General features: G+C 57.1%; 2 protein-coding genes across 8 annotated transcripts; one reads left to right on the top strand and one right to left on the bottom strand.

Annotated features, from left to right (window-relative positions):
• Positions 1–1,872: 1,872 nt before the first annotated feature.
• On the bottom strand, positions 1,873–82,888 carry OTOF (otoferlin). Of its 4 annotated transcripts, XM_032104164.1 has the most exons (52): positions 82,552–82,888; positions 76,649–76,707; positions 72,864–72,952; positions 66,254–66,353; positions 61,259–61,470; positions 58,411–58,497; positions 55,222–55,257; positions 53,428–53,463; positions 52,838–52,858; positions 51,554–51,601; positions 48,959–48,988; positions 43,150–43,223; positions 41,051–41,177; positions 40,456–40,510; positions 39,649–39,780; positions 39,217–39,279; positions 38,325–38,409; positions 37,103–37,262; positions 35,649–35,835; positions 35,160–35,346; positions 33,982–34,205; positions 33,017–33,125; positions 32,383–32,566; positions 30,822–30,942; positions 29,831–29,931; positions 29,300–29,390; positions 27,805–27,921; positions 26,488–26,640; positions 25,856–26,045; positions 25,400–25,524; positions 24,757–24,891; positions 23,676–23,837; positions 22,588–22,707; positions 20,846–21,007; positions 19,841–20,003; positions 18,098–18,228; positions 17,353–17,382; positions 16,413–16,577; positions 16,016–16,082; positions 14,380–14,504; positions 13,408–13,542; positions 13,155–13,292; positions 11,694–11,821; positions 11,014–11,184; positions 10,269–10,429; positions 9,413–9,555; positions 8,544–8,632; positions 6,625–6,723; positions 5,100–5,341; positions 3,916–4,094; positions 3,663–3,763; positions 1,873–3,072 (listed from the first exon to the last, which is right to left on the bottom strand). In XM_032104164.1, the coding sequence occupies exons 1-52, from the start codon at positions 82,628–82,630 to the stop codon at positions 2,892–2,894; spliced, it is 6,309 nt and encodes a 2,102-aa protein (XP_031960055.1). In that variant the 5' UTR covers positions 82,631–82,888; the 3' UTR covers positions 1,873–2,891. The 4 variants fall into 4 exon arrangements, with proteins under 4 accessions (XP_031960055.1, XP_031960057.1, XP_031960054.1 ...); XM_032104166.1 differs by lacking the exons at positions 51,554–51,601; positions 52,838–52,858; positions 53,428–53,463; positions 55,222–55,257; positions 58,411–58,497 and having other exon boundaries at positions 18,098–18,168; positions 82,552–82,887; XM_032104163.1 differs by lacking the exons at positions 48,959–48,988; positions 51,554–51,601; positions 52,838–52,858; ... (1 more) ...; positions 55,222–55,257; positions 58,411–58,497 and having other exon boundaries at positions 2,892–3,072; positions 18,098–18,168; positions 82,552–82,887.
• A 781-nt stretch (positions 82,889–83,669) lies between these two features.
• SCARA5 (scavenger receptor class A member 5) lies at positions 83,670–119,161 on the top strand. 4 transcript variants are annotated; one of them, XM_032103285.1, is made up of 10 exons: positions 83,670–83,845; positions 88,337–88,466; positions 92,795–92,907; positions 96,571–96,699; positions 102,066–102,740; positions 106,561–106,641; positions 109,969–110,067; positions 114,383–114,436; positions 117,514–117,705; positions 118,907–119,161. In XM_032103285.1, the coding sequence occupies exons 3-10, from the start codon at positions 92,796–92,798 to the stop codon at positions 119,041–119,043; spliced, it is 1,479 nt and encodes a 492-aa protein (XP_031959176.1). In that variant the 5' UTR covers positions 83,670–83,845; positions 88,337–88,466; position 92,795; the 3' UTR covers positions 119,044–119,161. The 4 variants fall into 4 exon arrangements, with proteins under 4 accessions (XP_031959176.1, XP_031959177.1, XP_031959178.1 ...); XM_032103286.1 differs by lacking the exon at positions 83,670–83,845 and having other exon boundaries at positions 88,334–88,466; XM_032103284.1 differs by lacking the exons at positions 83,670–83,845; positions 88,337–88,466 and adding an exon at positions 90,552–90,789.
• The last annotated feature ends 328 nt before the right edge of the window (positions 119,162–119,489 follow it).

Raw genomic sequence — 119,489 nt, forward strand, 5'->3', positions numbered from 1 at the left:
ATATCCAGGTAGGAGAAGCTGGAAAGGACTTTGGGCAAGGGCCTGAAGGGACAGGACACAGGGAATGGCTTCCCAGTGCCAGAGGGCAGGGCTGGATGGGATATTGGGAAGGAATTGTTCCCTGGGAGGGTGGGGAGGAGCTGGGCTGGAAATCCCAGAGCAGCTGGGGCTGCCCCTGGATCCCTGGCAGTGTCCAAGGCCAGGTTGGTTGGGGCTTGGAGCCACCTGGGATAGTGGGAGGTGTCCCTGCCCATGGCAGGGGTGGGATGGGATGGGCTTTAAGGCCTTTTCCCACCCAAACCAGTCCGGGATTCTCTGGGTCACTTCATTAATCCTGGGGACACTTTCCAGAAGGGAATTTGGGGGCATTTTTGGCAGTGTGTAATAAAGGGGGCAGGGGCTGCAGAGGGGCTCTGTGACCCCCCAGCTGCTGCTTCACAGCTGGGTTCTGCTGGCTGAGAGCTCTTCCTTGCAAAACCTGTTCCCTGGCTGTGCTGGTCCTGCTCCTCTGGCTCGCCCCCCATGCCCAAGGCCCCACCTGCCCCAGAGCATGCCCGGGTTGGCTCCAGGGAGCCAGGGGAGCTCCGAGTCAGTCAGGAGAAGGCAGGGAGAAAGTGTGGGGTCTGTCCTGGCCCCCTGCAGCCCCTGCAGCCCAGCTGGGATTTCCTCCAACAAGGGGTCAGGGGTAGGGAAGGAGCTGTGGTAGGGAAGGGCCTCTTGTGACAAATGACTGAGATCACTCAAAAAACCATCGTCCAGGGGATCAGTAAAAAGCAGATTTAACAAGAAGCCAGAGCACAGCAAAAGAAGCAGGAGCTGGTCAGACAGCAGCGGTGCCTGGGAGCAGACGGCATTTCTGATCCGCTCCAGAGGAGCTGAGCCCAGGTGCTCTTTGTCAAGGCCAAGGCCTAAGGAGCATTTCTCAGATCACGGTGCAGCCTGGAAAAGGGGGGGATGCACCCCACAATCCACCCCGTGACTAAAGCCAGCTTCTTCTGCTCCACACTGTGGGGGTGGGGTGACCTCTGGCCTCTGTGCCTATAAACAGAGATTTAATTATGCTCCAATTATGAATTGAGGGAAATTTTTGATCAGGTTACCTTTTTTCCATGGCTTCTTTGAATGTGATGGAACGACATTATCTGTGTGGGGCAGGTTTGTGTGATCAAGGAATTGACTTGTCCCGGTTTGGGGCGAATCACCACCAAGGTCAGTGGAGAAGGAGGGGGAGGAGGTGCTCCAAGAGTCGGAGCCAAAATTCTTCTGCAAGCCGTGGTGAGGACTGCAGTGAAACAAACTGTCCCCGTGTAATCCGTGAAGTCCACGGGGGATGCACAGATCCACTCGCAGCCAGAAGAAGCTGTGACCCAGTGGGAGACCCAAAGAGAGAGAGAGGGCCCTTGCGTCCAAATTAGAGCATCCTATCCTTAAAAGACTGCACCCCGTGGGTGAGTGACCGCGCCACAGCAGCTCTGGGAAAACTGTTTTGCCCGTGGCAGGGACTCGTGGCACAGCAGAAGAAAGACTCCTCTCCCTGAGTGAACTGAAAAAGATCTCCAGCACCAAACTGACCAAAACCCCCTCACCCTGTCTCCCTGCGCTGTCGGTGGGAAAGAGGGAGGGGCTGGGGGAGGGAAAGAATGTTTTAAAAGCTTATTTTATTTCTCATTATCCTCCTCCGACTCTGTTAATAATAAATTTACTTCATACCTTTCTTTACATTTGAACCTGTTTTGCCCTTAGAGTGTTTTTCCCCCAATCCTCATCTCAACTCACAAACCTTTCATTATTTCTTTTTCTGAACAAACAGCTTTCGCAGGTGCCTGGCCTTTGGCCAGCGTCAAACCACGACACCCACTACCATGAGAACCCGGACGTGAAAGCTGGTTTTTATTGACTGACTGGGACAGTAATATCCTCATTCAAACATCGCTGAGATGGCCTCAGCTCTTCAGTGGGGATCTTGCACACCGGGAGCTGAGAAAGGCGGCTCTGCAGCAGCTGGACACCGCCGAGAGCCGAGGAAAGAGCCCTTCCCCAGGACACACGGCCAGAAGGACTCCAGCCGCAAGAATTACCAAGCCAAACAAAATACGCGGAGAATCCGGCAGGAGACCGGGAGCTCAGACTGTGCCAGAGGAGCCCTGAGCCCCGGGGATGTCCAGCCAGCGCCACCTCGGGCTGGGTGATCTTGGGAAGACGTCTGAGCTGTGGGACACGTCCCAGTCTCTGCCGGAGCCGTGGGAGGGAAGGGCAGGCTCTGCCCCCGGCCCACCCCAGGGCTCTCTGCGGGGCCTGCTGGGGCACCGTGTCCAGCATTCCTGAGGTGGGACGGATCCCTGTGCCGGGGAATGTGACCTCCAGAGCTCCGAGTGGAGCGGGGACGGTGCTGGCAGCGGGGACAGGCACGGGGGATGCTCTGTGCCCTCACGCTGGTGGGGCCGGCACATCCCCAGCGGCTCCAGCCCAGCTCCCTGCTCCATCCTGGATTCTGAACGTCCCTCCAAGGAGCCTTTCTGGAGCCCTCCCGCAGCTCCAGGGATGCAGCCCCAGCTCCCGTCTCCTTCCCCTGATTCCCAGGAAGGCACCAGCCACGACCCCAGTGGGCAGAGGCCGCGGAGACTCCCACAGGAGCCAGCTGGGCACCTCTCCCAGCGCCGGTGAGGGATGCAGAGTCTGGGGATCTGTGCCGTGCTCCAGCCCCACTTCCCTGGGACTAAAGCCTGAGTGGGACCCACAGAGGGGGAATGCAAAGAGGAGGCCCAGCAGCAGCAGCAGCAGCAGCAGGGAGGAGATGCCCCCAGGGCTGCCCAGAGGTCACAGGGAGGAGAAGGACACGGAGCTGGGAAGGTTGTGCCAGGGGCTGGGGACACGGGAGAGGCTCCCACCCTTCACGCTCCCAGCAGCTTCTTGACCATGTATCCCGGCATGCTGTAGAGGAACAGGGCCACCATGATGAGGAGCAGCAGGGCCAGCACAATCTTGATGATGAGCCACTTGTAGCGGGTGCAGATGAGGTATTTGATGGACTTGAGCGGGTTCAGGAACCAGATGAACGACGTGTCCGGGCGGCTGCAGGGGAAACAAACACCCATCGTTAATCCATCACCAGGGAAGAGAGATTCATGGACCTCAAAGCCCATCCAGTGCCACCCCTGCCATGGCAGGGACACCTCCCACTGTGCCAGGCTGCTCCCAGCCCCAATGTCCAGCCTGGCCTTGGGCACTGCCAGGGATCCAGGGGCAGCCCCAGCTGCTCTGGGCACCCTGTGCCAGGGCCTGCCCACCCTCCCAGGGAACAATTCCTGCCCAATAGCCCATCCAGCCCTGCCCTCTGGCACTGGGAAGCCATTCCCTGTGTCCTGTCCCTCCATCCTTGTCCTCAGTCCCTCTCCAGCTCTCCTGGAGCCCCTTCAGGCCCTGCAAGGGGCTCTGAGCTCTCCCTGGATCCTTCCCTTCTCCAGGTGAGCACCCCCAGCTCTCCCAGCCTGGCTCCAGAGCAGAGGGGCTCCAGCCCTGGAGCAGCTCCGTGGCCTCCTCTGGAGCCATTCCAACAGGTCCATGTCTTCCTTGTTTTGGGGCCCACATCTGGATGCAGCACTCCAGGTGGGAGTAGAAGCCCATAATCCCAGGTCTCTGCTGCAGAGGCTTTTCCTGCTCACTTGGGTTTCTCCAGGGGATCAGGCTCGTTTCGGGCCAGCCCAGCAGGGGATTTCTCAGCCTCCTCTGCTGTCAGAAGGTGCAGCTCAGCCTCGACTTTGCCCTGCAGGGAGCAGAGAGCTGTGCTGAGGCCTGGGACACGCTCCCACCTCCATCCCCCAGGGCAGAGGGGTCCCGAGGGAACGAAGCCATGTGGGGGGATGCGCAAAGAGTGCAGTTCCCAGGAGGCAAACCCTCCCTTTCCCCCATCCTTACGGTGATCTCCAACTCATCGTTCTCGTCTCTGGCCACAAACGGCCACCAGCCCTTGACCCGCTTCTGCTTGAAGATGGAGATCATGGGCAGCTCGGCCTCGTTGGTCACCATCTCCAGGCTGCACTGCTTGGATGTCTTGGCTCCCCGGGGAAAGCGGTTCAGGTCCAGCTCAATGGCTCCTGGCAGGACAAAGGGGAGCACAGAGGTTGGCACCCCAAAAAGGCCAAGTCCTTGCCTGGAGAGGGGCTGGACCAGCATCTCCTGCCCTGGGGAGCAGCTTTGAACCAGCTCTGGGAAGGAAAAACCTGGTGTCTTGGCTACAGGAGGAGTGGAGAAAAGGGATCTCAGAATGATGGGATCATGAATGTTGGAAAAGACCTCTGAGACCACCACGTGCAACCTGTGGCTGATGCCCACCTCGTCCCCAGCCCAGAGCACTGAGTGCCACCTCCAGCCCTTCCTGGGACACCTCCAGGGATGGGCACTCCAAACCTCCCTGGGCAGCCCCTGCCAAGGCCTGAGCACCCTTTCCATGCAGAAATTCCTGCTGCTGTCCACCCTGAGCCTGCCCTGGCCCAGCCTGAGGCCGTTCCCTCTCCTCCTGTCCCTGTTCCCTGGCAGCAGAGCCCGACCCCCCCGGCTGCCCCCTCCTGTCAGGGACTTGTGCAGAGCCACAAGGTCCCCCCGGAGCCTCCTTTGCTCCAGCCTGAGCCCCTTTCCCAGCTCCCTCAGCCGCTCCTGCTGCTCCAGCCCCTTCCCAGCTCCGTTCCCTGCCCTGGACACGCTCCAGCCCCTCAGGGTCTCTCCTGTCAGGAGGGGCCCAGAGCTGCCCCCAGCACTGGAGGTGCCCCAGCAGTGCCAGCACAGGGGACGGGCACTGCCCTGGTCCTGCTGCCAGCCCAGAGCTGGCACAGCCCCGGGGCCAGTGGCCTCTTGTCCCCCTGGGCACCCCTGGGCTCGTGCCCAGCCACTGGCACTACCAGGGCCTTTCCCAGCCCCTCTGGCCCAGCCTGGAGTGCTCTGTGGGGTTGGTGGGACCCCAGTTCAGGCCCTGCCACTTGGTCTTGGCCCATGGATCCAGCCTGTCCAGATCCCTCTGCAGACCCTTCCTGCTCTCTCATCCCACCTGCTCCATCCAGCAGCAGCTCAAGGGGTTTGTGGGATGCTCTGGACCCTCCACGTACCCAGGAAATCATCGGCCGAGAAGTGGTCGGCATCCCAGACCTGCAGGGTGAGGCGGGCTGGGATCTTGTACTCGGTCTCATCCCAGGAGAACATGGACTCCTTCTTGGAGATTACGATCTTCTCCTCGGCCATCAGGTAGTCGAAGGGGAAGATGTAGCGCCAGTTGAAGTTGCCTTCACCGGTGAGGGAATGGTAATGGACATCCGTGTCCTGCTTGTCCTCCTGCTGCCCCTTCAGCCACCTGCAGGGCCCGGGGGGTGAGAGGGGGGCACAGGTTTACACTGGGAAGGAGAGGGCACAGGACCACCCTGTCCAGGCAGCCAGGCTGTCTCCAGGACTGGAAGGACCTAAAAGATGTGAACAAGGCACTGGGGCTGCTCCAGACACTGCAGCAGCAAATCCAAGGGGCAGGAGGGTCCCAGAGGGAACAGAGGACTTCGGGAGAAAGAGATTCAAGGGGGTTGTCTGAGGGTCTACTCTGGGCACGGAGGTGTTAAGGAATTGTACAGGAGCTGGGAGCACTGCTGGGGAGGCTGGAGCAGAGCAGGATGGAAAGGGATCAGAACAGAGCTGCAGAGGGACTGGGGACAAGGGCTGGAGGGACAGGACACAGGGAATGGCTTCCCACTGCCAGAGGGCAGGGCTGGATGGGCTATTGGGCAGGAATTGTTCCCTGGGAGGGTGGGCAGGCCCTGGCACAGGGTGCCCAGAGCAGCTGGGGCTGCCCCTGGATCCCTGGCAGTGTCCAAGGCTGTTCCAAGCTCTGTCCAACCTGGCCTTGGACACTTCCAGGGATGAAAGGTGCTGAAATTCCAGAGGGATGGAGCTGCTGGGATGGCTCCAAGGTCTCCCTGGATCTCAGGGGTTTTGCTTGGATTCCTTGGAGCTGCATCCCATGGGATTTGTCTGTTGAGAGACAGAACCGCAGCCTGGGATAGTGGAAGGTGTCCCTGCCCAGGGCACCCCATCCCCATGGGATGAGGTTTAAGGTCCCTTCCCACCCAAAGCATTCCACGATTCTGTGGCTCTCTGATGTGGTGGAATTCTGGAAGGGGCTTTCCCTTCCTGCTGAATGAGGTTGAAGCGGAGATGGGAGCAAACCTTCAGAACAACCACCACCAGTTTGGCTCCAGATGCTGGAATTGTGGGTGTCATGGTGGGAATGCCATGAGGGGACACCAAGACAAACTCAGAGAGGGGCAGAGGGGACCAAGAGGCCTCATCACCCCCTGCCAGAGACGTCAGGCATCTCCTCTCCCGCCAGGAAAGCATCGCGTTCCAAAACCACCTCAGGGGTGCTCCAGACAGCCACCCGCAGCTCCAAGCGGGGCACCGGGCACTGGCAGTGGGACGTGCAGCCAAGGAGAGGGGAGAGGCAGGAAGTGGCACAGGAGACACCGGCAGCGGTGGGACCCCCAGCACCATCCGTGTCCTACCCCTCTTCCCACTCCTGCCCCAGCAAGGACTGGCGCCCACCCCGGGAGGAGCGGAGGAGGCACCACTGGAATTCCAGGCTGTACCTACCCCCTGACAAAAATGTCACTGGATTTCTCGCCCGTGAAGTAGTCGTCATCCTCCAGGATGACCTCGTCGGTGTTCCACACGATCACCCTGAGCTCGTACCTGCCCGAGGAAGGGAAAGGGAGGTGAGGCATGGGAACAGGGAATGGGATAGGAGAGGACGGGGCGGTGCTGCCAGAGAGCAGGGCCGGGCACCAGGAACAGGGAACTGCTCAAAGGGATCTATCCCAGGGATCAAGAGGGGATCTCAACCATGGAGATGATTACAGGGATGGGACTCTTGCTATGGGGACAGGCTGGGAGAGCTGGGGGTGCTCACCTGGAGAAAAGAAGGATCCGGGGAGAGCTCAGAGCCCCTTCCAGGGCTCCAGGAGAGCTGGAGAGGGACTGGGGACAAGGGCTGGAGGGACAGGACACAGGGAATGGCTTCCCAGTGCCAGAGGGCAGGGCTGGATGGGATATTGGGAAGGAATTCCTGGCTGGGAGGGTGGTGAGGGGCTGGGATGGAATTCCCAGAGCAGCTGTGGCTGCCCCTGGATCCCTGGCAGTGTCCAAAACTTGAATGGGGCTTGGAGCACCCGGGATAGTGGAAGTTGTCCCTGCCCATGGCAGGAGGTGGAACTGGATGGGCTTTAAGGCCCTTCCCACCCAAACCATTCCATGATTCCATGATTTCCACGTGAGCTCGGATCAGCCTCACCAGGGTGAGCCAAGCACCAAGGGGAGCTTTCCCTCCTCTGCTCGCAGCCTCTACAAGGAATTTGCCAAAGGATCAGTGGGGATAGCCCAGGCTTGGATTTTGGGAGATTTCTGACCAAAATCAGGTCTGTAAAACAACCAGAGCCCACCTCTCTTCCTGCTCTCCCCCGTTTACTCAAGAGGGCTGTGACCTCCCTCCAAAATGGGCTCAGAGTCCTCCTCAGGACTCCAGGAGGTTTGGGGTCTCCAAGGAATTCCCAGCACTGTGCAGCAGCTGGGGTGTTTCCCATCACTTCTGCTTGGCTGGGAATTTTGGTGATGGAGGAAGTGGCTCCCACAGTGCGAGTGGCTGGAGCAAGAGCAGAATCCCGGCTCCTGCAGCGAGAGGTGAGGCTGGAGGGAGGCTCAGGACACATGGCCACAGCCACAGCACCTCACTGGAAGTACCAGGGAGTCCCCCAGGTGAGGGAAGCACAGCTTCCTTAACCTGGGAATCCTTTGGGATCTCCCTCTGGCAGTGCCCTGGCTGAGCCCATTCGTGGGATTCCTCCACCTTTCCCAGCCCCTCCTGTCTGCTCCTGCCTGTCCCATGCTGTGCCTCTCCCAGCTGGGATCCAGGGATGTTCTCTCCACCCAAGCCTGCACAAGAGGCTCCCAGCAGGATTCCCAGTGCCATCCCTGTATCCCAGCCCTGGGGTTGGAAAAGGGGCCCAAGGACCTAGGCCAGCAGGGTGAGAGAGGGCTAGGAGGGATATCGCGGGAAGAAATGTCCTTCTTCCCTCTCCATGCACTGTCTGTGCCTGCTCTTTCCTGCTGGGAATGATCAGCTGTCCCAGTCGCCTCCACCACCCCTCCTTCTATCCATCACCTCCTGGGAAAGCCCCCTCCAAACTGCCCTGGGATATCCCTGCCCAGGAGAGGCTCAGGGCTGGGCATTCTGCTTTGCCCTGGCCCCGTGACGAGGCCTGGGAATGATGGAATTTCCCAGTTTACACAGCCAAGAAAGATCGGGAGCTGCAGGGGATGGAAGAGGTGGGATACCACCCTCAGGAGCAGCTCTGGAACTGCCTCCAGTGTTGGGATCTCTGGAAGTGCCAGCATGGCTGAGGAACCTGAGCAGAGGGCTGGGCTGGCCATGGAGCAGCAGCAGGAGATGGGAGAAGATGGGCTCCATCCCCAACCTCCCGTTTTCCCTGGGATTGGTTGGCTGGCCTGTTCCTTACTTCTTTGGTTTCCTGGGAGAAATATCGATGGCAGGGCCAGGCGCTGGCATATCCATGGGGAACATGTCCACCCACATCTCCAGGCGGCCCTGCGGGGTGGCAGAGACACTGTCAGCTCCCCTGGTCCCTCCTGTCCCCTCCTCACCGAGTGTCCCCCTCTTCCCACAGCAATCCCTCCGGCCATGCCAGACATGGAGCGGGACAAGCTTCTCCCATGCCATGAATCCTTCTCCACCCCTGCAGAAGCATCTCATGGAGGGTGTCCCTGCCCATGGCAGGAGGTGGAACTGGATGGGCTTTAAGGCCCTTCCCACCCAAACCGTTCCATCATCTCCACGTGAGCTCGGATCAGCCTCACCAGGGTGAGCCAAGCACCAAGGGGAGATTTCCCTTCTCTGCTCGCAGCCTCTACAAGGAACCTGTGGAAGACTCAGTGGGGCAGCCCAGATTGGATTTTGGGAGATTTCTGACCAAAATCAGGTCTGTAAAACAACCAGAGCCCACCTCTCTTCCTGCTCTCCCCCCTTTACTCGACAGGGCTGTGACCTCCCCCTGCAAAATGGGCTCAGAGTCCTCCTCAGGACTCCAGAAGGTTCAGAGTCTCCAAGGAATTCCCAGCACTGCCTTTTATGTACAGTATCCCGGGGTTCCCAGTTCCTTCTGCTTGGGAATCTGTTGGGAATTTTGCTCCCAGGTACCCCAGATGTGGGGAATCAGGAGGGACTGTGGGAGGTGAAATGGATGAGGATGGATCGGGAGGCACCGGAGATTTTCTCTGCTGGGCTCCCGGGGTGACCTGCCCATCCCGAGGTGGGTTAGGGCTGCTTTGGCCCCCATGGGCTGCTCCCGTTCCCGCTGGGATGTGAGACCTGCTCGATGCCCGGCTTGTCAGGGTTGAGCAGCGGCCGCGTCTCCACGTGCTCAGGGACGAGGCGGCAGCCGGCCCGCGGGATGTCCTCCCAGTGCCGCAGCACCGCCAGCGCCAGGTGCTCGTCCGTCGGCTTCTTCTGGCCTGGAGGACAAAGGAGATCCTGGACAACTGGGACAGGGATGGCAAAGCACCCGGGGCCTCCACCCCTGCTCCAAGGTGCAGAACTGCCTCACCATCCCTTGGGAACACTTTGTTCCTCAGCCGGCATTTCCTCACTCCGCTCTCCTCTCTCTATCCCTACAGAAGAAGGTCCAGATCCCCATCCAGTCTTCCCTGTCTGAACCAATTCCATGTCCGCTGACCATGTTTTAACTCCTCTCCTTCACCCGTCCTGGCCCGTCTCCCTCTTTCTTGGGCACATGTGTTGGAAGGCAACCCTCATATCCCATGGTTTGGGAATGCATTTCCATGGATGACTATTTCCTACACCCTGGAAAAGCCATGAGGTGTCTCCATTGCTCTTTGGACATGTACTGCCAGGGGGGTGTTTCCAGAGGCAGCTTCGGTCACTCTGGGTGTTCATGGATGTCCTTGAGTGATTCCAAGAGGAACCCACTGGCCCGGAGGGTCTGTAGGACTCTGGTCCCATACTGGGATGGTGACTGCAGGGCTGAGGGATGGGGCCACCACATCTGTCTGGGGGGGTTGGACTGGATGACCTTCAGAAGTCCCTTTCAAACCATTCCATGATTCAAATTAGTCTGAGATTCCAACCCTGGATGATGAGCAGACCCCCCAGACCCCTGCTCCCCTCCAGAACCTCCATCCCATGGGATGACCCCACAGCGCCATACCATTTTCATCCTCGATCTCCGTGGGGCCAGTGAAGACCCTGTTGGCAACTTTCACTCTTCCCCCTGGCCCGAAGTGTGGCCCATCCACTTTTCCCTCTTTGCACAGCTTGGACAGGATTTGGGAGGGCTTCATGGGGTCACGCCAGGTGTTGTACCCATGGCTGGGAACAGGAGGGCCAGGTCAGAGAAAAAAAGGTTGGGAGGAAAGAGACTTTTTTTTCCCTTTTGCCAGAAAAAAAACCACTGCACCACAAAGGACCCAAAATTGCTGGGGAAAGGATTTGAGGCATCAGAGGTGAAACTTCAGAGAAGACTTGACCCCTCTGTGCCCCTTCTGCATACACCTTCCACCCCACCTTGGCTCAGACCTGGAATTCCCCGTGCATCCCACTTGCTTCCTGATGCTCGGCATCACCCCACTTGCTCTGCTCCTATTTCAGCCCTGACCTCAACCCTCTTCCCAGTCCGACCAGTCCTCCCAGTCCCTCCCTCCTGCCCTGGGCTCCTGACAACTCGTTCCACTGCTCCCTAGTGCTGGTCACAAAACCGGGGACAGCACAGACTCCTCCGTTAAGCCCTGCCCACAGCAGGATTGGATGGAGCGAGGTCCTTCCCAAAACAAATCATTCCGGGATCAGCAGGCAGTGAAGGGGGAGGATTCCTGTGGGAGCTCTTGGCTCGGGGTGGGAGGTGATGCAGAGGAGGGTCCAGGTGGAAGGTGGGGCAGGGAAGGCTTTTCCCGCACATGGAGTAGGTCTGGGACACCCCGCAGGTCGCCCGGTGCTTGCTGTAGAAGCGATTCTCCAGGTCGATCTTGGTCTCCCCAATGAGGTCGTCGGTGCCCACCAAGTCCCAGTCGTACACAGCCACGGTCAGCATGGACTCCATGGGGAAGGTGGCCTCGATGTCGAAGGATCTGGGATTGGGGGAAGTAGAGAAAAGCAGCTGGAGGGTCTGGCTGCCACTCAGGACAGACCCGTGGTTTGTCCGCCACGGGGGAGGTGGGTATACTCCAGTCCATGGATGGTGTTCAATTTGCATCCACTACTGCAGGACATCTGAGGTGGGTTTTAACTCAACCACCAACTCTGCCAGACCCACCGGCCCTCGACAGGAGGGAAAATCCTTGACCTGGATGTCCCAACAGTTCTGAAACTGAGTTTGTGTTTTATTCTCACTCAAATTTAGGTCTAATGATTCCTCAGTGGGTGTTTCACCCCCATCAGATAAATTTCAGGTTCGTCTCTTAAACACCCGCTCCTACACTGACCACACACTGGCAAAGAAGGACATCCCAGAAGGACATCCACACTGTGGGATGAATCCCATCATTCCAGCTCAAGGAGTGGCCACGGGAGAGCTCAGGTGCAGGGCTGAGGGCCGGCAAGCTCAGGCTCAGCTCAGCAATTCCAGGCGCGGACTCACTTCCCAAAGACAGGGTTCAGCTGCTTGGAGATGTAGTTCTCCTTGTCCTTGATGTCCGTCTTGCCCAGCTTGATGGCAATGTAGGGATCGGCTTTCCCGTTGATGTCAGCTGGGTGGAGGTCCGTGGCCTGGAGGGAACAGATGGGATGGGTCACTGCTGTCCCAGGCAGTCACGGATTCAGGGATGGGCTCGTTCTCCATCCCTGAGAACACTCAGCCACTTCAGTCCCTAAACAGAGTGTCTTGGATTGAAACGGGGATATTCCCGCCTCGTGTTAATCCCTGTCCTGGTTTAGGGCAAGGCTGGAGCTGGCTGTGTCCTGAGATGTCACCACAGTCACCTTTGGAATCTCATCAGAGGCAAAAAAGAGGCTCTCGGGAAACACCCTCAACAAGAACCTGACCAAGATGCTGAAACATCCGTCCCCTTCCCCTTGTGTTCTCTCCACACTGGATTCTCCCCAGAGAGGGGGTGAGGACCCCCAAACTCTCCAATCCCACCTCCAAGCATGGCGCAGCAGCAGATGCCCACGTGAGAACACATCCACCCAGTCCTGGTTGGTTTTGGCATTGACCAACCAATAGGTTGTCTACTATTCCAGCCTGGTGATGGATGGGAGACTCCATATCCCAGCGGGAAGCAGCTCTGGATGGACAACCAGGCTGGTGGGAAAGGAACCAAAAGTAGGTTCCATTTGTAGCACACTGGGACAAGGTGGTGGCAAAGGGCAGCCCAGGTGCTTCCAGCAGGATGGAGACCCCTCCCAAGAGCCTGGCTGCAGAACTCCACACCTGGGGACAGGTGGATGACCAGCTCAGAGGTCAGGAAGTGACTTTTTCCAGAGCACACTCCATATATAAAGGAACAATGTGCATTGGCTGGATCAGATCAGTGATCAAGGAGCACATGTTCAAGGAAGTGCCCTGTCCTTCAGATGGATCTACTCGATCCTGCCAGATCCCATTCCAGTCTTCTTCTCCCATTCTCTCCCATCCTGAACCATCACTGGGGTGGTGGCATGGCTGTGGAAGGAACCAACACCTCACATTCCGGGCTGGTCCAAACTATCCATGGGAACTGAGCACTAGGATACGCTGGTCCATCCCACCTGCTGGCAGGAGGTCTCTGGATCTGGCAGGAGCTTGGATCTGTCCTGTTCCCAGCGGTGGGAGCACACAGCCCTGGGGACACCGTTCAGGGTCTGGATACCCTGGGATATGCCTGAACAACTTGGGACAGTGGGAGGTGTCCCTGCCCACAGCAGGGGGTGGAAGGGGATGGGCTTAAAGGTCCCTTCCAACCCAAACCATTCCATAACCAAGGAGCTGCTTCAGTCCTCAAGCGGCATCCTGGGTCCTGATGCACTGGGTCTAAATCCCACCATCCCTATGGCACTAGGACCAGTTCTGGGTGGAAGGGAGTGCTGGATCCTGCCTGTCACACCCCAAACTCCCACTCACCCTCACGATGTAGACTCGGACCAGCACATTGATGGGGTCGTTGCTGGGGATCCCCTGGAACATCCCAAAGGTGGGGTCATATCCAGCCTCCTTGGTGATGTCATCAGGGAGCGGCACTTTGTAGACACACATGGAGCCCTGGTGCAAGGGAGAGCATGGCCCGGCTGAGTCCTGCTGCCCAGGGTCTCCAGGGAAGCAAACCCATCCCAAAACACCGTCCCCGAGGTCCCAGCCAACATTTCTGACCGCTCACTTTGAACCTCCCCACTATCCGCTCCTCCTCCGTAGTGTTGTCATCATTGTCCCCGATCTTCCCCCGGAGCAGGTTGAAGGTGTGCAGCCAATCCTCAAAGTTGTCAAACTCTGCTTCCAGCTCTTTGTTGAAGACCTGAGATGACAGGAATATAAAAGGAGGGAATTTGGGATAAAAATAAAGGTGAGGAAAAGATGTGGTGAGTACTCAGACAGCTCAGAAGAAACAAGGGACAGGACAAGAGGAAACGGCCTCAAGATGTGCCAGGGCAGGCTCAGGTTGGATATTTGGAATGATTTCCCCATGGAAAGGGTGGTCAGGCCTTGGCAGGGGCTGCCCAGGGAGGTTTGGAGTGCCCATCCCTGCTGGTGTCCAAGGAAGGCCTGGAGGTGGCACTCAGTGCTCTGGGCTGGGGACAAGGTGGGGATTGGGCACAGGTTGGACTCGATGGGCTGGGAGGGCTTTTCCAGCCTCAGCGATCCTGGGATTCTGTGAACGTGGACACCTCAGCTCCCAGTGCCTGATTTTTCTAGGAAGAGGAAGGGTCTCCAGCATTACTGGGTTGGAAAAAGGGCATCTCGGAACAATGGGTGGGGCCATTGGGGCCACTGTCTGGGGGTGTCTCAAACCAAGACAAGGACCCAGGTCCAAACTCCATCTGAGCCCCAGAACCACAGGTGACATAAATCCTAAGAAATCCTTGGGATCACTGAACCAGAGCCCATTCCTGCCCTGAATCCCAGCTGGGCCAGCCACATCCAGGCAGGAAAACTCTCCCCTCCAGCTGGGACATATCCAAGATGCCCCAAAGATGAGCCTATCCCAGGACAACCCCTTTTCTTGTGACCTCGGACTCCTTCCAGCTATGGAGAGAGGCTGGGAAGCCTTGTCCCAAGATACATCCCTAGGACAGGTGTCCCAAGGCACATCATTCCTAGGATTAGGTACTTCCTTGGAAACACCCCCCAGTACCTTGAGTTCATCGATCTTCTGCTGCTTCTTCTTCTCGGGGAGCTCCGGGACTGGCTGCTGCTTCTTTTTCTTGTCATCTTTGGGTGCCTTGGACTTGTCCTTGTTCTTCGCCTGAGCCTTGGAGCCTTTCATGGGAGAGTCACCAAGTTTGGTCTCTGAGTCCGGGGGGGAACGGTGCGGAGGGAGGAGATGGAAATGAGGGTGAGGAGGGAGGGAGGAGATGGAAATGAGGGTGAGGAAAGGTGGGGGAGATGGGGCGAGGCTTGGACAAGGTCCTTCAAAGAAGAGGAGCATGAAAGCTGCCAGCTGCCGCTGCCTGCAAGTCCCATCCCAGCCCTGTCCTCTTTCCTTGGCTCTGGATCACAGCATCTCCAGGAGCCTGGGGGTCTCTGTGCAGGGAATTCCAGCGCTGACCTGAGCAGGGATCACTTTGAGGACTACAAAACAGGGACAGAGAACTTCGACAGCGGTGAGAAAACCTGGTCCTGCCCACAGCATCTCTTCTTGCTTCTGCCAGAGACTTTTCCTGCTTTATGGAGCCTGGGGAGTGGAACCCCAGCCTGGGAATACAGAGGGGATGCTGCTGCCCTCGGTTTGTCCAGGAGCAGCTGCAATCGCAGATCACCAGAGCTCGTTCAGAGCAATCACCAGCCATGGACAGCTGGGAAGATGCTGCTGGAAAAGGTGGATTCAAAGGAAACTTCTCCCCCCCGCTGCAATCCCTGGCCCTTGGTGCCTCTGCCAGCTTTCATGAGGGCTGGACAATGCCCAGTGATGGGGACAGACAGACGGAAAAACTTCACATGGAAGAGGAAAGGAAGAAGGAGTGGGAGAGCTGAAGGAAATGGATCATTCTAAAGAGACAGAAAGAAAACCACGGGGGACACCAGAGCAAGCCCAGAAGAACCTGCTCAGAGTTGTCTCCAAGCTCAGCAAGACCCGACCTCATTTTTCCTGGGGTATAAAGATCAGTCTTCCAAAAGAAAGCAGGCTCGGAATTTTACTCAGCTGAAGGATTTTGTGTCACCTGGGCACAACAACAACCCCCTGTCATGGGGACATGGAGCATATGGAAAACGAGGGTGGAATTCCACAGGGACGCCCCTCCCAGCCCTGCTGGCGGCACGGGCAGATGGACAAAGTCACCCTTGACCAACCAGTCCCAGGATTCTTGGCCTGCATCGTTTTTGGGACAAAATCAGTCTCGCCCAAATTTAGGCAATGTCAGAAGCCCACCTGAGCTATGGACCCAAATTCCTTCAGTGAAAAACACATTTAGGCCATAATCAATCCCATAATTTTATAAAAGGATAATAAGTGAAAAAAACCCATAATATATAATATATAATACATAATATATAATATATAAAATGTTATAAATGGATAAATTAGGTGAGACAACTTGCCCTACATTGTGTATTTGTCTTCACCACCCGCGTTAGGACAGCAACAAAGAGTTCAACATGCAGGGAAAAACATCCTCAAAAATCGACCCTTTTTGGGAAAACTCAACACACTGGGAGCGTCCGGTTTGGCCGGAGAGCTGCGGCAGATTCCCAAAGGGATGTCCAAGCACCAAGAGGAATCCTGGTCCCACATTTCCCTGCCATGTTCCCTCTCTCACTCCCGGCCTTACCCTCTCCGATCTCCATCTCTTCCTTCTCCTCCGCTTCTGCCGCAGCTGCTTCCTGCTGCCGGAGTTGCTGGGGGAGAAAGGAAGCCACTGGAAATTAGGAACAATGTTTTCATGGAAAAGCTGCCCAGGGCAGTGGTGGAGTCCCCATCCCTGGAGAGGTTTGAAGCCATGTGGATGTGGCACTTGGGGACATGGTCAGTGGTGGCCTTGGCAGTGCCAGGGAATGGTTGGAGCGATGATCTCCAAGGGCTTTTCCAGCCTGAACAATTTTGGGATTCTGTAACAGTCGTGGGACGCAGCACAGCCCCAGGGCTTTGGAAGGAGCTGGAATTAGGGGAGACCTTGCAGTAAGGAAACAATGTCCCCTGGATACCCCTCGCTGCTGCTCCTCACCCACCTCCTTCATCGTCTCAATGGAAGCGAAGTACTTGGACCACCAGTCCAACATGCTCTCGTCTGGCTCCTCCTCCTCCACTTCCTCCCCGCCACCTCCTCCTCCTCCTCCTCCTCCTCCTCCTCCTCCTTTCTTCTTCTTTTTCTTTTTCTCCTTCTCTTCCTCGGTCTGAAGGGACAAGGGAAGCACAGACGGGGAAGGGGAGGGATCAGGTGAAGGGGAATCGCCGCTGGAAGTACAAAGGTGGGGGGTGACGAGGGAGGACCCCCCAGGCTTGGGGGCCTCACGAACTTTCTCCTTTTTACAGCCGCAGACACTGAGGCACAAAACAGCCAAGGATGACCAAGGTTAGGGAGACAGTGCCAGAATCACGGAATGGTTTGGGTGGGAAGGGACCTTATGGCCCATCCAACTCTAATCCTGACACCTTCCACTATTCCAGGTTGTTGCAAGCCCCATCTAACCTGACCTTGGACACTTTCAGGGATGGGGCAGTCCCAAAACACCTCCACATTTCCATCATCCCATTTATCCACGCATTTCCCAGGCTACATCTCTGGAATCTTCCATGGCAGCCGTCAAACTGTGCCCAGCAAAGCACCCTGGGCCCACCTGGTGGAGCGAGGGAACCTTTCCCAGCTGCTGTCTGGCTGTGATGGGAATCCCCAGCATCCCTCCCACAGGGCACTGCCTGCCTGGCTCCTCCTGGGACAGCTGGGATGAGAAATCCCGGCTCAGAAGAGCTTCCCAAACTGCAGGAACGAGGCCACTGCCACATCCCTTAAGGGGACAGCGCTGCTGTGTCTCTGTCGTGGGACAGAGGGGGGATGTCCCTGCCTGGCTTGGGCTGGGGAGGGTGCCTGGTCCATTGAAAGTGGCACGGAAGGGTTGCAGAGGGAGCAGAGGGTTGGGAGCAGGGATGCAGAGAAGATCCATCGCTTACCACATCCACCTTCACCACTGCGTCGGAATTCTGCCGCCCGGGATGGAACGGAACAGGGAGAGGGAGAGCAGGTTAAGGACACACCCTCAGCTGAGTGCAAACCATCAGTCCCAGAATGGCTTGGGTGGGAAGAGACCTTAAATTTAATCTCATCCCACCTCCTGCCATGGGCAGGGACACCCTCCACTAGCCCAGGTGGCTCCAAGCTCCGTCCAACCTGGCCTTGGACACTGCCAGGGATCCAGGGGCAGCCACAGCTTCCCTGGGAATTCCATCCCACACCCTCACCACCCTCCCAGGGAACAATTCCTTCCCAATATCCCATCTAACCCTGCCCTCTGGCACTGGGAAGCCATTCCCTGTGTCCTGTCCCTCCATGCCTTGTCCCCAGTCCCTCTCCAGCTCTCCTGGAGCCCCTTCAGGCCCTGGAAGGGGCTCTGAGCTCTCCCTGGATCCTTCTCTTCTCCAGGTGAGCACCCCCAGCTCTCCCAGCCTGGCTGCAGAGCAGAGGGGCTCCAGCCCTGGGAGCATCTTGGCAGGAATCTGTTTTTGTGGAGGAAGCTCTGGAGCAGAAGGGTGGGAGAAGGAGCTGAAAGTCCCATTCTGGTCAAGTAATTGGGCACAGACACATTCAGTGTGACACAGCCCGACGTCCCTGGGACATGCTGCTGACCCAGTTCAGGGTGGAACCCCTCAGAAATCGGCAATTCCATGAGGAAAGAGGTGATGGCACGCGGATACTCACAGCTTCCAGCTTCACCATCGTGTCCATCTTCTTGATGGGAACCTCGGGTTCCATGTTGACAACGATCTCCCCTGTGGGGCAAGAGCGATGGGCCCTGCTGGTCATGGCCAGGTACCCGTTGAGGTGTTTGGCTGGACAGAGGACAGAGAAGGAGAAAGAACAAGGGAGAGGGACACTGGAGAGGAGAAACCGACAGTTCCGGTAGGATCCCACAGGATTCAGACCAGAAACCAAGCTCAGGCAAGATCCCACAGGATTCACACCAGAAACTGAGAATTCAGGAGAGATCCCACAGGATTCATGCCAGAAACTGAGAATTCAGGAGAGATCCCACAGGATTCATGCCAGAAACTGAGAATTCAGGAGAGATCCTACAGGATTCATGCCAGAAACTGAGAATTCAGGAGAGATCCCACAGGATTCATGCCAGAAACTGAGCTCAGGTGAGATCCCACAGGATTCATGCCAGAAACTGAGAATTCAGGAGAGATCCCACAGGATTCATGCCAGAAACTGAGCTCAGGTGAGATCCCACAGGATTCATGCCAGAAACTGAGAATTCAGGAGAGATCCCACAGGATTCATGCCAGAAACTGAGAATTTAGGTGAGATCCTACAGGATTCATGCCAGAAACTGAGAATTCAGGAGAGATCCTACAGGATTCATGCCAGAAACTGAGAATTCAGGAGAGATCCTCCAGAATTCACACCAGAAACTGAGCTCAGGTGAGATCCCACAGGATTCATGCCAGAAACTGAGAATTCAGGAGAGATCCTACGGGATTCACACCAGAAACTGAGCTCAGGTGAGATCCCACAGGATTCATGCCAGAAACTGAGCTCAGGTGAGATCCTACAGGATTCCCGCCAGAAACTGAGCTCAGGAGAGATCCCACAGGATTCAGGCTGGAGCGCTGTGGGACCACCTTGTTTGGAGCAGTGGAAATAAGCACAGAGCCTTCAGCAGGACCAAAATCCCACACGGAGCAAAGGAAGGTGGAGGATAAGCAGGAAATGTCCAGAGGAGAAGAGGCAGAGAAGATTGTCCTGAAAGCCTCCGCTGGCTTGGACATAACCCTTGGTCAGCTGGATGCAACCAGATGTGTCCTTGGGAATCTCGCCCAGCCTCCGGCCCCAAAGCTGGGAGGAGAGGAGCAATTCCGGCGGCTCCCAAGCCCTTGGGATGGGTGGGAAGTGGGTCTGGGATGGGTTTTGCTGCAGTCGCTGATGCATTGGGGTGGTTTGGGTTGAGAGGGGCCTCGACCTCTGCTCTTTACAGCCACCACGGGGACTGAGCGTGGCCAAATCCAGTCCCAGTCCTGAGGAATACGTGGGGACTCAAGTCCTGAAGCTGCAGAGATGTCAGAGGTGAACCTTTCTTGTCTTACAGGAATTGGGGGAGCAGGCAAGACCCACAGATCAAAAAATCAATGGGAAGTGATGGATTGCACCCTGTGGCTCCTCATCCCTCTGAGGAAACCACAGCAAAGGGCTTGGAGCCACGGTTTGGGCTCCAGAAATTCTGGGTTCTGGTTGAGGGCTCAAAGGGAAGAGGAGATTCACCCCTTGGAACTACCAAAGTGCTAAATTTGGGGGTTTTTTTTGAAGTTCTGGTTAAGACTGGACCCAAACCCAGAAGTTCTGTGGGTTAACCAACCATCTCGTGGTCCTCACAGCCCATCCCACCTCCCTCTTCTCCCCATGGATGCTCCAGACCAGGCCCCCATGTCCCAGTCCTGGTACCTGCCATGTTCCAGTGCTGGGCTTTCTTATCGGGCGGGCGGTAGATGAACTTGCGGAGGGAGCTGACGGTGTGGGAGCCCACCAGGGTGTAGCGCCCGAAGGCCCGGCAGTCCACCACCCGGATGTTCAGGGGCGGGTGCAGCAGCTCGTTCTCCGGGAGGTCCTGCGAAGAGGAGGGATGGTTATCAGGGACTGGGAGCGTCTGGTTTGGTGGTTGGGAAGGGAAGTAGGGACCAGAATTGGGATCATGCTGGGGAGACCCGTAGGGATTAAGAATGGGATCATGTTGGGAAGGCCGGTAGGGATTAAGAATGGGATCATGTCGGGAAGACCCGTAGGGATTAAGAATGGGATCATGTCGGGAAGACCCGTAGGGATTAAGAATGGGATCATGTCGGGAAGGCCGGTAGGGATTAAGAATGGGATCACGTCGGGAAGGCTGGTAGGGGTTAAGAATGGGATCATGTCGGGAAGGCCGGTAGGGATTAAGAATGGGATCATGTCGGGAAGACCCGTAGGGATTAAGAATGGGATCATGTCGGGAAGACCCGTAGGGATTAAGAATGGGATCATGTCGGGAAGGCCGGTAGGGGTTAAGAATGGGATCATGTCGGGAAGGCCGGTAGGGATTAAGAATGGGATCATGTCGGGAAGACCCGTAGGGATTAAGAATGGGATCATGCTGGGAAGGCCGGTAGGGATTAAGAATGGGATCATGTTGGGAAGGCGGGTAGGGATTAAGAATGGGATCATGTTGGGAAGGTGGGTAGGGGTTAAGAATGGGATCATGTCGGGAAGACGAGCAGAGACCAGAACTGGGATCATGCTGGAGGAAGAGGTCCAGATCTGCTCCAGCAAAATGTGGCTTGGGAGCCCTCAGGTAAAGGAATGGTGTCCATATGCTCCACTCCTTTGGGAAAACTGGAGTAAAGGGCTCGGAGCCATGGTGGGCTCCAGAAATTCTGGGTTCCAGGTGAGGGATCAGAGGGAAGGAGCCACACTCACCACCTCAAACCACTTGACCAAAGTGCTGAAATTGGGGTTTTTCTTGTAGTTCTGGATCAGGGCAGACTGGACGCCCTTTCCGGCGCACTCGATGTCCACACGGGGCCGGTCCACTTGAGCCAGGTTCACTCTCTTCAGGTCCCTGAGCCCCCAGAACAGGATCTAGGGCAGGAGGAGGAGGAGAGAGCACGTGAATGTGAGCGGGACGATCTCACATTGGAGAGCTGGTTCTCCATGGAGAGGGATCCCACTGACGATGTCATCTCTGGGCAGTGGGATTCCTGAGGTATCTCCTCCTGACACCCCAAATCTTCCATCCCACTCCTGGTTTGCAGCCCAAGGTCTCCCAGCTGCTGCTCTCGACACTCCTTTTCCTGCCTTTCTCCCTTCCTGGCCTTTTCCCACCCTGGGACTCCTCAGAGCAGCTCTGTCCATCTGTGGTGGCTCTGGATCCAGCACTGCCATTGCTTTGTCCCAGTGGAATCAGTGTCACTGGGGAAACTTCCCTGTCCCTGCCTGGGGTAACAGACTGCCACCATCCAAAATTCCCCAAAATGGAGATTTCCCCACCTCCTCACTCCCCATGGCTGTATTAAAATTGTGAGGAACACAACTCATTTATGGCGATGCAAATGTGTGGAAAACCGGGAGCTGAGATCCCTTTGGAGACCTGGTCAGTGGCATCTCACCTGAGCAGAAGCACCTTCACCCGGGGCTGAGATGTGCCCTGAACATCCCTGTGGGCATTGCCTGGGTCATGGGGGTCCACCAGGACCTCCAAGGGACAGGGGCCCTCGTGGGACACGTCACAGAACCACGGAATCATTTGGAGAAGCCCTCCCAGCCCATCGAGCCCAACCTGTGCCCGGTCCCCACCTTGTCCCCAGCCCAGAGCTCTGAGTGCCACCTCCAGCCCTTCCTGGGACACCTCCAGGGATGGGCACTCCAAACCTCCCTGGGCAGCCCCTGCCAAGGCCTGAGCACCCTTTCCATGGGGAAATTCCTGCTGCTGTCCACCCTGAGCCTGCCCTGGCCCAGCCTGAGGCCGTTCCCTCTCCTCCTGTCCCTGTTCCCTGCGAGCAGAGCCCGACCCCCCCGGCTGCCCCCTCCTGTCAGGGACTTGTGCAGAGCCACAAGGTCCCCCCGGAGCCTCCTTTGCTCCAGCCTGAGCCCCTTTCCCAGCTCCCTCAGCCGCTCCTGCTGCTCCAGCCCCTTCCCAGCTCCGTTCCCTGCCCTGGACACACTCCAGCCCCTCAGGGTCTCTCCTGTCAGGAGGGGCCCAGAGCTGCCCCCAGCACTGGAGGTGCCCCAGCAGTGCCAGCACAGGGGACGGGCACTGCCCTGGGTCGTGCCCACACTATTTTGGATACAAAATCCCAATTTAGATAACCATGGATACATGAGAGGCATTCCATCCTCTTTGCCCGAGTTTGGTGGGATGCAGAACACCTGAGCTATAGGATTTTTTTGGGAAGAGATGATCCAGCTCCATGTCCATCTCTAATGTTCCCTGAGCTGCATCTCAGCCCAGGTGCTGCTGTCTCACTGTCCTGCCCAGTTTTGACAGCACAAAGTGATCCAGTTCCCTGCTTTTTTAGGGATGCTGCAGCCTGGTTCCCAGTCTGGCCACCACAGACAGATCCTTGACTCCCAGCTCCCTCCTGCCCTTCCAGCACCCTTGGAGACGCTCTCCTGCCCCAGGAAATGCTCCACATGGACACCGGGTGCTCCGAGGCTGTTACCTCCACTCTGTATCTGCTCAGCACCGGCCGAATTCCCAGAGGCACCGGCAGGATGGGGCCCCGATCCATGTCCGTGGGGCCATCGATTGGGGGCAGGTCTGACTTGCCCCCGGGGCCGATCTGGAACAGATGGATCATGGATTAGGATCTGCTCTTTTGAGCTGCTGGAAAGCAGTTTTTTGGTCCATCTCCCAGAATTGTGGAATCACAGATTGGTTTGCTTTGGAAGGGACCTCAAAGATCAACTCATTCCAACCCCTGCCATGGACAGGGACAAATTCCAGAGGGAACTGGGTGGTGTCTCAGCTGGAACTGGTCCCAGTTGTTGGGTCTGCATTGTCTGGGAGCACCGAGAGCCCAGGGCAGTTGCTTTGGGAAAAGTGAAATGCAAGAGCAGAAGGTGCTGGGAATTGCTGTCCTTCCACACAGGACAGTCCCAGGAGCAATCCAGCAATCTCAGCCCACCAATGTATCCCACTCCCAGGGCTGTTCCACCCTGGAATTGCATCTGCTGGGCTGGGTGTGAGGAAATGGAGATGTGGTCCCAGAGCTCAGCCCAGGAGCAGCTTTAAGGTCCCATATCCAGCCCAGGGCTCAGGAAAGATCAAATCTCCCGTGTGAGCCGTTCCCCGAGTCCAAGGAAAGTGGTGGGGGAAAGGGCTTGGATGAGCACCTGCCCTGGCAGAAAAAGGAGGTGGGAAAAGTATTTCAGTGGATGGACCATGAGGCACAAAAGTGGAAGAATTTTACTCTGGTATTGCCCCAGACTGACATGAGTCATGGAATGGTTGGGGCTGGAAGGGACTTGAAAGACCATTGAATTCCAACCCCCTGCCATGGGCAGGGAAACCTTCCAGTATCCTGGGTTGGTCCAAGCCCTGTCCAACCTGTCCTTGGACACTTCCAGGTGCCTTTGATGAACAAGTGGTTGATCCATCCAAGAGAAACTACAAGGGTTCAGCAGAACAATGAAGCAGTGAAGGGGCAGTTATTCCCAGTTATTCCCAGTTATCTGATTTTCCATAAATTAATCCCCTCTCCCTTCCAACCCTGCATCCAGCCTTCCCATCCCTTTGTCCAGCTGGCACCTGGAGCAGCTCAAAGGCGGCCAGCAGGTCCCCGGCCGTGGCATTGCCGCGGTAGATCTGATAATACTCCAGCTGTGGCGGGAAGCGTGGGGGGCAGTACTGCTCGTCTGACATCTTCACCACCGGCTTGGCGAACGTCCGGCCCATGAAGTCAGCTTTTCCCTGCGGAAAGAGCATGTGGAGTTGGGAATCCAACATGGGAATTCCAAGACTAGACCCATGGTTCTCCCCAAGAGCACTTGGAGTTGGGATCCAACAGGGGAATTCCAAGATTAGCCCTGTGGTTCTCCCCAAGAGCACTTGGACTTGGGATCCAACAGGAGAATTCCAAGATTAGACCCATGGTTCTCCCCAAGAGCACTTGGAGTTGGGATCCAACAGGGGAATTCCAAGATTAGCCCTGTGGTTCTCCCCAAGAGCACTTGGAGTTGGGATCCAACAGGGGAATTCCAAGATTAGACCCATGGTTCTCCCCAAGAGCACTTGGAGTTGGGATCCAACAGGGGAATTCCAAGATTAGACCCATGGTTCTCCCCAAGAGCACTTGGAGTTGGGATCCAACAGGGGAATTCCAAGATTAGACTCATGGTTCTCCCCAAGAGCACTTGGAGTTGGGATCCAACAGGGGAATTCCAAGATTAGACCCATGGTTCTCCCCAAGGGCACTTGGAGTTGGGGATCCAACACAAGAATTCAAAATTAGCCCTGTGGTCCTCCCCATCGTGGTTGGAACAGGAACGGGATCAGCGCTCTGGGCTTGGGATGCCAAAGCTCAGGGAAAACTTTCAGTCCTGGCTCCTTGAAGGAGGTTTGGGACAGCCAAGGGTTGGGACAGCAAGGAGGCCAGGGATGAGCAGTTTTCCCAAAGGGAAAATCTCCTTGGCTACAGCCTCTTGCTTCCCTCTCCAAAAACAAGATACATCAAGTTACGTCTGAGATTTATGAGCAGCAGAGGCTCCGTGGGTGATGTGGAGGGATCATTTTCCAGGAATCAGGAAAAAAGGCTCCCCACATCCTCTGCCTCCAACTCTGGAGAGATCCCGGCATCCAAACCACACACAATTCCATGGGCTTTTCTCACCACAGTGTCCTGGTCGTAGATCTCGATGACGATGATGGGGGGGTCATCCCGCATCTCGTGAGCTTCCCCGTACAGCTCCACATTGTCGAACACCAGGAGCTGGTCCCAGGTTGGGCAAAGGGTCTCGTTGAGAACCTGGAAAGATGGGAGACGTTGCTACTGCTCCAGGGATGGACCAAAGTCCTGGGAAAGGGTGGCAGGTGGGGCTGCTGCGCATTTTTTGGATCGGAGAGGCATCGGGAATCTCCCAGGGATTCTTCTGAGGGAAACAATCGAACAGGAGATGAGCAGAGATGGATTATTCCCAGTGTCCTCCAGGCTTCCTAAAGCTTGGCAACCCTTGGACTGGGAAGGAAGCCCAAGAACCACTTTAACATGACCCAGTTCTGCCTCAACAGGCAGGCATTCACAAGGAATCACGGGGAATCATGGGGAATCATGGGCAATTGCAGCCACCAGCATGTGGGGCATATTTCGGAATGGGCTCCTGGAGACAGTAAATCCCCAGCTCTCATTGCAGGACCCCAGGATCATCCTAATCCTTATGGGATCCTAATCCTCGTGGGATGTGTGCCACGGGAGCAGGATGGAACCTGCAGCATCACCAGCCATCCCCACATCCCTGCATCCCAGGAATGTTCACCTCGGTGCACTGGCTCTGGGAGATGAAGAAGACCCGCGCGAAGGGATCCGAGAGGCCGCTGCTGTCGGCTGCGAACAAACTCCTGGCTTGGTACATGTGGGCTCGCAGCTGGAAAACCTGTTTCTCTGGAAGAGAGAGGGGATGGGATGGCTTGGGACAATCTCCCAGAACCCATCCAAGGGAGGTCTCAGGGGCCTGTTTTTCCTCATGGGGGAAGGATCTCAGCTCAAAGCGCGAATCCCAAATGGATACGGATTTCTTTGGCATCCTGCTCGTTGTGCGCACAACATCAGCCGTGAACAGGAGCGGGATGAGGGGACACAATTCCCACCCCCCAGCTCTCCTGGGACAACTGGAGTAATTTCCCCCTTAGCTCCTGGAAGCCGTTGGACCAGGGGGTGTCCAGCCAGACTCCCTCCCACCTTCTCCATGTCCCATCCTGTGGGAATTCCTTACTGGTGTACAGGAGGCTGATGGGTGGGAAGGAAGGCAGGTTTTGTCCTCGGGGGGTTTTCTTCTCCTCGAATCCACAGGGGAGGCCGCTCAGGAAGTCCTTGCGCTGCTTGTTGAGGCCCAGCCACAGGTAGATCTCCATCTTGGCCTGGACTGTCCAGCCAGCAGGTCCGAACCCCCTCTTCCCGGGGAGCTGAGCACAAGGGAGGGAAGATTTCACATGGATGTCGGGAATATCGACACACCACCTCTTGGAGCGCCCAACCCCTTTGGGCCATTGTGCTGCTGTTCCTTAAACCCAAGGATCCTTCGGGATCATGACACTACTCTGGCTCGTGCATTGTCCTCTTCCCATCATGATTTCCTTTCCCTAAGCCAGGAATTCTCTGGATTTCCAGCTGGATAAAACACGTCCCCTCTTTCCAAACACTTCCCACTTATCGGGCTGGGTAAGGTCAGTGCTTCACCCTCCCTAGGAGCAGATTTCCACCTCTAGCAGCAGAGTATGGATCACATTTTTCCAATATTCAACCCCCAGGAAAAACGGATACACAACTCTCATCCTCATCTCCCAAATTCCCTCCTCCACTTCCCTCCTCTTGGCCGCAGCTCCCCCAGGACAGACGGAGCCTCACCTTGAGGAAAACCGTCTTCACCTTGGCGCAGTCCTTGCCCATCTCCTCATCCACAATGGAGTACAGGATGTCCTTGGAAGGGATGCGGGCGTAGGCGATGCGCTTGTTGTTGCTCATCATCCAGAGGAAAACGTCGGGAATCGTGTGCTGGGGCTGGGAATGCCACAGGAGAGCCCCGTCAGTGTCCCAGCTCTGACCACTGAGGCACTGGCGGGGCTGGAGACTGTCTGGAGGCAAATCCAACAGATTCCATGGAAGATGGATGTGCCTGATGCCACACTGTGGGCACTGGAATAGTTTTGAGATTCCCACTCCAAAATAGCTGCTCAGAGCAGGAAAAACCTGGGATTTAGGTTGGTTAAAGTTTTAAAAAATATAAATTTGGGCTAAGAAGACAGAAGATTTTTCTTTTCTCCTTCAGTGGCCTTGGGGGAGGGGACGGCAGGGGCCATTCCTTCATCCCTTTCCAGGGAAGAGGTTCCCAGTCTGGACAGGGCCCATCACACCTCAAATCTGAGTTGGGTCAGGGCCAAGGAAGGCCTGGCTTTAACCAGGGATGGAGCTGGGAGCCCTCCATGGGAAACGGGAGCAGGAGGTGGAACAGCTGCAGCTCCAGGGAGGACCAAGAACCCCCTCCAAGCCAGTCCTGAAGTGTGAAAGTGTCGTAAAATCATTCCAGAGCCTAAAGGGGCTCCAGGAGAGCTGGAGAGGGACTTGGGACAAGGGATGGAGGGACAGGACACAGGGAATGGCTTCCCAGTGCCAGAGGGCAGGGATGGATGGGATATTGGGAAGGAATTCAGCCCCTTGAGGGTGGGGAGGGGCTGGGCTGGAATTCCCAGAGCAGCTGTGGCTGCCCCTGGATGCCTGGCAGTGTCCTTGGACAGGTCGGACAGGGCTTGGAGCAGCCTGGGATGGTGGAAGGTGCTGGGGTTAGAACTGGATGGGATTTCAGATCCCTTCCCACCCAAACCAGCCTGGGATTTGATGTGTCACCTCCCAGATCCTGAGCCCACAGGATCCCTCCATGGCTGGGACTGGCAGAAACATCTCCAGCTCTGCTGCAGGAGGACCCAGCTCTGTCCCTTCCCCAGGAAACTCTTAAGGTTCTTCTTCATCAGCTCATTCCCACCCAGGAGTGCACAGGGATCATGGGGCAGCTCATGGACTTGGAAAGGCTCCTTGCAGAGGGACCTCTCCTGCCCTCGGAGGTCTCCATACATCCATCCATCCATCCATCCATCCATCCATCCCTCCCTGGTTTCTGTCTCCATGTGCTGACCCAGCCAGAGCCACCTCTGCCCATGAGGGACCCACCTCATCCGCCAGGAACCGCAGCTTCTGCAGGAAGTTCTGCACCAGCTTCAGCTTGTCCTTCATGGTGTTCCTCTTGACCTGGGAGCGCAGGGCCGTGGCCTGCTGGGCCATGTTCTCCTGCAGGGACAGCCGGCTCATCAGGACACAGCTCGGACGAGGCAAAGGTGCCTCAATCCCACTATGTCAGGATGGACACCTTCGGACATCCTTCTGTTGACCTTGGCATGGGAGGGCCCCTGAGAGGGCAGAGACAGAGCCCAGGAGAAGATGACACCACAACGGTGTCACCTGAGCTTGGAGAGTTTTGGGGTAGATTAAGGAAGGGGCCTCTCCCGCTGTCACCCGGCACCTGAGCCTTGGAGCTTCCACGTGAACGTGGAGAATTTAACAATTCCTGGCTCTCCACGGTGCAGCTGGCCACTGAAGTTGGTGTCCTTGGCTGTGCCAGGTGGAGAAGCCACCAGCTCCTTGTCCATCTCTCCTGCACATCCTTGGCAAGGAGCAGGGCCACCACCCCCAAACTTCTGTCCCTGGAGCAGCTCTGTCCCGCACAGTTCCCAAAATCACCCCCAAACCTCTGTCCCTGGCACAGCTCTGCTCCTCAGGGTTCCCAAAATCACCCCCAAACCTCTGTCCCTGGCACAGCTCTGCTCCTCAGGGTTCCCAAAATCACCCCCAAACCTCTGTCCCTGGCACAGCTCTGCTCCTCAGGGTTCCCAAAATCACCCCCAAACCTCTGTCCCTGGCACAGCTCTGCTCCTCAGGGTTCCCAAAATCACCCCCAAACCTCTGTCCCTGGCACAGCTCTGCTCCTCAGGGTTCCCAAAATCACCCCCAAACCTCTGTCCGTGGCACAGCTCTGCTCCCCGGGGTTCCCAAAATCACCCCCAGACCTCTGTCCCTGGGGCAGCTCTGTCCTGCACAGTTCCCAAAATCATCCCCAAACCTCTGTTCCTGGCAGAGCTCTGCTCCCCAGGGTTCCCAAAATCATCCCCAAACCTCTGTTCCTGGCACAGCTCTGCTCCCCAGGGTTCCCAAAATCATCCCCAAACCTCTGTCCCTGGGGCAGCTCTGCTCCTCAGGGTTCCCAATATTCCCCCTTCCAGCTCCTCTGTGCTCCCAAATTTCTTTCCAGAGTCTGGTGGAGGGGAGGCAGCGGAGGCCCAAGTGACACCTGGGACGTGGGTGAGACCCGAGGGGTCTTTGGGCTCCTCTGCTCAGAGTTAAACCCCAAACCTTCGACCCACAGGGACTGGAAACCAGTGTGTCCATGGACCAAATTCCAGCCCCTGCTCAGGAATCCTCCTCCACTACTTCCAAAGCTTTCCTGAACAACCCGTCCCCACCCTCACAGGGAATGATTCCTTCCCAATATCCCATCCGTCCCTGCCCTCTGGCACTGGGAAGCCATTCCCTGTGTCCTGTCCCTCCAGGCCTCATCCAAAGTCCCGCTCCAGCTCTCCTGGAGCCCCTTTAGGGACCAGATCCCACTCACCAGCTCCCGCATGCAGGATTTGAGCCTCTCCCGGTCCAGCCTCGTGCGGGACGAATGATGCTGGTCCTTGTCAGCCAAGGTCAGGAAGCGCCTGCGGGAAAAGGCCGGCAGAGCGATTCCCACGGGAGCCCTTCCCAGGGAAGTCTCTGCCAGCCTGGCCACATCCCTGGAGGGAAACGCTCCCATTCCCTCCAGTCTCCAACAAAACTGTGGCCGAGGGGCTGGTTCACACCCCGGACTCAGGGTCAGGAAGGGACAGTAGGTGCCACCAGGTGCCACCAGGTGCCACCAGGTGCCAGCAGCCCGTGGAGGCCGCAGTTTGAGGTTTTCAGCCTTGCTTTGGGGTGCAGATGGCAGCACCGTGCTCCAGCCCGAGGCAAAAGATCCGGCACCGCGCCAACGTCATGGAATGTTGTGCCGTCATCCCGAGGACGAGGCAAGGTGAGGTGACACTCCCAGAGGTGATATTCCCAGCCTCATCCGCTGGAAGCAGGGACCCGCACGGTGCCACCCTTCCCACGTGTCACTCACAGGCAGCCACTGCTCAGCTCCTCCAGGACCCCTCGGAGCCGGCGCTCCGGGTGCGGCTTCTCCGTCTTGATCATCTCCTGCACATCATTGAGCCCCTCCTCCTGCAGCACCAATGGGGACAGCGTGAGGGGTGGGGGGCTGGGGGACCCCCTGATCCAACCCCACACCGAGGGAAACCCCGGCTGCTTCCCTGGAACGTGTTTGGGGACCCAGCTCTGGGGACTGGGAATGGCTCCGGTGCCCTCCAGGAATAAGCTGGCCGAGATCCAAACCCTCTTGGAGGGACCTGCCAGGGGGACCCTTCCTGGATCCTGCTATGACCCTGCCAATGTAGAGCTCTCCTGAAGGTTCCCTGGGAATGAGCTGAGACTGTTAATCATAAAATCACGGAATGGGTTGGGTAGGAATCATTGAATTCCAACTCCACCACCATGGGCAGGGACATCTTCCACTATCCCAGGTTGCTCCAAACCCTGTCCCTTGGAACCTTCCAGGGATCCAGGGGCAGCCACAGCTTCTCTGGGAACCCTGTGCCAGGACCTGCCCACCCTCACAGGGAACAATTCCTTCCCAATATCCTGCCTAAATCTCCTTTTCCAGTTTGTACCCATTCCCTGTGTCCTGTCCCTCCATGCCTTGTCCCCAGTCCCTCTCCAGCTCTCCTGGAGCCCCTTTAGGCCCTGCAGGGGGCTCTGAGCTCTCCCTGGAGCTTTCCCTTCCCTGGCTCTGCCACAGGAGTGCTTCACCCCTCCAGCCCAGCCTCCCTGCCCCTGTTCCCATTTGTGGGAACACCTGGATCTAACCCACAGAATTCTCAAGGAGCTGCTGGAATCTGGTGAGTCCTCACTGGGAACTTCCCCCTTTTCGGGCACTGCCTGTCCCTGCTTTGCGCCAAGGTGCAGAGACACCCAGGGAGCCTGGATGTGGCTGTGCCTTGTGCCAGCCCCGTGTCCCAGCTCTGTCCCTCCATCCCTCCCTGTCCATCCCTGACCAGCTTGTCCGCGATCTTGTCCATGATGTTGGCGTTGTAGAGCCGGCGCCGCTGGTCCTGCCACCAGCTCCGGATGTAGATGCAGGGCTTCTTCTCCAGGTAGGGCAGGTGGAAATAATTCCTGCAGGAGGAGGCAGGAGAGACGCTCTGTGGGGGTGACAATCCCGGCCTGGAGCAGCCCCCATCCCACCCCGCTCCCAGGAGGCACTGCCGTGGTGGGAAGGCTACTAAAGGAGCTCAGGAGTGGGAGGGAGGTGGCTTCGGATGCATCCTGGAGAACAGAGGCTCCGTTTCTCCCGAGGCCATTCCCAATGCCAGGCCCAGGATGGATGGGTGCAGTGCCCAGGGACTGCCCCATCCCTGGAAGTGCCCAAGGCCAGGTTGGATGGGGCTCGGAGCCACCTGGGACACTGGAATGTGTTGGGGTTGGAATGGGATGAGCGTTAAGGTCCCTTCCCACCCAAACCGTTCTGGGATTCTGAAACCTTCTGGTTGCTCCAACCCCTGCCCAACCTGTCCTTGGAATAGTGATGGCACAGCTAAAGGAAGGGCGATCCATACTTTTGGAGCACTGGCCATGAGCCGGGATCCACCCCCTGGAAAGCCACTGTGGATCCTGCTGCACCTGGAATCACCAGGAGTTAAATCCCGCTCCAGCTCTTCCCGGGTATTCCCGCCAGGAGATGTCAGCAGAGCCCCGTGGTGGAGCAGGAAGCTCCCAGAGGCGGGAGATTTTTGGGAAAACAGGGTGGGCGCGGCCCCAAAACATCGGAGCTTCTCATCTCCCCTTGGGATTCAGATGGACAAGGAGCCGAGGAACAGAGGCGGGAATTCCAGGGGGACTTTATCTGTGCTGGATATTCAAGGGAAAAGGGAGGGAATTCCAGGGAGACACTTCACTGGATACTCCTTTCCCAACTGATTGAATCAGACAGTTAATTAAATTAACACCAATCTACTGCTAAAACTTGATTAAAATCCACTTTAAGCGAATCTTATCATCGTAAATCCAATTATCTTCCTTATCCCAGTCCTTTGTATCCACATCCAGACATTCCCAGCCACATCTCACCAGGGAGAGGATTTGAGTCTTTTATGCCAATCTCCTGCCTGATGCATTGGCAGATTTTTCCAGCAGTTTTTCCATCTGGGATCTCGGCACTGCCAAGGCCACCACTGACCCACGTCCCCAGGTGCCACACAAGGTGGACACACTGACCCAGTGCCCAGGTGGACACACTGACCTGTCTGTGACTGGGAGGACACACTGATCCAATGCCCAAGTGGACACACTGAGCACACAAATCCAGGTGGACCCACTGACCCAGTGCCCAGGTGGACACACTGACCTGTCCGTGCCCAGGTGGACACACTGACCCAGTGCCCAGGTGGACACACTGACCTGTCCGTGCCCAGGTGGACACACTGACCCAGTGCCCAGGTGGACACACTGACCTGTCCGTGCCCAGGTGGACACACTGACCCAGTGCCCAAGTGGACACACTGACCTGTCCGTGCCCAGGTGGACACACTGACCCAGTGCCCAAGTGGACACACTGACCTGTCCGTGACCAGGGGCTTCATGGGCTGGGATGAAGAAACGGAGACCAGCTCTCCATCCTCACCACCTTCATCCTCACTGGAATTCTGGAGCAGCTCCGACTCCTCCTCGTCCCCATCCCCTCCCTCTTTCTTCCTCCGCAGGAGGGGTTTGCTGGAGCCATCCACCTGGTTGCCATAGTTACCTCAAGGAAAAAATAAAAAAAATGGAATTGATTCACAGGGTTGTAACTCCCAGCTCTGGGACTGAATTCAGGCTGGCAGAAGTTTTCTCTGCTGGAATCACAGAGAACGTTTGACTTCCTGGAGCCACGTCCAGGAGCCAGAAATTAGGGAGAGGTGTCTATACCCTGCTCCTGTCCCCTCTCAATCCCCTGGGAATACATTCCTTCCTGGAGCTGGCCTCTCCAGAGCACAAAGCCAGGATGGGAGAGGGATCAGCTCCACTGGCCACACCCCAGCAGGCACAAAATAGGGGGTGTGGGATCCCACATCCCTCACGCCCACGGAGGGGCCATTCCCTGCTCCCCAAACCTGCTCTAGCAGGGGTTGGAATGGAAAATCGGGAATAAACCCCGCTCCCAGCTTTGGATTCTGATTTTCAAAACCGTCACACTCCCCAAAGAACAACCAACCTATGGTGACCTCGAAGTTGATGGGTTTGTCCCCAATCTTCCTGTCGATCATGGTGGCCTCCAGGAAGGCTCCGAAGAGGAAGAATTCCTCCATCTTCCCACTGCAGTTCTGCAGGAGAAAGAGATCCCAGGGCTGAGGGTCAGGGCCAGAGGGAGAGACACATCCATCCCTCGGGATGCCACTGCCAAAGGGACCAGGAGGGTCTTGTCTCCCATCTCTTGGCTCGTTGCAGAGAGTGGTTAATTAAAGATTTCGTTTTACTGTCTTTTAATTAAAGATAACCTTGAACTGTGTTGGGAGCCGTCACCCCGTGCCCGGGATGGACTCTCAGAGAAATTCAGGAATACGAGCCTGAGTTCACTCCCAAACGGAACTGATCAAACCACACAAATCCAGGTGCCTGGATGCTCCCACAGAATTGGAAGGGTTTTATTTCCCGGTGGTTTCATTCCCCCTGGCTGGGGGAATTGGCTTCTGATTGAAACCCATCAGGATAAGAGTGGGACAACTGGAATTAGGGGATGAGTCTGTGTGTATTTTCCACACGGAGAAACATCTCTAAGTTTCGGAGACGATAGAAATCACAGAATGGTTTGGGTGAGAAGGGACCTTAAAGATCGTCTGGTTCCATGGGCAGAGTCACCTTCCTCTATCCCAGGTTGCTCCATGCCCTGTCCAACCTGGCCTTGGACACTTCCAGGGATGGACCAGCCACAGCTTCTCTGGGAAAGCTGTGCCAGAGCCAAAGTATCTCACTCAGATATTCCCAGCACTCCCGAGGGAAGTGAGCACTGGAGCGATGCTAAAACCTGAAATCCTGCAAGATTTACTTCTATTGCTCTGTGAGATCCAGAACAGCCGGGGCAACACTTGAAATCCTCGATTTGTGAAGCCGAAGGTAACAGTCCAATATTCCTGAGACCCCAAACTGCCCCCTGGATGCTGTGGGGTCACGGGGACTTACGTCAGCCACGGCAGTGGCCTGCTCCACCTGCACCTCGGTGGAGCTGTTGATCTCGGGGTTGGTGGTGTCCAGGATCTCCACGGCCAGGCCCAGCAGGAGCCGGGCGCGGAAGGAGACGCCCTCGCCCAGGCCCTCGTTGAGCTCCTGGTGCTCGTCCATGAGGGTGTAGTTGCGGGTGGAGCCGTACATGTTCACCCAGGCAGGGCCAAAGGTGGGCAGGAAACCTGTGGGGATGGAATGGGCAGGCGGGAAGGGGATGGACGGGCAAAAGGGAATGTCCTGGCACTTGTGGTTGGCATCACTTTCCTGGTCTGTGTGTGGTGGCACAGGCTGGGATATGTTCTTGTGTGTCCATGGAAGTGTGGTTGCAGCCATCCATGGAGACAGTTTTCAGGGAATCCCAGTATCATTTGGGTTGGAAAAGCCCTCCCAGCCCATCGAGCCCAACCTGTGCCCGGTCCCCACCTTGTCCCCAGCCCAGAGCTCTGAGTGCCACCTCCAGCCCTTCCTGGGACACCTCCAGGGATGGGCACTCCAAACCTCCCTGGGCAGCCCCTGCCAAGGCCTGAGCACCCTTTCCATGGGGAAATTCCTGCTGCTGTCCACCCTGAGCCTGCCCTGGCCCAGCCTGAGGCCGTTCCCTCTCCTCCTGTCCCTGTTCCCTGGGAGCACAGCCCGACCCCCCCGGCTGCCCCCTCCTGTCAGGGACTTGTGCAGAGCCACAGGGTCCCCCCGGAGCCTCCTTTTTTTCAGGGAAGTTTTGCAGGGAAGGCAGCGATGGAGACTGGGAGGGCCCCCCGCCCAAAAGGCAGAGATGAGGCTCCCATTGAGCAATTCCCCATTTTGAGAGTTGAGGAAGGAGAACTCCCCATTGGTCCCTTTCCAGTCCCACCTTTGGTTTCCCATCTTTGCCTGTGTGTGTGGGAATGGGGAGCCCGACAAATGCTCATCCACCCATGGAATTCTTGGAAAAGCAAATTATTCTGGGGTATCTTTGCTTTCAGGAATTGGCTGAAGGCTTGTGGCGGATCTCGGGTTTTAGAGTATTGGGCCAACAACCTCTCACATTTCAGGGCATTGAGGTCTCTCCAGATGGGCACCAGGGAATTCCAGGGGTGGGAGGGAGTCTGGGAAACTTTGGGAACTCTGCCAAAGGAATGCCCCCACTTCAACTTTACCTTTGTCCCCTTCGTTGGAGATCTTCCTCAGATCGATGAAATGGGTCCCGATGGCCACGTCGTTGACCTTGTCTGAGTCACGGATCTGGATCTTGATCCGTTTGCACAGCGGGGGGAACATCTCCGTGAAGATGATTTGCTCGTTCCAGAGGGGCTCGTAGCTGCTCTTCTGTATGGATGTCTTTCCCTGGGAAGCGGAAAGACATGGATTTCAGACAAGGGTTGGATGTCCCAAACCATCCCTCACCACCTGAGCTGCTCCCTTCCATCCATTCTGCCCTCTCCTGAATTCCCTACCTCAACTGGAGAGCGCTCAAACCCATCATGGAGAGGGGAAGCATAGAAAGCAAGGTGACTCCACACCCATCCTGAAGTGCCAGGTGACACCACACCCATCCTGAGCTGTCATGACAACTGAGACCATCTGTGGCTACCTGCTGGCCCTGCTGGTGTCACCTCCCATGGTCACCCTGGCACCTCCCCACTCACCTTCTGCCCCGCGAAGGCCACCTGTACGTAGGGGTCCACCAGGTCCTTGTTCTCCCCAATGAGGGCCTTCTTGACGTTGGCCATGATGCTGGTGTTCATCCGCGGCAGCCCCTCGGCGCGGTAGATCTTGATGTAGAACCGAGCCCACTGCCGCTCCGGGGGGACCCCGTCCGGGAGCAGGAGGTTCCTGGAATATCAATGGATAGGGTTGGGAACAGCTGCTGGGGTGGGGTGGTCAGGGAAGACTAAAGGTTGGATGAGATGGTCTCAGAGATCTTTTCCAACCTTTGTGATCCCATAAAAGACCAAAGAGGAGCTGCCCCGTTTTCTGAGCACTGACTCCGTCCACTTCCACTCCATTCCATGGAAATGGAGTGAACAGGATGTTGGAAGAGTAATTTTTTCCTTGTCAAGAGGGGCTCGGAGGATTATTTTGGGGAAGAAATAAACTCCATCCGTTGTTTTTTTTTTTTTTTTATTTGTGGCTTTATTCCTCTTCAGAAATAGATGAGCCCATGGGAATACTGGGGACAAAATATTTCTAGAGGAATTCTAGGAATTGCTGGAGTTGCCCATGTCTGCTGGAAGGTGTCCCTGCCCATGGCAGGAGGGTTGGAATAAGGTGATCTTGAAGATCCCTTCCATCCCAAGCCATTCCAGGATTTTAGGAATAAGTAGGAGAACATCACCACTACAGCCTGGAATGAAGCCCAACATACTGGAGGTGGCTCCTCAAACCCCAGCAGGTCAGGAAAGCTGTGCTGGTGGTTTCTGACTGTTAACAGTTGGACTCGATCCCAGAGGTCTTTTCCAACCTAAACCATTCCATGACTCCACGTGGGGAGAGCCTGAGAGGCAGATTTGAGATGGAGATGTTTATTTAGCTGGAAAATGTTGGGGCTGGAATCAAGTCCTAAAATCTCCTGATTTTTGTTCCATGATCTTTGAGATGTTCTGGGCAGTCCAGGAGCCCCGTCCACACACACAGCCTGGTAAACCTCATCCAGAGATCCAAACCTCATCCAAGGCAGGTGCTTGCTCTGCCTTGGCAGTGGGCGATGAGACCCCATCCCATCCCATCCCATCCCATCCCATCCCACCCCACCCCATCCCATCCCATCCCATCCCATCCCATCCCATCCCCCCACCCAGGGCCCATCAGAAGCATCAGGTAAAGAGTGGCTGGGTGACACCAGGCTGGTGTTGTTGTAGAGTTCAACCACCAGTGGATGGTCTGACCTGCCAGGAATGGCTGCTCTGTGCCGGGGATCACCTGGAATTGCACCAGGACCACGCGTTCTCTTGGAAAAGCACCGGATTGCTCCCTCTGGTTTCGTGGCTCATTGTGCACCACCAGCCCCAGGTTTGGATCCTCTCATCCCATCCGAGGTAAAGAGAGGTGGAAAGCCATTCCCAAGGAAGTCAAGGAGAAGCGGATCCTGGCAGATCCTCACCCTTCAATGTCATCCTCGTCCGTCTCGTTGGCCTTGTGCGGGGTCTTGATGTTGTCGCCTTTGCCCACCACGGCGATGTCACACTTGAGGTAGCCCTTGAGGCCGGCCGTGAGGTCCTCAGGGTCGGACAGGATGGCCCATTTGTGGTAGAACTGGTGCTCTGCGACCCAGGGGACAAAAGACACCTTGGTCACAACTAGACTCGGCCAACAACGACACAGCCTTCCATGGAGTGGGACCTGCCCTGTGTGTGAGGGATCCCAACAACCCCTGGAAAATTTATTGGGAATATGTGTCCAGTGTTGAAGGCAAAGAAACAATGGGATAAACTGGGGGAGGTGGAGCCTCAAGTCCCCATTCTGGAGGGATTCAAACCCTTATGGATGTGGCACTTGGGGACGTGGGACAGGGGTGGCCTTGGCAGTGCTGGGGATGGTTGGAGCCGGTGATCAGCCGCTCTAATCAACCTCCCCTCTCTTTTCCAGGTGCCTTCCTGGCTTGGATGAAATGCCAGACATGGAGGGCAGGATCCAGTCCTGGACCTTCCTGTCCGGAACGTTGATGTCCTGCCTGGGAATGTCACCTGGGGCTTCTTCCTTGGCAGGGCGGGGCTGGGCTGGATACCAGCATATCCAGGAGGGATCTCTGACACCGGGGAGAGCTGGAGAAGACCTGGACCCAGGGAGAGCTCAGAGCCCCTTGTGGGGCCTAAAGGGGCTCCAGGAGAGCTGGAGAGGGACTGGGGACAAGGGCCGGAGGGCCAGGACACAGGGAACTGGGAGAGGGCAGGGCTGGATGGGATATTGGGAAGAAATTCTTCCCTGTGATGCTGGAGAGGGGCTGGGATGGAATTCTTGGAGCAGCCGTGGCTGCCCCATCCCTGGCAGTGTCCAAGGCCAGGTTGAGCAGGGCTTGGAGCAACCTGGAATAGCGGGAGATGTCCCTGCCCATGTCAGGGTTGGAATTAAATAATCTTTAAAGTCCCATCACACCCAAGCTATTCTGGAATTCCATGAATTCAGGGGGGTATATAGAGCCTTCTCCAGAAGTGCTCTTCCCTGACCTACGAGCGAGCCCAGGTGACCGATGTCTTGCACATTTACACTAAATTGGGAAAGCATTTTCCAAGGAAACCAGCGCCTGCCTGGCTCCTTTGCCAGGAATTTTACTCCACAGAGCAGGCGTAGACCCCCGGGAATTGTCGTAAACAACATTCACATACCAGGCTGGGTGTAAACAGTCCCAACATCCATCTTGAAGGACCCCACCAGTGTCCCGCTCCGCAGGAGGTTTTTGGAGTGGATCACCTGGAAACCGAGAGGGGAAAACCACTCAGGAATTTTCCCAGGACCTGGGAGGCACAAAACGATTTCCAGAGCTCTTCGGTGCCAGATGGAAAAGGAGCTGAGGAGTTTTCCTTGGTCTGGGGAGGATTCTATGGACACCAAGAGGCCTGGTGGGGTTGGCAGCTCCTGATTAGTGGAATTGCCAGGAAGTTTATATTTGGAATGAACAAAAAAGGCAAAGAAATTAATCTTTGGAGCAAGATCCCTTTTCCGGCCCCTATGGCAGCAAACATTTGGATATTTCCCTGATGGAGGAGCCTTTAGGATGCTCAGAATTTGAGGAAAACTGGGAGAAATTGTACGACCAGTTTGTGCATGGGATGGATACGGATGATCCTAATTAACATGTCCTAATTGGGCAGGGAATCTGCAAATCTTGTCCATCACCTTCTGGGTTTTGGGAGGGCTGAAATCTTGGCTTTGCTCTCAGCATTCCCAGTCCTGGATTTCCACAAGAGGTCTGATGCTCCAGGAATTTCCCTGGCAGGCTCAGGAAGGTCTTTCCTCTCCCCAGGAATAAACAAATCCCAAAGTTTGGTTCTATCCAGCTCTGGAATACCAGAGACCACCCACGAAGGGACACAGGGAATGTGGGAGCTGTGTGGAGCCAGGAATGAAGGTTGGAACAGAAAAATGGACTGGAGGACTGCAGAAGAGAATTCCTGTTGGGAATCTCACATCAAGGACCTTAAATCCATCCCAAAAATGGGTTGTTTGCTTCCAAAGCCCCCCAAAAAGGACAAGGCCAAGGCCACCGGGGTCACTTACGGAGAGCTTGATGATCTTGTCGAACATGACATCGGGGGGGACGTGGAAATCGAAGACAAAATACTGGAAGGGAAAGAGGAATCATGAGGGGTGGGATCCATCAGGATCGGGAACGCCCCGGAGAAGCTGCGGATGCCTGGGGGAGCTCCTGCAGCCCACGGCCCAGCAGGGATGCATCCATGTGATCCCAACGCTGAGTGTGCGACCACATGGATCACTGACCCCCCAATGAGTGGGGGGAGCCAACGGAAGCGCCGATTTCTTGGAAAACCTGGGAATAACTGGTCACAAACTTCCAGAGGGCAAAGGCTTCGTTTCTCATGTGTGGTTTGAGATTTCACCTTATTCCGACAGGAATTTAACCCAAAAAACCACGGAGAAGAAAGAAATCACCGGATGGAGGGGTGGGAGTAGCAGAGGGGCTGGACCCACCTCGTTGTAGTAGGGACAGTTGGTGGATTCCTTCATGGACGTGTATTTCTTCTCCTCCCCCACCTCCACGCACACCACGGGGTCCATGTTGAGCCCCACGAGCTGCCGGGCCTCGATGATGGTGACACTGACCTGGGGAGAGGAATTCCCAAACTTCCACGTCCCGGGAGCAGCTCCAGGCTGCCTTCACCCATCCCCTCCACCTCTGACCAAGGGGAATTTCCAGTGCCATGGGGTCTGCTGCTCCCACTGGGACACAGGTGAGGAGGGGCTGGTGGGGTGTGGGATGCAGGAGATCCCAGGAATCCCGGTTATTCCAGCCCCAGGGTGTGGGCGTTTTGCACAACATGGAAAATCCAATGGATTTAGCCAAGCTGTGGGATCAGAGAGACCCATCCCATTGGCTTCACTTCTGCTGGAAAACACAACGGGATCATGGAGTGATTGGAATTGGGAGGGATCTTAAAGCTCATCCCATTCCACCCCTTGCCATGGGCAGGGACACCTTCTTCTATCCCAGGTTGCTCCAAGGAGAAATTCCCTGGGGACAGCCTCAAAGAGAGCTTAATTTGGGCTGAATTTGGGCTGAATTTGGGCTCTCTGGGCTTCACATGCTGGACACCAACCCCAGTAAATGACTTAATCCTGCGTTTACGGCTCCACGAGTGAAATTCCAGCTCTTGGGATGTCCTGGTTCCAAGCCCAGTGAGTTGAGCCCCACCAGGAGCTCGGTCCCTGCAAACAGTGTCCCCAAGCCTGGGTTGTGACCCCCTGAGCGGAGCTTGGGGACACAGCAGTGTCACCGACCTGGTAATCCATGGGCCTCCCGGCACTTGGCTCCATCCTGATGTCAGGCTTGGACCTTTGGAAGAGCAGAAGAAACTCTGGGTCAAAGCACGGATGGAATTCATGGAATCATGGAATGGTTTGTGTAGGAAGGGACATTAAAGATCATTCAGTTCCAACCCTGACACCTTCCACTATCCCAGGGTGCTCCAAGCCCCGTCCAACCTGGTCTTGGATACTGCCAGGGATCCAGGGCAGCCACTGCTTCTCTGGGAATTCCATCCCAGTCCCTCCCAGGGAGCAATTCCTCCCCAATATCCCATCCAGCCCTGCCCTCTGGCAGTGGGAAGCCATTCCCTGTGTCCTGTCCCTCCAGGTCCTTGTCTCAAGTTTCTCCCACTACAAGAGCAGGGTCACCCTCAACATTCCTTCAACCCTGGGACCTGGAACACTCCACAGAACTTTGGTGATCACTGCTGCAGGACAGATATTCCAAAAAAACCACCCTGCTGGCTCCATGGGACAATGATTTCCAACATTCCCCAAGTCAGGGATCAGACATTTTTGGGATGTCCGTCCTCACCTCCCACTGGCACAATCCCAGCTGGGATCTCACCTTTTATTGGAGACATTGGTGGTGACAGCGGTGACAGAGGCCAGGGAGATGGTGTCTGGCTCCAGGCCTGCTCCGTATCTCATGGCCTTTCTATCCAGGTCTTCTGTTTCCAGAACTGCCGGATCATCTGCGGGAACGGGACAAAGGAATGGCTCCGGTTTTAATTTCCATCAGTGAATAATTAAAGGCTGAGAGAAAGGAAACCAACCCATCCCCTCGGCCTCGGCCGGGAACGCAAAAACAATGGGAACCAGGTCGGGTCTCGGACAACCTGCTCGGAAAAGGGGTTATCAGAGAGCTGACATGGAATTCCATCCGGGCAGAATTCCTGCGGAGGGTTTTGGGAACCAAGAAAAAAAAAAGGAATAATGATAAACACCCCAAATTCAGGGGGGGAAAGAGCATTGGAGGAAGAGCTGGGGATCTGAGGAGCACAAGAGATGTTGCCAAGACAACCAATTCCCTGGTTTTGAGGAGAAAGGGGTGAAAAAATGGGAGGAACTGGTCAATTCCAAGAGGAAAAACTATGGCAGGAGCCCAGATCCCACCAGCACATCCCCATGCCTGGGTTTCTGTTGGAAGAAGGTGCTGGAATGCTTCTTTCCTGTGGGAAAGGGAGTCCTCAACCCAGCTGGGAGACTGAGACTGAGCCAGAGTCACACTGCCTCCAGCTCTGGGATCCTCGGCACAGGACGGTCATGGAGCTGCTGGAGCAGCTCCAGAGGAGACCACGGAGCTGCTCCCAGGGCTGGAGCCCCTCTGTGCTGGAGCCAGGCTGGGAGAGCTGGGAATGTTCACCTGGAGAAGGGAAGGCTCCAGGGAGAGCTTGGAGTCCCTTCCCAAGCCTGAAGGGGCTCCAGGAGAGCTGGAGAGGGACTGGGGACAAGGCATGGAGGGACAGGACACAGGGAATGGCTTCCCAGTGGGAAAGGGGAGCTTGGGGTGGGATCTTGGGAAGGAATTCCCAGCTGGGAGGGTGGGGAGGGGCTGGACTAGAATTCCCAGAGAAGCTGTGGCTGCCCCTGGATCCCTGGAAGTGTCCCAGGCCAGGTTGGAGGGGGCTTGGAGCCACCTGGGATAGTGGAAGTTGTCCCTGCCCGTGGAACAAGATGAGCTGTAAGGTCCCTTCCCATCCAAACCATTCCATGATTCCTTGATGATGAAGGACTTGAGCAGGTCAAGTCCCACGACCTGCAGGCGATGGACAGACCAGCACCTCCCAGTTTGGATTTTGGTCATCTGGAGAATCTGTTAGCCCTGAGCAGGACCATTCCCACCCATCCCACCCCCTTCCATGGGCAAGGACACCTCCACTATCCCAGGGTGCTCCAAGCCCTTTCCAGCCTGTCCCACCTTGTGAACAGGTCCTGATCTAACCCGCCAGAGGAGCCTGGATGGGATGGAAGCACCCATGGAATGCTGGGAATGCTGGCTTGGCCAACAGGCAGCGGGTGTAGGACACCCATCCCATCCCATCCCATCCCATCCCATCCCATCCCATCCCATCCCATCTCCAGTGGCCAAGGGTTGGAATAACAATCCCAGCCCAGGGGAGGTGTGGGACAGCTGGAGGTTCCTGGGAAAGGTGGGATCAGGAGCTTCCTGGCCACGCAGCACGGACCACACCACACAGTGACCATTCCCTGACCATGGATAAATCCAGCTTCCATGGGACCGAGCGCCCCATTCCTGCCTTTGCATCCTGGATGTTTTCCCATGGTCCTGCTGGAAGCTTTAACCACGAGGGGAACACCCAGGGCCTGGGAAGAGCACCCAGGTATCCGTGCCAGCATCCCAGGCAAAATTCCCTTTTCCTATCCTGAAACCTGGCTGGAAAGCAGTGGAAGTTTTCCCAGCACCGCGATCCAAAGCAAGGCTTTTCCCTGCCTGCAAGCGCACATTCCTGCTTTTCTTCGCAGTGGAAAACTGATCCTGAGGCTCTGAATGGAAACAACAATGAATTTCCACCTGCTGCCCTCTCCTGCCTTTCCAGAGGTATCCAGTTCCAGCTCCACCACGGTGCCAAGCCCAGGGAACAAGCAGCCCTTCCTCTCCCGCTGCTGCTGTCCCAGGAATCCACCATCATTCCACGACCGTACCTTGTTTCCGATGCTCGTCCTTGGACGGACGTGTCTTTCCAAGCTTCATGGCTGAAAAAACTCCTTTTCCAGCTCTGGATGAAGAGAGGGAGAATAAAAATTCCCATTAAGTGCTGTATTTTAGTGTTTTCTAGGACCTGGGAGGTGGGAACAGGAGGAATTTCTTCCAGAGGGAAAAGAGGAAATATCAGCTGAAAAACAGAGCAGGGAATATTCCAGAGGCAGAGGCAGGATCACAGTGGAATCCACAGCCCTGGAATCTTGGAACCCATTTTTTATCTGGGAATCATAACTTGGGATAACTGAGCAGAGTCCCTTCTGGGGGTCCGTGTTGTGGTCCCACTCCTCATCTCTCCCAACCGGTTCATGGAATTTCTTTCCAAGAGACCAAAAAATGAAACGACTGAAAATGAAACACCCAAAAATCCAAACATCGAAACACCCAAAATTTCAGACACCCCAAATTTCAGACACTCCAACTACTCCCCCACCTGTGAGGGGGGAAATGTTTTTAATCAGAAAATTCCCATCACTGGAAGCGTAGGAACCTTGGCAGCTTTGCTGGAGATGTTCTTGGGGCAGCTTGGAAATAACACGGGACCTCAGCTCCAGGCTGGACCTCAGCTCCAGCCAGGATCACACCCCACCTGCAGGCTGGACCTTTCCTCAGCTCCGGCCAGGACCTCACCCTTTTCTTGTACCTCACCTCCAAACTGGGACCTTCCCTCCCTCCTGACTGGACCTCAGATCCAGCCGGGACCTCATCTCCTTCCTGGATCTCACCTCACCTCCGGGATGGACCTTTCCTCACTTCCTGCCTGGACCTCACCTCCAGCCTGGATCTAACTTCCAGACAGGACCTCACTTCACCTCCAGCCCTGACCTCACCTGCTGCTTGGACCTCACCTCCAGGATGGACCTTTCCCCACCTCACCTCCAGCCCGGATCTAATCTCCAAGATGAGCCTTGCCTCCAGGTTGGACCTCACCTCCAAACGAGGAACTCAGCTCCAGGCTGGACCTTTCCTACAGCCCAGGTCTAACCTCCAAGATGATCCTCACCTCCAGCCTGGAACTCACCTCCAACTGGGACCTCACCTCCAGCCTGGACCTTTCCTCACCTCCAGCCAGGACCAGATCTCACCTCCAGGCTGGAGCTTTCCTTGTCTTCTGATTGGACTTCACCTCCAAACTGGGACCTCATCTCCAACATGAACCTCACCTCCAGATGGGAACTCACCTCCACCCTGGACCTCACCTCCAGCCTTGATGTCACCTCCAAGCTGGACCTCACCTCCAAACTGGGATCCACTTCCAGCCAGGACAACATGTCACCTCTAGCCTGGACTTTTCCTCACCTCCAACCCAAATCTAATCTCCAGCCAGGACCTCACCTCCAGCCAGGACTTTTCCTCACCTCCAACCCAAATCTAATATCCAGCCAGGACCTCACCTCAAGCCAGGACCTCACCTCCAGCTGGCTGCCAGGCCAGGGGATCCAGCGGATCCAGAGCTCCTGGATCCTACGGGATTGGGATGTGCTGCCCACAAGGCAATGCCATGGAATCTGTGGGGTTTCCCAGTCCCACCTCTGGATGGGGCCAAGGGGTCAAGTTTTATCCTTGGGAATTTTTTCCCAAGACCAAGAAACCCTGGAATTGCAGCCAGCCTGGTGCATCCTGGTTGGAAGCAACCCCCAGAAGTCTGCAGGCTGCAGAGAGAGCCGGAGCAAGCGGGAAGAAAATTAAGGAGAATGGGAAAATAACATATCTGAGGAAGAGGAATCCAGTCGGGATAAGATCCAGGAACTATTTAAATCTGGGACTAAAGCAACACTCCGGCCTCTGGGAGCTGCGATTAATTCCCAGGAGGCTCCATGATGGTGCAGTTTTTCCATGGATTGGAGGAGAAAAGGTGAGGATGTACCTGTACCTGTAATCCTACCAGGAAACACCCAGGGGATGGAACCCTTTGGAGCTGTTTTCAAACTCATTTCTTTAATGAGGAAATGCGGGAATCACGGCTCAGGTTCTGGAATTCTGCTCCCAGACCGCTCTCCGCCACAGAGATTCCTTCCAGCCCGGAATACCCAGCAGCCAGAGCCCTCCATAAGACAACACACCTCCAGTTGGATTACATTCCTTTCTTTTCCATGGAATTCTTAGAACCGGAGAGCAAAAAATCCCTCCAGTCCCAGAGCTGCCATTTTACCTGTGGATGCTCAGGGATAAAATCCCTGTTCCAGGAATTTCTGAGGTTCCTTGGGAAGGAAAACCAAAGTGAGGAGCAGCTGGTGATGGACCCTGCAGGGAAAAACCTGGCAGGGTCCTCTCCCATCCTCCCAAATCCACGGACACCGAGGATGCTTTGGATCCCTCGGATGTTCCCGTCAGTAAAACGATGACGGTGGTTTTGGGCCATTTGGAAAAAACTGGGATTAAGTGCTTGATCCAAGGAATGTGCGCTGAGACCCATCCCAGCATCACCATCCCAACCCAGCCCCTTCCCAAGGGATCCATGCGGGAGCTGGGATCGCCCCTCCGGCCCCTCATGGAGTGGGGACTCAGGGAAGGAATTGGGATCAGCAGCTCCATGTGTTCCTAAAGGCCCTGGAGCTGGGGAAAAGCCTCTGGAACATCCACGGGATGAGGTGGATCAGAGGGAAAAATCCAGAGGGCTCCAGGCCCGTCCATGGAACAGAGCTCCAGGTGCTGTGTCCGTGTCCATCCCAGTTCCTCTGAGCCAATTCCCAGCACTGGGAATGGAGCCCTGGGAAGGGGAAGGGGCAGGGAATAACAGAGTTTCGAGAGTGCTGGGGGAAGGGGAAAAAATGGAAAGAAACAAGGGGGAAGGAAGAGGGGAAAAAAGAAAAAAAGGGGAAAAGAAGGGGGAAAAAAAGGATGGAAAAGAAAAAGGGAAAATAAAGAAAAAATTGGGAAAAGGGGCAAAAAATGAAAAAGGGGAACTAAAGTAAAAAGAGACAAAAGGAAAAAAGAGGGAAAAGAAAAAAGGAAGAAGAAAAAAGGCAAAAACATAAAAAGAAATAGAAAAAAGAAGGAAAAGGAGAAAAGGGGAAAAGACAGGGAAAAATGAGGGAGAAAAGAAATGGGGGGGAAAGATGGGAAGGAAAAACAGGGAGGTAAAAATGGGGATGGAAAAATGGGGAGGGAAAATAGAAAAAAAAAAGGGAAAAAACACAGAAAAAGTTGGGAAAAAACACAGAAAAAGTTAGGAAAAAACCCCAGGAGGAATAAGCAGAGGGAGGGAAAAAGAAAAAAAATGGGAAAAAAAGGTAGAGGGAAAGTAAAATGTGGGGAGGAGAAACCTGAGGGAAGAACAGGGGGAAAGTAGGGGGAAAAAAGAAAAGAAAAACAGAAAAATTTGGGAAAGAAACCCCAGGAGGAATCAGCGGGGGGGGCGGGGGGGGGGGGGGGGAAGGGAAAAAAAAAAAGGGAAGAAAAAATAAAGGAGAGAAAAAACATGCGGAAAAATCCTGTCAGGATTAAAACATGCTGAGGATAAAGCAGGGAAAAAACCTCCAAAGGAACAGGAAAAAGCACCAGGAAAAGGAAGGGGAGGAAAAGAGGGAAAAAAACCAGGAAAAAAGGAGAAAAAGAGGAATAACAGGAAAAAAGAGACAAAGAAATAAATTCCAAAGCAGTGGATTTTGGCCGATTTTGGCCGATTTTGGCGGCACTTGGCAGGTGCGGAGAAGAAGTGAAGGAACAGGATGAGGATGAGGACGGAGCCATCCCAAATGTTCTGGAGCAGCTTCCGAGTGGCTCATCCCGATCCCCAACCCCTTCCCAATCCCCACCCGTCCCTTTTCCCAGCTGGGGGAGCCCTGCCCAATCCCAAACACCTCCCCCTTCCCATCCCAGCTTCTACCTTCACCCAGCCCTGCAGGAGAAGGCTCTGGAAGAGCTGAGCCGGGAATGGCGGCACCTCTATGGTGGAACGGCCATCCCAGTGCCCGAGGGGACGGAGCAGGGATGGGGGATCCCTCCGAGCCTCCTCCGTGGGCGGAGCGGGAGTTCTGTGGGATCTTCCCGATCCCTCCGCTGCTCCCGCCACGCTCCCGACGGCGCCGGTGGGAAGCGGGGGCTGGCGGAGAGCTGACACCGTCTCCACATGAATATTCCATGAGGATCCGCGGCCCCGCGGAACCTGAGCCGCTGCCACAGCAGCCGGAGCGCTCCTTTGCCAATACCCGGCCTTCTCCCTCTTTCCCGAAGAACCGATCTCCGGAGAAGCTGCTGCTGCTCCAGCACATCCCACCTGGATTCTGGAAAATTTGGGGTGGAGGAGGGAGCATCCTGATGCTGATCCCACGTCAGCAGAAACTTCCAACAAAGCTTGAATCCGTATTAGACACGGGAGATTCCACCCAGCCTCCAGAAGTGCTCTTCCCGTGGATTTTCTGCGGTCTAATACGGGATTGAGCATGGATCATCTCCAGTTCCACAAATCCTCCTGCTGCTCCTCTTGGCTTTGTCCTTTAGGATTTCACCCATGGGGATCTCCCGAATCCACAGGGATTCTGGAGCCACGGCAGGGAGTCAGGAGCAGCCTCTCCTGGCCAGATTCCAGTTAAAGATCCCGTTACTGGTGAATTATCCATGGATAAAAGGACATTGTAATCACTGCATTTTGCTGGGAGCAGGGAGCAGCATTCCCACGGCTCACTTCCTTGAAGGAATTCCGCCTGTCAGGAATCTTCCTGTTCTTCCAGGGGACAGATCCCGGTTCATCCTACACCCACCACCCTTGGGAAGATCCCAACCCTCAATCCCTTTGTGCCTCTTCCCAGAGGAAGGACCAGAGCTGGGAGATCTCTTCCCGTTTTTCCTGACTCTGCCCTCTCCTTGAGGACATTTTCCTCCTTTCCCACCTCGTCTCCTCTTCCTCACTTTATCCCATTAATTGGGAAGGTCCAGCCATGGGATGTGCCATGAATTGATCCTTAAACCACGAAACAAGGAACGGGAGCCAGAAGAGACCTCCTGGATGGGGAAGTGCCTGGGGGTGATTCCAGGAGCATTCCCTGGAGCCGAGTTTAAATTTGAGCTGAGCTGCTCCAGCAGAGCTGGAGGATCCGGCTCTTGGGAGAACAGCCCGGTCTGGTATCCATGAAAACAGCTGGGAATAAGAGGAAGGCAGGAGCTGGGGAAACCTGGCAGCCTAATGTGGGCACAGGAGCTGTTGGATCATGGAATCAAGGAATTCCCAAGTGGGAAGGGACCCACTGGGATCATTGATCCAACTCCTGCCCAGGACACCCAAGCAATCCCACCCTGTCCCTGTCCAAGCGCTCCTGGAGCTCTGGCAGCCTTGGGAATGTGACCATTCCCTGGGGAGCTGTTCCAGTGCCCCACTGGCTCTGAGGGAAGAACCTTTTCCTGATATCCAAAGAAAAGCCGGATCTAAGTCCCATCTGCACCCTGACCTCTCCTGTCCTGTCCGTGCCCAGGCTGGGAAACTCCCTTCATCCAGATCGGATGGATCCAGGCTTCCCTCGAAACCTCTCAGTTCCCTTCTGGCGCTGCCAGGCTCCAAAGCTTTTGCTGGATAAATATTCCTTGGTTTTTTGGATAAATATTCCCTGCAGGCTCCAAACCCTCAGGCCACACATCCAAGAGAGCCAAGTTTTTCCAGGGTGGACAGGTCCAGCTTTGGAAAAGGGAGAGCACAGCCACCAGATCAGCTGGAAAAGTGGGAACCAGGAGGAAGAGGAGCAGGGAGAGCAAACCAACCGGATCAGCTGGAAAAGTGGGAACCAGGAGGAAGAGGAGCAGGGAGAGCAAACCTACTTGTGCTCCTTGGTCTTCTCCTTGCCTTTGCTGGAGCCGGTGGCGGAATATCGAGGGAATAAAAGGCAAACAAACTTCAGTGCACCAAGGAATCCGGGAATCATGGAATGCTTTGGGTGAGAAGGGACCTTAAGGATCCCTAATCCCACCCCTACCATGGGCAGGGACACCTTCCACTATCCCAGGTTTTTCCAAGCCTGTCCAAGCTGGCCTTAGATGCTTCCAGGGATTCAGGGGCAGCCACAGCTTCTCTGGGAATTCCAGTCCAACCCCTCCCCACCACCACAGGGAAGAATTCCTTCCCAATATCCCGTCCAAACCTCCTCTCTCTCAGCTAAAAATTTAGGCGGAAAACATCCCTGCATGGCTTAGGATACCCCAGCTCCCAGCACTGGCGCTGGAAGCGATGGACATTCCCTGGATTTGTGTTTGGGGCTGGCAAAGCAGCACCGCTGTGCAGGACACGTGGGATTCCCGGATTCCATTCCCGGATTTGGGAAGCTCCTAGGCAGGGGACAAGGCTTCTCCTTTCTGGAGAGGGGAATGGTTTTCCTTATCCCCCTGCAGAGGTGCATCCATATCCCCCCTCCAGAGGGGCCTGTGCTGCAGGGCGTGGGCTGGATCTGGAATTCCTCATTCCCGCCCCGACTCCGCATCGGAAACTTCAATCCCTTCCTTCCCCGTTCCCTTTGGGATCCTGCTCCGCTCTCTGGCTTCTGTTTTCCTTCTCTCTCATATTTCTCTCTCCAAGTCCTGCCTCCCTGTTTTCCTCTCCGGGTCCTGCCTCTCTCTTTCCTTCCGTTTTCCTCCCTGGTCCTTCTTCCCTGTTTTCCTCTCAGATCCTGCTTCTCTCCCTGTTCTCCTCCCTATTTTCCTCCCTGGACCTGCCTCCCTGTTTTCCTGTCAGGGTTCCACTCCAGTCCTGCTTCCCTATTTTCCTCCCTATTTTCTTCCCTAATTTCCTCCCGCGTCCTGCTTCCCTCTTTTCCTCCCTATTTTATTCCCCAGCACTGCTTCTCTCCCTGTTTTCCTCCCCGGTGCTGCTTCCCTGTTTTCCTCCCGGTTTCCCTCCCTCTCCCTCTCTCTCTCCCATTAACCGCCCTCATTGTCCTGCAGCAATTAGGGAGGAGAAAGCAATTAAGCAGCTCGGGGATGTAATGAAGGAAGCTGGAGTTAATTACAGCAGCTCCTCCGCCGGACTGGGGACAAGGGACAGGGGAACTGATTTCAGAGCCTGAGATTCCAGCTCCTTGTGCTCTGAGCGGCTGGAAAACCATCCAGGAAAAGATTAAATTGTGAAGGGTTGCTGGATGGGTTTTGGGAGAGGGGAATTCCATAAGGGCTCCAGCAAAAAATGGGACACGGGTGGGAAACTGGGAAGAGCAGCACGGGCAGGGATCAGCTTGGAGCCTGCTCTGATCCAAGCATTCCTGCTTTTTCCCTGTCCCGATCCTGCTGTGGAAGCACAGCGGGAAAAATTATTCCCGTGCCAGCTGAGCTCCTCCCGGGAGCACCAAAGCCCAGCTCGGCATTGGAAAAGCTGCCAGGAGAGGAATTAAATCATTCCACGCCTCCCCCCGGAGCTCAGGGATCTGGTCCAGGTCCTGCTGGACACATCGGAGATGGATCGGCCAGGATTCCAGGCAGGATCCCTGTGGGATCACATCCCTCAGATCTCACTGTCTGGGATCCTTCCCTCCCACAGCCCGGCTGGAAAACTCCCTCTCTTCCCAATCCAAACTGCTCTGGGTGGGCAGAGGGCCTGGAATGTCCCCTGGAATCAGGATGGGATCCATCCCGGGGTGGGCAGAGGGTCTGGGATGTCCCCCAGAATCGGGATGGGATCCATCCCTGGGTGGGCAGAGGGCCTGGAATGTCCCTTGGAATCAGGATGGGATCCATCCCTGGGTGGGCAGAGGGCCTGGAATGTCCCCTGGAATCAGGATGGGATCCATCCCTGGGTGGGCAGAGGGTCTGGGATGTCCCCCAGAATCGGGATGGGATCCATCCCTGGGTGGGCAGAGGGTCAGGGATATCCCATCCCTGGGATCCATCCTTAGGAGAGGGGCCAGGGAAGTGCGGATCGTGTGTCCTTTCCCTCATCTCGGATGAGGGATGCAGGAACACGGCGCATTCCAGGTGTGTCCCTCCTTTTCCCGTGTTTCCCTCCTCCTGCTCCAAGTGTTTCCCACATCTCCTTCCTCTCCTGATTCCTGCATCCCCTCCATTCCTGGCACTCGGATCAGGGTGTCCGGGTGGGTGGCTGTGCTTCCTGAGGGATCCAGGACCCTTTTCCAAGGGCCTGGTGGAGCAGCCAGTGCCAAATTCCTCTTTGTCTATCCTTTCCTTTTCCCTGGGCTCTTCCAGTCCAACCCTCCCTGCCAAAGGTGACCACGGACAGCCCCAGCCTGGGCTCCAGGGGCCTGGAATGTGCATGGATGGGGAATTCCCATCTTATCTCTCAAACCACTCGGTTTGGAGCCCTTTCCTTGGGAAAATGGACTCCTGGTCCTGCCCTGCTGCTGTTCCCCAGGGATTCTGCTGCCAAGGGCCAGGGCATCACCCTGGGAATCGGGGATCAGGGAATCGGGATACCTGAACGGCAACACCAGGTGTTTTTTCTCCTTCCCTTTGGCCTTGGCTCTGCAATCCAAAGGAGCAATTCCATGAGATGTGATCCAGGGATGGACCCTCATCCACCTTCTTGCCCCAAACTCATCCACGTGCACGGAGCAATCCAACAAAGCCAATCCAGGAGTGTCCCGGAGGGAGAGCTCCCTGCAACAGGGCTTCCCAAGGATCCCACGGCATCCAGGGAATTGGGAACAGAGGTAGGACAGCACTGGTGGGGCTGGAATGATGGAGGGATGGAGGAAGGGATGGATGGATCCACAGATGGATGGATGGAGGAAGGGATGGATGGAGGAATCCATGGATGGATGGATGGATGGATGGATGGATGGAATGGGTGAAGGGATGGATGGAGGGATGGAGGGATCCATGGATGGATGGAGGAAGGGATGGATGGAATGGGTGAAGGGATGATGGAGGGATGGAGGGATCCATGGATGGATGGATGGAGGATAGGATGGATGGGAGGATCCATGGATGGATGGATGGATGGAATGGGTGAAGGGATGGAGGGATGGATGGATGGATCCATGGAGGAAGGGATGGATGGAGGGATCCATGGATGGATGGATGAATGGATGGAGGGATGGAGGGATGGAGGGATGGAGAGGTGGGTGGAATGGGTGAAGGGATGGATGGAGGGATGGAGGGATCCATGGATGGATGGATGGATGGAGGGATGGAGGGAGGGAGGGATGGATGGATTCATGGATGGAATGGGTGAAGGGATGGATGGAGGGATCCATGGATGGATGGAATGGGTGAAGGGATGGATGGAGGGATGGAGGGATCCATGGATGGATCCATGGATGGATGGATGGATGGATCCATGGATGGATGGATCCATGGATGGATGGATGGATCCACAGATGGATGGATCCATGGATGGATGGATGGAATGGGTGAAGGGATGGATGGAGGGATGGATGGATCCATGGATGGAGGAATGGATGGATCCACGGATGGATGAAGGAAGGGATGGATGGAGGAATGGAGAGATCCATGGATGGATGGATGGATGGTTGGATGGGTGGATGGATAGCTGGGAATACAGACAAGCAGGACCCTTGGAGCCCCTTCGGAAGTCCCTGATCGGAAGGAGACTTGTCCTTGCTGGGATTAGGAAGGACAGAGGGAACCCCAGGGGTGAGTGATCCCAGAAAAGGCCCTTTCCACGGATCCAAACACCATGCTCCCATCCATGCACACACCATTCCCAAAGGGAAGCAGAGACACCACATCCCGTACCTGGGATCTTCCGGGTCTTCACTGTTGGGAGGAGACGGAACCAGGAGGAGGAATGTGAGGAATTAATGAACATTCCCAACTGGACGCAGCCACCCCCAGCCCACGGGAGCAGGACGGGGGAGGGGCTGATCCTCAAATCCCAGAATTCTTTGGGTGGGAGGGACCTTAAATCCCATCCCATTCCAACCCCGACAATTCCAATCCCACAATCCCAGGCTGCTCCAACCTGGCCTCGGACACTGCCAGGGATCCAGGGGCTGCCACAGCTTCTCTGGGAATTCCATCCCATCCCCTCCCAGGGAGCAATTCCTTCCCAGTATCCCATCTATTCCTGCCCTCTGGCAGGGGGAAGCCATTCCCTGTGTCCTGACACTGTAATTCCCGGTATCCCTGTATTATGTGGGATGTGGTGGAGAGGGAGCACAGGATGAGCTTGGCCTGTATCCCAAATCCTGGATTTATACCAGGACCGGCACCTACTTGTAAAATGTGGGTGCCTGGGATGGGAGCAACCCCCCAAAACTGGGATTCCCCCAAAATCCAGGATCCCTCCAAAATGCAGGATCCCTCCCAGCAGGACATTTTGGTACCTTGCCACTGCCTTGTATCCATCGTTAAACTTAATCCTGGAAGAGGCACCGGAGAGAAAGAGAAAAAAAATCCAATCAAATCCCAATGTCAGAATTCCTGAGGGAGAAGGGACACCCCTTCCCAGGAGGATGGGGCCGTGTCCAAGCTCCGGGTGCTCCAGGGAGGGAATTCCAGCCCAGGGTGTTCCCCTCACCCTATTCTCAGGAAAAACCTGGCTGGAGGCTGGATCTGCACTTCGGGCATGGGGAACAGGAGAACTTCCAGAATTATCCATTGCTCCTGCTCCGTCTGAGAGATCTTCACCGGGACAGGTTGGGGGCAATTTACATTCCCAGCATTCCGGAAAAGTCTCCAGGTGCTGGAGGCTCTTCCCTGGGACTCACAGCAGCACCTGCTCCATTGGTTTGAACCTTTTCCTGATTTTCAGGATCCACAGGATGCATTTTTTCCCAAGGAATTTAATGGCACATTAAATGATTAACGTGATTTAATTAAATTTAACGGAGGAGTTGGAAAAAAAGATGGAAAACCTTGACTGGGACTTTTTTTCCCAGGATGGAAAGGACCCCAAACTTCCTGTTCATCCTGGTGGTGGCACGGATCTGGAGTGTGACATCCCAAAGATCCTTTGGGATCCCACAGATCCCAAAGATCTGTGCCCGAACGCCACACGGATTTGGGAATTTTGGACCCTCCTTAACTACTTGGACACAGATTAATTATCCACTGTCCCAAATTCCAACCATTCCCAGCACTGATCCATGTCCCCAAGTGCCACATCCACACGGGAATGGGAATGCCCTGGGCAGCCTGTGGGGAGTTTCATCCCAAGTTCTCCCGTGCCTGGCACAGATCCCAGCTTTGGAGCAGGTGCCGGAGGGATAATTAGCAACAGGCAGTCGGACAAGGCTCGGATCCGCCGGGACACGGAAGAAAAGCTTCCATCAATAATTCACCGGGAGCAGATTCCTTTCGGCTCCGAGCTCTGTCCTCGCCATGAATATTTCAAGGACAGCCCCTATCGGGTGGTGCTTCCTGGGATCTCAGTTTCCAGAGGGTTGGGAGCTGGGCTCAGCCAGGTTTGGGCAATTCCTGAACTGCCTCTGGAAGTGCCCATCCCTCTTGGCTTTCCCTGGGAATCGAAGGGTGAGTCTGTACTGGTAAATAAATCATGGAATTGTAGAATCCCGGGATGGTTTGGGTGGGAAGGGACCTTAAACCTCATCCCATTCCATGGGCAGGGACACCTCCCACTATCCCAGTTCTCCAACCTGGCCTTGGACACTCCCAGGGATCCAGGGGCAGCCACAGCTCCTCCAGGAATTCCAGCCCAGCTGCTCTCCACCCTCCCAGCCCAGAATTCCTTCCGGATTTCCTGTTCTTTGCTGTTTTCCTCACTGGAACACGTCCAGCTTTTTCAAGGATCCTGTCCTGGTTCCAATGGTTTCCCATTTCCTGGGATTTTTTAGCTCATTTTTTCCCTCCTCTGGATCCTTTCCCGTGATTTTTTTCATGGATGCGTTTGGTCAAAGCTCCCAATGGATCAAGGAGCTGAAGCCATTCCAGGGACCTGGCACATGGGAAAGTTCCACTTCCCATTCCTGGCTCCTTCATCCCTGGATTCTGTGTGGGATGAGCAGGTTCCAAACTTGGGATCCCCAGGGAAACACAAAAATGGGATTTAACAAATCCACGTTCTGATGCCTGCTCCTGGATTTAAGGAATTTTCCCTGGAAAGCACGACTTGGGAGGTGGATCAGCCCTGGAGAGGGGGATCTGCTGTGGGAATTTACCTGGAATGCTGATCTTCTTCTGATTCGTCTCCAAGGCTTGGGAATTTACAGGGAGAGAGGAAAAATTCCAGCTGTGATGTGAGGATTAAGGGCTCTTCCATTGTTTTATAAACCAGGAAAAACTTGGGAACACTCTGGCACAGCAAAGCACTCCATGCACGGCTGGAATCCCAGGATCCCCCCAGGCCACTTCCAGTGGTGTCCACAGGATCCAGGTCTGTCCCAGACCGGATTTTGGGGGATATTTGGCCAAAATTCCACATTTTCCACGTGGTTCCCTCCTCCCTGACCTCCTTTTCCCGCCCCTTCCTTCTGTTTGGGATGGATTTGCACGAATCCCAAAGGAAAAGTGGGAATGGGTGGGTGCTGTACCCTGTGCTGGAATTCCTGGAAGGAGGAAAGGGGAATTCCCAGCCCTTGGAAACTTTGGAAAGCCCTGCCATCGTCCCAGTGATGGAAAACCCTTCCCAACACTTGGAAAGCTATGGGATCGCTTCCTGGGGGGTGCTGTTTACACATGAATGCCCAAATTTTGGGGAATTCCCAAGCAGAAGTGTCCATGTGGATCTGCAGACACAGGAGGGTCACACATTCCCAGAGACATTCTGGAAAAGAGGGAATGAAGGTGAAAATTCCTGGTGCCAGAGCACGGGATCAGCCTGGATCCAGCACCGGCCAAGGAAGACGCCCAGGAAAAGATGGATCTGCTTCCCCTGGAATCGGCAGCTCCGCAGCACAATTCCCAAAATTCTCTGCTCCGTAGGAATGGGACAAGGCTGTCCCGGATCTGCCAGAGAGGGATCTTCCTCTGCTTCCAGAGCTGCCAAACTCTGGGATCTCTGGGCTCAGGCCTCTCCAGGATGTCTGTGCCCGGATCCCAGGGGATTCTCCAGGAGGAAAAGGGGCTCAGGGTTGGGAGTGGGGTGGGAGAAAGGCAGCAGAGGGCAGGGAATGTCTGAGATTATGGGAAAAGTCTTTGGAAAAGATGGGAATTAAATCAGGTCCCCATGTTTGGGAACAGATTTCAGCAGGGCCTGGAATGCCAGGAAAAGGGGGAAAGGCTTTAAACCAATAAAGGCTGGATTTAGATGGAATTTTGGGAAGGAATTGCTCCCTGGGAGGGTGGGGAGGGGCTGGGATGCAATTCCCGGAGAAGCTGGGGCTGCCCCTGGATCCCTGGAAGTGTCCCAGGCCAGGCTGGATGGGGCTTGGAGCACCCTGGGATAGTGGAAGGTGTCGGGATTGGAACAGGATGGGATTTAAGGTCCCTTCCCACCCAGAATATTCCATAGGTTCGCAATTCCCTGTCTCCAGGGCTGTGGATTGGCCTGGCCCACGATCCCTGAGGCTGCTCCTGTGACATTCAAGGGACAGGGAGTTCCCTGCCTTCTTTATCCCACTTTTCCTTGCGTATCCCACTCCCCTTTTCCTTCCCATCCCTGCCCCTCTGCCCATTCCTGACGCCTCCCGCAAATCTTCCATCCAGGTGGAGAACAGGGAATCCAGAGGGATCCCTGGGCTGGAGGAAGGACATCCTGGGGCATGGGATGGGGAATGGGATTGGGAATGAGGATGAGGAAGGCCAGGACAGGGTCCAACAGGAGCCCTCCGCATCCCGCCAAATTCCCTGTTGGAATCACAGCTCTGGAAACACCAAAATTCCTATTTTTATTCTTCCAATCCAAATTTTTCCCAGGTCTGGGATCTGTAAGTGATGGAGCAGGAAGGGCCTTCCAAAGGAGCTGGGACATTTTTGCTCCCAAAGGAATTTTAACGAAAGCCTTTCCCTTTGATTCCAAAGGATGGTTCACGTCCAAGTGCCCTGGGATCCTTCCCAAAAGCTGGAATGTGGAACCTCTTTCCTTTCTTCTCTTTTTTTTTCCAGCCTTTTTTTGATTCCTGGTAAACCCCAGCATGGAGTTGCTACAACCTGAGCCATGAATTTCCCGGAGGAAAATCCTCTAGGGAATCTCAGTGAAAACAGGGATAAAACCCCATTAACATCCCAGAGGTGCCGAGATCTAGGAATTGTTTGGGATGGGGGATAAACCTTTCCTATCCCAGGGAATTTCCTGTATTTCCAGTATTCCCTGCATCATCCCCTTCCTGCTGCTTTTATGGATGCCTCTATTCCCGTTATCCCTAAAAGCCCCATTTAAACGGCTTTGCCGCGGGAATCTCCCTCTTCCAACTTTTATCTCCACATCCTCCCTCATCCCTGACTTCCAGAAGAAAGGGCTGGGAGAATTCCTGCCCCTCCCAGCCAGGATTGATCCAGTCTGACCAGGAATCCTGGGATGGATAATCCTGGTCCAGGCCTGGTTTTCTGCCCCGATAATCCAAAGGAATGCATGGCGCAGCCAGGGAAAAGGCGGGATGGGATGGGATGGGATGGGATGGGATGGGATCAATGGGATGGGTTGGGATGGGATGGAATCAGTGGGATGGGATGGGATCGATGGGACAGGATGGGATGGGATGGGATGGGATCAGTGGGATGGGATCAGTGGGATCAGTGGGATGGGATGGGATGGGATGGGATGGGACAGGATGGGATAGGATGGGATGGGATGGGATGGGATGGGATGGGACAGGATGGGATGGAATCAGTGGGATGGGATCAGTGGGATCAGTGGGATGGGATGGGATATTTTCCAATGGAAGGGACCTACAGGGATCACCTGATCCAACTCTGCCCTACCCCAGGCTGATCCAGCATTAAATCCATGAGCCCCTCCATGTCCTTCCTGCCATCCTTTATCCCACAGCAATTCAGGAACCTCTCCCAAAATTCTCCTTCCTGTGAGCTGAGCTCTTCTTGGGATGATCCCTGTGTTTTCCCTGAATTCCCTTTTCTTTTGGCTCCTTCCCAAACTCTTTTTGGCACTCCAAGAAACACCACAGCAAACAAACCTTCATGCACACACAGGGAACTGCTTCCCATGGGAACGGCTGATCCCGGGATCTGGGGACAGCACATGGAGACGGAAGAGCACATCAAAGGCAAGGCAGTGTCCCAGCCAGGACCCCCATCTCCATCCGGGACCCCATTCCAAGGCTGCTTTTCTGGCTGTTCTATCACTTCTCCTCCCCACCGGCAGCCCAGGAATGGGAATCCAGGGACAATTCCTGTGGGGGATCCATCGGGAAAAGGCAGGAGCAGCACAGCACTGCAGAGCCTCTCCCTACCTCGTGTCCAGGGATCCCCGGCTCAGGGAATCCCCCTCTCCCAGGAGCTCGTCCTCGCTGTGGAAATAGAGCTCTTCCTCTTCCATCCTGGTGGGAATACCGCCAGCATCAGCTCTGTCCTTCCTGGGATTCAGGATTCCAAAATCATGGAATCACTGAGTCCTTTGGGTTGGAAAAGCCCTCGAAGCCCATGGAGTCCAACCATTCCCAGCACTGCCAAGGCCACCCCTGATCCATGGCCCCAGGTGCCACATCCACAGGGATTTCAGTCCCTCCGGGGATGGGGGCTCCAGCCCTGCCCTGGGCAGCTGTGCCAGGGCTGGAAAACCCTTTCCAGGCAGGAATTGTTCCCAAAATCCAACCTGGATCCGCCACCCAGGACGCGGCTCTGCACATCCCATGCTCGGCAAATCCCACAACTCCTCCTAAAATGGAGCAGCCACAGCTTCTCTGGGAATTCCGGTCCAGCCCCTCCCCACCCTCCCAGCCGGGAATTCCTTCCCAAGATCCCACCCCAAGCTCCCCTTTCCCACTGGGAAGCCATTCCCTGCCTCCTGCCCCTCCAGCCCTTTTCCCAAATCCCAGCTCTCCTGGAGCCCCTTTAGGCTCAGGAAAGGACTCCAAGCTCCCCCTGGATCCTTATTTTTTTCCTTTAATCCCATGGAGCTGCATCCCACAGGATTCATCTGATGAGAAACTGGGAAACCCATCCCAGAGCCATCCCAGCAGCATCCTCCAATTCCCTGGAATCCACGAATCCCAGTTTTGGTGGGAAGAGACCTCAAATCCCACCCAGTGCCACCCCTGCCATGGGCAGGGACACCTCCCACTGTCCCAGGCTGCTCCAACCTGGCCTTGGACACTCCCATGAGGGACGGAGCATCCATCGTGCTCCCTGCATCCCCAAATTCCAGTGGCGCAGGAAGGATCGGATTTCCCATCCCAGACAGCCTGACCCCCACTCTGAGCCACGCCATTCCTGGCTCCCCACCCGGCATCCGCCTCTTTAATCCATCGGCACATTCCCGCTCAGCCTCGTCCCGGTTCGCTGGGCTGGGAAATAAAGCTGCACTTCCAATTTGTTTGAAAATTCCCTGGATTCAGCCCAGTTCCCACAGTTAACGAACTGCCTTGGAGGGACGCGAGCAATTAAGAGGGATATTCCCTCTGTCTCCATCCATAGGGAAAAAGCCGTTTTCCCCCTTTTTTTGGCCACAATGAAGTGCTAATCCCGGATGGAATGTGATCCAAAACGGGATAACCCTGAGGGGGAGAAATGGAATGGAAAAAGCAGCTGATTCCAAGGGCTGTGTTTGGATTCACAGCTCCGGGCTGGGCTCCCCATGTGGATTTAGGGATTTGGCTGTGCTGGGGGAGTGTTCGGACTCAGTGCACTCGGCGGGATTTTCCAGCTGGAATGGTTCTGATATTCCATGATTCCATGATTTGGGAGTACAAGGATCGTCCTCCTTTATCTATCACCGTGGAAGTGGTTGGTCCGTGAGGAGCAGACAGGGAATGTGGTGATCCTGAGGGAGCCGTGGGTGACACCAGGACCCAGCTCTGCCCTCACCGTCCCCCTCTCCCACTTCCAGAGTCTCCCCTCCACCTCCATCTCATTCCTTAAGAATTCCAGCAACTTCAGGGCTTTGACGTGTCCCCCCTCTTCCAACTGTTCCCTTTTCCAATGGATTCAAGAGCTCCCAGAGTGGAGACCCACAGACAAAGCCACCCCAGAGAACACAACTCCAAAGACTGCGGAAAGCTGCCTGAAAATCCATCTTGGCATTCCATGAATGCCCTTGTGGCTGCATATCCTGGAATTACAGAATCCCACAAGTTGGAAAATCCCTCCCGGATCATTGAGTCCAAGCTGTGCCTGATCCCCCCCTTATCCCCAGCCCAGAGCACTGAGTGCCACTTCCAGGAATTCCTTGGACACCTCCAGGGATGGGGACTCCACCACCATCCAAAGATGGAGCCCTGAGTGTCCATAGGCTCCTGGAAAACTGGTCCCAGCTCGCCCTTTATCCCAGTGGAGTCACCTGCAGCATTCCCAGTCACTGGGCTGGGATTGCAGCTGGTTCCAGCAGCTTTGTGCCAGGGAATGTTGGGATTCAGTCCCTGGGATTGTTCTCATCCAGGGGCAAATCCCCTGAGCTCACAAAGACACCACTACTGATCCTTAAATGGATGGAAAACTGGAACAACATCCCTTGGAAGAGCTGGAGGTGTTCCCACCAGCCACCACAGGATTCCTCAGGAATTCCCAGCAGGAATCGCCTGGTGTGGGATTTCACTTATCCTGGGGAGGGACTGACATCCCAGCGACTGCCCTGGGACCTCAATCCTGGGAGCAACATGCACTCCATGGACACCTGAGATCCCACATGGACTTAATCCCACCAGTGAGGTCCAACCAGGAGCCAGACCCTCCATCCCTCGGGATCTGGGGAGCCTGACCCTCCATCCCTCGGGATCTGGGGAGCCAGATCCTCCATCCCTCGGGATCTGGGGAGCCTGACCCTCCATCCCTCGGGATCTGGGGAGCCAGACCCTCCATCCCTCGGGATCTGGGGAGCCTGACCCTCCATCCCTCGGGATCTGCATGGAATGACAATTTCTCTCCCTGTGGTCCAGTCTTAGAAGTCTCAGCTCCAGCTGTGGAGCACCAGGAGCTGCCGGTGGCCTCCTGGATCCCACCCTCACCTGGAGCTGTTCCAATGGATCTTCCAACGGCAGGAGATGCCCCCTGGAGCAGCACTGGGATGCTGCTGCCCTTTCCCGACAATCCAAGCTGTTCCAATTCCCCCACAATCCCACATCCAAGCACTCTGCATCCCGTTACCTCCTGAAGCTCCTCTCCATGGATTGCTGGTTGGATTTCCCAGGAGAGACGTCGGAGCCGTGCCGGTGGCCGGACAGGAGGCTGTCGGTCTCCAAGGAATACCTTCCATCCCCCTCCGAGTGCACGCTGGGCGTCTCCAGGAATTCCTTGTCATTCCAGGTGCCCACCGTCCCATCCAGAGCCTGGTACCGGATCTCTATGGAGATGCTGGTCTGCAACACAGAGAGACACAATCAGCGCCCATGGAATATCCTGGGAAATCCAAAAAGCGGGAAGAGCATCAGCTGTTGGATGTTTCAGCCTTGCGGATCCCAAAGTTTCTCTGTTCCTGGATACTTGGACAGCAGTTTTTGAGGGATCTGACCATGGTCCTGATTCACCGGGAATTCCCGGTGCATCCCGGACCAGCTGCAGCAGAGCCAGGAGACAGGAAAAGTCCGGAAGGGCCGCAAACCCTTGGAGCGGCTGAAGGCACTGGGAGCAGATGGAGCCGGGTCCTGGTGGGGCTTTGTTCCCTGCTCCACCATTTTGTTGGAAATTTTACCCTGGGATGCTGCTAATCCCTGGATTTGTGGTGCTTTACTCCGGCCTGGTCCCATCTCCAGGCAGGGCAGGGTTTTTTTAGGAATGGGCATCCCTGAGGAATCTTGGGTCAGCCCTGGTTTGGATCTCCCAGCCTGGCCATGACCAGTCCTGGTGGGGCCCGGGGACAGGAAGGGGCCTGGCACTGGCTCTGTCCAAGCTTCATCCCAAGCTTTTTATGGATCATGGAATCCTGGAACGGTTTGGGTGGGAAGGGACCTTAAATCCCATCCCGGTCCAACCCTGACTCCTCCAGCCTTTCCTGGGACACTCCCAGGGATCCAGGGGCAGCCACAGCTTCTCTGGGAATTCCAGCCCAGCCGGGAATTCCTTCCCAAGATCCCAGCCCAGGCTCCCCTTTCCCACTGGGAAGCCATTCCCTGCCTCCTGCCCCTCCAGCCTTTATCCCAAATCCCAGCTCTCCTGGAGCCCCTTTAGGCTCGGGGAGGGGCTCTGAGGCCTCTGGCTCTAAGCCCAGCCTGGAGCCACTCCAGCCATCAGCGTCCTACAATTCCATGGAATCACAGCATCCCAGGATGGTTTGGCTGGGAAGGAACCTTAAGGATCATCCCATTCCAACCCCGACCCCTTCCCCTGTCCCAGGGTGCTCCAGCCTGGCCTTGGACACTCCCAGGGATCCAGGGGCAGCCACAGCTTCTCTGGGAATTCCAGCCCAGCCCCTCCCCCCCCTCCCAGCCGGGAATTCCTTCCCAAGATCCCAGCTCCAATCTCTAATCTAAACCTCCTTGGATGAACCAACTCCGAGCAAGTTCCTCTCCCTTTTCCATGTGGCCGTTCCCAACTTACTCCAGGTTGCAGCAAATTCAGGTTTGGAGCTTTCAAGCTTTTTTCTACCTAAATTCTTCCCTTTTTCTCCCTAAAATCTTTCCCTGGATTCGAAATGGAATCAAATCCATCAGAGTTCATCCCGCTGCCTTTGCTCTGGTGGCCAAAATCCTTCTAAAAGCTCCGATTTGAACGAAGCAAATCGGGGGGGAACAAAGCCAGGGAAAAAATCCCTCTCCTAAGAAATGTCTCTTTTGAAAAGCCAACAGCCGCTGCCGAGATCAAAGTACAAGGGAAAAGCACTTTTCCACCTCCACTCCGCTTCCATGGAGAAATTATCTGTTCTTTTGGATTCAAAACCAATGGATTTGAGATAAAAACACCGGGGGGGGGGGGAAAGAAAGACAAAAATGGAGAAATTTCTGACAGAAATCCTCCTTTTTCCATGTTTATGTGTAAGAGGAGGTGCTCCCCATCCCCCCTCCCTCGCTCCAAACAAGGGGATGCTGGAAGGCTGGAAAATCCAAGATTTGGGAAGATAACAACAGTTCCATGGGGATCCTGTGCATTCCGCACGTGACAGCCGAAGGGTGACTCAATCCCAGCTGGGAACGGAGCTCTGGGGGAAGGTTTTGATTGATTTGTCTTCCTTTTTTGGCCAAAATCCAAATTTGAGTCACTCATACCCAATTTTCCCCCCTGTGACCCCCCGAAGCTGTTTGAGAACGTCAAAAAAAAAAAAAACCAAAACAAAAAAAACCAGGAATTGAGGAGCAAAACCAAGGATCAACGTTGGAATATTGGGATTTTCATATTTTCAAACCTTTGGGGTTAAAATCTCCTTTCCCAGCTTATTTTGGGAGTTAAAAAATCCTTTTGAGGCAGGAAAAATTAAGGATATAACAAAGTGAAAGATCTGTGGGATGAGTGGGATCATCCCTTGGAAGGGCAATTAGGAGGTGTGGGCTGGAATTAGGAGAAATTCCCACTGGAAACAATGGAATGGGAGAGAAAATGAAGAAGGAGAAAATCCCCTGCTGGGCTGGGGTGGGGGTTGATCTTTTCCTGGGGATTTTAAATTGATTTAAAATTGATTTTAAATTGATTTTAAATTGATCTTAAATTGATTTTTTAAGGATTTTTTTTTCCCCTAGTTCTTGAGAAAAAATTAATTCAGAGCCATCCCAGCTTTTCTGTTATAGGAGACCAGACATGGCCGGAATCTCACTCCTGGCTCTGGCATTCCTGGAGTTTTTAATCTCCTGGCCGAGGCAATAAAGTCAGGAGGGAGGATGGGAGCTGCCAGGGATGGTTCTCAGCCAGGCCGGAGAAAGGAAAACAATTCCAACCTTTCCTTTGGGTTCCATTATGGAAAAAATGAGGCTGTTCCCAGAAACTGCCTTGGGATGGGTGGGAAAGGATTTCAAAGCTCATCCCAATCCAATCCTGACACCTTCCCAATATCCCAGGCTGCTCCAGCCTGGCCTTGGACACTCCCAGGGATCCAGGGATTATCTGGGAATTCCAGCCCAGCCCCTCCCCACCCTCCCAGCCGGGAATTCCTTCCCAACATCCCAGCCCAAGCTCCCCTTTCCCACTGGGAAGCCATTCCCTGCCTCCTGCCCCTCCATCCTTCATCCCAAATCCCAGCTCTCCTGGAGCCCCTTTAGGCTCAGGAAGGGGCTCCAAAGATTCCCTGGATCCTTCCCTTCTCCAGCCGGACATTCCCAGCTCTCCCAGCCCTCGGAGCAGCTCCGCGGCCTCCTCTGGACTCTGACTCTGCTTTCCCACACCCTTGGATCACATGGAAAATCCCTCAGGCACCTCCTCGCCTGGAATCCCATAATTCCCACCCCTCTGGGAAAAGCGGGATGAGACCCTCCCCGCCCCCCGGCCCAGTCCAGGTGTGGCCCCCTCATCCCGAGCCCCCATCCCGAGGAAAAGCTCCCCGCGTGTGGAGCAGCCGCCGCCTCCCTCGCTGCGCTCCCATCTCCCGGGAGCCGTTTCCCATGGAAACGGAGTTTTGGAACTCGCTTGGAAACGCAGCTATTTCTGATCCTGATATCCAACCCCGGGGCTGCCATCAAACATCGGCCTCCCCCTTTTCCCGGGAAGCCTCCGCCTCATCCAGCACCGCGGACAGGGGCAGATGCGCGGAACGCTCGGGATTGGCAGGGAGGAGAGCAGGATTGAATTAAGCGGCTTCTCCTGGGGGGATAGAGGGAATGAAAGCCATAAAAACAAGGAATACGCTCCTGAGGAGGGAGGGAAAATGCAAAGGATGCAGATCGGGGAAGAAGTAATTCCAGCTGCTCTCTTGGGATACCGGGAAGTTGCCTGATTAAAGTCACGCTCCAAAGGAGAAAAATCCCACATTTTTGGGATCCGTCGGTGTCACGGAGAGTAAAATCAGAGAATGGGAGTTAAACGCTCCCAAATTTCTGATGGCAAAATAATGAGGGCTTCGGAATGAAATAACGGGGATGAGGATGGGCCTGGCCAGGGCTTGGGATGGAATCCCGGAATCCCAGACTGGTTTGGGTGGGAGGGCAGCTTAAATCCCATCTCATTCCAACTCTGACACCTTCCACGACCCCAAGCTGCTCCAACCCGGCCTTGGACGTTCCCAGGGATCCAGGGGCAGCCACAGCTGCTCTGGGAATTCCAGCCCAGCCCCTGCCGCCCCCTCCTAGCCAGGAATTCCTTCCCAAGATCCCATCTATCCCTGCCCTCTGGCAGGGGGTGGAACTGGATGAGCTTTAAGGTCCCTTTCAACCCAAACCATTCCAGGATTCCATGCTAAAGGACACTCAGAATCCATTCAGAGGGATTTTTATGGAAGTCGGGGATGGAAAAGGGCGGAAAAGGGAAGGGAGACCCTTCCTGGAGTGCCGGGATTCCAAGTGAACTCCTTTATTCCTTAAATTCCTTCTCAGAGAGGAGCTGGGTGTGAACGGATCCAATGTCAGGCTCTGGAGCCGGGCTGGGAGAGCTGGGAATGTCCAGCTGGAGAAGGAGCCAGGGAAACCTTGGAGCTCCTTCCCAAGCCTAAAGGGGCTCCAGGAGAGCTGGGATTTGGGATAAAGGATGGAGGGGCAGGACACAGGGAATGGCTTCCCAGTGGGAAAGGGGAGCTTGGGGTGGGATCTTGGGAAGGAATTCCCAGCTGGGAGAGTGGGGAGGGGCTGGGCTGGAATTCCCAGAGAAGCTGTGGCAGCCCCTGGATCCCTGGCAGTGTCCCAGGCCAGGCTGGAGCAGCCTGGGATATTGGGAGGTGCTGGGATTGGAATGGGATGGGATTTAAGCTCCCCTCCCACCCAAACCAGTCTGGAATTCAGTGATTCCATCCTGGGCTCTGGTGGTCCCTGTCCATGCTCGGATCAAACCAGATCCATTCCTGCTTTTCCCCATCCCGAACTTCCCACACTTTCCAAATCCAGGCTTCTCTGTGCACCCTCTGGATATCCCCGGCTGCCTCATCCCTTCAGACCAGGAGTAACGGGATCAAGGCAAGGCTGAGGACCCAGGTGGGAACACCAATGCCCCTGTTCCCACAGATTCAGCGGAGACATGGATGCATGGATCCAGGAATGATGGGAATGTTGTCCGTTCCCCCTGGAGACCCACCTGAATGGCGGAATTGTTGTCATCGATGAGCGTGTCCGTCACCTCCAGCTGCCCTTCTGCCACCACCTTCTGCAGGACCATCCGGAACGTCCCGATGAGCCTGAGGAGCAAAGGACAGGAAATCCTGGGAGCTTTCACCCACCAGGATCTGGTTCTCACGGGAAAAGGGCTTTGCTGGCCAAGGCTCTGCTTCCCGTTTTCCTTAGGGAGAGGTGAGGTCCCAGATCAGGGCTCATCCAGGAGATGCTGGAAAACGGAGAAGGTGGGAGAGGAGCCGTTCCAAGGGAATGCTGTTGGGATAAGGAAAGAAGGAAATTTGGGAGCCATCAGTCTTGAATTCCTGGGATGCAGCTGAGAGATCCCAAACCAGCCTTTTCCATCCAGAATGTCCTCAGTGTTTTCCATGCTGGTGACTCAAACAAGGACCAGGGACTGTCCCTCATCCGTCTGCACCGGGACGTGGAACCACGGAATGCTTTGGGTGGGAATGGACCTTGGAGCTCATCACATCCCGCCCGATTCCTTCCACGATCCCAGGTTGCTCCAAGCCCCATCCAATGAGACGAAGGAATTGTTCCCAGTATCCAACCTGAACCTCCCCTGAGGCCATTCCCTCTCCTCCTGTCCCTTGTTCCCTGGGAGCAGATCCCAATCCCATCTGGCTCCTCCCAGGGAACTGTGTCACGGGAAAAGGCCCCCCCGGAGCCTCCTTTGCTCCAGCCTGAGCCCCTTTCCCAGCTCCCTCAGCCGCTCCTGCTGCTCCAGCCCCTTCCCAGCTCCGTTCCCTGCCCTGGACACGCTCCAGCCCCTCCAGGTCCCTGCAGGACTTCCACCTCCATCCCTCATTTTCCACACTCCATGCACGGATCAATCCCAGCAGAGCCCTGTCTCCAAGGTGCCCTGCAGGACACGGAGCAGGGAAAGTTTTCCTTTGTTTACTCCGTAATTCTCAATCCGGAAGGATCAATGCATCCCATGGAAACCTCCTGCTTCTTCTCCAAGGTGGGGAGAAAGCTGCTGGATCCACCTGGATTTCAGGGTTTGGAGAACAACGTTATTCCCTGTTTGCCAGAGCAGCAGCTCTTTGGTTGTGGAAAGTATTCCTTGAGAAAAGGCCGGGGCTTATTCCATGGAATATCCTGAGTTGGAAGGGACCCACGAGGACCATCCAGGCCAATTCCAGCTATTCCTCAGGAGTGGAACTGGCAGGGCTCTGGATTCCTGCAGGTGTCCCTGTTTTTTAACCTGTTTGGAATCCCAAACATTCCCAGATGTGGTGGTGGCTTCCCTGCTCCTCCTGGATCCAGGTGGATCCAGGAACTTTTGGCTCCCAGGTGCTCAATGCCCAGAGAGGCCTGAGGAAGGAACAGGAAATTCCTCCTGGAATGTCCCCCTGCAGAGCTGCTCCAGCTCCGGGATCCAACATTGGGATGTGGAGCTGATGGAGACAGTCCAGAGGAGGCCATGGAGCTGCTCCGAGGGCTGGAGCTGCTCTGGAGCCGGGCTGGGAGAGCTGGGAATGTCCAGCTGGAGAAGGGAAGGATCCAGGGAATCCTTGGAGTCGCTTCCCAAACCTAAACGGGATCCAGGAGAGCTGGGATTTGGGAAAGGGCTGGAGGGGCAGGAGGCAGGGAATGGCTTCCCAGTGGGAAAGGGGAGCTTGGGCTGGGATGTTGGGAAGGAGTTCCCAGCTGGGAGAGTGGGGAGGGGCTGGGCTGGAATTCCCAGAGAAGCTGTGGCTGCCCCTGGATCCCTGGGTTGGATGGGGCTTGGAGCAGCCTGGGATTGTGGGAGGTGTCAGGGTTGGAACTGGATGATCCCAAAGGTCCCTTCCCACCCAAACCATTCCATGAATCCATGACAAAAGCAGGTAACTCAGAGCCATTCCAAGCCCTGCAGCAGAGGGCAGGGAGATTGGGAAGGAATTCCCGGCTGTGAAGGTCGGGAGGTCCTGGCACAGATTCCCAGAGAAGCTCCTCTCCTTCCTCGGATCCTTTCCCAGCCGCTTTCCCCAGCAGGATCTGAGCAAGACGGAATTAAATATTCAGGACTCGTCTGTGCAGCCGTTCAATTCCAAGTGTTCCATAATTCATCAGGGCCCTGCTCCCTCCCTTCCCCGGCACTTCTGCTGATGGAAAAAAGGGACATTTTCTGGGTCATCCGTAATTTTATCAGCCCGGAGCAGCAGCTCTGGTTTCCAACCCCAGCCAGGCCGGTTCCGTACCAGGAGCTCGCTCAAATCCCGGGATCAGGGAGTCTGGGATACTCCAAACCCCAGGACCCACCCAGGCTTTGCCCTCGTGGTGCATCCCAACTTCCAGGGATGCCTCCTGCAATTCCGGGGACGCGGTGGCTGGGGTGATGGTGAATCCCACGAATCTGGTCAGGCTTTGCCAGCACTGAAGTTTTCCAAAGGCAGGAATTCCACCCGTCTGTGCCAAGAGCATTCTCCAGTCCAGGAAATCCCATTTTCCCTCCTCTGCTCCCTCAGCCCTTGGATGCTGTTTGATCCATGGGCAAGTCTGCTCCTGAAGCCAGGGAGAGGCTCTTTTTTGGGAATGGCATCATCCATCCATGCCTCCATCCATCCATCCCTCCATCCATTCCATCCATCATCATGGATCCATCCCTCCATTCCGTCCATCCCTCCATCCATCCCTCCATCCATCCCTCCCTCCATCCATCCCTCCCTCCATCCACCCATCCCTCCATCCATCCCTCCATCCATCCATCCATCCCTCCATCCATGCCTCCATCCATCCATCCCTCCATCCATTCCATCCATCATCATGGATCCATCCCTCCATTCCGTCCATCCCTCCATCCATCCCTCCATCCCTCCATCCATCCCTCCATCCATCCCTCCATCCATCCATCCATCCCTCCATCCATCCCTCCATCCATCCATCCATCCTCCCTGGGAACTGACAAGAGCCAAATCCTGGCACCTCCATCCTGGTTTGGTCCCCACTTCCAGACATCCCTGGAAAGGTGGGATAAGGAAAGCAGAGGGATTCCACAGCTTTTGGCCCCTTCCCAGGGAATTCTCCTGCTGAATCCTCATGGAAGTGTCCAAGGCCAGGTTGGACGGGGCTTGGAGCACCCTGGGATAGTGGAAGGTCTCCATTCCCATTTGGAACCTGCAGCTTTTCCATGGATGTCCAAATCCCTGCTTGGGCAATCCTGATTAATTCCAGCTGCTTCCTCTTGTGGCTCCCGCCTGGAGCTCAGAGCTCGCTCCGGAATGAGGAGCCTTTTTCCCTTTCCAGCCAAGTTGCAGCTTCATCCGGAATTGTGGGACTCCCTGGAATTAGAGCTTCCAAAATCGCTTCCCTCCTAATTATCCCCTTCACTCCACTTGCAGGAGCCCGTAATTGCTCCGGGTTCCTTTCCGCCTGGATAACCGGGAGAAATCCGGGACACTCCAGCTGCTCCAGCTCAGCAGCCTCCGGATAGTAAAAGTTGCCCCAGCCAAGTTTCTTCCCACTTTTCCTTCAGGAAAATTCCCATTAAATATAAATGGATTTTTCTTTGGGAGACAAGTGGAGTAGGATAACAAGGGAAGTCAGGTCTGGGTGTGGGAATATCCTGCCAGGCAATTAATTCGGGATGAGATTCCGGAAGCGGCAGTTTGGGTGCGTTTGGCTCGGTGTCGCTCCGAGTTTTGATCCAGAAATGAAAAGTTCCACAAAATCCGACGTGGCTGGAGCAGAAGGGGCCCCACACGAGGGGCTGCAGGCAGGGATTGGGCACCGAGGATTCCGGCATGGAATCCTGGAATGGTTTGGCTGGGAAGGGCCCTTAAATCCCATCCCATTCCAACTCCAACACCTTCCACTATCCCAGGCTGCTCCAAGCCCCGTCCAACCTTTCCTTGGACACTCCCGGGGATCCAGGGGCAGCCACAGCTTCCCTGGGAATTCCACCGCAGCCCCTCACAGGCAGGAATTCCATCCCAAAATCCCACGTAACTGCTCCGTGTGGGGAGGGCAGTTGGACAAGGGGGAACCCTCTGGCTCCGGAGTTCATTTTTCCCATTCTCCTGTTCCGGTACCGGATAATTTTCCGCGAATGAAACGAGGATCCCTCTGGAGACACGAAGGACTTGAGCCGTGCCAGGATCTCCGTGGCTGGAGAAGAACAAAGGACAGGACCAAGCTCCGCTTCCATCCCGGAGACTCCGGGGATGGATTAAACCCCTCGGAATCCGGCTCTTTGTGTCCCTGCCGGGTAACAGAGCAGCTCCCGCCTCTTCTCCATGGGATCGGTTTTCCATAGGAAAATTCTCTGTGCCCCCTGCTCCGGGTTTGGAATGTGGCTTTGGGCCTTTGGCCGGATCCCATTGCTGCTCCAGAGGAAAACAGGGACACGGAGGAGACGGAACCCCCCGGAGCAAAAGCTCCTGGGTTTTGTGCACGCTCCTGAAGGATTGGGATCTCTTCCCAGTGTTATCCCTGTTTTCTGCACGAGGAAAATCTGCTTGGAAAGGCTGGTCCAGGCTGTCCCAGAACTTTGAGAACGGGAGCACAGGGATGATGTTCCATAGCCACTGGATCACGGCTGCCTCTTGGATTCATTCCTGGTTGTGCCTTCGCTTTTTTCTGGATCTTCCCCTCTCCTGAGTGTGACTCCCATTCCCACATCCCTCAGGAATGTCCCATTGCAGCTTTTCCTGCTCAAATCCCAAAAATTTGGGATCTCAGATTTCCTCCATCCAGCCTTTCCCAGGGCCCGAAACCACGGGAAAACATCCCAGGAATTTTCTCCCATCTTGGAGGGACTCTGAAGGCGTCCCAGAGGAGCATGGAAAACAACTGAATCCCAGCAGGATCCCGGTGTTCCTACCCAGCTCATCCCGCCTTACACCAGGATTTTCCGGGATGGGATCAGATGGATTATTCCATGCCATGGGAATCTCCTGGGTTTTCTTCAGGGTGTGGAGGCCCCACGATTTTTGATCCTTCCCTCGTGTGGAGCTTTTCCAGTGGGAATTTCCACAGGCAGAATGTGGCCCTGCCCTTCATCCACCCGCACCTGGATGCTTTGGATGTGTCCTGGAGAGAACCCCAGCCTGGAGATTCCCAATCCAGGAGCTGGGGACAGGATTTTTGGGATGCCGGGGCCTGTTTGGAGGCTTAGGGGGCTTCTCCCTACATCCAACCCTGCCCTTTTCCTTGGATACTCAGCACCCTGGGAACACTCCCAGGGACCCTCCGGAGCCAGGATGAACCCGGCAGGATCCGGAGGTACCTGGATGAGGCCAAACAAGGATCATATTCCCGCTAATTGTCTGCTGCTGACGGCCACAGAGACAGGGAACAAAAGCAGCCCCTCAGATGCGACTCCCTCGTCATTCCGGAGGGTCTGGATCAGGTATCCCGCCTTTTTCCAGGCCTTTGATCAATGGTCTTCATCAGCCGCGTGTGAATTATTCACGGGGCGCCGGGATCAGCTTTCCCAGCCCCGCTGATCCCAACCTTCTCCCTCCTCTCCTCTTCCTCCAGCTGATTTGGGGGATGGGCCGGAGTTCCAGCACTGCTTTGCTTTGACGGGAATTCCTATCCCATATATTCCCGGCGTTCCTGGAGGGACGTTCCCAACCCTTTCCCTCCTCTCTCTTCCTCCTCTTCCAACTCAGTTCTGGACAGCCCACGGGATTTCTTTTCCCACATATTCCTTGCATTCCCAGAGGGATGTTCCCAACCTTCTCCCTGCTCTCCACTCTCCTTCTCCAGCTTCTTCCTGGATAAGAAGGATGGGCTGGAGTTCCATTACAGCCCCTCTTTAGTGGGATTTCTTTTCCCATTTATTCCTTGCACTCCTGGAGGGATGTTCCCAGAACCATCACAACCTCCTCCGACTTATTCCTGGACAAGGAAAATGGGCTGGAGTTCCAGCACTTCCTTGGTTTTGTGGGATTTCCTATTCCACATATTCCCAGCATTCCTGGAGGGATGTTCCCAGCACCAGCTCCTTTCTTTTCCTCCCCACCCTCCCAGCCAGGAATTTCTTCCCAAGATCCCACCCCAAGCTCCCCTTTCCCACTGGGAAGCCATTCCCTGCCTCCTCACCCTCCATCCTTTATCCCAAATCCCAAATTCCAGCTCTTTCAGAGCCCCTTTAGGCTCCAGGGGTCCTCATGGATCCATGTGGGAAGGGACCTTAAATCCCGTCCCATTCCAACCTCAACACTTTCCGCTATCCCAGGCTGCTCCAAGCCCTGTCCAACCTTTTCTTGGACACTTCCAGGGATGGGGCAGCCACAGAATCCCTGGACGCAATAAATCCAACACCTGCAGGATTTGGAAAATCTGGGAAAACACATTCCAGCATCAACTTCCACCTGGATAAGCCACCAGAAAATTCCAGTTTCCTTTAAAACACAGACATTTCATGGAAACAAATGGCACAACTCGGGGAAAAATCGGAGCTGAGCAGCACGGAATTCCTGGGGTGAATTCCTCACCCCCTGAGCTGCTCGCACGGCACTGGAAATTCCCAGGAAACTCCAACCGGTGCATTCCTCACCCTCCCGCCTCCGGACCAAACCGGAGCTGCCTCTTCCTGTGGGAAAAGATCCAGATGGGATCCTTGGGAAGGGAGGACTCACCTGTTGGTGAAGACTTTGCTGTAGTTGAACACTTGGATCTCCAGGATCTCATTCCCGTCGATGTAGGTCGCCACCGGCCAGCGGAAAGTCTGGGAAAAGGAGGAGAGGGATGAGCCAGGATCGTTGTGGGAAAAGGAGGAGAGAGATGAGCAAGGATCAGTTGGGAAAAGGAGGACAAGGATGATCCAGGAGTTTTTTGGGAAAAGAAGGAGATGGATGAGCCAGGATCGGTTGGGAAAAGGAGAGGGAAGAGCCAGGAGCATTCCAGGGAAAGGAGGAGAGGGATGAGCGAGGATCGGTTGGGAAAAGGAGGACAAGGATGATCCAGGAGTTTTTTGGGAAAAGGAAGAGAGGGATGAGGCAGGAGTGTTCCAGGGAGCTGCTGGGGGGGGATGAGGATGGGAAAAGGCCTCTTTTCCCAGGAAAAAGGCGTCAGGGCTCTTTTATAGGGATGTCGCTAAGGATGTGCCCAGCGCCAAATATTTTATGGATGCACACATGGAAAATATAAATCTAGACATTGGATGAGGATGGGAATATGGAGCCAGGCTGGGAGAGCTGGGAATGTCCAGCTGGAGAAGGGAAGGATCCAGGGAATCCTCGAAGCCACGTCCCGAGCCTGAAGGGGCTCCAGGAGAGCTGGGATTTGGGATAAAGGCTGGAGGGGCAGGAAGCAGGGAATGGCTTCCCAGTGGGAAAGGGGAGCTTGGGCTGGGATCTTGGGAAGGAATTCCCGTCTGGGCTGGAATTCCCAGAGAAGCTGTGGCTGCCCCTGGATCCCTGGGAGTGTCCCAGGAAAGGTTGGAGCAGCCTGGGATCACGGGAGGTGTTGGGGTTGCAATGGGATGATCCTTGAATTCCCTCCCCACCCAAAGCATTCCATAAAATAGAATCCCTTTCCTAATTTTTCTGCTTCCCAAGGCAAATCCCTCTTCCAGCCCAACCCCCTGAACTCCCGTTGGTTTCCCAAGCCCCAGAGCCTCCCAAATCCAAGCATCCCCCCTTCCCAAGCTGCTCCCGGTGCATCCCAGGCTGGGAATGTGCCGGAGGCAGCGGATCCGGGATCTCTCCCAGGAGCAGCAGAGCAGAACTGAAAACCACGGGAAGGGAATTTGCTCATCCAGCAAATTCCCAGGAAGGAACCGGTGCCTCTTCAGCACTTCCCCAGCCCTCATTCCCGAGCTATTTATTCCTGGTTTTAATTGTCTGCAGAGCCAAGGAAGCAAAGGAAAAATTACGGGAATATAAAAGGAAATGGGAAATGGTGCCAATGGATCCGGCACCGCTCTGGATCCTGCAGCAGGATTTATCCCAAGCTCTCCATGTGGGGACGGAATTCAGTCCTTCCCCTGCTTTTTCCTGGTTTTTTCCAATGGTTTTGATGCTCCAGGGATTGGATCCGGTGATAAAATCCCCCGGCAATCCCAAGATTATGGAACCAAGGAGTTGTTTGGGTTGGAAAAGCCCTCGGAGATCCCCAAATCCAAGAATTCCCAGTGCTGCCGAGGCCACCCCTGATCCGTGTCCCCACATCCACACGGATTTCAATCCCTCCCGGAATGGGGGCTCCACCACTGGACTGCCCTTTCCAGGAAGGAATTCTTCGGGAATACCTCTCTGGCCTGAGGAATTGTCCTGTTCCCACTTTTCAGGCCTCTGCACCATCAGCCCTCGGCTCCTTTTCCCAGGCAGAGGACAAAAATGGGAACTTTTCCAGCCAGGTTCCCTTGTCCCTGTCCAAGCTCCTTCCAAAGGGTCCCGAATGTGCTTTGGGGGCTCCAGATCCACCAAATCCAAGGAAATCCACTCCAAATCCAAGGAAAGGCAGAGAAAATGGCCGCGATTGTGGGGAGCCATGTCCAGGGATTCGGTAAAGTTTGGGATTGTGTTTGCCAAAGGAAAAGGGGGAAAATAAGTCTGGAAAAGTCACAGGTTGATCCAAGGGGTTTTCCACATGCTGGGAAAAAACCAACAGGGAAGGCCCTGGCACAGAATTCCCAGAGAAGCTGTGGCTGCCCCTGGATTCCTGGAAGTGTCCAAGGAAAGGTTGGACGGGGCTTGGAGCACCCTGGGATCGGGAATTCCCTGCCCATGGAATGGGATGGGATCGAAGTTCCCTTCCCACCCAACCCATTCCATGCTTCCATGGTTTGTGTTTCCTGGGATTGATGTGAGCAGCTCATCCCTCAGGGCCTGTTCGAAATTATCCCAGAAAACTGCAGCTCCACGGAATTCGGGCTCCTTCATTCCCGGAGATTTCCTTCCCTCCCGAGCTGTGGGAGATCTCCAGGAAAAGCCCCTCCAAGGTTAAACTCTTCGGGACGCAGCACGGAACGCAAACATTCCTGATTAACTGGGGAGCTGTGCGCAGCCTCTGGAATAGCCGGCAGGCTCCGGAGCAGCCGAGGATTTGCAGAGCTCGTTGAGGAACGAGGGAAAATAATTGGAAAAGAAACGGAGCGAAACCAAAGAAATGGAAACCACCGGGGCTTGAAATCCAAATCCTGCCTGGAGGCGGCCCCTGATTCATGGGAAGCGGTGGCAGGAAAAGAGGGAATTGCCATGGATTTTTCCAGCTCTGAGATCACAGAATCCAGGGATTATTGAGGTTGGAAAATCCCTCTGGGATCATCAAATCCAAGCTGTGGCTGATCCCCACCGGAGCCCCAAGTGCCACATCCAGGAATTCCTTGGAAACCTCCAGGGATGGGGACTCCAAACCTCCCCAGGAGCCTCTTCCAAGGCCTGGCCGCCCTTCCCCTGAGGAATTGTTCCCAAAATCCAACCTCCCTGGCACAGCCTGAGGCCGTTTTCCCTCGTCCCATCCCTGTTCCCTGGAATCAAAGCTCGATCCCACCCAGCCGCCACCTCCTGCTCCGGGATTTGGGATCTGCCATGGATAATCCAGGAGGTTTGAACTTAAAACATTCCCAGGTATTCCCTGTGCCAGCACGAGGGTGGTGATTCCCTGGATATTCCCCCAGCGGGAAGGATTTGATCCTCTGGGTCTGGGAATGCCTCCACGGCATCGAACACGGAGCCTGTGGCTGCTCCAGGAGGGAATCGCTTCCCTAAAAAAAACCTGGAATTCCAGGCTGGACACAGCTCCTGAGCCAACACGATCCAAACCATTCCCAAACAGAGCTTTCCAACGGCACGCGGTGAATGAGGGGGGAAAATCCCACAGGGTGGGAGATGGAATTTGATGTGGCTTGGAGAGGAAAAAATTCCCAAAATTATGGGATGTTCCAACCCTGTAAGTGTTCACGGGCTGGTTTGGGTGGGAAGGGACCTGAAATCCCATCCCATTCCATGGGCACGGACATCTCCCACCATCCCAGGCTGCTCCAAGCCTTTTCCTTGGCCACTTCCTGGGATCCAGGGGCAGCCACGGCTTCTCTGGGAATTCTGTGCCAGGGCCTCACTCTGAAGGAAAAAGAAGGAATTTCAAGGGGAAAAAATCCGACTTTTTCCTCCTGAGAGGAGGAACAACGGAGCCAAAATCCCAACCAGATTTTCCCAGCGTGGATGAACAAATTTTCCTGAAATTTCAGCAGAAAACGTGGAATTTTTTGTGGTTTTCATTTATTACCCCTTTGGAAAATGCCGTAGGGATTTTCCCACCTGTGTCCAGCCAGGAATCCCATTTGGGCCCTGCCAGGAAAAACCTTGGAGCAGACAACAAGGGTGGCAACAATAACTGGGAATAGGGATTTCACCGGGACTGGGAATCCTGGGAAAGCAAAAGGGATTTATGGGATAAAAGGATGGAAAAGTTCTCCCACCTCGTCAAACTTGGCCTCGTCCTCGCAGTTTTCCAGCACTCGGGTGTAGAAGGAAAGCCCTGGAGAGGGAAAAGAGGGACAACAGTTGCATGAAGGTGTGGGAGAGCCTGGGATTTTGGGATCTGCGGGTTGGGAACAGCCGGAAGGAAAATTCCGCCTGAATTCCATCTCCTGAGAGAGGCCCCTCGATCCTGTGGGACCTCCCTGCTCCAGCCCTTCCCAATCCAGGAGCATCCCAGCTTTTCCTGACGGCGGAATCTTTATCCGCCGGTTCTCCAGGAGGTATCCACGAGCGACATCCCTGATTTTCCAGCCCCATTCCCGAGAGGAAGCCTCTCCTGGCAGCTCATTACGATCCATCCGTGATCCATTAACTCCCGGCTCCCTAATTACCCCGGACACAAACGCAATTAAGCCGGACTCCAAGTGGGAATTCCCATGGGAAAGTGACTCTGGAAGAGCTCCGATCCTGCTGGAGCTTCCCAAAAAACGGGCCAGGTAATGAAAATTCCCTGTTTTCCTGCATTTTCCCTGAAGCCAGGCTGAAAAGCCGGAATTCCCGGAAAATCCTGGAGTCATCCCAGCTTTGTTTCCATGTGCGGAGCGAGGAGGGGGAGAAATGGAACCGCGACAGATCCGGGAGCCCTTTGGAGCCACCGAAATTCAATCCCATTCCCAAACCCCTGATGGAAAACTGGGAGAATCCTAAAGGCAAAGCTGAACCCCCCCCTCAGGATCCTCACAGGGCACAGGGATCCCTTGGGAATGTGGGAGTCAAATCCAAGGCTGTGGATGGAGAGGAAGCCCTGAAATTCTGGGATGGGAGTGGATTTTGGCCACGGAATCCATCTTTTCCTTCCACTTCCCGAGCAGGATCCACTCTCCCCCCTCCCTGGCTGCTCCCATGGATCCGGAATTCCATTTGTGCCTCAGTTTCCCTGGTTTGGAAAACACTGCAGCTCCCAGGATTCCCGGAAGAGGAGGAGCAGCGTCATCCCAAGGCCTTCCCACGCGGTGTCAGCCTCGGGAATGCTTCATCCCGGATTTCACTCCTTCCTCTCCCACCTGAGCCTGGGAGCTCCGCCGGATCCCTCGGGATGCGCTGCCGGAGGGAGAAGCTGGATGGGGCTGGCATCGGGAAGGGAATCCCTGTGCCAGGCTCGGGGATCCAGGAAAACCAGAGGAATGAGGAAAATCCAGCCGGGAGCTGGGAGAGGGCTCCTCATCCCATGGCCAAGGCTCCAAAGCTTTTCCAGAGGCGCTGGAAAAGGGCGGGAAGCTCTTCCCAATGGATTTTGGGACTGAGATCCAACCGGACACATTCCAGGCCTGGAATTCCAGGTCAATGTGCCTGGAATCCATCCTATCCCATCCCAGGGCAGGACAGGGCCCTGGTTAAGGAAGGAATCACGGAATTACTTCTCTTGGAAAAGCCCTCTGGGAGCCAGCCCAACATTCCCTGGTCCGTGTCCCCGAGTGCCGCATCCCCAGGGATTTCAATCCCTGCCGGAATGGGGATCCCGCTGCCCTGGGCAGCTGTGCCGGGGCTGGACAGCCCCTTGCAGGCAGGAATTGTTCCCAAGGAATTATTCCCAAGGAATTATTCCCCTGGGGGCCAGGATGGGGCTCAGGGCACCGTCTGTTTAATCCAAGCGCCAGAATTCCCTCAGGGATTTTAAGGAATTGCTCGGAGAGGACGAGGAGCCAGCAGGACTGAGCTGCCCGGCATTCCCAAACTTTCATGGAGCGAGGGGGCAGCAGAGCATTCCCAAAGACATGGAATGAGGGAGGAGCTCTCAGGCGGGTTGGAATGGGATGAGCTTGAGGATCCCTTCCATCCCAAATCATTCCACGATCCCAAGAGGATGGAAAACTCCCATCTTTCTGTTCCTGCTGCTGTTGGGATCCACGGTGTGGATGATCCCTAAGGATCATCCCGCTTATTTACCCGGACGGATTATTCCCATCCCCTCATCCCGAACCAGCTCCTGTGTCCCACGGAACGTTCCGGCCCAGATTCCAGCCCGGATTCCAGCCCCAGAGCTCTCCCACATCCCAAAATGTTCCGGCTGCCCATCCAAGAGGTTCCCGGGGATCGTCCCCGGAATTCCCCGTCCCTATGGAGCTGCTCTCTCGGTTTCCCTTCGGATACCAGGAATTTGGGAAAGATGCTGAGAGCCTTTGGAGCCGATCTTTCCCCTGCGGATCCGAGGTTTGCTGCAGCTTTGGAACCGGGAATGAGCAGGGAATGAGCCCAAATCCTTCTCCGGGCGCGTGCGAGGGATGGATCCATCCTGATCCACTTCCCCGCTGCCTTCCCCGATCCAACCGCACCTGGAATCGCTTCCCAATCCAACCCCACCTGGAATCGCTTCCCGATCCAACCCCACCGGGAATCGCTTCCTGATCCAACCCCACCGGGAATCGCTTCCCGATCCAACCGCACCTGGAATCGCTTCCCGATCCAACCCCACCGGGAATCGCTTCCCGATCCAACCGCACCGGGAATCGCTTCCTGATCCAACCCCACCGGGAATCGCTTCCTGATCCAACCGCACCGGGAATCGCTTCCCGATCCAACCGCACCTGGAATCGCTTCCTGATCCAACCCCACCTGGAATCGCTTCCCAATCCAACCGCACCTGGAATCGCTTCCTGATCCAACCCCACCTGGAATCGCTTCCTGATCCAACCGCACCGGGAATCGCTTCCCAATCCAACCGCACCTGGAATCGCTTCCTGATCCAACCCCACCTGGAATCGCTTCCCAATCCAACCGCACCTGGAATCGCTTCCCGATCCAACCGCACCTGGAATCGCTTCCCAATCCAACCCCACCTGGAATCGCTTCCCAATCCAACCGCACCGGGAATCACTTCCCAATCCAACCCCACCTGGAATCGCTTCCCGATCCAACCGCACCTGGAATCGCTTCCCAATCCAACCCCACCTGGAATCGCTTCCCGATCCAACCCCACCTGGAATCGCTTCCCGATCCAACCACACCTGGAATCGCTTCCCGATCCAACCCCACCTGGAATCGCTTCCCGATCCAACCGCACCTGGAATCGCTTCCCAATCCAACCGCACCTGGAATCGCTTCCTGATCCAACCCCACCTGGAATCGCTTCCCAATCCAACCGCACCTGGAATCGCTTCCTGATCCAACCCCACCTGGAATCGCTTCCCGATCCAACCACACCGGGAATCGCTTCCCGATCCAACCGCACCTGGAATCGCTTCCCGATCCAACCGCACCGGGAATCGCTTCCCGATCCAACCCCACCTGGAATCGCTTCCTGATCCAACCGCACCGGGAATCGCTTCCCGATCCAACCGCACCTGGAATCGCTTCCCGATCCAACCCCACCTGGAATCGCTTCCCGATCCAACCCCACCTGGAATCGCTTCCTGATCCAACCGCACCAGGAATCGCTTCCCGATCCAACCCCACCTGGAATCGCTTCCCGATCCAACCACACCGGGAATCGCTTCCTGATCCAACCGCACTGGGAATTGCTTCCCGATCCAACCGCACCTGGAATCGCTTCCCGATCCAACCCCACCGGGAATCGCTTCCCGAGCTGCTTCCAGCCCCTTTTAGCAGCTGGATTTTCCTGGCCAGGGCCTGGATGAGCCTGGGAAGAGGAATTCCCACCTGGAAGCACCAGGGAGATCAGCTTCATCCCAGCGTGACGCTCAATCCCCCTTTCCACAGGAACTCACGGAAGGAAAAGACCGGGAAAGAACCTCTGGACCCTGATCCGACTGTCCTGGAAGGCGACGCCGAATCCCTTCCTTGGAATTCCATCCCGGAATGGTTTGGGTGGGAAGGGACCTTGAATCCCATCCCGTTCCAGGGACACCTCCCACTATTCCAGGCTGCTCCAGCCTTTCCAGGGATTCTCTGGGAATTCCAATCCAGCCCCTCCCCACTCTCCCAGCTGGGAATTCCTTCCCAAGATCCCACCCCAAGCTCTCCTTTCCCAGTGGGAAGCCATTCCCTGTATCCTGTCCTGGGATGGATCCTGTCCGTCCCACAGGGAATTTGGGCCGGATTCGGGACCGGGAATGTTCCAAACTGGAAATTTGAGATCTCCCAGAGCTCACTGGGAAAATCCAAGGTGGCTTTTCCCGCCCTGCATCCCATTCCCGCTGCTGGGATTGCTCCAGGCTCCGAGTTAGCCGGGAATTCCGCCTCTTCCCGGGGATTTTCTTGGCGCTGGGAAGCAGCACAGGGAACTGAGGGTTAATTGGCCCTGGTTAATGATCCCAAGGTCGTTAAGAGCAGGGAAAGCTGATCCAGGCCGGCCATGGAATTCCTGGAATTCCCCCGCTTCCCTGAGCTGGGATCGCTCTTGCTGCCCTCATCCCACTCCGTCTCCATGGATTCCCAGCCGCTGGAAGAGGGATCCGGCCCCAGCCGGGATCCCATCCCGAGCCTTTCCCAAGCCTTGGAAAAGCTCTGGCAGCTCCCGAACTTCCACATTCCCGGGAAAATTGTTCCTCCTTCCCGTGGAAATCTTTGGAGCTGCTGCGGATCCCGGCGGGAATCGGAAGCCGCGGAATCCTCGGGAGAAATCCCGGCTGATCCCGGATCCCAGACCAGGATTCCTTCGGGATCTCTCCTTGGCACCCTCGGTCCTCCAAAGCCGTGATCCCACAGCCGGATTCCAGCTGGGACACGATCCCGGCTCCCGGCGGGAATTTCACCCCGGGAATTCACCCCCTTTTCCCTGGAGGAACCCGTGGGGAGGGGACCCCCAAAAGAGCCGCTTTGGGGTCGTGCGTGGGGAAACTGAGGCAGGGATGGATGCTGGGACTCCCCGAATCCTGATCCCCAAATCCTGTCCCCGAATCCCACCCCCCAAATTCCGGGTCCCCAGATCCTGACCTCCAATCCCGTCCGCCAAATCCTGTCCCCAACATCCCACTCCCAAATTCCTGTCCTCAAAATCCCGCTCCCAAATTCCTGCCCTCAAATCCTGACCCCAAACCTTGCCCCCAAAAATCCTGTTCCCAAATCCCACCCCCCAATCCTGCTCCCCCAAATCCCACCCCCCAATCCTGCTCCCAAATCCCATCCCCCAATCCTGCTCCCCCAAATCCCACCCCCCAATCCTGCTCCCAAATCCCATCCCCCAATCCTGCTCCCCCAAATCCTGCCCCCCTAAAATCCTGCTCCCCAAATCCCGATCCCTCAAATCCTTCTCCCCCAATTCCTGCCCCCCAAATCCCGCCCCCACAAAATCCTGTCCCCCCAAAATCCTGTCTCCCCAAATCCCACTCCCCACATACTGATCCCCCAAAATCCTGCATCCCAAATCCCGCACCCCCCCAAAATCCTGCCCCCCATATCCTGCACCCAAACCCTGCTCCCAAAATCCTGTCCCTCAAATCCCACTCCCCAAATCCTGCTCCCAAAATCCCAAATTCCTGCCTCCAAATCCTCCCCCTCGAACCCTGCCCCTCAAATCCCGCTCCCCAAAATCCTGTCCCCCAAATCCTTCCCCCCAAACCCTCTCAGACCCTGCCCCCCAAATCCTGACCCCAAAATCCCACACCCCAAATCTCGTTCCCCAAATCCTGTCCCCAAATCCTTTCCCTGAAATCCCGCTCCCCAAATTCCTGCACCCCAAATCCTGCTCCTCCAATCCTGTTCCTCAAAACCTCACCCCCAAATCCCGCTCCCCCAAATCCTTCCCCCCAAATCCCGCTCCCCAAATCCTGACCCCCAAATCCTTCCCCCCAAATCCTGCTCCCCCAAATCCTGCTCCCCCAAATCCTGCTCCCCAAATCCCTCTCCCCCAATTCCTGCACCCCAAATCCTGCTCCACTAATCCTGTCCCCACATTCCGGCGGCCCAAATCCCGATCCCAAATTCCCGTCCCCGCTCCCGGTACCCCGGAACGCCGCCTTGGCGATGCGGTCGCCTTTGCCGCGCAGGCCGGAGACGGAGCGGAGCTGCAGCACCAGAGCCATGGGGGGACCCCGCGGGGGGCTCGGGACGGAGCCGGGGGGCGCCGGGGCGGGCTCGGGGTGGTCCCGGTGCGGATCGAGGTGCTCGGGGGCGGTCTCGGTGCGGATCGAGGTGCTCGGGGTGGTCCCGGTGCGGATCGAGGTGCTCGGGGCGGTCCCGGTGCGGATCGAGGCGCTCGGGGGCGGTCCCGGTGCGGATCGAGGTGCTCGGGGTGGTCCCGGTGCGGATCGAGGTGCTCGGGGTGGTCCCGGTGCGGATCGAGGTGCTCGGGGTGGTCCCGGCGCGGATCGAGGCGCTCGGGGGCGGTCCCGGTGCGGATCGAGGCGCTCGGGGGCGGTCTCGGTGCGGATCGAGGTGCTCGGGGTGGTCCCGGTGCGGATCGAGGTGCTCGGGGTGGTCCCGGGGCGGTCTCGGAGCAGAGCCCGGGGCGGTCCCGGCGCGGTTCGAGGTGCCCGGGGCAGTCCCGAGGCGGTCCCGGTGGCTGATGCGATCCAGCTGCGCTGCCCGGTGCTCGGTGCAGAGCTCGGGGTGGTGCCGGGGCGGTCTCGGAGCGGAGCCCGAGGTGGTCCCGGGGCGGTTCCCGGTGCCTGACGCGGTCCCGGTGTGGTCCCGGTGCAGAGCCCGGTGCAGAGCGAGGTGCCCGGTGCCTGATGTGGTCCCGGTGCGGAGCCCGGTGCAGAGCCCGGGGAGGTGCCCGGAGCCTGATGAGGTCCCGGTGCCTCCCGGTCCGGTCTCGGTGCCGCGCTCCGGAGCTCAGCTCGGTGCGGTCCCGGTCCCGGTGTGGTCTCGGTGCCGGTGCCGCGCTCCGGAGCTCAGCTCGGTGCGGTCTCGGTGTGGTCTCGGTGCCGGTGCCGCGCTCCGGAGCTCAGCTCGGTGCGGTCTCGGTGCCGGTGCGGAGCTTCCCCCGCTGCCAGCGCTGAATTATTCAGCAGCGGAGCCGCCCCTCCCCTCCCTCGAACCCCTCCCACCCTTCCCTTCCCTTCCCTCCTCCTTCTCCTTCTCCTTCCCTTCCCTTCCCTTCCCTTCCCTTCCCTTCCCTTCCCTTCCCTTCCCTTCCCAGCCGCGGGAGGCCGGGAATGGGGAAACTGAGGCACGGCTCCACGAGGCTGCAACCTCGGCATAAGGGCGAGCACCCCCCGCCCGCCCTTCCCAAAATTCCCGGGAATGTCGCGGAGGAGCTGAGCCGGCCCCGCCTCTGTTTGGAAGAGCGAACCCAGGTGAGCGTCAGCGCCAGAGGGAGAGGAGCGAGCGGGAAAGCTCCGGGAATCCTGGAATTCTTCGGGCTGGAAAAGCCCAACCGCCCCCCCTCCCTCCAGGCCACCCCTGATCCAGGTCCCCCCAAATCCACAGGGATCTGAAATCCCTCCAGGAATGGGGACCCCAGCCCTGCCCTGGGCAGGATGAGGCGGTCGGGAATTCTCTTGGTGTCCCGAGAACAGAGGGAGGGACCCCAAGGAAAAGCGGGAGCGATGAGGATGGAGCCGCTGGAATGCGGGGAGCGGGGCTGGGAGGAGGCGGCTGCTCCTGGAATCCGGGAATTGTGGAATTGTTGAGGCTGGGAAAATTGCTGAGGTTGGGATAAACCACCCCAAAATGGGGGTGCAGCCCTGCAACGGCCCCAAAAATGGGATAAATCACCCCAAAACGGGGGTGCAGCTATGCAAAAGTCCCAAAAATGGGATAAATCACCCCAAAACGGGGGTGCAGCTATGCAAAAGTCCCAAAAATGGGATAAATCACCCCAAAACGGGGGTGCAGCTATGCAAAAGTCCCAAAAATGGGATAAATCACCTCAAAGTGGGGGTGCAGCCCTGCAACGGCCCCGAAAATGGGATAAATCACCCCAAAGTGGGGGTGCAGCCCTGCAACGGCCCCGAAAATGGGATAAATGACCCCAAAGTGGGGGTGCAGCCCTGCAACGGCCCCGAAAATGGAATAAATCACCCCAAAGTGGAGTGCAGCCCTGCAACAGCCCCGAAAATGGAATAAATCACCCCAAAACGGGGGTGCAGCCCTGCAACAGCACCAAAAAATGGGATAAATCACCCCAAAGTGGGGGTGCAGCCCTGCAACGGCCCCGAAAATGGGGTAAATCACCCCAAAGTGGGGGTGCAGCTCCCCCAGTGAGGTCCCTGGGGGAGGAGCGGGCACTGTCCCAGAGACCCCAAAGCGCCCCCAGACGCCAAATCCTCCCCATCCCGGGAGGCTCCCGGGCGTTCCCACCTATGAATCCATGGGATTTGTGTTTTTCGGGAATTCTGCCCCATCCCGGGACAAACCGGGCCGTTCCCACCTCTGAATCCACGGGATTTCCGCTTTCCGGGAATTCTGCCCCATCCCGGGAGGATCCCCAGGGCGTGGATCCAGCGGGATCCCGGGATGGGGACATTTCCTTGGCTCTGTCCCTCCTTCTGTCCCCGCACCTCGTTCCCGGCTCTTTCTCTGCCTTTTCCCGTCCCTCTCTCCCGCATTCCCTGTTCCATAAAATCCACATTTCCCGCTCCGGAATTCCAGCGATTATTTGGGATCATTTCAAGAAAATCCATGGTTTTGGCTTTGGCTCCCGGGCTCGTTGGCTCCGGAATTCCGGTGATTATTTGGGATCATTTCAATACCGGACCGGAACGAGCCTCCCCCCAAAACGAGGCCAAATCCCAAAATAAACCCCAAAACCGGGATAAAGCCCCCCAAAAAGGAGAGGGAATTCTCTGGGAATTCCAGCCCAGTCCCTCCCCACCCTCCCGGCCGGGAATTCCTTCCCCAAATCCCACTTTCCAGGATGAAACGATTCCTTTCCATGATTCCCCCGCCTCCAATCCCTGCTCCAGCGCTGCCATCCCGAAATTCCAGCGGCTGCGATCGGGAGGGATCTCCCGCTGCGGATCCCACACGAACGGGGAATCGCCGAGCGCCGGGACACCGGGAATGGATCCCACCGGGAATGGATCCCACCGGGAATGGATCCCACCGGGAATGGATCCCGGGGCGGGCGAGCAGGGGTGGCTGGGATCTTGGGAAGCGATTCCTCCCTCTCGGAGCTTCCAGGGACGCAATTCCCGAGCTCCTGGGGCCCCCTAAAGGCCCGCATTGGGAGCGAGCCCGGGAGTGGGAAAAATCCACGGAAAGGCCCCAAAATCCCTCCCTTGGAATCTCAGATGGGGGCGCGGAGCCGGCCCGGATCCAAAGGGGGATTCGGGATCGCCCGTTCCAGGTGGGAACATCCCCGAAGCCCAAAAGGAGCTCCGGGATCAGATCCCGGCCCTGCCTGGCCGGGGCAGCGCTGAGATTCCGCCCTTCCCGTTAAAGATCCCACAGAATTCCCGGATCCCCGGGGGTTTTCCTGCATTTCCCTCCTCTTCCCTGCTTTTCCCAGCTTTTTCTTCCTCTTTTTGTTTCATTTTTCTTCGTTTTCCCCCTTTTTTTTTGGCCTTCATTCCCACCTTTCCCTTCTTTCCCCTTTTCTCCCCTTCTCCCTCTCTTTTTCCCATTTTTCCTTTGCTTTCCCCCATTTTCCTTCACTTTTCCCCATTTCCTGCTGTTTTCCTTCATTTTTAACCCTTTCCCTCAGTTTTCCCTTCGCTTTTCCCCATTTTCCTGCTTTTCCTTCTCTTTTTCCCATTTTCCTTCACTTTCCCCCATTTTCTTTCACTTTTCCCCATTTTCCTGCTGTTTTTCCTTCATTTTTACCATTTTCCCTCAGTTTTCCCTTTGCTTTTTTCCCATTTTTCCTTCACTTTCCCCCATTTTCCTGCCTTTTTCCCCTCCATTTTTACCCCTTTCCCCCCAGTTTTCCCTTTGCTTTTTTCCCATTTTTCCTTTGCTTTTCCCCATTTTCCTGTCTTTTTTTCCCTCCATTTTTACCCTTTCTCCTCAGTTTTCCCTTTGCTTTTCCCCATTTTTCCCGGTGTTCCCCATTTCCCCCCCCCCCCCAGACCCCCAAATCCCCCCCAATTTGGGGTTTCCCCAAAACCCCCCCGATGCGCTGGGGGCGGGGGGAAATGGGGAACACCGGGAAAAATGGGGAAAAACAAAGGGAAAACTGAGGAGAAAGGGTAAAAATGAAGGAAACCAGCAGGAAAATGGGGAAAAGCAAAGGAAAAATGGGAAAAAGAGAGGGAGAAGGGGAGAAAAGGGGAAAGAAGGGAAAGGTGGGAATGAAGGCAAAAAAATGGGGGAAAACGAAGAAAAATGAAACAAAAAGAGGAAGAAAAAGCTGGGAAAAGCAGGGAAGAGGAGGGAAATGCAGGAAAACCCCCGGGGATCCGGGAATTCTGTGGGATCTTTAACGGGAAGGGCGGAATCTCAGCGCTGCCCCGGCCAGGCAGGGCCGGGATCTGATCCCGGAGCTCCTTTTGGGCTTCGGGGATGTTCCCACCTGGAACGGGCGATCCCGAATCCCCCTTTGGATCCGGGCCGGCTCCGCGCTCCCATCTGAGATTCCAAGGGAGGGATTTTGGGGCCTTTCCGTGGATTTTTCCCACTCCCGGGCTCGCTCCCAATGCGGGCCTTTAGGGGGCCCCAGGAGCTCGGGAATTGCGTCCCTGGAAGCTCCGAGAGGGAGGAATCGCTTCCCAAGATCCCAGCCACCCCTGCCCGCCCGCCCTGGGATCCATTCCCGGTGGGATCCATTCCCGGTGGGATCCATTCCCGGTGTCCCGGCGCTCGGCGATTCCCCGTTCGTGTGGGATCCGCAGCGGGAGATCCCTCCCGATCGCAGCCGCTGGAATATCGGGATGGCAGCGCTGGAGCAGGGATTGGAGGCGGGGGAATCATGGAAAGGAATCGTTTCATCCTGGAAAGTGGGATTTGGGGAAGGAATTCCTGCTCCTGCAGAGCTGGGGGAGGCCCCTTGTCCATAAAACCATGGAATTGTTGAGCTTGGAAAAGCCCTCGGAGCCCACGGATCCAACCATTCCCGGCACTGCCGGGGCCACCCCGGTTCCAGCTCCCACCCCAAATCCACAGGGATTTCGATCCCACCGGGAATGGGGGCTCCAGCCCCTCCCCGGGCAGCTGGAAGGGCTGGAAAACCTTTCCAGGCAGGAATCGTTCGCAAAATCCAACCTGGACCTCCCTTGGTGCAACGCCCAGGATCCAAATCCCATCCGAAAATCCCTGGGAATCCCGGTGCGCTTTCCATCAAATCACCAGCCTGGAGTCGGGCACCGGCTCGGAGAGAGGTTCCTGCAGGAAAACATCGCCAGGAAAACCATGGAAAGGGAAATTCCTCATGGAATTCGCATCACGGGGAGGTTTGGGTGGGAAGGGCCCTTAAATCCACCCCCATTCCATGGGCTGGGACACATTCCCTGATCCCAGACTGCTCCAGCCCGGCCTGGGAACGCTTCCAGGGATCCGGGGGCCGCCACAGGATCTGCAGGATTTGGGATTTGCTCCCAAGTCTGATCCAGCTTTTCCTCCCGGGGATCCGCGGGGTTGCTGGGAGAGGGTTTGGGAAGGGATTTTGGGGCTCTTTTCCTGCTCCACATTCCCAAAAAACCAGCTCGGATCCCGACTGCTTCCGTGTTCCCTCCCGGCTGGATTTCCTCATCTCCAAGGGCTTTTCCCACCTCAACAATTCCATGATTCCATGGGATGGGTTTGACCTCCGCTGGCACCAGAAGTCATTCCCGTCTCCGGAGCAGCTTTTATCCCGTTTTAATCGCTTTAAATCCCGTTTTTCCTCTCTCGTTCCTCTTTTCCAGCAGAATCCCGCAGGGCGAGGCTCCCCCGTGCCGGAATCCAACCCGGACCCATCCCAGAACAAATCCATGGATGGAAACCGAGGAGGAGGAAAAGCTCCGAACGCTCGGTCCCGCTGGAATCTCCCGAAATCCAGTGAAATATTTCCACTTTTTCGCCTTTCCTGGGATAAAGGACAATTCCTGGCCCTTCCCTTCATCCCGGATTGTCATTCCCTGCTCCCACCGAGCCGCGGCCGAGGAGTTTGGGATCATCCCAGACTCTCCGTGCCTCAGTTTCCCTGCGGATTCAGCGCTCCTCTCCCCATTCCCGGGGTTTTGGATGCTCCTGCCGGCCGGGAATTGGGAGTGGAAGGATGGGAATTCCCTGGAGCTGGGACACGGATCCGCCTCGTTCCCTCCGGGAAGGAATTCCAGGGGGAAACTCCGCCCTTTTCCACCTGGGGGGACGCTCCTGCTTCTCTTCCCTGGGGATATTCCAGCCCCTGCTTCTCCCGGGAATGTTCCGGCCTCGCTTTTCCCTCTCCCGGTTCCGCCGGGAATATTCCAGCCCCGATTCCTCCTCTCCCGGTTCCCCCGGGAATATTCCAGCCCCGATTCCTCCGGGAATATTCCAGCCCCGATTCCGCCTCTCCCCGTTCCTCCGGGAATATTCCAGCCCCGATTCCTCCTCTCCCGGTTCCCCCGGGGAATATTCCAGCCCCGGTTCCCCCGGGAATATTCCAGCCCCGATTCCTCCTCTTCCCGTTCCCCCGGGAATATTCCAGCCCCGGTTCCGCCTCTCCCCGTTCCCCCGGGAATATTCCAGCCCCGATTCCGCCTCTCCCCGTTCCCCCGGGAATATTCCAGCCCCGGTTCCCCCCTGCCCCTGACCTGATTTCCCGAGGGATGCTCCTGCCCCGGTTCTCCCTGGCCCGGTTCCCCCGGGATGTGCTCCTGTCCCGTTTTCCCCTCTCCGGGTATTCCCAGCAGATTCTCCTCCCCATTTTTTCCCGGGGGACGCTCCTATCCCGGTTCCCCGTGTCCCGGTACTCCCGGCAGATGTTCCCGCCGCGTTTTTCCCGGGAGATGCTCCTATCCCGGTTTCCCCCATCCCGGTACCCCCGGGAGATGCTCCCGGCCCGGTACCCCCGGTTCCTGTCCCGGTACCTCCGGGATGTGCTCCTATCCCGGTTCCCCCTATCCCGATCCCTCCTGGGACATGTCCCTGCCCCGTTTCTCCCGGGAAATCCCCGTTTCCTATCCCGGTTCCCCTTATCCCGGTAACTCCGGGAGATTCTCCTCTCCCGTTTTCCCCTTATCCCGTTCCTGCCCCGTTTCTCCCGTGGGACGCTCCATTCCCGCTTCTCTCTTCCCCTGCCCCTCTCCCGGCCCGGGGCGGGCGCTGGAGCGGCGGGGGGAGCCCGGCCCCGGTGGGACGGAGGGAGGGAAGGAGGGAGGGAAGGGGCGGAGGATCCCGGCCCCGGTGGGACGGAGGGAGGGAGGGAGGGAGGGAAGGGGCGGAGGATCCCGGCCCCGGTGGAAAGGAGGGAGGGAGGGAGGGAGGGAAGGGGCGGAGGATCCCGGCCCCGGTGGGAAGGAGGGAGGGAAGGAGGGAGGGAAGGGGCGGAGGATCCCGGCCCCGGTGGGACGGAGGGAAGGAAGGAGGGAGGGAAGGGGCGGAGGATCCCGGCCCCGGTGGAAAGGAGGGAGGGAGGGAGGGAGGGAAGGGGCGGAGGATCCCGGCCCCGGTGGGAAGGAGGGAGGGAAGGAGGGAGGGAAGGGGCGGAGGATCCCGGCCCCGGTGGGACGGAGGGAAGGAAGGAGGGAGGGAAGGGGCGGAGGATCCCGGCCCCGGTGGAAAGGAGGGAGGGAAGGGGCGGAGGATCCCGGCCCCGGTGGAAAGGAGGGAGGGAAAGGGCGGAGGATCCCGGCCCCGGTGGGAAGGAGGGAAGGAAGGAGGGAGGGAAGGGGCGGAGGATCCCGGCCCCGGTGGGACGGAGGGAGGGAGGGAGGGAGGGAGGGAGGGAGGGAGGGAAGGGGCGGAGGATCCCGGCCCCGGTGGGAAGGAGGGAAGGAAGGAGGGAGGGAAGGGGCGGAGGATCCCGGCCCCGGTGGAAAGGAGGGAGGGAAAGGGCGGAGGATCCCGGCCCCGGTGGGAAGGAGGGAGGGAAGGAGGGAGGGAAGGGGCGGAGGATCCCGGCCCCGCTCCCGTTCCCCGCCTACAAAAGGCTCCGGGCCGGGCGGGCCCCGCTCCCAGCGCCGGGACCCCGCACCCATGGGCGGCTGCCGGGCCCCTCCGCGCCCCCGCGGAGCCGCCGCCGCTCAGCCCCGGGGGTCCCCTCGCCGCCCTCGGCCTCCTGTCCCGGCCACCTCCGGGGCGCAGCCCGGGGACTGAGGGAAATCCCGGGGACTGAGGGAAATCCCGGGGACTGAGGGAAATCCCGGGAAGAGACCACGGGAAGAGCTCGGGCCCGCGGGTGAGTGCGGACAGCGGGGACCGGGAGCGCCGGGAGCGGGGCTGGAGGAGCCGCCGAGCCCCGGGGGGTGCGCGGGGAGGGAGAGGCTCCGGTCCCGGTTCCCCCCGGGAATGCTCCAGTCCCGAATCCCTCTGTCCCGGTTCTCCAACCGGGAATGCTCCAGTCCCGAATCCCTCTGTCCCGGTTCTCCAACCGGGAATGCTCCAGTCCCGAATCCCTCTGTCCCGGTTCCCCCCGGGAATGCTCCAGTCCCGAATCCCTCTGTCCCGGTTCTCCAACCGGGAATGCTCCAGTCCCGAATCCCTCTGTCCCGGTTCTCCCCGGGAATGTTCCAGTCCCGAATCCCTCTGTCCCGGTTCTCCCCGGGAATACTCCAGTCCCGAATCCCTCTGTCTCGGTTCCCCCCGGGAATGCTCCAGTCCCGAATCCCTCTGTCTCGGTTCCCCCCGGGAATGCTCCAGTCCCGAATCCCTCTGTCCCGGTTCTCCCGGGAATGCTCCAGTCCCGAATCCCTCTGTCCCGGTTCTCCAACCGGGAATGCTCCAGTCCCGAATCCCTCTGTCCCGGTTCTCCCGGGAATGCTCCAGTCCCGAATCCCTCTGTCTCGGTTCCCCCCGGGAATGCTCCAGTCCCGAATCCCTCTGTCCCGGTTCTCCCCGGGAATGTTCCAGTCCCGAATCCCTCTGTCCCGGATCCAAGCGGGAATGCTCCAGTCCCGAATCCCTCTGTCCCGGTTCTCCCCGGGAATGTTCCAGTCCCGAATCCCTCTGTCCCGGTTCTCCCGGGAATACTCCAGTCCCGAATCCCTCTGTCCCGGATCCAAGCGGGAATGCTCCAGTCCCGAATCCCTCTGTCCCGGTTCTCCCCGGGAATGTTCCAGTCCCGAATCCCTCTGTCCCGGATCCAACCGGGAATGCTCCTGCCCTTTTTCCTTCCCCCTGTCCCCGTTCCCTGGGGGATTCTCCTGCCCCGGACTCCCCAGGCGAGTTCTGAGAGAGCCCCCGGAATTCATGGATGGCATTTCCCCCTTGGAAGCGGGACCAGGAGCTGGGAATGCTGCTGGTTTAACTGGGACAAAACTCCGGCGGCACCAGAGGCACAACAATCCCGGGAAAACAGAATCCATGGATCCGTGGCCCTGCTCCAAACCCCGTCCAGTCTGGCCTCGGACACTGCCAGGGATCCAGGGGCAGCCGGGGATTCCCTGGGAATTCCAGCGCAGCCGGGAATTCCTTCCCAAGATCCCAGCCCGAGCTCCCCTTTCCCAGGGAAATCCCTCCATTCCCGCCTCTCCCAGCCTGCCATTGGATCCAGCCCCATCCCGACTCCTCTGCGGGAAGGAATTCCGGCCTCCAGGCCCTTCCCTGGGAATCTCGGCACTCCAGGAAGGCTCTCCCTTCCCTTTCCCATCCCCGACTTCCAGAAAAACCCCTGGCCATGGATTCGGAGCCTCCTGCATCCCACAATCCAGGAATGCTTTGGCTGGGATCCACGCAGCTTCAATCCCATCCCATTCCAAGGCCGGCACCTCCCCCGATGATCCCAGGCTGCTCCAGCCTTTCCTTGGGCCCTGCCAGGGATCCGGGCATTCCCTGGGAATTCCAGCGCAGCCGGGAATTCCTTCCCAAGATCCCAGCCCGAGCTCCCCTTTCCCACTGGGACGCCATTCCCTGCCTCCTGCCCCTCCAGCCTTTATCCCAAATCCCAGCTCTCCTGGAGCCCCTTTAGGCTCGGGAAGCGGCTCCGAGGATTCCCTGGATCCTTCCCTTCTCCAGCTGAACATTCCCAGCTCTCCCAGCCTGGCTCCAGAGGGGCTCCAGCCCTCGGAGCAGCTCTGGGTTCTCCTCCGGCCTCGCTCCAGCAGCTCCGTGTCCTGCTGATTTTGGGATCCCGGAGCTGGGGGCTCACCTGCTCCATCCCAGAGCCGGAGCCCGGCAGGGATTGGCCGGGATTGGGATACACCAAGCACCTGATTCCAGCTGGTATTCCCGTTTTTCCCCGGCAGGATGGAGAACAAGGCCGTGTATCTCCGCACCTTCTCCGAGCGGGAGAGCGGATCCGTCCTGGAGGAGCCCTTCGAGGGAAGGAGCCTTTCCAAGCTGAACCTCTGCGAGGACGGTGAGGGCGGATCCACCTCCGGATCCACCTCCGGATCCACCTCTGGATCCACGGGGGCAATGGGAGCACGGAGAGCTCCTGGGAGCTGGGATTGCTCGGGAAGGAGCTCCGGATTCGGCTCCACGTGGGCAGAGGTGTCCGGAATGAGCTCCGTGCTCAGTTCCGGCGTCCAGGCAGGATTCCCTGGGAAACGGGGATGGATCCTGTGGTGGGAGCAGCACTGGGATGTGTCTCCAGCACAGGTTTTCCAGGGATTCTGTGGCTGCCCCTGGATCCCTGGCAGTGTCCAAGGAAAAGTTGGATGGGGCTTGGAGCAGCCTGGGATCGTGGGAGGTGCCGGGGTTGGAATGGGATGGGATTCAAGGTCTCTTCCCACCCAAAGCATTCTGGGATTCCGGGATCAAGGAGGCTCAGAATCCATCCCGAGGGATTTTTATGGAAGTCGGGGATGGAAAAGGGAAGAAAAGGGAAGGGAGGCCCTTCCTGGAGTGCCGAGATTCCCAGGGAAGCCCCTGGAGCCTGAAATTCCTTCCCACAGAGGAGTCGGGATGGGGATGGATCCAATGCCAAGCTGGGAGAGCTGGGAATGTCCAGCTGGAGAAGGGAAGGATCCAGGGAATCCTTGGAGCCCCTTCCCGAGCCTAAAGGGGCTCCAGGAGAGCTGGGATTTGGGATAGAGGGGCAGGAGGGGCAGGAGGCAGGGAATGGCTTCCCAGTGGGAAAGGGGAGCTTGGGGTGGGATGTTGGGAAGGAATTCCCGGCTGGGAGGGTGGGGAGGGGCTGGGAACATCCAGCTCCGGATGAATTCCTTCCGGGAATGCTGCGAGGGGCTCATGGAGGTGATTCCAAGGGCACCTGTGGGGGTCTCCAGCCCCGGGCTAGGAACAGCTTTGGATCCAGAGGGTGGATTTCCCATCCAGGCCATCCCTGGGGGTTGATCCCATTCCCAAAGGTTGATATCCCTGCTCCCGCCTCTTCCCAGCTTCCCGCAGGCCGATCCTGCCGTTCCCATCCTTTCCCAGCGGCAAACAGCTGCGAGAGCCGGGAGGGAAGGGTCGGAGCCCTCCAGGACTGATCCCAGCATTCCCAGCAAATCCCTTTCCCCGGGAAGGCTCGGAGGTACCTCCCTGGCTTTGGGATTTTTTATGGAAGTCCGCCTGGAATTTTCAGGGCTCATCCATAACTCATCCCAGCCTTCCAGGGAAGCCCATTCCCACGGGGGAGAAGTCTCTGGAGGGAGATTTCTGGGAAGGGGCAGGACTAGGCCGTTCCCGGGGATGGCACCACCCGGATCCCGCCTGGATCCATGGGAAACTCCCGCCGGGGGGGCCCGAGGATCCATCGGGAGAGGGATCCAAGCTTTGCGCCCGCCCAGGAACAGCATTCCCGCACCTTTTCCAGGGTTTTGGGGACCCCGCATCCCGCTTTCCCGAGGAGCGGGCGGGTCGCGGCTGCTCTCCCTGGAGCCTGGGCAGGGGCAGGAAATGTTCGCTTTTCCTTGGAATCCGGCCGGAGCCTTTCCCTGGGCCCGGGCTGTGCAAATCCTCCTTCCAAGGGCCGGGAATGGGAGTGGGTGGATCGGGGCGCGCCGCCAGCTCCTCCCGGAGTGTCCCAGGAGCCGCTGGAAGTGCGAGTGTCAGGAAAACATCGCCGCTCTCCTCATCCCGCAGCCCGCGGCTCCAGGAATTCCGGGGTGGGAGCGCGGGCTGAGATCCGTCCCGCATTCCCTCGGGATCGCCGCCTGCATCCCTGAGCTCATTCCCGAGCTCCAAAGCCGGGCTGGGTTTCGGGATCCGCCCGCTGGAACCCTTTCCCGGCTGGAGGCTTTTCCAAACATCGCCGTTTTCCCGGGATGGACACACCGGGACAACGGCGGAGCTTGGGAAGGACAAGGATGCCCTGGAGAAGGGTCCTGGAATGCTGGGACCCCTCCCGCAGTCCATCGGTTCCATCTCCGGAATTCCAAGGAGCAGCGAGATCCCACCGGGATCTGAGCTCCGGCCCCATGGATGGGGCGAGATCCCACCCGGACATCGCCGGGTAGGGATGGAATTGCTCCTGGACAGGGAACGAGATCCCAAATCCCGGCAGGGATGGTCCGGGCTGGAGCTGGGAATTGCTCCTGGACAGGGAACGAGATCCCAAATCCCGGCAGGGATGCTCCAGGCTGGAGCTGGGAATTGCTCCTGGAAAAGGAATGAGATCCCAAATCCCGGCAGGGATGCTCCAGGCTGGAGCTGGGAATTGCTCCTGGACAGGGAATGAGATCCCAAATCCCGGCAGGGATGGTCCGGGCTGGAGATGGGAATTGCTCCTGGACAGGGATGAGATCCCAAATCCCGGCAGGGATGGTCCGGGCTGGAGATGGGAATTGCTCCTGGAAAAGGAATGAGATCCCAAATCCCGGCAGGGATGGTCCGGGCTGGAGATGGGAATTGCTCCTGGAAAAGGAATGAGATCCCAAATCCCGGTGGGGATGATCCGGGCTGGAGATGGGAATTGCTCCTGGACAGGGATGAGATCCCAAATCCCGGCAGGGATGGTCCGGGCTGGAGATGGGAATTGCTCCTGGAAAAGGAATGAGATCCCAAATCCCGGTGGGGATGGTCCGGGCTGGAGCTGGGAATTGCTCCTGGAAAAGGAATGAGATCCCAAATCCCGGTGGGGATGGTCCGGGCTGGAGATGGGAATTGCTCCTGGAAAAGGAATGAGATCCCAAATCCCGGTGGGGATGGTCCGGGCTGGAGATGGGAATTGCTCCTGGACAGGGATGAGATCCCAAATCCCGGCAGGGATGCTCCAGGCTGGATCCGGCCGGGATCAGCGAGGTCCCCATCCAGGAGGTTTGGATTTGGGGTTCCCCTCTCCTGTGGGATGAGGGGCTCTGGGTCGGAGCCTCGGAGCTCCAAGGAGCACAAAACACCGGGATGGAGGCACCCAGGGCTCCGGGTGGGAATTCTGGGCTCTTCCTGCATCTTCTGTCGGTGTCTCCTTGGGAACGCTCGGATCTGGGAAAGGGCTCCCAGCAATCCTGTGATCCTGCCAGGATCCAGCAGGGAATGGATCGGGTGGGAAGGGACCTGAAATCCCATCCCATTCCAGGGAGGGGACACCTTTCCCTATCCCAGGGAGCTCCAGCCTTTCCTTGGCCACTCCCAGGGATCCAGGGATTCTCTGGGAATTCCAGTCCAGCCCCTCCCCACCCTCCCAGCCGGGAATTCCTTCCCAACATCCCAGCCCAAGCTCCCCTTTCCCACTGGGAAGCCATTCCCTGCCTCCTGCCCCTCCAGCCTTTATCCCAAATCCCAGCTTTCCTGGACCCCCTTTAGGCTCGGGAAGCGGCTCCAAGCTCTCCCTGGAGCTCAGGGTTTTCCTTGCAGCTGAATCCCACAGGATTTGCCTGCTGGGAACCCCAGCCTGGAGCCATCCCAGCGGCTCCCGAGGATCCCGGAATGCTTTGGGTGGGAAGGGACCTCAAATCCCATCCCATTCCAACCCCGACCCCTTCCCCTTTCCCAGGCTGCTCCAATCCCATCCAGCCTTTCCTTGGACACTCCCAGGGATGGAGCCCCCGGTGCTGCTCCCCTCCCTCGCAGGGGTGATCCCAACATTCCCGCAGCATTCCAAGGCCTCCATCAGCCCGTGTCCCGCTCTGTCCCGCAGATCCCGGCCGGAGGATGAAGGCCTCGGGATGCTGTGGCCGGATGGGCTCCGTGGCGGCGCTGAAATATTCCGTGGTGGGACTTTACCTCCTCGTGCTCCTCATCCTGGTCGGAATCTTCATCCTGGCAGGTGAGGCCGGGCCGGCTCCTCCCGGGAGGCTCCCAGAGCCAGGAGCATCCATCCATGGGCTTGGAATCCCGGCTCGGGAGGGTTTTCCAGGCCATGCAGGGGAGGAAAAGTTGGGATCCAGCAGAACTCCAAGGAGCTCTGAGCTCCTTGGGATCAAGAGCTTGAGCCTGATCCGGCTCCGCGCGGAGCATCGGGAGCGGCCGGGATGGAATCCCTGAGGCTGGAATTGCTGCAGGGTTTGAGGGTGGAGCACTGGGAATGCTGAGGCTCGGGAGAGGTTCGGGAACTGCCTCCCATCAGCCGTTCCCAGCTGGCTTTTCCTGGGATAAGGATGATGGGATGCAGGCAGGGCGTTATCCTGGCACATTCCAGGCCTCCTGCCCCCCCTTTCCCGAATTTTGGTGAGCGCAGGGATGGCGAAGCCCCTTGGGAATGCCTGGAATTCCCACCCAGCCCCCGGGAATTACCCAGCTCATCCCGGCACACACATTCCGTGGGATCTGCGCTGCCTCAGGCTTGTTCCCCCTCCCTTGTCCTCCTGGAAGAAATTTGGGAAATTCCTGGTTTAATCCCCAATCCCAAGATTTCCCTTGATGGGTGGGAAACGCCACCTCCATGGATCAGCTCCTCATTCCCGTCCCTCCTTCCCAGCGCTTATCCCATTATCCATGGCGGGAAGGGATGTGACCCCCCCCCCCCCTTTTCCATCCCAAATTTCCCCTTGGTGTTCTCCGAGGGGTGGGAAAGGCCAGAGAAGATTTTGCCGGAATTTTGAGGCCTCTCCCAGTGATCCCTTGCCTTGCATTGTTTGGATGTTGTTGTTGTTGGCCGGCGGATCCCGGAGCGAGGGATGCCATGGATTCGGGACAAGCTCCGGTCCCGGGCTGGGCTGCAGCTCCAGGAATAACAACAACAACCTCTGGCTTCGGGAATCTTCCAATTCCCACCTCCCGGAGCGGCGGGACTGGCGGGATTCCAGGAAAACCTCAGGAAAACCACTTTGGCCCCTGGGCTGTCACCCGGAATCCTGGAAAAGGGAGGCAGAGGGACGAGGGGAATCGGCTCCGTGCTTGTGGCTTTCTGGAGGTTTGGAATTTTAAGCCAAGCCTCTGGATTTGGATGCGGCCGAGCCCTGGAATTTCGAGCTGGGTGTTTTCCGGAGGGTTTATCCCGGCTGGAAAACCGCAGGCATGGGATGGTGTGGGATAAAGGGATCGCATCCAGCCGGGAATCGCAGGGAGACAGCCTCGGGTGTCGGAGCTGGTTGGTCCTTGGAAAACCGGGAATGTTCATGGACACCTTTAATGCCGGAGGGCTCGGATTTCCTATGGAAAATCCCTTTTTGGGCTCCTGGAAACGGACACAGAGCTGGGAATTCCTCTCCAGCTCCGTGTCCCGTCCAAGGGGAAGGGGCATGGAAAGGCGCACGGAATCATGGAATGGTTGGGGTGGGAAGGGACATGGAAAGGTCCCTAATTCCATAGGGACGCTTCCCACCATCCTGGGTTGCTCCAAGCCCCATCCAACCTGCCCGGGAATGTTTTGGGGTGGGTGTGGCCAGGAATTGTTTGGGATCCCGCTGGGGCAGGTGACCGTCCTCGGAAAAGATGTTGGGAAAGGGTCAGTGTCAAAAATCCACGGAAACACTGGGAGCAGTGGGAATGGGATCTTTTCCATCCTGGAGCCAGAGTTTTCCGCATGGAGCTCAGGTGGCACCTGGGAATTCCCATTCCCTACATCCCTGTCCCTGCTCCTCCCAATCCATTAAAAAGCCTCTGAGCCTGAGGTTGGGGCTCCGATCTCCAACTTTTTCATGGAATCATTGAGGTTGGAAAACTCCTTGGACCCCCCTTGAGTCCAACCATTCCCAGCCCTGACCCGTGTCCCCACGTGCCACATCCACATGGATTTGAATCCCTCCAGGAATGGGGATTCCAGCCCCGGCCGACCTTTTCCACGAGGGAATCGTTCCTGATTCCAACCCGAGCTTTCCCCGGCAAAACTTGAGGCCGTTCCCTCTCATCATCGATCGATAACGATAAAATCCCACAGATCCCAAAGGTTTTTCCTCAAGGAATGTTTTTCCCGGTAGTTTTCCATCCTTCCCGTGGGATCTGTTCCACCTGAGCTCCTGCACCAGTCCCTCAGATCCCTCCCAGGGATGCCGGGGCCAAACTGGGATGAGCAGAGGGACCTGAACCTCGCCCTGTCCCGGGAGAGGAGCTCCCAGCCGGAATTCCGGGACATCTGGTGGGATTCATGGACAGGGATTGTAAAGATGCCTGGAAGAACCTGATTCCAGGTGGGACAGGGCCTGGAGCAGCCTGGGATAGGGGGAGGTGCCGGGATTGGAATGGGATGGGATGGAAGGTCCCTTCCCACCCAAACCATTCCATGAGTCTGGGATTCCATGGAGCTGCTGGGATGGCTCCAGGCTGCGGTTCTGGTTCTCGGCACACAAATCCCATGGGATGCGGCTCCAAGGGATTTAAGGAAAGCCCTGGGGTTCACTTGGGATCTCGGGACTCCAGGAAGGGTCTCTGTTCCCTTTTCCTCCCTTTTACTTCCCTAAAAATCCCTCTGAACGGATTCTGAGCGTCCTTCATCCCAGAATCCTGGAATCATTGGACTGGGAAGGGACATTCCATCCCATCCCATTCCATGGGCAGGGAATTCTCCCATCCCAGGTTGCTCCATTTCTCCTCCATGGAATTGTGGCGGTTCCGCTCCAGCCCAAGCCCAAAGGAAAATGGGAAGAGTTGATTTTATTTCAGGAAAAAACCCCAATTCCCGTTGTTTTTGTGGGCTTGGCTTGGAGCTTCCCAGTCTGAGGCTGAGGAATATTCCCTTGTCTGATATTCCGCTGCCCGGATCAGCATTTTTGGGATGCAGTGGGGTGCTGGGATTTGGGATTGGGATTTACTGGGCACCTGGGGCCACTGAAGGCAGGAGGTTCCCCCCAAATTCCCAGGTTTCCTCTCTGAACCCTGCCTTGAAATTCTGGGATTTGGTGCGGGGCCGGGAAGGGTTTGGAGTCTGGAATTCTCTGCCAGCTGGGATACAGAGGTGGGGGTGTCATGCTCTGGAGCTGGGGTGGGATTTCTCCCTCAGGAAGAGCCTCAGGATGTGGGATGGGGATGATCCGGAGCCGGGGTTGGTTTGTTCCCTTGGGATTCCTGGTGGCCCCGGAATGCGGGATGCAGGATTCGGGATGCGGATGCTCCAGAGTCAGGGTGGGTTTCATCCATTGGGAAGAGCCCTGGAAGCCCTTGGATAGGGATACTCTGATTTGGGTGTTTCCCTTGGGAAGAGCCCTGGCATTCCCGGGATGGGGACGTGGATGCTCCAGAGCTGGGCTGGGTGTCTCCGTTGGGAAGAGCTTTGACAATCCTTGGGTAGGGATGCTCCGGAGCACCCACATCCCCATCCCAGGAAATTCCAGGGCCTTTCCTGAGGGAGACACCCAACCCACATCCAGAGTATCCCTATCCAAGGGCTGTCGAAGCTCTTCCCAAGGGAGGAAACCCACCCCGGCTCCGGAGCATCCCCATCCCCATCGCAGGGAATTCCAGGACCCTTCCCGAGGGAGACACCCAAGCCCAACTCTGGGGTGGGTTTCCTCCCTTGGGAAGAGCCCTGGAAGCCCTGGGAGCCCTGGGATGGGGATGATCCTGAACCAGGATGGGTTTCATCCCTTGGGAAGAGCCCTGGCAGCCCTTGGGATGGGGATGATCCTGAGCCCTGGGATGGGGATGTGGATGCTCCAGAGCCAGGGTGGGTTTATTCCCTCAGGAAGAGCCCTGGCAGCCCTTGGATAGGGATGATCCTGAACCAGGGTGGGTTTCATCCCTCAGGAAGAGCCCTGGAAGCCCTCGGATAGGGATGCGGATGCTCCGGAGCCAGGGTGGGTTTCGTCCCTTGGGAAGAGCCCTGGCAGCCTTTGGATGGGGATGTGGATGCTCCAGAGCCAGGCTGGGTTTATTCCCTCAGGAAGAGCCCTGGAAGCCCTGGGATAGGGATGATCCTGAGCCCTGGGATGGGGATGTGGATGCTCCAGAGCCAGGGTGGGTTTATTCCCTCAGGAAGAGCCCTGGCAGCCCTGGGATAGGGATACTCCGGAGCTGGGTTGGGTTTGTCCCTCGGGAAGAGCCCTGGCAGCCCTTGGATGGGGGTGATCCTGACCCAGGGTGGGTTTCCTCCCTTGGGAAGGGCCCTGGAAGCCCTGGGATGGGGATGTGGATGCTCCGGACCTGGGCTGGGTTTCATCCCTCGGGAAGAGCCCTGGCAGCCCTTGGATAGGGATACTCCGGAGCTGGGTTGGGTTTGTCCCTCGGGAAGAGCCCTGGCAGCCCCGGATTTGCGGGATGTGGTTCTTGGAAGCCGCCAGCAAACCACACCCAGCGCCGAGGAAATCTGGGAGCCAGGGCCGAGCTCGGATCCAGGAGCCGCATCCAGAAGGGAAACCGGACTGTAAACAATTGAATCCAAAGCTCCGGGTGGGAAGAAGCCGGGATTGGGTCTGTTTGGAGCAAGGAAAAGCGGATGATCCCGGCAGCTGGGCTCTGGCAGAGCTCTGGAACATCGGGAACCACCTGGAAAATCCCAGGGCCGTGGCTGTCCCTCCCGAGGCAGGTGACACCTTCCAGGGACATCTCCGTCGGTGCAGTGTCCATGGAAGTGTCCAAGGAAAGGCTGGATGGGATTGGAGCCGCCTGGGATAGGGGGACGGGTCGGGGTTGGAATGGGATGGGATTTGAGGTCCCTTCCCACCCAAAGCATTCCGGGATCCTCGGGAGCCGCTGGGATGGCTCCAGGCTGAGGTTCTGTTTTCCAGCAGGAAAATCCCATGGGATTCAGCTCCAAGGAAAACCCTGAGCTCCAGGGAGAGCTTGGAGCCCCTTCCCGAGCCTAAAGGAGCTCCAGGAGAGCTGGAGAGGGATTTGGGATAAAGGCTGGAGGGGCAGGAGGCAGGGAATGGCTTCCCAGTGGGAAAGGGGAGCTTGGGGTGGGATCTTGGGAAGGAATTCCCGGCTGGGCTGGAATTCCCAGAGAAGCTGTGGCTGCCCCTGGATCCCTGGGAGTGGCCAAGGCCAGGCTGGATGGGGCTTGGAGCACGCTGGGATCACGGGAAAGTGTCCCTATCCAGGTGGAATGGGATGAGCTTTACGGTTCCTTCCAGCCCAAGCCATTCCAGGATTCTCCAGCACTTCCTCCTCCTCACCTTGGATTCCAGGAGGGGCTGATGGTGGGGAACCTTTTTGGGGTGGGAATTCCACCTCCAGGCGCCGAGGAACTGGGAACGACCTTGGGAGGATCCCACCTCCAAGGGTTCTTCCTGACCTCCTGCTGCTCTCCCTCCATCCCAGTGTCCCGGCCACAGCCGTCCCCCGAGGACCTGAAGGCGCTGCTGGGAAACGTCCACCGGCTCAACGAGACCTTCCGGGACCTGCAGCTGCAGCTGCCGCACCCCCTTCCCAAGGGCGACCTCCTGGAGCACATCTGGCGGCTCCAGGACCTCCTGCAGAACCACTCGGACTCGCTGTTCCTGCTGACGGGATCGCTCCAGAGGCTGGAGGGGCTCCTGTGGAGCCTCCAGAGCCAGGCGAGCCAGACGGACCGATCCGTGTCCCGGCTCTGGGATTCCCTGAGCCAGCAGAGCGACGCGGCCCAGCTGGAGCTGTCGCGGCTCTCCGTGGACGGCAACAGCAGCCGGCTGCTCCTGGAGCACCACGAGCGCCTCCTGGGCCACCTGGGCGGGCGGCTGGAAGCCCTGGGCGAGCAGGTGACGGTCCTGGCCGGGGCCGTGGATTCCATGAACCGCAGCTTCTCCTACGACGTCCGCGTGCACCATTCCCGGCTCCGGGACCTGCAGGGGCTCCTGGGGAACGCCAGCGCGGACGCGCGGCGGATGCGGACGGAGCACGCGGCCATGGAGCGGCAGCTGAGGCTGGAGCTGGACGTGCTCAACAACGTCACCGAGGAGCTGCGCATGAAGGACTGGGAGCATTCCGTGGCGCTGCGGAACATCTCCGTGATCCGCGGTGAGCGGAGCCCCCCGGGAGAGGGGTGGGATTGGGAATGGTCCCCGTGGTCCTGTGGGATGCGGGTCAATGCACCGGGGGTTGGAGAATCGGGGAGTTGTTGAGGTTGGAAATGCTCTCCGAGGTCCTGGAGTCCAAGCGTTGGCCACCACTGATCCATGTCCCCCCAAATCCACGTGGATTGGGATCCCTCCAGGATTGGGGGCACCAAACCTCCCTGGGTCTGTTCCAATCCTTCACAACTCTTTCCACGAAGGAATTGTTCCCAATATCCGACTAAACCTTCCCTGGCACAGCCCGAGGCCGTTTCCTCATCCCATTTCTTTTTTCCCGGGAGCAGATCCCAACTCCCACCTGGCTTCAACTTCTCATGGAGCTTTGGGGAGGGAAAAGGTCCCCCCGGAGCCTCCTTTGCTCCAGGCTGAGCCCCTTTCCCAGCTCCCTCAGCCGCTCCTGCTGCTCCAGCCCCTTCCCAGCTCCGTTCCCTTCCCTGGACACGCTCCAGCCCCTCAGGGTCTCTCCTGTCGGGAAGGGCCCAGAAGGGCCCCCATCCATCCCTGCTCAGGTGTCTCCAGCCCCTTGGACTCTCCAAATATTCCCCATCCATGGTTAGGAACAAAGCTCCCAAGGTTCCCTCAAAGATGGCAGGAAAAAACAGCTTCTCCCATCCCATCTTCTCCTCCTTTTGCACCCCCAGCCCTTCCCAAATCCCGGAATGGTTGGGGTGGGGACCTTCAATCCCATCCTATTCCAACTCCAACATCTTCCACTGGCCCAGGCTGCTCCAAGCCCCATCCTTGGACACTCCCAGGGATCCAGGGGCAGCTGCAGCTTCTCTGGGAATGCTGTGCCAGGGAAGGACACGCCCCATGGACAAACCCAGGAGGTCCCAGTGGAAGCTCCGGGGGGAGCAGGAGCGTGGGAGCAGCTCCTGTCCCGTTTCCCGCTGGTTGCACCTGCGCAGGCCCCGTGGCTGTTGCTCGTTCCTGGTGCTTCCAGCTGGAATTCCACGCTCTAGGATCCATCCCAGGGTCTGGAGTAGGGTCTGGGATCTATTCCCAGGCTCTGGAATTCCAGCTGGAAAGGCCGGGCTGGTGCCGAGGCACTTGTTCCCTTTTCCCAGCTGCTGTGGCCGATCCCCAGCAGCTCCAGGAGATCCATCCCCCTGGAACACCAACAGCTCCGGGGGGTCCTTTCCCTCATCCCTTGGGGATGTTGGCTCCTGATCCCTGGTTTTGGGATGCTGGGATCACCCTAACCCCAACTACTGCGATGTTTCCGTATTTCCCCCCTCCTCGGATCCCTCTTTTCCCTCCCCATCCATGGGAATGATGTCACCTGCTCTGGGATGAAGCCACCAAGGATGGGATCCATCACGGAGCCCAACAGCCCTGGAACCGCTTTATCCCAAAACAAATCCCTTGGCAAGGGCCAGCACCGGATTTAGCAGCCCTGACACATTCCTGGCATCCCAAGCTTCCCTCTGTTCCCATCCCATGGATAATTTTGGAGGCCTTGTGCCCAGCTGGCTCCATCCCAGCTCCAGCTGTCCTTGGGTGAGTCCGCCGTGTTCCCGGACGGATTTGGCTGAGCCATTCCCTGCCTGCCTCGGGGGCCCTTTTCCTTCTCCCAGATCCTCAGCTCTCCCGGCCTCTGGATCCTGGATCCTGGATTTGGGTGATGGTGGCTTGGGAAGCTCGCCGGGCTCCTCTCCAGCATCCAAGGATTGCTCCAAGCACCTCCCGGGGCTCGGGAAGGACAACACAGAGGAATTTTGGGGTCTTGGGAGTCACCGGGTGGGAGAATTCCCGGGATCCACTGCCCACCTGGATCTGCTGGTGCAATCCCTGGGTGGGATCCCAGCAGGTCCCAAGGGTGACAGGACAGTCCCATCCATCAGAAAATCCTGGGATTGGAGGGTGGGAAGCTGGGATGCAGCAGGAATGGGATTTCCGGGGTGCGAACCTCAGGAGCTGCGGGGTGGGAACAGCTGGGAATGGTCGGGAGCCTCTCCCAGCCGCCCTTCCCAGTTTTCCTTCAGCCCAGCCGCTCCCCATGTCCCATCCCAACAGCTGCTCCCGGGGATGGGAGGATGGGACCATCCCTGGCAGGATCCTGGAAAAACCGCGGCTGCCCCATCCCTGGAAGTGTCCATTCCCAGCATCTGGAGCTCATTCCCTGGGATCTGGGATCCATCCCTGGGGTCTGGAGTCCATTCCCTGAGTCTGGAGTCAATCCACAGGGTCTGGAGTCCATTCCTTGGGATCTGGGATCCATCCCTGGGGTCTGGGGCCCATTCCCTGAGTCTGGAGTCAATCCACAGGGTCTGGAGTCCATTCCGTGGGATCTGGGATCCATCCCTGGGGTCTGGGGCCCATTCCCAGGGCCTGGAGTTCATCCCCAGGATCCAGGATCCATCCCCAGGGTCTGGAATCCATTCCCTGGGTCTGCAGCTCATCCCTGGGATCTAGGATCCATCCCCAGAATCTAGGATCCATTCCCAGGGTCTGGAATCCATCCTTAGGATCTGGCGTTCATCTCCGTGATCTAGGATCCATCCCGAGGGTCTGAGGTCCATTCCTGGGATTTGAGTCCATCCCCAGGATCTGGAGTACATTCCCAAGGTCTGGGGTCCATCTCCACGCTCTAGGATCCATCCCAGGGTCTGGAGTAGGGTCTGGGATCTATTCCCAGGCTCTGGAATCCATCCCCAGGGTCCAAAGTCTTTCCACAGGGTCTGGGGTCCCTTCCCAGGGTCTGGGGTCCCTTCCCAGGATTTGGGGTCCATTCCCAGGATTTGGGGTCCATCCCTACATCCCCTCAGCCCCCGGAGCTGTTCATTCCCTGGGAAGAGGCAGCCAGGGCCAGTGATTCCATCGTTCCCATCGCCCTCTCCTGTCCCTGTCCGTCTCCATCCCGGGACGTTTCCTGGCCTCACGTCAGGATCCCGTTCCGGATCCCGCTCCAGATCCCGTTCTGGATCCCACTCTGGATCCCGCTGATTCCTACAGAGCATTCCCAGATCCCTGATCCTGATCCATTAGCGCTGTGCCCATCCTGGCTACTCCTGACCCTTTTCCATCGCCCACAGCCCTGGCTGGATCTCAGCTTCCCGAATTCCTGCCTTGTAGGATTTCTAGGAAAACACTTCCCAATCCTCCCCCGGGATGGGTGGGAATGACTTCCCGGCCTCTCCCCACCCTGGTTTCTCTCATCCCAGGAGTCTTTTTGTTTCCCATTATTTTTCTCTTCAAATTCCTTCTTCCCATTGTTTCGGCTCCCGATTATTTCCAGCTTTGGGGATTTCACCCTTTGCAGGATGAGGGAGGAAACCTCGGACTGGGATTTTCTGCTCTTTCCTGGGATTCGACCAGAATCCTGCTGTCAATTCTCTCCTAAAGGATCATCTCCAGAATTCCCAAAGGATCAGCCCAGCTGGACACAAGGAAACTGTCCCTAATGGACAATCCTTAAAATCCTTCCCAACCCCCGAAATTCCATGATTCTGTGAACATTCCCAAAAGGCAATTTTTTCCCCCTGATTTCTTGCACTTATTCCACTGGGAACATCCCAACTTCTGGCCAAAAGGAGAATTCCCGGAGTCAGCTTCCAGGTGAATTCTCCTGGCACTCGGAGCAGGTCGGTGGAGCCCAGTTTGGAATTTAATATCCGAAAACCCCAAAAATTCAAAACCACGGAAAACCGCTCCGGCAGCTCCTTTGTCCCTGCGTTGCTCCTGTGCTTCTTGGAGATCCCTGGATCTCCCGCTGCGCATTCCTGAATCCGGGATGGGATTCCCGCCCTCCTGTTGTGTTCCAGGGCCACCGGGACCCAAAGGAGACCGAGGCACGGAAGGGGTGGAGGGAGAGCCCGGACTTCCCGGCCTTCCCGGGCTCCGAGGTAAGGAAAACATTCCCGGTGTCCGGAAAATCCCCCAAAATCCCATCCCGAAATAACCCGGCGGATCCAAAGCCAACGGGACAACTCCCGCTGACTTCCCGACCTGTCCCGTGGGATGTCCCGAGGGAGGTGGGGATGGATCTGCTCTCCCGGATCCTGGAACATCGGTCCTGGAGAGAAAAATGTCATCGCCCACCCGGCTCCAGGAGGATCCGGGCTGATATTCCCGGATTCCAGCGTCTCCCAGGCAGGCTGGAGCAGGAGTTGGGCACCCCACTCCCAAACTGATCCTCCCAAGGCACCAGAGCTGGAATTGCTGCTGGATCCCCCCAGCAGATCCCGGGAACTCCGAGGCTTTTCCAGGATGTTTCTTCCAATGTCAGTAACGCCGAGGTTTTTTCCCCCCCTTCTTAATTCCATTGGTTTCGGGAGGAATTCCATTGGAAGCCACCAGAGGACATTCCCACCCTGAGGAAGACTCAGCTCCAGCTGTTTCTGGTTTTAAGGGATCCCTGGGAATGCTGGCTCTGCTTCCGAGGGCAGAGGTGGTGCAGGATCCCACCGGGAATGACTCTGTGCCCCCGGAGGTGTGATGGGATCCATCCCGCCGGGAGCTCCGATCCGCTCGGATCCCGGAGGTGATGGAGCTCCAGGGCCAAGCTGAGGGCCGGATCCAGGTTTGGATTCATATCCAGATCAAGGTCCAGGTTCAGGTCCAGCACAAGGCCAGGTCCAGACCTAAGTCCAGGTCAAGGTCCAGATCCAGGTCCAGACCCAGATGTGGGTCCAGGTCCAAGACCAGATCCAGGTTTGGATCCATATCCAGGTCAAACTCCAGGTCCAGATCTAAATCCAGATCCAAGTCCAGGTCAAGGTCCAGGTCCAAGACCAGGACTAGGTCCGGGTCCAGGTCAAGCTCCAGCTCCAGATCTGGATCCAGGTCAAAGTCCAGGTCTATGTCAAGGTCAAGGTCTGGATCCAGATCCAGCTCAAGCTCCAGCTCCAGATCTGGATCCAGAACCAGGCCCAGAACCAGATCGGGATTCAGATCCAGGTCCAGGTCAAGGTCCAGAACCAGATGCAGATTCAGGTCCAGATCCAGAACTGGATCCAGGTCCAGATCCAAGTCCAGATCCAGACCCAAAGCCAGGTCCAAGTTGAGGTCCAGGATCAGGACCAGATCCACGTCCAGGATCGGGTTCAGATCCAGGTCCAAGTCCAGGTCCAGACCCATTCCTGTTATCCCCTGCTCCAAACCCACCCCATCGGACTCTGGATGGCAGAGGCAGGTCCAGATCCAGGACCAGGACCAGATCCAGGTCCAGGTCCAGGAGCAGATCCAGATCCAGATCCAAATCCATCCCTGGTATCCCCTGCTCCAAGGACTCTGGGGCACCCTGCCCCTGCTGGGATTGCTTTGGGCTCAAACCCTCGGATTTTGGGATCGCTCCTTCCCAGGCCCAGCCAAGCGAGGCAGAGCCAGCCTGGAAATCCGATCTCCCTCGGACAGCCCCTCCAGCTGCCCGAGCTCCTCATCCTTCCCAGCTGGAATTTCTGGCGCTGATGGATTCGTGGCTGTTTTTCTTGGGTGTGACAGCCCTCGGAGTTACTTTGGCTCTTTTCCTCGCTTTTCCTTTTTTTCCCCCATTTTTTTCCTCGTTCAGACAGAAAAACAAAACAATCCCAGGAGGGTTCACCTTCAGGAGGAGCTGTGGGAAGAGCCACGGTTTTTAGGTCTTTTCCTGGAGTTTTTCGGGATGTGGGCGCGACCCTTCAGAGCTGAGAAGGTCGGGTTCAGGTGTATCCCCGGAAAATCCCACGGAAAATCCGCTCCCCTGCCCCTGCCCCACAGAAATCCAGGTCCTGAGCCCTCCTCGGGATGGACACGGCAAGGAAAGATTGGAGCTCAGGATAATCCCCACCGGAGCTGGGGCTGGAATTGCTCCTGGTGGCTTTTTTCCTCCTAAACCAGAGGAAAATCGGGAGTTTGGTAAAGCCCAGCCCAGGACGGGCGGGAGGAGCGGTGCCAGGGGAATCCAGGGCTCTCTCCCCATGGATGGAGCCAGGCTTGGATGCTGGAGGAGCTTCGGATCCGAGCCCAGCTCAGGCTCGGGATGAGGCCCTGTGGGATCATTCCAGGGGGATCATCCCGAGGTCCCACCAGATCCCGTCTCCAGCACAGGGGTCCTGCCCTCCACCCCAGATCCACAACTGGATCCAGGTCCAGGTTGGGGTCCAGACCCAGACCCAGATCCAGGTCCAGGTCAACGTCCAGTTCCAGGATCAGGATCATGTCCATGATCAGATCCAGATCCAAGACCAGATCCAGGTCTAGGTCAAAATCCAGTTCCAGGACCAGGAGCAGATCCGGGTCCAGGTTCAGGTGGAGGTCTAGGACCAGATGCAGATCCAGGTCCAGATCCACATCTGGATGCAGGTCAATGTCCAGTTCCAGGATCAGGTCCAGTTCCTGATCCAGATCCAAGTCCAGATGCAGACCCAGGTCCAGTTCCAGGACCAGGATCAGGTCCAAGACCAGATCCACGACTGGATCCAGGTCCAGGTCAAGGTCCAGGATCAGGAGCAGATCCAGGACAAGGATCAGGTCCAAGATCAGATCCACAGCTGGATCCAGGTCCAGGATCAGGACCAGATCCAATTCGAGGACCAGGATCAGGTTTACAACCAGGTCCAGATCCAGGACCAGATCCAGGTCAAGGTCCAGATCCAGGACCAGATCCAGGTCAAGGTCCAGTTCCAGAACCAGGTCCAGGACCAGATCCAGGTCCAGTTCTAGAACCAGTTCCAGGACCAGATCCAGGTCCAGGTCAAGGTCCAGGACCAGATCCAGATCCAGGTGCAGGTCCAAGTGCCACGTGGATGGAGGTCACCTCCAAGGCTTGGCTGTGTCCCCTGCGAAGGAATTCCCAGACTACTGCCCCAATTCCCACCTCCCGGAGCTCGGGAATGCTCACATCAGGGGGTTTCATCCAGCTCCTTCTCCAAGAAACATCCGACCCCCCTGGACAGCACGGACTCCTGGGCTCACGGGGGGCACATCTCGATTCCTTGGGATCTCTTCCCCTCCCCGGATCCCGCTTTTCCTTCCTTGTTCTCCAGCTTCGGCTCCCAGTTGCCTCCATCCGAGCTTTAGGATGCTCAGAGCTTCCTTAGCACCCGGATAAATCCATCCCGTATCCCAGAGAAGTGCAGGAAAAGGATGGCCCGGACTCTCCGGCGTCTCCCGGTTTTCCTGGACTCCCGGCACATCGGGATTGTGGAATTCTGCTGAAAGCGGCTCATTTTGTGTCCTCGTCCTCATTCCAGGGCTTCCCGGGGAGCGGGGCCCCCCCGGCCCACGCGGATTGAAGGGCGATCAGGGAGACCTCGGCCCTCGCGGCCCCACGGGAATGCGCGGATTCAAAGGTACGGACACGGCTTCCGGCTGGGATCCGCGAGCAAACGGGCTCCGGAGAGCCCGGGATGAGGGGCAGAGTCATGGAGGGGAGAGTGGGGGATCCTCTGGCTCGGGAACCACCCGGAGCTCCTGGAGGAACGGGAATCCCAAAAATTCCTACGCCAAGACCGTTCCATTGAGGAGCAGCAGTGGAGAGGGCCGGGCTCGGAGGGAACGGATGGATTTGGGATGTCCTCCCATTCCATGGGCTCCGTGAGGACCTCCCGGGCTGTGCTCCCACTCTTGGTTCCGGCAGGGATTCGGGAATCGTCTCCTGTTTGTTTTCTGGGCCATTCCTGGCTTGCTCTGGTTTCCCAACTTCCCACACCCGGGAAAACTGTGGGAGTAGGAAGCGGCCGCGCCAGGATTTAGCGGGACACGGCCGTCCCTGGACACCTGGGATGGGAAACTCCGTGCCACAACCAAAACCGGGATTGGCAGTCCCAAAAAATGCCCTTTGAGCCTCAAAATTCCTGCTGGGGAGGCAGGAAGGGAAAACCGGGAGTGGCTTGGATTTGGCATCGGGTGGGAAGGGACCCTAAAGATCCTTTAATTCCTGCCCTCCCAGGTTGCTCCAGGAGGTTGGAAAACCCCTGGATACATCCCCAGAGCAGCGGGAACAGGGATTTTCTCACTGGCCCATGCTGAGAACTCCTTAAACCCCAAATGATCCCAAAAATCCCGGGCTGCTCGAGTTGGGATTCCCCAGCCTGATGCCGGATTTGCTCTGCGAAGAATCATGGAATTGTTGAGGTTGGAAAAGTTCTCCAAGGCCAACCATTCCCAGCCCTGCTCCGTGGCCCCCAGGTGCCACATCCCCATGGATTCCAACCCCTCCGGATTGGACTCGATGGTCTCCGGGGGCTTTTCCAACCTTAACAATTCCGTGACCACCTCAAAGCCGCGGGAGGTTCCCGCCGGGAGGAGGAGCCATTCCCAGATCCCGTCAGCATCCCGGGGATCCCTCCTGTCCCACACGGATGGGGGTCACTGCCAGCGCTCCGGTGTCCATCCCCACCTCCCTCCCCCCGGAGATCGGGAACGTTGGGCTCAGGGGTTCATCCAACCCCTTTTCCAAGGAAAATCCAACCCCTCTGGCAGCATTTGGGCACTTTAGGGGATTCTCTGGGATTTATGGGAAGCAGACCCGGAGGCGGGCACGGATCCAAAGCCAGGCTTTGCCTTAAATCCCACGTTTCTGCAGGACTTGTCTTACCCTGCTCTGGGGACCTCCGAGCACAGGAGGCCTCGGTTCCCTGGGAATTGCATCCCAGGAATCCTGGAATGGGGTTTTTAGGTGTGGAGGAGGCTCCTCATGGAAAATTCCAGGTTTAAACCTCTCCCAGAACAGCTTTTCCCACAGCAGATTCCTGAGTCTTTTCCCTTGCTGGTGTTTTCCCATTTTGGATGGATTTTCCCTCAAAATGACCTCGGTGGAGGATTTTTTTTTTTTTTCCCCCCCTCCATTCCAAATGGGAAAAATTCTTCTGGGAAGTGAGGACAGGTCCGTCCTCCCCCACTTTTCCATGGAAAAGGTTGTGCAGGGAATACACTCAGGAGGAAACGGCAGGAAAAACTCAAGGTGGGGTCGGTGATTTAGGGATAAACTGGGGGGAAAAGAGAAAATTCCTTCTGAACATCCCTGGGGAGGAGTTTTTGGGAATGTTCCTGGAGGATTTTGGGGAGCCGTCAATCCCTGCAGATCCATGGGAAGGGCTGAGGGTCTCTGTCCCTGTGTCTGGCCCTAAATTCTGTGTGCAATCCCAAAAAAAAAAAAGACGGGAAAATGGCCCGGAACACCTTGGAGCTTGCTGGGGAAGACCAGGAGAGGCTTCTCCCAAATTCCCGGGCTCTGTCCCAGCCCTGGGGCTCTCTCCGGGCTCACAGGGAATCTGATCCCATTTTTGGGATGTTCTCCAGCCCCAACACCTCGGGGAGCCGGAGTCACCAAGTTATTCCCACCAGAGAATTCCCGGGAAGAGAGGAGAGATGGGAAAAGGGGGAAAGAAGGAGAAGGAGAGGCTGGGGCTGCCTCTGGATCCCGGGAAGCGTCCGAGGAAAGTTTGGAGCAGCCTGGGATCATCGTGGGGTTGGAATGGGATGGGATTGAAGGTCCCAACGCATTCCGGGATTCCCGGATTATTGCTGCTCTCGGGGAGGTACCTGGGAAAAGTTGGGGATTCAGGGATGGGAATTCTCTTCCACCTCCCCCGATGATCCCAGGCTGCTCCAAGCTTTCCCTGGACACTGCCAGGGATCCAGGGGCAGCCACAGCTTCTCTGAGAATTCCAGCCCAGCCGGGAATTCCTTCCCAAGATCCCAGCCCAAGCTCCCCTTTCCCACTGGGAAGCCATTCCCTGCCTCCTGCCCCTCCAGCCTTTATCCCAAATCCCAGCTCTCCTGGAGCCCCTTTAGGCTCGGGAAGCGGCTCCGAGGATTCCCTGGATCCTTCCCTTCTCCAGGTGAACATTCCCAGCTCTCCCAGCCCCGGGAGCAGCTCCGTGGCCTCCTCTGGAATGGCTCCTTCGGGAGTCGGGATCCCAGAGCTGGAGCAGAGGGGCCGATCCCCCTTTCCCTGCTGCTCAGACTTTGGGATCCCCCCAAGACGAGGCCGCTTCCCGGATCATTCCCACCTCTCCCTCCCCCATTTTGGGGACGAACCCATCAAACCCGGAATTTTGCCTTCCCAATCCCCTTTTCCCTGTGCCGGCCGGGCTGGATGTGAGGAGCCGGGGCTGCTCCAGCGTCCCGACCCCATCCCGTGCCGGAGCCGCATCCCTGGCCCCATTCCCGCTGCCGAGGGGGGGTTTCCATCTGGATCCCATCAGCTCCAGGCCGCTTTCCCTCATCCCACGCAGCTGCGCCCGCCCGCGGGACCAATCCCGCTCTCGCGGAGCCTCCCAGGGAAAGGGCAGGAATTTCCTGCCCGGCTCTTTTTTTCCTTGGGGATCGTTTGAGATCCGATGTTTTCCTTTTTCCCGGATTCCGGAGCCGCTCCGGGCGTTGTTTGTTGTTCCTGGAGACCGAGGAGGAGCAGGAGAAGCATCCCTGACCCCTTCCCTTGGGCTCAGGCCGGGTTCACCCTCGCTCGGGGCCTGGAAAACCGGGAATGAGGGAGGAGGAACGTCCAGGAGAGCCAAGGAATGACGGAGCTCGTTAGCGAGGTCGTTACGGGATATGGGATCATTTTTGGGATGTGGGATCCTTCCCGGGACATCGAACGGGCGCGGCCGTTCCGGCAGCTGCTCCCGACCCCCGGCATCGCCCTTTTCCATGGATCCGGGGCTGGGAGCAGCGAAGCTCCTCGGGAGGAGGGATCGGAGCTTCCTCGGGGATTTGGGGGGAAGCCACATCCCCACCCCGGCCCCAAAGCGAAGCGGTTTTAGCCCCAAAATGGGATTTTCATGCCCAATTTGGGATCTTCAGCCCCGATTTGGGATTTTCAGCCCCAAAATGGGATTTTCACCCCTACATTGGGATTTTTCAGCCCCTAAATTGGGATTTTTCACCCCTAAATTGGGATTTTCGCCACTAAACTGGGATTTTCAGCCCCAAAATGGGATCTTCACACCCAGTTTGGGATTTTCACCCCTAAATTGGGATTTTCACACCCCAAAATGGGATTTTCATCCCCTAATTGGGATTTTCAGCCCCGATTTGGGATTTTCACCCCTAAATTGGGATTTGCAGCCCCGAAATGGGATTTTCATCACCTAAATTGGGACTTTCAGTCCCAAAATGGGATTTTCATCCCCTAATTGGGATTTTCACGCCCAAAATGGGATTTTCACGCCCAAAATGGGATTTTCAGCCCCAAAATGGGATTTTCAGCCCCAAAATTGGGATTTTCAGCCCCAAAATTGGGATTTTCACGCCCAAAATGGGATTTTCACGCCCAAAATGGGATTTTCATGCCCAATTTGGGATTTTCAGCCCCAAAATTGGGATTTTCATGCCAAATTTGGGATTTTCACCCGTTAATTAGGATTTTCATCCTGAATTTGGGATTTTCATCCCCTAATTGGAATTTTCAGCCTCCAAATGGGATTTTCACCCCTAAATTGGGATTTTCACCCCCAAATCCAGGCTTTTGTTGCTTTATGGGGTCTGCAGTCCGGAATGGGCTCTTCGGGATGGGGGAATTCCAGGACCGCCAGCCCCTTCTTCTCCCCACCGCCACAGGGACGCATTCCCGGAGGATTTTTGGGATTTCCCATCCTGCCGTGCCGTCCCTCTGGAGCAGGGACGGGAAATTCCAACAATTCCGGCTCTTTCTCCTCGCAGGCGACCGCGGCCCCAAAGGGGACAAGGGCGACCGAGGCGCTGCTGGTGGCACAGGTGAGTTCCGGGTGGTCTCCAGGGCGATCCCAGCACGGATTTTGTGGAATTCTTTGGGAATTAGGAGCCGGAGGGGGGGGGTGGGGGGGGGGTGGGAATTCCTGATGCAAAGATGCTGGGAAAACCATCCCGGGGTTTTTCCTGCGCGGGCGAGGAGGAGCCGGAGCCGGAGGGAGGTGGGAGGGATGGTGGGATCGGGAAAGGACCGGGAATGCCGGAGGGAAGAGGTCGGGAATGCCGGTGGTTTCCTCCGGGCTTGGGACACCCTTCCAGCCACTCCAGGGATATTCCAGCCTGGGGACATTCCCAAGGAATCCCAGGGATCTCCCAGCCTGGGGACATTCCCATGGAATCCCAGGGATATCCCAGCTTGGGGACATTTGTCCTGGAATTCCAGGGATATCCGAGTTTGGGGACATTCCCGAGGAATCCCAGGGATATCCCAGCTTGGGGACATTTATCCTGGAATTCCAGGGATATCCCAGCCTGGGGACATTTGTCCTGGAATCCCAGGGATATCCCAGCTTGTGGACATTTCCCATGGAATCCCAGGGACATCTGATCCTGGATTTTGGAGGATTCCCAGGAATTGCAGGCTCCAAAACCGCCCCGGGCTGGGCTGGAACTGGTTTGGGAGGGGATTTTTTGGGAATTCTTGGCTTTTCCGAGCTCTCCAAGCAGAGGCCATGGAAGGGCCGTGGCCGGGATGAGCTCCATGGATTTCTGCGGAGCCCTGGCCCTGATTTCTGGGAACATCCCGGCCCCGGCTGGATCCGTGCCCTGGCTGCCCAACCCTTCCCATGATGAGACCGGGATCCCGGAGCGGGAATGAGGACTTTGGGAATGCCGAGCTGCTCCTGGGTTCTCACTCCAGGGAACGGGGGCGGCTCTGGAGGCAGAGCCAGAGGCTCCATGTGGGAATTGGCTCCATGTGGGAATTGGCTCCATGTGGGGATTGGCTCCGTGTGGGAATTGGCTCCATGTGGGAATTGGCTCCATGTGGGAATTGGCTCCGTGTGGGAATTGCGCCTTCCGGGGGCTCCGCGTCCCGCTGAGCCGCTGCTTTCCCGGGGATTTCCCTTGGGATGCTCCAGGGGGTGGAGGGACAATGATCCCAAAGCCACGGAATTCCCGGGAGCCGGGAGAGGAGGCGGGAAAGGCTCCCGGAACGCGCGGAGCCGGGCGGGTGAAGGAAAAGCGCCGCTCCCTTTGGGATCCCGGTTTTCCCTGGCCTCATCCCTGGAGCTGGGCGGTCCCGGAGCCCGCGGGGTTGGTTTGGCAGGAGCGGCTCCAGGAATTCTCTGGAGCTCCAGGAAAGTGTCCGGCTCCATCCAGGCCTGGAACGACAGCTGGGATGGGCCGGGAGCGGTTCCATGGGCGGGAGGAGATCCCGGGAACGGGGATGGGGCGGAGGTCGCAGCATCCCAAACAATCCCCGGGATGCGGGCAGGGACAAGGGCGGGGAGGAGGCTCCGGGATTCATCCCTCCGGACCCGCCGGCATTCCAGAGCCGTGTCCCGAGCCTGACCCCGGCCGGCCCGGGAGGAGGGGGATGGATCCGGGGCCATGGAAGGACTTCGTGTCCTGGAGGCCAGCGGGAGACGAGGCCCCGCTGGGAACGAGCCAGGGAAAACCCGGAGCCTGAAACCCGGGAAAAACAGCTCTGGGAATTCCGGCCGGATCCCAAAATGTTCCGTTAACCCCGCAGGTGCCGGCTCCGGGAGCAGGGAACGGGGTGGGAATGGCGGGAGAGGGAAAAGCCGGGTCCTCCCATCCCGGGCTGGTGGGAGCAGGGTGGACATTCCCAAACCTCTGCTGGACATTCCCACCCTCTGCCGGACATTCCCACCCTCTGCTGGACATTCCCAAACCTCTGCCGGACATTCCCACCCTCTGCCGGACATTCCCAAACCTCTGCTGGACATTCCCAAACCTCTGCTGGACATTCCCACCCTCTGCTGGACATTCCCAAACCTCTGCTGGACATTCCCAACCCCTGCCGGACATTCCCAAACCTCTGCTGGACATTCCCAAACCTCTGCTGGACATTCCCAACCCCTGCCGGACATTCCCAACATCTGGTGGACATTCCCAAACCCTCTGCTGGACATTCCCAACCCCTGCCGGACATTCCCAACCCCTGCCGGACATTCCCAACCTCTGCTGGACATTCCCAAACCCTCTGCTGGACATTCCCAACCCCTGCCGGACATTCCCAACCCCTGCCGGACATTCCCAAACTTCTGCTGGACATTCCCAACCCCTGCTGGACATTCCCAACCCCTGCTGGACATTCCCAACATCTGCTGGACATTCCCAAACCTCTGCTGGACATTCCCACCCACTGCTGGACATTCCCAACCCCTGCCGGACATTCCCAACCCTGCTGGACATTCCCAACATCTGCTGGACATTCCCAAACCTCTGCTGGACATTCCCACCCACTGCTGGACATTCCCACCCTCTGCTGGACATTCCCAACATCTGCCGGACATTCCCACCCACTACCGGACATTCCCAACCTCTGCTGGACATTCCCACCCACTGCCGGACATTCCCAACCTCTGCTGGACATTCCCAACCCCTGCTGGACATTCCCAAACTTCTGCTGGACATTCCCAACCCCTGCTGGACATTCCCAACCCTGCTGGACATTCCCAAACCTCTGCTGGACATTCCCAACCCTGCTGGACATTCCCAACATCTGCTGGACATTCCCAACCTCTGCCGGACATTCCCACCCACTGCTGGACATTCCCAAACCTCTGCCGGACATTCCCAAACCTCTGCCGGACATTCCCACCCATGGTTGGACATTCCCAGCCTGGGAGATGTCACATCCCTGGAACCGGCACCATGGATGTCACCATCCCTTGGAGATGTCACCATCCCTGGAGATGGCACCATCTCTTGGGATGTCACCATGGATGTCACCATTCCTTGGGATGGCACCATGGATGGCACCATGGATGGCACCATCCCTGGAGATGCCACATCCCTTGGAGATGCCACATCCCTCGGAGATGGCACCATCCCTTGGGATGCCACCATGGCTGACCCCGGCATTCCCGCGGCAGCTCCGCAGGAGGGCTCCGTCCGCCTGGTGAACGGCTCGGGGCCGCACGAGGGCCGCCTGGAGATCTTCCACGAGCGCCGCTGGGGCTCCGTGTGCGACGACGGCTGGGACGGCCGCGACGGCGACGTGGCGTGCCGCATGCTGGGCTTCCGCGGCGCCGCCGACGTCTTCCGCATGGCGCGCTTCGGCCAAGGTGGGCACCCGGGAACGCGGCTCCGTCCCGGGAACGCGGCACCGCGACGGCTCCCCAGGGAATGGGGCCGTTCCCGACGCTGCCGGAGCTCCGGGAGAGTTCGGATGACGGGGATGGGGTGGGGTTTTGGGGTGTGGGGGTTGGATTTGGTGCCGATGGATCTCATCCGACTCTGGAGATTCCGGAATTGCTTTGGATTCCTTGAGTCGGTGCTGGAGGTTCTCGGGGCTGGTAGATCCCGAAAAAGCCGCTCCGGGAGTGCAGCCGGAGCCTCGCGGAGCTGCCGTCCCTCATTCCCGCCTCGGGAGGCCTCGGGATGGGTTTTCCCACCACTGCTCCGTGCTCCGTCCAGCCCGGCCTAGGACATTCCAGGGATCCAGGGGCAGCCAGAGATTCCCTGGGAATTCCAGCGCAGCCGAGAATTCCTTCCCAAGATCCCAGCCCGAGCTCCCCTTTCCCAGGGAAATCCCTCCATTCCCGCCTCTCCCAGCCTGCCATTGGATCCAGCCCCAGCCCGACTCCTCCGCGGGAAGGAATTCCGGCCTCCAGGCCCTTCCCTGGGAATCTCGGCACTCCAGGAAGGCTCTCCCTTCCCTTTCCCATCCCCGACTTCCAGAAAAACCCCTGGCCATGGATTCGGAGCCTCCTGCATCCCACAATCCCGGAATGCTTTGGCTGGGATCCACGCAGCTTCAATCCCATCCCATTCCAAGGCCGGCACCTCCCCCGATGATCCCAGGCTGCTCCAGCCTTTCCTTGGGCCCTGCCAGGGATCCGGGCATTCCCTGGGAATTCCAGCCCAGCCGCGAATTCCTTCCCAAGATCCCGCCCCAAGCTCCCCTTTCCCACTGGAAGCCATTCCCTGTTTCCCATCCCTTTATCCCAAATCCCAGCTCTCCCGGTGCCCCTTTAGGCTCGGGAAGCGCCTCCGAGGATTCCCTGGATCCTTCTCTTCTCCAGCCGAACATTCCCATTCTCCCCACACATTTTGCCCGTGCCCCATTCCCAGCCGCGCCCCCCCAAATCCCAGGAATACCCGGCAAAACCTCAGGAACATCCCAGAAATCCCCACCCTCGGGATCCACCATTCCCGGGCCTCTTCCCACCCCAGCGACCTCTCCGAGCGCCGGGATCGGGGCCGTTCCCGGGATCCGCTCGGGGAGCTCCCGGTGGATCCATGGATCTTCCCGACCCTCTGCAGGCACCGGGAAGATTTGGATGGACGACGTCTCCTGCTCGGGCACCGAGGATTCCCTGGAGCTCTGCGGATTCTCGGGATGGGGCCGCACCAACTGCGGCCACGCCGAGGACGCCGGCGTGCGCTGCCTGACCCCCTGAGCCGCCCCAAACCCCAAACCCCAAACCCCAAAGGGGCCGCGGGGCTCATCCCAAGCCCTGGATCCCGACCGGGAATGGGATCATCCCGAGGGAAATAAAGGCGCTGATTCGTCCCTGGTGGGGCAAAGAGAGATCGGGAATTTGGGGGGGATTTGGGGGGTTATGGGGGGGTTATGGGGGGTTTATGGGGTTTTTGGGGCGGTTTATGGGGGATTGGGGGGGATCTGGGGGGGTTCATGGGGGTTTGGGGGGCTTTTGGGGGGTTTTATGGGGGATTGAAGGGATCTGGGGGAGGGTTTGGGGGCATTTGTGGGGTTTATGGGGGGGTTATGGGGGTTTGGGGGGTTTATGGGGCAGTTTATGGGGTTTATGGGGGGTTTGGGGGGATTGGGGGGGTTTATGGGAGTTTGGGGGTCTTTATGGGGGGTTTGTGGGGGGTTTTGGGG

Source organism: Corvus moneduloides, chromosome 3 (assembly GCF_009650955.1).
Source record: "Corvus moneduloides isolate bCorMon1 chromosome 3, bCorMon1.pri, whole genome shotgun sequence".
NCBI classification, from domain to species: domain Eukaryota; kingdom Metazoa; phylum Chordata; class Aves; order Passeriformes; family Corvidae; genus Corvus; species Corvus moneduloides.

What these genes read in the sequence shown, in the direction of transcription:
- OTOF (XM_032104164.1), bottom strand. Translation starts at nt 82,630, where the DNA reads ATGGCTCTGGTGCTGCAGCTCCGCTCCGTCTCCGGCCTGCGCGGCAAA. An exon ending in ACAACAATTCCGCCATTCAG is followed by an intron (nt 61,471 to 66,253) that starts GTGGGTCTCCAG and finishes TCTGTGTTGCAG; the next exon opens with ACCAGCATCTCCATAGAGAT. An exon ending in TGGCCTTCGCGGGGCAGAAG is followed by an intron (nt 35,347 to 35,648) that starts GTGAGTGGGGAG and finishes TCCGCTTCCCAG; the next exon opens with GGAAAGACATCCATACAGAA.
- SCARA5 (XM_032103285.1), top strand. Translation starts at nt 92,796, where the DNA reads ATGGAGAACAAGGCCGTGTATCTCCGCACCTTCTCCGAGCGGGAGAGC. An exon ending in CGGCCTTCCCGGGCTCCGAG is followed by an intron (nt 106,642 to 109,968) that starts GTAAGGAAAACA and finishes TCCTCATTCCAG; the next exon opens with GGCTTCCCGGGGAGCGGGGC. An exon ending in AGGCGCTGCTGGTGGCACAG is followed by an intron (nt 114,437 to 117,513) that starts GTGAGTTCCGGG and finishes TTCCCGCGGCAG; the next exon opens with CTCCGCAGGAGGGCTCCGTC.